Genomic DNA, 144,179 nt, shown 5'->3' on the forward strand with positions numbered 1-144,179 from the left:
AGTTCAATGCTCAGTGTAAATATTAAACTCATTAACTTATTCTTTAAATCCTTCATCAGTTTCTAGATAGGGCACAGGGTCTACTTAGGATACTGTGAACAGCATAATGTAGCTCTCAACAGCTGTATGAGAAAACTTAGGTGTTTCATGGAAGCAAGGGATTGGGAGAGGAAAAAAAGCTTAGAGATCTATTCAAAATAGCTCTATGTTTTGGTCTGTAAATTTAATTCATGGTGTGATACTATTTAAAAAAAAAAAGCCTATGGATTTTTTTCCTAAAGCTCAGATAGTGATGCTACTCTAGGGAAAGGTAAATTACCTGCAAAGGTAAGTAATGTCCCTTCCTGGGACACTTATCTTAGAACTGCTTATTTGTAGGCAGCTTTAAATGCGTTATGCCTAAATAATTCTGTGACCACTGTATTTGTCTTCACAATGGAGTCTAATTGTATACTGAGGCTTTAATGTGAGTTATTTCACATCTCTGTTGAACTGATCAGTGGTGTGACTGAGATGTGACTGGCCCAGATGACAAAGTAATCAGCAATAGGAGTAGAACATGGCTGACAGGCAGGTCGCAGCTGCAGAGCCAGCATCAGGATTGAAAAATGTTTGGATTGAAAAATCTGTGCTCTGTAAGAGAAGAGGGCTACTGCTTACTTCAATGCATCTTGGAGCACTGATGTAAATTGTAATGGATTTTTATCCAGATCTCAAACTAATCTCTACAAAGGGGTGTTTGTCTATATAAATCAGACATTAATCTACATTTATGCTGCTGTTGGCCAATTGTGATTTCAGAACTTCTTTCAGTAATTTACAGCAAGTTCTTTCTTTGACCTCCAGTTGTATTATGTGAAACTTGACTAAATGCAGCTGTATTTGAAGACCTGTGTTACCTCTAGCTGAATTCCATCCTTCATCTGCTGGAACAGTGGTGGTGTGTTGACAGGTCATGTTTTCCAAAATTACAAGGTGTATTACGTGAAACAAGAGGCTGTAGGCAGCAGTCTGTCCTGCCATTCCACCAGTGCACATCTTTATCATCTTGGGTGCCGTTCTGTGGTTGAAGGGCAAAAGGGCTCTTTGTTACCCAGAAGACCTTCCCCATCCAACGGTGAAGTGAAACTGGCAACTGCAAATCAACAGGCTAGTGAGGGAAGTAGGAAATCAAAGGTAATAAATATAAATAAAATGCTAAAGTAAACTTAGATGTATAAAAGGAGTTAAAAATAAAATAATAAAGAAACTCAAGACATGTAGGGGAAGATAAAAGCAGAAGGGAAAAGAGTCCTCATGTAGCGGGTAGGAAAAGCTATGACTTTTATGTTTCCAAGAAAAAGAACAGTTATAAGCAGAATTTTTAGAAGTTGTATAACTTTTAATGAAGATGCACAAAAGTTAAAAGCTCTTGGGAAATACCTGTTCTGTAAGTAGAAGAATTTAATTAAAGTCCATCTTCCATGGTTTTATAGGAAAATAACCCTAGGCAAGCCCAGAGCTTGCTTTCAGATTGCAAGTTTGAATATAACTGCATTAATTTAACTGCTGTAAACTTTTTAAAGACACCTGATTAAAAAGCAGAGTGTTTTGGTTCTTAAGCGTATGGACTAGGAATGCACAAAGTGACTGATCTCAAAGGCAGATGACAGTAGGGTGTCGTTGGTTTGGTCTAGGTTCCCTGATCAATGTCAGTGATTACAAAGTAACATAAAAACATTCCTAGTAGTGTTTGGGACTGATGTGTGAGTTAGGGGAGTGCTAAATAAAGTTTAACTGACATGGTAATCTGCACCTTTTAACTGGGCTACTTGAAGGGTTTTTAATTCAGTGAAACAAACCTAGGTATTTGGAACATTGAATTCTGCTATTCCTGCAGTGTGGATTTTGGACACTAACTCATTGTCTCTCCTGCAAGGAGGAATTAACCAGGCCACTCTCAAAGCCATTCTGTCCTTTGGTACACAGACCAAAAAAGCAGGGTCTTTGTCACACCCTGTACAGTCTAAGTTTTTACATGAGCTGGCCTCTCTGGGGATAAATCCTGGTCATTTAGCTCTGTAAATGAGTGCAGATAAACACCGTAAGAGTGCTCAAAATGAATACAGGAAGGGAAATGAAGCTCAAGTCATGCAAATTCACATTAGAAAGGAAGGAAAACACATTTGTGTCCATGAGACACCAGGTCTAGGGTACCGGTATATTGTTGCTCATTTTGCTGAAACAGGACTGAATAGCCTTTCTGGAAAGGTGTTTGAACAAGACATGAGTTCTGCTGAGGCTGACCCAAATGTGCTGGCTGGTTCCTTTCCCAGTGGAGGGGGAGCCAACCCACACCAGGTTCCCATATGGGAGCGATAGTCACTTGCTATCCAGGGTCAGCAGTGCTTGCTGAGGGAATAAAATCCTGTCTCCACTGTTCTCTTCATATTTTTTGTCTTTATCTGAAGTAGTAAATAGCAATCAATTGTAGATCTAAAAATAATTAGGGTTAGGCCACTTTACTGGTTTGGTGTGTCTACTGTACCTTCTCGTCTGCTGCTGTGTTGTACCCACCACCTGAGATGCCATCGCTGTTTCATTTTTGAGGGACATCATCTACATAGTTGCTTTGTGTGCTTGTGATGTCCTTTCAGAAGTGAACTTCTTTTTCAGTAGTGGCTTGCACTTTGTCTCCTTTTATTGGGATCGGTTCTGCTTGGAGGGAAGATGTCTCTGTTAGTGCCCTGGCTGCCTTCCTGTGACACTTCCATTCCAGAACAAGGGACCCCATTGTACCTGGCCCTGCCCTTGTTGCTAGATAGTTGCTTCCAAGGACACGGATACGTTACACAAGAAACTGAAAACTTCCATGTAATAGAGAAGAATGTGCACCAAACCTAATTAAATCTCTGCAGGTTGGTCCCAGTTTCCCAAGTAAATGTTACCACCCTTTTTCCCCAGAACAGTTCAATACCTCACTGCCTTAAAAATGTGTTCATTCTGTGTGTCACTTTCTTTGCTTTAGGCTGTCTGTTGTGTTTTCTTTGGGTATTCCAGTTTAAAAGGCTCAGACTTTTCCTCTTTCAGCAGGCTAACTCCTTTGCAGTATTCACAGATTAATTTTCATGCCCTCCTAGCCTCTGACCAGGTGTTAGCTTGCTCCTCTTGATTGAAATCCTGCCTAGGTTGACCTTAATGCTTCTCCCCCCTCTCTGTGGAGTTGCCTGTTGTCTCTTCACTTGAACTGTAACTTTCCTGGTCAATATTTCCGTTGCTGCCTGAAGACTTTTAATTGCATTGTTGATCCCTTACCCTTCCCTGCTGGGTGCCTGGGCTCTGTAGCTCAGATCTTTGCTGTTCTGCCCTTTTGCTCTTCCAACTCATCAATTTGCTTCAGTTGACTGGCTTCTGTGGATGGCTTCATTGAGTGGCTGCAGCTGAGTCCTTTGTAGTGATATTCAGACACATTTCTCACTCTCATCAGCAATGAAATGTTTGGGTTAGAAAATATTTTATAATGTATTTATTTTTTTTGATAACCCTCTGGTCTGTGTCCTAGCATTTTTCTGGCCTATTTCCAGTCTGTAAATGTTGTGTGAGCTGATCTGTTGGTGCACCAGTTTGACGTTACTACTACAGTGCTTCTTGGTCACACCCAACCTTTCAGTAGCTGCAGGTATGTACGTACGTATGCACATCCCAGATTCACCTTTGCCACACAGACCACTGAGATTCATTTAGTCATTTCCTTTGCCCTTTCTTATTTTAACTTAATAATGGTATAGCGTGATGGAAAAATCAACAATTAGTATGTTTACCGTCACTGTAGCACGTAAATTACTTGTACTGGTGATGCTGCTGCCACATAGAACAGCATCTCAGACAGAACCTCCAGCAGAAAGAAGGTTCCATGTTTCACCAGGTAGTTTTTCACCTCCCGTTTTTGCTATAACACAGGACAGTGATTTTTTGTCTTGTATGTGGTGCCTTGGCAGTGTTTTCAACACTGGCAGTCAGCCTGAGTGGTGTTGATTCTAGGAGCTCTGAATTAAGCAGCTCTGGATTAAAGTCTTCGGGAGACATGCCTGAGACTGTTTTTTTTGTTTGTTTTTACTTAGTTGAAATCATGATGAGTTTCTGATAGTTTGTGGTTATTGTTTTAATTTTTTTTTCTGGGTTGAGAGAGGAATATGTGACTTACATGCACTTGGAACTGTTGCCAGACTCTAGCAGAACCTTGCTAGAAGGGAAATAGCAGTCATCATTTACAATGTGCAAAACACTTTTGTTTTTTTTCTCTCATCTGAATTTGAATCCAAGATTTCTTGTCTTACAGAAGCATTCTTAGAAACAACAATCTCTTTACTAATCCACTACCAAATACTGTGGATGCTGGAAAATATGTTAAAACAAACGAATGGTTACCAACAAATGTGCATTACCGTGAGTCTTTGCTTACTAACTGGCAATGTTTCTTCAAAACAATATTTGTTATGGGTATTTTTGTGGCCAAATTACAAGACAGTATGTGCTCAGGAGCCCATCTGCCAAAATGATGTAATATCAGCATGATCTCAACTTTTTCACTGCTTGGAAATGCAACTTGGATCATAGCTAGTGCAGTGGCATCAACCTAACACGCCCTATACGGAACTTTGCTACCTTAGGGTGGCTTTTACTGCAGCCTTTTCCTTAGAGGGGCCAGCCTAGGATAATGGTGTAGACTGGTAGGAGAAGAGGACAGAAAAGGGCAGCCTGAGTGCCGAAACAGTTTATACCTACTGGGAGAAGCTCTGCCTGCTGGAGAAGAAAGGATTGTTTTCCTTGACTTGTGCTGCCTTGCACTGATCACCCATTAAATAAAGGGCTACTGAGGAAACCATCTGTGCTCTCTGGTTCTGTGCAGAACTTGAGGTAAACCAAGTTGCCTCCAAACATAAAGAGCTTCAGCACTAGCATTTCTCATGAAGAATAGCACCTCAGAGTGAGAGAGTGTTTTCTTCTGCCTACGTATTTAAGTCTGTGCAGCAAAAGAAATGCAAAGGTTAACTTCCTTCAAAATCAGGGATACTCCTGTGTATCTACCTGTGAAGAGCTTGCATCCTACATTTAATACTAGGGTTTTACAAGAATGATTGCTGTAAATATTTTCAAGAGATCTCACTGCTGATAGTATGTAGGACAAAAGGTGTGTGTGTGAAACCTGAGCAAGAGCACTTGCCAGGCTGCTGAGCTGATTTTATATTGATTTCTTTCATCTGATATAAAACTGGTGTAAATTGGAAGAGAATCAGGTCCACTTAAACCAAATATGTTCTTTATGTCATCCTGTGGGATAGAGGAATAATTTATGCTGAGCAGAGAGAATGCTTCAAAGTTCTATGAATTCCTACACTAAAAATTTAGAGCATTTTTGTTCATCTATCTTATTTTCATTTGAGAGCTGATTTTGGCTTCATGGGCTTGTAATTGAAATTTGATGTTGTTTGTTCATATTAAAATATCGTTGATATGCAAAGTGGCACACATGGACTGTATTTGATTTGCAAACGGCTGCTTTAAAATGGATGAACTTGAATATTAATGAAGCAAGCTTTCAAACAAATTGCCATTTTCTTTCCCTCCTCCTGTCCCTTTTTTGATGTGGATGCAAAGGGTTTGACAGTATGGAAATTATGAAAATACGCAAATTCATTTCATCAAGTGCACCATTAATTATTCATTAACTATTTGAAAGGCAGCATCTCAGCTCTTCGTATATATGTCATTCACCATCTACTCCATATAGTATTCTGTCTTGATTTCTGTAGGTGTGTTACACATTTCTATCATAACTTTTTCTAAAGACTGGTTCACTTAATCAGATCTTTTTTGAACTGATAGGACCATTATTGTTCCTGCTGTAACTTTGAGTGTTTTGAGTAATGTATTATATTGTAGTGCATGCTTTTTGTCAAAGCTTCATACAACATAGCTTTACAGCTAAATTAAAGTTGCCTTTATCCCTAAGCTGAAAGCTCAGCCTGTGCATCGTGCTCTGTAGAGCAGATAGTTTTATTTTGCTGTGTGCTGATTTCAGTTTTCAGAAATCTGTATTCCAAGTCTTGATGAAAAGACAAGAAATTGTGTTGCAGTAAACTTCATGACAGAATTTGGTCATCAAATAAGGTAAAAGGGAAATCTGACCTAGATCTGCTTTAAAGGCAAATCATGAAATATTCCTGAAGGTTATCCTGTCGTTAATAACAGTAAGGAATAAAGATGGAAAAGTCAGCCCAGTGAACTGCACTTTCATATCCCAGACAGATTTCATATAACTCTTCCTGGGCAGACCCTGTGTTGCTTTGACTACAGACCTAGGTCCAATATCTAACACCAGGGTGGCATTCAGAGCAGCTTCACGAACTGATTGGCTTTGGGAGAGCAGAAGCACTACGTACCTATAAATGCATATCAGCCTTATGGAGGTTGGTTTACTGCTTCTTGCTGGACTCTTAAAGCCATTATTTTGGTCTTGTCTCATGCAAATTAAAATCTTTTTACAAACAAGTTCTGAGTGTCTTGTAATTAGATGCATTTGAACATCAATAGTGTCTGAGTAAGTGATGTTGAAAAATTATTAGCAAACAAATGTCTAATCAGTTACACAATGGAGATCACATACGCTGTGCTAATCAGATGGAGGGAGGCTATTATCAGCAGAAGTAGCGCAGCTTCAAAGAGAACGACAGATGCCCAAATACAAGGTTGATAATAAAATTGTAAGCATCCCTGTGTATGTAACTTATTCAGTTTACTATGCTCTTTATCCAATTTGCCATATGCTATGGGATATAAATTTTGGGTATGTGTTCTTTTTTCTCTTATATTCTGATCGTTACTCTAAAATGCGAAAAGCTTCATCAGGAGAATGCTGAGGATCTGGTGAGAGCAAGGACACTTGAGAGGTTCCTCCTTTGTCTCTAATATGGGCCATTGAGTTCAGCAATTTATGATGGTAGTATGTTGTGTGGACTATGCTGGGCTAATAATTCGCCAATAAATGGCACTGTAGGCCTGATGGCAGTGAGGGGAAGGTGAGGCTGGGATCTGAAACTACCTTTTTCCTTTTGTGTGAAAACTTTGAGGGGGAAGAGAGGACAAAATACTGATTGTCACTGTCTTTGCTTGGGCTTGACTTCTGTGTGAGGGTATGCACTTGTCCTGGTCGTGCAGAGCACTGGCTCTGTAGGTGGCTCTTGCGTGGAGGTGGTGGAGCTGGTGTATTTACTAAGCTCTGGAGCAAATTTTGTGGATGGTAATATACGTTGTTGTCAGAGGGAGTCTGGAGTCATTTGAGTAGCAGAAAACTTTTGCAGTATCCTTATCTGCCAGCCTGAGTTGTCCTGCACTCACTGGACTGCTGCTTCCAGGAGGTGTGCCTTGTGTCAGTACCAGACGTTCCTCCTCTGCAAATAAACAAAATATTTCTAGATTCTGTTTATAATTCCCCAAATGCTAACTGGTTGGAGACAGCAGAGTCAATCTGTGTTTTTGTTTCCTGAAGGGACCTGCCTGTTGTGGTTTTTTTTCGGAATATGGGAAAATCATGTCAGAAGTGGCAGGAAACTAGAAGCTAATAATGAAACATGTTTATTCTTGAAGAACAACAGAACACTCACATAAAGACAGATCGAGGATGTGTTCAGAGAGCATAATTTAGCAAATGTTAAGGAATAAGGCTTGAATATGAAGAAATAAAGCCTGCAGTTAAATTAAATATCCAATTAAGTTATCTGCTTGGCTGCAAAGTATCTTCTTGACAGACAATTAGTTCTGGGGAAGTCAAACATTTCAGCTATGAATTCATATAGGGCAATTAAAGAAACTAATCTATATTTGATTTGAAGAAGTGGTAAATTGGAAAGAATATGGAAGTTTAGGCTATGTGGACTTTCCTGCAGTAACTTCACTGCATGGAGAAAGAAATAGTGATTTTCCAGATGACCCGGTGGTACGTTCCCTTTAGAATGTCTCCCGTGGGACAGTATTACTAATTTCTGTTTAACACTGGCAATGCTTAATGTCAATTTGCTTTTAATGGCCAAACACAGAAGAGTGCATGAGATTACAGATAATACATGGGAATAAATTTCCAAATTATTTTGCTGAAGCTGAGTGATAATCTCTTCTCAATTCAAAGCTTTGCTCTGCTGCTGGAACCTAGGAAGCTGATCCCATCCCTGACTCCAGGGGCTCTGTTTCCTCTCAGATGCACAGCTCAGTTGGTGGCTGGCCTTTGACTGGTGGTACACAGCACCGCTGGCACTACCAGCAGTGTCGTCTTCCAAGGTCAGAATGGGCCTTTTCAGCAGCGTAGGGCAACTCAGACTTCGTACTCAGGCTGATCGGCTGGGCTGTTTCTGCATTTCTGCCTAAGCAACAGAATAGGGAGGGAAAAGGGATGGAGCTGAGGGAGGCATCCCAAAACTGACCTTGATGCTCCAACTGCTTTTGGAGGAAGCAGGAGCAAGGAAGAATGAGAAAGGACAGGACCGGTGTCTGTAAGACTCATCTCAGATTTGCAGCCTGATGAATGTTCAACCTGAATGTGTGTATTACTGCTGCCTCATGAGTACCAGCCAGGTGTGTTACAGAATGCCCCCTTTGGATTTTCTCAAGAAAAACCTTGGTCCTTATTAATTTCAGGTAAAATTGCCTATAATGCTATTAGTGATGTAGAGCTGAAAACCCATTGATGTTTCTAAATAATTTTCACCACCTTTTTGTCTCTCCTTTTATGTGAGAATCTGCATTTGATCCTCTTCTTACCTTGCAAAATTCCAGTGGATAAAAAGTTTAGATGCACAAGAAATTCCAAGCAGGTTCTCCCTGTGTAAGCTGTAAAATACAGGGTACTTTTCTGAGTACACAAATAACAGGGCACTTTTTTCAGCCTCTGCCCTGTGGGCTTTACTTTAATCTTCCTAAGGATCTGTTCTGTTCCTTATCCCTGCAATGCCAGAGACACCAAGAAAAAAGCTCTGACAAGGTTACGAAAAAGGTGTTCTTCTGTAGCTAAAGAGTATGTTGGCTCATTGTTCACTCGTGTTCCTGGAAGTGAACTTTCTTCTGCACCCCCAAAATGTTCCCTAATCTTAAAAAGGGACTTTATCCACTTTTAATCTTAAAAGTGGATTTTAGACATTTTAGTTGTGGAGAGCTATTTGCGCTGATAACTTGTTGATATGCCAAGTGCTAGTCTAATACAAGCTTGAATTGCTGAATTGTAGGGAGTTCTTGAAAAGCGGTGTTTGTACTAGACGTAGCAACTGACCATTAACTATAGTGGTGCTTTTGAGGCACTGCTATAATAAATTGCTTTGACTTCATGAAACAGTGACGTGAAGAAAGCACACTTGGTTTTAGAGCATAATTATCCCATTATTCTACTTTCTGAATTTTGTTTTATTACTCTTTCTCCTAAAATTTATTTTATTACAGCCATGAGCACATTAAGCCATAAAGAAGCCTGTCCCATGGGCAAGTGTTAGCAGTTTTAATGTATTCTTTGTGTAAGACAAGCAGTACATTATGTGACACGCGCAAGGGCCATAAACTCAGCTAGCGATTGAAAATGCTAATGTATCACTGTAATCACAGTTCAGAAAGTTGCACAGGTTTACACATTAAACCATTGCTGAGCAAAGGCATTGCTTGATATGCAAAGCATGGCTGTAAGACTTTTTTTTTTTTGAGGAAAGTTGAGAAAAGGGAACTAATAGCAACTGTACTTTTTTTTAACTTACCAGGTTGATATCAGTTCTACAGAGTTCCGTTCACTGTTCCTTGTCAAGTAGCCTGTTTGATATTTTAGTTTGGAGGGTGCTGAACTGAAGACCTGGACTTGTTTGGAAGTAGTCACAGAAATGCAAGTTGGTGGTGCTTTTCTTGTGCACTCTCCGCTTTGCAGCAGGGCCCATAAGGTGCTGCTTCTGGTTCCGAAACACTATGCCTCCTGTGCTAGGGTGGAGTTGTTCTGTACTTGTAGGTATTGGGTCTAGGAGGGACTGAATCGGGAAATCCAAGCAGGTACCCAACCTCCGCACTGGGCTGTCAGTGGATAAAGCTGGTGGTGTAAAGATGTAAATCTAGGCTCAGTTTTGTTGTATCTTCAAAATAGCACATTATCTGGGGAAATGTTTTTGGCTACCTAATAGAATCATTATACTTCTTGAAGAAAATCTGTAGACATTACAGCATGAATCTTCATTTGATTTCCTGTTTGTGTTTTTCTTTATTAGATATAGTTTAATAGCTGAAAGTACCACAAAGGGCTGGGACCCTGTTGTGATCGGAAGAGTGCCATTAGCAAATGCTTACAGCTTGTCACTTGTTTTATTTATTTCTGACTTGTTGAAAGCATCTCCGTGGATCAAGATGATTTTAAAGCAATGAAGACAGGCAATAATTTGCTTCAAAGGCATAACATAGTTATGCCCATCCAAGCAAGAAATGTCAGATAAGAATAATAAGGCTCTGCTGTGGCAGGATGCCAAAGTTCGTGATTAGCTTTGCCGTGTCATAGTGCTCAAGCGAACTAACACCCAGTTCCACCCTTGACAGCATCTGTATGGGAAGGAGGATATCTGCCATTAGACTGTCTGCTAGACTGGAGTATTGCACACCTGAGCGACTTCTTCCATAGAACGGAGTTAACTATTTATTTGTTCACAAAACTCTTTCCGAGGAAAGTGTTAAACACCATTTTCCAGCAGGCAGCACAAAGCATCCAAAAAAAAGCATGGGGGAGTGTGTTGGCAGAGAGTTTACGATAAAGAAAGACGGTTTAATCTTAACCTGTACTGACTTCAGTGGTGAAGTCCCTATTATGATGTAAGAAGTAGAGGCATTATGTGAAAAGGAGCGCTAATAATCCACAATCACTTATAAAAGCATGACTGAACAAATGATTGGGAAGGCTCTTCTATACACACAGAAGAATGCATATTTTTTTGGAAAAGAAAATACCAAGGCATTGTTTGTAGTGGCCTGAGGATGATAGCCAACAGCCTAGGCAGATCAACTTAGTCTGGCCTTTAGAGTAGTCTGAGCTATAGGATTTCCGTGGATGACCTCTTGCTCCAGCTCCCACAGCTGGTCGGCCACCTGGCCTGTTCTCCCAGTCCTTACCTGGAGAACTCCCAGTGGAGGCGATTGCTACTGCAGCATCCTTTGTGCAAGTGGTTGCTGCAGGGCTGCCTGAGTTCCTGTTAGGTTAGACGCCTCTATCTGCTGCCTACCTGCACAGCTGGAACAAAGCACAGCTAGAGCAGGAGCTGTCAGGCTACATTTCTCCTCCATTAGCTAACGAATTAAAACATCGTATGCAACAAAGAACACCATGGGGTTATTTCATGTGCACGTATGAAGTACCCACGAGTAGGGTTTGGCTTTTAGTTGGTTCTCAGATTAGATCCTCTGCTGTAGGAAATAACCAAGAAAATTGAGTAGTAGATGATGCATAAATCTGGTAAACTGCTACTGAGCTATATTCACATTTAGCTGCTTTAGCACGATCCTAATAAGACCTTTAGGTTTCCAAGTGGCTACTGGGAACAAGAGAGATAAAGCTGTAATTTACCACAAGTCCCTGGTGATGTTTATTTAATAAACATTTACACAGAAATGATTCAGCCTTTTGGTCTCTGTTAACGTCTATAGATACTCACTACATAATTACAGCAAGTCTCATTGTGCAGAGGTTCTTGTCACAAAACCTAAGGATGAGTTGTCTCATTACCAGTCCGAGCACTTTTTCTTTAAAGGGGTGACCTCAACTTCTGTGGGGGGCTCATCTAGGACTCCAGACCCCAAACTACATCTCCTATAGACCTCATGTTTCGTGCCCTTGGCCATTTGGCAAAGTGTGGATGCTCCTTCGTCATAAACACCTCTTCCGTATTCTGCATGTCCTAAATTGTGGTTGTGGACTTCTGTATATGCGAAGATTTTCCTGTATCAGGGTGAGCACTACCCTGATACAGAGTACAGAGCAGATACCAGGCACCTATAATGCTATCATGTGTGCGTGACCATATTTATTAGACAAAATGATAAAACAGAAGAAAAATCAGTGATGTCAGCAGTCTCCTGGGTGTGATGGAACATAGTTCACACCAGCCTGTTCCTTTCTCCCTGATCTGCAAAGATATCAATTAAGAGACAATCCACAGGCAACTTCTGTACAGCAGCATCTACAAAAATAACTTATGGTCATGAAAAATATTTATTCACTGTTGTGGCCATTACCAATTCATGGTATGATGAATTCTGTGCATCTGAAAAGGAGTAAAGTATACCAATGTTAAGTGTGAGCTGTATATTTAATGCCCCTGTAAATAATAAGCCATAAAGTCTTTGTAACCGGCAAGAAATAATTAAAGGAGAGCACTGAGGTGTTATGGAACATGTATCACCTACAGAAGAAAAAAATAAATGTCCTTCTTTACTCTGTATAAATATAACCTATCTAAAGCTTGTTTACTCTGACCTAATTCTCTTAAGATGGTAGGGGAATAGTGGGTCAGTATGGGGACCACCTCACAAGATAAATACATTATTCATAGGAAGTATTGACTTGTGTACTACCCTTCATTTGTTATGCCTTAGATTTGGGAAGCTATCATTTGTCGTCTTTGTAGTTTGATGTTTTTTTGAATCTTTGTGAGCACCGTACTTGCTGGTTGCCTGCTTTCATGGGGTTTGGCTGGGTGTTTGACCTCGCCAGCATTCCTGACTTGAAATCAGGAAGATTGTGTTTGAAAGGGGTAATCTGTAATAGCTGTCCTCTAATGATTAATGTATTGGAAAAAGTAACGGAAGGTTCTGGGGAATACATTCAACTTTTTTCAATTAGAGAACTGCTAACATTTTAATTAATTATCAGAAAGTTAGATGGTTAGGTATTATCCCTTTCAAAGATCCTAGGTTTCCCTTCCTCCACTCCCTGCTGTCAGAGAATGTTAATTTAAGGAATATGATCTTTTCTGGGAGGTAATTACAGTGAATGCACCGCTGACAACATTCTTGTTTCACAGATTTGGTAAGGGTGAGATTGGTCGAGTTCCAGCTTAGACCAGTTTGGGTGGATGGTGCAGTCTGCTCCTGTGACAGGAGCTCTGGGAAGCGGGCAGCGTGCGATGGAGAGGCAGGAGAGAGGTGGAACCAAGTTTCGTTTGCCTCCAGCTGGAGCTTCACAGGAAGGTACAGCTATCCGCAGGACCTCAAGCTGAGTAATGCGGGTGGATCTCCTTGGGGGAAGAGTAGGGAGGAAGAGGCAGTCCTCTGCTGGTTTCCCAGTTTGTTTTTGCTGCCAGCAGTTTATGCTGTGCATTTCAATGCCATTAATAAAGAAACCACCCGTTGTCCTCCAAGCACAGACTGTAGTAAGGGTGATTTAAAAAAGACTTTTTTGAAGAAACTGTGTGTGTGTTTGGTTTGGTTTGGTTTTGGTGCAACTTATTCCCCAGTTCTCAAGGCTTCAGGTGGGTGGGGATGAGTTCTGCAAGCTCATATGTGATTTTGCTTTGCTCTGTGGTATAGTGCTGCTCCAAATCCCAGGGATAGAAGTGGGAAGCCTCCAGACTTCAGTTACAGCTAGCAGTTGCGATAAAGGACTTGCTGTTCCTTTAGCATAAAGAAAAAAATAATGCAACGTGTTTGCTTTAATGGTTAGTAACTTCTGCTGTAGAATCAGTCTCTGGGGATTCATAACAGTAAGTGAGAGAGAAACATGTTGGACAGATAAATAGCTGGATGTAGAGGAAAATCAAAAAAGGAATAACCCTTTCAAACAGCTTTATCCACCTTTCATCGGGCTGTGTTGTCATTTCTTACAACTGGAAAAACTAATGTAAAAAATGAAGCTATTTTGATCTTTTTTTAACACATGCATTCGCGCAACTCAAGGTTTCCTGCTAGGTCCCTGTTTTTCTTCCTTGAGTCTTATGTTTTAGTTTGAAATAGAAACATTTTTCTGATGCACACTTGGAAGCGAAATGCTGCTTGCTTGCTTCTTTTTTTTCTCTGTGTTGTTGCTTAAGGGGGAAAGTGTGTCAGGATGATCTATTGCGGGCAGTTAAGTAAATCCAGCTCCAATTTGTATTCAGCACTTCTATCAGGCGAACATTTCCTGTGGCCTTATCAGGGCAATTTAAAAATACGCAAACTATTGTCAGGTTTCATGGAGAAGAACAAAAGGATTACTGAATAGTTCCAAGTGAAGCTGTAGTGGTGGGTCTGTCTCCAGCTCTGTCATTTTTCATCATGGAGTGTATAAATGACTGACTAGCTGCCTTCTGTCTTGGTCTTGGATGTTGACCTTCCTGTACTGGCAGAGAAGTTCCTTACTCGTTTGACAGTAACCTTTCAATGCGATCACTTCCATGCCATACAATATTAATGGGGCGACAATGAATAATAAATGCTTTCCAAGACAGCCTGCTTGTTTCAATTAGATCATTGGATTTCCCAGGAGCGGCTGCAACATTTTGTCAGGTGTGATGTAGATACCCGTGCTGGCACGTACAGCCTGGTGTTCTAAGAAGAAAACATAATTGGTTTTGCTTGGAAGTCTATGGGCACAGGATATTGTGTGTCAGATAATATAGGCTTCATAAGCTGATGCTCGTCATGCAGATGTATATCTGTATGATGTAATATGCGGAAATAGAGCAGAGATCTTAGACCAAAGATATGTGGAATATCCAGCTGGAGAACAGTATTAGGATTTGTGCAAGGTGGTTTGGCCCTAAACCTCTGGCATGTGTTAAAGAAGGATAAGCATTATGTTGTCCTTTTTGACTTCTTACCACTGCAGAGCAGCTGTTTCAGTAGATACGATGCATTTGAGATTTGAAATGGTCAGTAACCAAGAACATCTATAAAACTTCTCCAGTTATAAAAAGGGGCTTTTCCAAAGACTTTAACAAGTCTTTAACAAGACTTTAACAAGGAGATGTAAAACCAAAAATGCTTCCACCTTTATTTGTATGTATTTTGGGGGAAGAGAGAAAGGAGAAACCTATTTACTGCAAGGGCCAGAAGTAGAAACATCTCAAGATTAGAATAAAAGTCAAAATGTTATGTAAGTTTTGGGATGTTCATTTAACACACATCTGTGCTAAAGATTGTGCTGCCTGCTCTGAGGAAGGGTGGTTGTTTCATTGCAGGGCTGGATTGCCTCCATGCAGGACAGGTGTTTCCTTGAGATCTTTGCAGAGATTTTGTGTTTCAATGCAGCTCGTCCATCCCACCTTTCCTGCCTGCCAGGGGAGCCGGGGTAGGGCTGCATATGTAGGTGAGAAGCAGCTATATTTTAACCGAAGTCCTGGGGAACACTGGGTCAGATATCATCCAACACTTGAGACTTGAAACAGACCTAGTTCCACACCACAAATAAGTAATAGTCGTGTCTGGAAGTATGGCTATCTTTCTTTTTTTTTTTTTTGTAATATCTTTTGCAATATTTTCATTAACAGAACAAAAGAGTGAAAATCTGTACTATTTTGCTTTATTTTTATCTTTTTTCTCATATTAATTAATTTATTTATTGCTAGTAAGCTATGACAAGGAAAAATTCCCTCTTGTTTCTGTAGCTGAATAACCCATGGCCATTTGACTGCTTTATCTGGTTATAAAATCTGACAAGCCATATTAGGTCTAAGTTTTGAAATGAAGGTGCTCTGTCTGTTGCTGATAGTTAAAGCAGTGTGTCATTAAAAAAAATGCCTGCTGCAGGATTCCTGTAGGCATTTCTTACAGGGTAATAAGCAATGCTGTTTCTCCTCCTGTGCAGCACGACAAAAGCCCTGCTTTTATAGCTTCGTGTAGGGTTTTATGCTTGGTGATAACCTGAATTTGATTCCACTGAGGAAGTTTGTTTGAAAAACATCATGTTTTCTGGTAGACCTCACCTAAATTCACTGGCTTGCTGCCTCCCCCACAGGCTGCTCTGTGGGGAGAAAGAGTCTGTTTGCCAATATATTAATCACAGTATTTAGTGAATCCAATTTTGCTTTCTTTTCCTCCTGAAAGTTTCTTGCAAGACAGTATTTGTTTTTGTTATGGATCTGTGTGGGTTTAGGCAGTCTTCTCATGCTGCAGCCCTGGAGCTGCTTACTTGCCGTAGGGGGAGGAAGAACCATGGGACTGGGGCTGACACTGTGCATCTAGAGCCTTCCTGAAGTGTAATTACATTGAATATTGTCTCCCAGCTAAGAGCCATTTTACCAGTCTGACTGAGAAATAAACTCTGTTATACATGGCTGGACTTTCTTCTTAGGCCAGCACAACCCTGTTGATGTAAATGCTGTTGTTAAAGGGAAGGAATTTCGCAGGACTGAATTCTCCTGTGTGAAAAAGGACTACAAAATGTTTCCAGGCAAGGAGACCTTTCTAGACAGCCAAACTGGCGTGGATCAGACTACGGTGCTGAAGCTACGTGCACAGAGGGAACAGCAAAACTGAAGCAAGTTGGCTCCAGATGAGGGTGTGCTGCCGTTTTGGAGCTGCTGTTGGCACTGAAGCGACGGGGGTTGCAGATGGCTGGGGAGCCTCTGCTCTGGGAATTGGAGTTGTGGGTGTGTCTCCCATCTAACAGTCACCTGGACCAGGGTAACGCTGCCTCCTTTCCCTAATGGCAGTGGAAATTACAGACTGACCTGATAAGGTAGGGTTGTAACCTCTGAGCCATGCAGCTTGTAATTCATTCCCCTACTCTAGGTAGTTAATGGTTACATCAGTACGTTTTATTGATTTTTTTTTTATTGGATTTTGCTGTAGTTTACTCAGGGTATTCTATGAGAGGAGAGAAAAGGATCTCTTGGTATTTATATGCTAAACCTTTGATACATTGCTTTTCCGTACTTTCAGGGAGCAGGTTCTTATTTGCAAGTTATAGATACTGTTTTTCCAAAGATGTATTTAAAAGCAGCAACAACAACAAAACCATGAAAAGTTAAGATACTTTTGTATGTTACCAGGGACAGGCTCAGGCTGGGATTTTTCAGAACTGGACCCACTGTGCTGTTAAAACAAGAAACCTTTGAGTTTCTTCCCCACAGTGTTTTAAGATAACCCATTGATAATGTCAATTTCTAGTTATCTGGAGGTCCTTTTACAGCAGAAACTTTGTATAAAGCATGATTTATTTGTTTTTTTTAAAGTCATGTTACCCTCCTTTCCTTCTCCCACGTGGCTTATAAGGGCAATAAATGCTTCAGCATTCTCCACCAGTAATTTATCTGGCTTTCTTCCATACGACTGGGTGTCAAAGCCCACAGAGAGATGATTTCAGCATGAAGTTTCCTGTGGGGTTGTGGGAAGCAGGCAGGGCAGCCCTTGAGCATACAGGTTGTATGGTGTCACTGGTGCTCATGGCGAGGTGTATTCTGGTGTGACGCTGGACTGCAGTAAAACGTAGTGATTGTTGGTAGATGACTGGGCAGGGACCTGGTTTCCTCTCTACCCAAGGCTCTTCCAAGCCATTCCTCCATCGTTGGAAAGAGATAAGGAGCTGGCTGTGCTCCTCTGTACTCACTCTCCTCAAGGACCTCAAGCCTACTCTCTGTGAAGAGCCTTCTACCCCATGGAAACTTCCCTGAAGCATCGTGGGAGCAGTGGAAATGGTGGAGGTGATAGTGCCGGAGCAGCCTATGAGACAGCGGTGTCAGGGCAGAGCCGCCTGGCTTTCCCCTTATCCAGCCCCAGCTCTGTGCAGCATTCTGTATAAGGAGAGGGAATAATCTGGTTCGTGGTCTCACGAGCCTCTGCCTGCTTGTTTCTTGCAAGGCTGGCAGCTAGACAATATGTTTCAAGAACGAATTGTACAATCCTTGAGTTTCTGTGAGCTGTAATAATGTGAGCGCACTGAACTGTTTTGCACTTCTCTACAGCATCTGTCCTCCATCCTGTTACATCCTGAATGCTGCTTCTGTATGGCAACTTAATTGCTTAACGTCATCTTCAGAATTTAGCTCTCGAGTTTGAAAACTTGAGGAGGTGTTTTAACTGAACATGTGAGTGTAGATGGATCTTGAACGCATAAATTTTCCCATGGGGACCACCTGCCAGATCCTGTTCACTTAGCTGTTGTCTGTTTGGGTTTGGTGATCCAGGAAGAGAATGATGTATGGTGGGCAGGACAGGAGCAGGAGATCACATATTATCATATCTTCAATGATAGTTGTGTGTAATGTTATCATATGACACTAGGACCTGGCGACACTGGTCAACAGCTGGCTGATCATGAGCCAGCAGTGTGCCCAGGTGGCCAATGGCATCCTGGCCTGCATCAGGAACAGTGTGGCCAGCAGGGCTAGGGAAGTGATGGTGTATGTGGCACTGGCGAGACCCTGCCTCGAATACTGTGTTTGCTTTTGGGCCCCTCACTACAAGAAAGATACTGAGTTGTTCAAGCATGTGCAGAGAAGAGCAACAAAGCTGGTGAGGGACTAGAAAACAAGTTTTCTGAGGAGCGTCTGAGGGAACTGGGCTTGTTTAGTCTGGGGACAAGGATGTCTACAACTACCTGAAAGGAGGTTGCAGCAAGAAGCATGTCAGTCTCTTTTTGTGGGTGACAAGTGATAGGGCACAAGGTGATGGTCTCAAGTTGTGTGGGGGTGGTGGTGGAAAGGAGGCTAGACTGGGTATTAGGAAGAATTTCTTCATGGAGAGGGTGGTCAGGCATGGGAAGGGGCTGCCCAGGGGAGTGGTGGAGTCCTCATCCCTGGAGGCATTTAAGAGACGTGTGGACGTGGCGCTGAGGGACATGGCTTAGTGGTAATGACTCAGTAGGTCAGGTTGATGGTTAGACCTCGTGATATTGAAGGTCTTTTCCAACCTAAATGACTCTGATTCTATATCATGCTTCACATGATGCAGCTGTAATATATGTAATGATATACTACTATAGAAATGATTCTCCCAACCACCATGTAAAGCAAATCAAACAGCTATGAAAATGACCTAAATGCAACGAAGATCTGCAGGCATCCTGCAGTGATCCAAGGCCCTGCTTTTAGGAAAGAACAGAACATGAATGACTACCTTTATACTTAATGTATGTGACTGGTGTGTGCTTTAGTGGAACAGCTCTGGGCTGAGCACAGAGATAATCCCACAGGACTGAAGTGTCTGTGGGTATAACGGAGGACAGGTTTTGGCATGTGATTTCCAATTCAGTGACATCGGGGCTGAGGTGACTGACGTAACAACCATTTATTGCTCTCCAGAAAGCTGTCCCTAATGAAAATTACAGGAATGTTTTCAGAAATAATCTTAAAATATGAGCATTGAATAGTTTTCTTTTGCCTTTGTTTTTTTGTCTCCACTCCTCCTTCTCTTCCCACACACTTTTAATGACTATTCTGCTTTTCTTTCTCAAATCTCTCCCAAATTCACTTTAGCATATTAAGTTTGTAAACATTAACTCAAAGTGATGATGCAGCTTCACACACGTATTCAAAAGAAAAAGTGCCATCATTTTGTAATGATGCTTTGAACCAAACAACCTGGTGTTGCTGTAGTAATAAAAAAAAAATGGTGTGGCTTTAATTATGTTGCACAGAATAATTTGGCAGTGAAATGATTTTGAAGAAAAATCTACTCCCAAAGTGCCTGTGAGCCAAAAATCAGGTAATGAAGAAAGAAGATTAAAAATGATCATTGTTGGGATTATCTTTCAGCTCTTGCATGAATAAAACAAAGTTATGAAATATACAAGCAGGTGAAGGCAGTTCGTAGCATTTTTAGGCATACATCAAGCAGTCTTTCTATCATAAATTTTACAGCACCATTTGCCACTGTGGGTATTTAACTTGCAGATGAATTACTTTTTGCTTGTATTAAATGCATCATGTGTGGATAAAATTTATGCAAATCACAAGCTATTCTCCATGAGTTTATTTTATGGTTAGATATTTGAAATAATGTCTTTGTACTGGTTTGATTTTCTACCTTTGACCTGATGCTGTTCTTCTAGGGGGACAGGGTACTGGTTGCATTTTGATAAACAATGCTGAAATGACAGATTTAGGCTTTAAATGAAATTGTGTTCCATAAACCGTGAAACAAAGAGTCATAACTTACCCTTAGCTACATAAATTTCAGGGAAAATTATCTTTCATGCTTTGATCTACACTGTGTCATTTTACTGAGTGGCCTTGTGTGTAGTATCAATCAAATCCACTGAAGATGTGTGAGAATCTCATTTAAAATCAGAGAATACAAATCATAGATTCATCTGCCTGGTGGGAAGGAAAATGTTCCACGAGTCTCAGTTTCTCCAATTACAACTGAGTTATTTTTGTAAAACTCCAGAGAAGGCACTCGGGCAGCCTTGGTCTCATTTATTTTTCCATTTAGATTGACTGCACCTGGGGGGCTTGGCCCAGGGCTGCCTGGGAGCCCCACAGGAGCTGGACAGCCAGCTCTCTTACAGAATCACAGAAACATTAGGGTTGGAAAAGCCCTCCAAGATCATCTGGTCCGACCATCACCCTACCACCACTGTCACCCACTGAACCATGTCCCTCAGCACCACGTCCAACCTCTCCTTGAACACCCCCAAGGACAGTGACTCCACCACCTCCCTGGGCAACCTGTTCCAGTGCCTGACAGCTCTTTCTGAGAAGAAATGTCTCCTCATTTCTGACCTGAACCTCCCCTGGCACAACTTGAGGCCGTTCCCTCTGGTCCTATCACTAGTTATATGCGAGAAGAGGCCGACCCCCAGCTCCCCACACCTTCCTTTCAGGTAGTTGCGGAGAGCAATAAGGTCTCCCCTGAGCCTCCTCTTCTCCAGACCAAACACCCCCAGCTCCCTCAGCCGCTCCTCACAGGCCTTGTGCTCCAGGCCCTTCACCAGCTTCGTAGCCCTGCTCTGGACACACTCCAGGGCCTCGATGTCCTTCTTGTAGTGAGGGGCCCAAAACTGAACACAGCACTCGAGGTGAGGCTTCACCAGAGCAGAGTGAGTACAGGGAGACGATCACCTCCCTGGTCCTGCAGGCTGCACTATTCCTGATACCAGCCAGGATGCCGTTGGCCGCCTTGGCCACCTGGGCACACTGCCGGCTCATGTTCAGGCAAGCATCAATCAGCACCCCCAGATCCTTTTCCTCTACACAGCTTTTGACATCCCTCCCACCCCGGCTGTGCTTTCAGAAACAGCAGTTTCTGAAACCTGAATGGCAAAGCCTCAGTTTCAGTATGGCAGCTATTTTATACACCCCTTCCTGCGGGATGGCTGCCAGGGTGGGTATGCACACCACCTCGCTTTGGTCCCCAAGGTGTCACGGATGGCCAGGAACTGACATGACAAATTAATTTCTTGTCACTCGTACCCGATCAAGGGCTCGATCCACTGATGGACTGAGGGGGAGACGGATGAAGGAGGCACACTGCATGTTCCTGTTCACCTCCAGGTGCTTTCAGGCGGTGCCGGCAGCGAGCTCCCCCCACACCCTGCAGTGGCGGTGAAGGACTGTGCTTGGGGGCTGGCCACGGGGGATTCCCTGAGAAGATTGCTTCAGGCTGCCAGTTCCCAAATTGCACCGCACCTGCTGCGCTCAAGGCAAAGAGAAAGAAAGCAGAGGGAGGAAATGAGTTTGGAGAAGTTTTTTTAAAGCTGGAGTGAGAGTGCTTGGGTGTCAGGTGGGGAAGCTTTATGCAGGGCACCGCTTCTCTCTAAATACAGTTCTGTTTTCCAGTCAGAGCTTATTGTCTCTTCCTCGATATTTGTAGCTGTATCAGTGTGTTGCCAGGGAAATAAGGCTTCTGATGTGATAAATTCCGTGTTAGAACTTCAGTCCCAAGATAAATGAGATCAGAGATTAGAGGGGAAAACATTTTTTTTAAATGCCAGCGGTGGTGTTAATGAGCAGCAGTAGGAGGGGAGGGACCTCCTGGGGGCGAGCTCTGTGAAGCAGGAGGCCTTGCCGAGCTTGTGAGAGTCCACAGACCTTTTCCCCTTTTTCTTCTTCAGCTGGAAGAAAGTTTTTAATGATGGCCCAGAAAATAACACTTCTTTGGAAGATCTGTGCCAGCCATGTTAGTGAAAAGAAAAGACAAAAGGTGTACATCATTCCTCTTTTTCCGGGCACTGGTTTCCGTCTGCCTTGCCGCAGGACTCCAGTTTGCTGGGTGATTGCCATCTGATCCATTTCGTGTGCACTGGGCACGTGTGTCCCGTTTTAAACTGATGACAATGAAAAAAAATACACCATGTCTGCTTTTTAATTTACAAAAAAAATAAAAAAAAGAAGAAAGGGAAGAAAACTTATCACCCAGGGTTTAGAGGTCCATGTCCGTTTACCCACTTTTGGCTGGAGGGCAAGCAGCACAAGAAAGTTGTTTAGCTTACTAAACCCCTCTGTCTCAGCAGCTCTGCCTGTAATTACCTGCTGAGATGATCCCACAGTGGATTTTGTAGGCTTTTATCTCTGGATACCAAAATATTAAACTGATCTTTTTCAGAGCATCTTCCAGCATGTTTTACCCCCCACTTCACCTTGTCTCCAATTTCCTGGCCATTCGTGACATTGCAAGAAGAAAGGCTTAGGAAAAGATGTAGAGAAATGAGATTAATATGAAGTTGTCTGTCCTTTTCACCTTTCTGCGTTTTCATTTTTAATTTTCTAATAAATTGACACTTCTTGTCTGCACAATATGTGTTGTATGATTGTAAAATACCAAGCTGTCACAGGGTGCTGGAGTCCTGGATTTTGTAGGCAAGAGCTGTGGAAGTCTTTCCGTGCCTGTAGGAAAACTGCTGTATTTCTTCTGTTCCCTTCAGTGCTGTTGCTTCCATTATGTTCATCAGCTTGTTACCAGCAGGCTTAAGCAGCATCAAAGAAGGAGAGGAAAGATGTCACTTGGTAGGATATCTTTTTCCCAGTCTGCTTCTTGTTCCGTTTGTGTCCCTCATCTGCTTGTTAAACACCCACAGGAGACCAAATAGGACCGTTTGATCCAGGCTGATTCCAGCTACACAGGAGGTTATAGAAAATCAGACTTTTACTACAACAGACAACCGTTTTTCACTCCTGAACTTCCCCTTAGGAAATGCACAGTCCTATTTCTCTCAGATTTGTAGTAGTTTCTCCTGTACACATTTCTGTCTTGATGTCTTACCTAGCCCTGTTCTGACTGCTGCAGTGCTTGGGAGCTGCTAGGCAATGGGAAGCAAACAAATGATCTTGTGGATTCTCCTCTCTCAAAGCTTTGCCACCTGGTCTCCACTCGCTGCCTTCCTGAACTTCAATAATATTCCTGGTGAATGTAGCTGCAGGTGTGTCAGACCCTGAGTCTGCTGAGAAGTACGTCTCTTCGAGTGCTGTTTGCTTTGCTTAGGACACTCTCATTGCTTCAAAAGGTCGTTGTTTTCCCTGTTTTGGACTGCAAGAGCAATAACGGATGGGCTGCTTGCCGCTGCCTTTGCTCTGTGTTGTTAAGTAGCAATGGCTCTGATAATAACATTATCTGACTCTGGTTAGCAATCTGAAATCTGCAAGAACCTGTCCCTTTCCCCTATGGGGACGCCTTTAACCTTCTTATCTCTTTATCCTGGAAGCTCCCTGAGGCAAGTGCAAGCTCCTAGTGAGAGACTGCAGCACTTGGAGCGAGGAGACCTTGCACTCTGAGGCTTTTTGACATTTTTGTAATGTGAAAAATAAACCCCAGAACTTAATCTGTTTGGAGGTGATAAATTTATCTCCTCAATGACACCAGAACAACTACAGAAGCTGGGGTGTGGTATAGCCCACTCTGTAGCATGGTGGGAACCTGCTGTGAATACTTGTGGATGCAAAAGTCCTTTCCTCTTCTATTCCTAGCTGTTGGTATGGTTATCACAGTGTGCTCACAGCCTGTATCAGCTGTCTGCGTTTTGGTATGAGAATGTGGAGTTTTCAGAAATGAGATCGAAATCCCATTTTAAACATGCTGGGAGGGGAACATCTGCAAAAAAATCACAAGAACGACTTTAACATCTGCCCCTCTAGAGGAAATTGCTGATGTTCCCATTTTATATCAGATAAATCTTTGAGTGCTGCAATGTTTACATATTTAAATGTAGATTTGAAATGGAAGAAGTGGCTAATTAATTTAGCTTGAGCTCTTAACATTTGCATTGTTTTTAATTTTAATTGAACATTGTGTTCCCAGGGTTAGTGATTTTTACCGCAGCTCTGACAGTGCCTGTAAGTAGTTCTATGTCTAGGAGGGGCAAAAAGAAACTATGGAAAAGGGGAATGTATGGGGTTGCTGCAAGGAATCTGAAATCAAAAGGCTCTGCTGTTGCTCCAGTGTGTTTCCTCTGCATCTCAAAGGGACTGGCTTTGATTTCCTTTACGTAAAGTGAGACCAGAACTGGGCCTATCGTGTGGCTCTCAATTCAGCGGAGAAGGAACTTCAGTGTCATGGCTGCGAGCTCGATGATCTCTGGGGGAAGAAGTCTGGGAAGTTGCTTTTCTGAAGTTAATAGCATTACAAAAGGGAGAGAGGGCAAATGTTCCGTAGATCATCTTCTGCCCACGTGAAACAGTTCCAAGCTACATACTTTGGGGAGGGGATGGATAAGTAGGCACTCTTTTACCTACTCTTTGTCTTGAAAAAGAACACCTTTACCACTTTGCTATTCTACCTCTAAATTTCATTGCCTATATGAGACTTAATTACCTTTCTTTCTTCAATTCTTTCTATTCTTCAATTTGTCCTATTTTTTTTCCATTAACCTCATCCTTTCCTTCCAAATTGTGCCCACCTAATGTGTTCTGCAGAGAGTCCTTTTGCCTTGGTATTTGAGCATCATGAATCACCATAAACAAACCTTTGCTTCCTTTTTCTTGGTGATTACACTTTTCAAATATTTGTATTCATCGCAGTTATTGTCAGCCAGCAGACGTGCACTTCATGTAGGCTTTTGATTAACCTCTTTCTCCAGCCCCTTAAGACTCGTGTGCCCTCTTCCTTCCTCCTCTGACCTCCAGTCCCGTTTTCTAGCATACTAGAGCAGCGTGGTACCCAACGTGAATGCAAGTGGGACTGTACCAGGCCCTTGCACTGGTGCTTTCCTGGCAAGGAGGATATCGGAACCACCCTGCAGCCTGCCACAGGTTCTAGCAGATTGATGCACAGGGGTAGGAAGGTCAGTTACTAGTCTAATAATCTTTTTTCTCCAAAATGAAAAAAGAGACTTCTGCTCTGATGCCATCTGACATTGGACTGCAGGTGCATGGATGAGGTACAGAAAAAAAGGTGGAAAAGGTCAGTGTACAACCACGAAGAGCAAAATGCACTAGAAACCTGTACAATTAGAACTGCACAGGCAAGATGCTTCTTTTCCTCTGCTCTTGTCTGTTCCGGGTGTAAATTCGTTTTGGTGTGGGTTGTCTCTTACTCACAAGAGAGACCATGTGTTTGTGTCATACTCAACATTTGTATGTAACTTGGGCCTGGGGGTGATGAAGTGGTATGAATAATGGATAAAGCAGTACAAGTAACTTCAGGAAAGATGAAGCAGAAGTCTAGAGGAAGTGAGTCTGGGAGCTGGCCTGCGCTCCAACACAAAAGACAATTTGTGTTTTGTAAATGAAGACTGGGTTTATGTTTTAGCTTTTTTCTCTCCTTTTGATAATTCATAGGAAGACAGTGATGATTTTCCTGTGCAAAAATCTGGAAATAAGCTGTGAGAATCTTACCTGCCAGGGAGGGAAAACTGTCCCTCTACAAAAAGAGCTGCCCTACAGCTGGGTCAACTTTTGTATGTAAAGCAGTCTGTAACAGTTATTTTAAAATACAGGAGCTGTCCATACTGGATAATGCTTGGTATCTCTCTTGCATGTGCCATAGTTATTTTGCTGAAGATGAACTTCATGCTTTTGAAAATATTAAAACCAGTTACTCCACGCTGTAAGCAGCAGATCTCCTGTTCATACTTTTGCTAGCTGGAGTGTTCCCCCCACCCTGACTTGGTTTGTAGGGAAGGCAAAATAAGAGTTTGGTTAAAAATGAATCAAAACACAATAAGGAAGACTCCTTCCAAACTGCCTGGAGTTTGGCGGTTTGTTTCCTCAGTTTCAGCCCAATGGGCCTAAGATGGCCAAGATGCAGCGTGTCACTGAAATTTGAGGTGTACAGTGAAACTGTGCCAACATCACAACTATTATGGGATGAAAGATTAAAGTAACTAGCTATTTGTATTAATGGTGTAGACTCTGACAGCACTGGGAAACCTGAACTTAGCTGTGGAAAATAGAAAATACAGAAACAGAAGTTGACAGATTCGCATAATGATCCAAGTCAATGTTGTTTCTGCTTGAGCAGACAATTGTGATTTAAAGGTAAGTCTGCCTGTGGTATACTTTTCACCAGCTGTCAATCAAGGGAGACAAGGGGCTCCAGAAAATCTGCTTCAGTGCATTGCATATCACCTTTCCATCAGACAGTTCAGTCTGTTCTGTACTTCTTGTGCTCTTAAAATCCCTCTGGGATTTCTGCCATGGGGTTTGAGAAAGCGTAAATCTCACTACAGGAAGATAAACAGAGGAGACAGAGTAGCAACCCTGTATGAAAACAACATTTGGTAGTGTTTGCTTCTAATTTTAGGCCCTTGGAGGAAGATAATTGCCACAATGATTGCATATTAATGTGCACAGCAACATGCTGATGTCAATTTAAAGCTAAAATGTATCTGAAGATCCAGTCTGTGTGTGTCTTGCTGGCACTTACTTTATATCTGCAAGTAATAGGTCACAGCATTGTGACATAATGTGTCGCTTACAGGAGGATCTGGCAATATATCAGTATCAATAGCAGGCAACAGATTTTGCCCCCACAGGAAGATAAAAAATACATCACTTATTTTATGGAAGGATGTTTGGCAAGCGCTGGAGAGTTGCCCATCCATTCCTCCCAGTGTTGCCTGCGGGGATCCTGCCACAAGAAATCCTGCCATGCATTTGCATTCTTAGAATTATATGTACGTGGATGAGGGATGTCTGCTTTTCATCTCAGTGGTGACTGCACGTGAATTCCTCAGAGGCTTGGACTGGACAGCTCTGCATTTATTTAAATTAAAAAGAATAGAACAAGTGTTCATTATTAGCCCCATGCTGTTTCAGCAAAGCTCATCTTTCTTCTTGTGCTTTGTTTTCCTCTTCTTCCAAATTGAACTGAATTACCCTCCCTGTTTTCTTTCTTGTCGTATCACAGCCCATTACAGGGCTACAAGGTTCCCTTCTCCAAATTTGCAAAGTGCTTCACACCAGCTGCCTGTCTCTTGGTCTTCCCATCTCTCCTTTTGCTTATTGAAGGCTCGACACTAATGCAGGGAAACAGAAATGTGCTTTCATTATTTTATAACATTAGTTTTTATTCCTCAATATTTATACTTGCAAGAGAGGAGAGATGAGAAAGAAGTGATTAAACAGAAGGAAGGTTGTGCTGAAAATGTTAACGGTGCAGGGCTTTCACGGATTAACCATGAAGACTGTTAGCGTGTTTTATTCTGATTCAAGCCCAAATCTTCAGACTCGGATTGCTGCTGCCAAGTGTGGTTCAGCTGTGGTGTGCTTGTGGAGGAGCCAGTCTGTCAGGTGGAAACTGATGTCCTCAATGAGCTGGTTGAACTCCCCCCTCAATAGCACAGCTTTAACCACTATCATTAATGAAGCATGTTACAAGCTTAAAATTACCTGAGATAGAAAAAAAAAGGCTATTGTTCATTGCTGGTTTTTCAGAGTACAGATGAGCAGCCTATGAATTGGCTTTTTGAATTCCTTACTTTGGTCTTCTGCGAGTTAGGGGCCAGGAAGACTTCAGGGGTAAGAAAGATGAAAAACTGTATGGCTGAGTTTATTATTTAATCTACAGCTTGAATGGAAAAATCTCCACAGTTCATTGCTGTTTTCTAATATTATTATATCTGTGTTTCATTTTTCCTAGTAGTCTATAGCCCTTGCGTTTAGTTGATAATGTAATTTAGTTACATTTATTCCCATTAGAGGGTGCACAGGGATGCATTTGTTGAAGGAGCTTCACAAACGTGGATGAGTAATTGGTCAAGATGAAAGATGTCACTGAGCGCCTTACGTGCTGCCCCTTCTAACAGCTCAGAAAAACGTGTGTGTATGCACAAATACACACTGTCTCTGTGCCTTCTGCCTAGTGTTAAAGATTTCAGAAGAACCAAACCATCACCGTCACAGAAAACCCATTTCTGTGGCAGCACAGAGCAATGTGTACTAGTCCAGCATCCATATAGTCACTTAGACAGAAGCTGTTTGCTGATGCAGACCAGGCTACAACAAAATGGCTGTACCATTCCAGTAAAAGTTGACTCCAAACTCTTTGTTTCCATCCTCAACATCCATTCTTCCCAAACAAAGAGCCTTCTGCATGCAGTATCCCTTCTCTTTTTCTTTCATTCAAAGTGTTTTCAGCAATGGACAGTATTCCAGCACAAAGGTAATAACTTCCTGAGGTCTGGTTTGGACTCAGTCCAGGAAGTTGGTTTTGATTTTGGTAGAAGCAAACCACAAAGCGAGACTGAAATGTTAAGGTAGAGAAATGATTTGTGGGTGAAAACGAAGCCCATGCAGAGCATTGCAGTAAAGCTCAGCCACCACTACAGGCAGTTTTCTGGGTCTGACTGGCAAATCAGCTCTTGGGGCGTTAAAGCTGTGGCACATCAGTCAGCCAGAGGTATTATTTTCATTAATACAAGCTGTCTTCAGTTTCCTGCAGGGAAACCCGACTGGACCATGTACTGTCATGTAGTGTAGAGATTCCTCTATGCTTCTGTTTGTTTCTCTTTTGGTGAAGAACTCAAATTCCCTAATATTAAAGTCTGTAGCAGAGCTATTGGAGTTTGTATTAGCTGTGGATTAGTAGTGCTGTATTTTTGTTGTTTGCATGAAGTTATCAAAATAATTGTTCCATTTGTGACTTGCTTTTTAAAAATTGATGATATTTTTTAAAAAAGGATCTCTGAGGGTTCTTTTCACAAAGTTAATGTAATATATATTTGATTGTTTTGGCTTTATGCAGAAAGCTTTCGAAAGGAAAGGGAACATCCCCTCACGCCCCCTGCTATCCTCCTCAAATGCTCTATAATGATGTTGAATTTGCTTTCTGTTTTTCTATACGGAACAATATCGCCTATCTAATTTCTGAACACGCAAAAATGCCAGACCAGGGATGGTCTCGTTCCAACTGGTGCGGTGTACCGCAGCAGGTGGTGATCTATCTCATTAGATTACTGAGACCAGGGTAATAAAAATGGTACCTGTCAGCTGCTTCGTACATAAGGTAATGCCAAGCAAAAACTGAATGCTTATCAAGAGATGCGCATGGTATAGTTTGGCAAGAAATTCGTCTGCCATTTGTAATAAAGGCTCATAAGGTTTGGTACTAGAATCATTTCTGAACTCTAGTCTTACTAAAAGCAGGAAAGAAATGAGAAGAAAAGGAAAAGGAGAAATGCTTACCATTCTGTTCCACACTTGATGTAAGCAATTTATTTTTAATCCAGGTGAACAGCACATTGTTGCTGCTTACTGGGGTACAGGGGGATGAGGGAGAAAGAAAGGAGAAACCATCAGCAACAGGAGCTCTCAGCTTTGGTACCTAGATTATTATTTTTTTATACGTTGTTACCTTAAATATCATCAGGGTTTAAATAGTTCTTTGCAGTCCTTGTAATTGTTGAAGACACCTTGTAGCCATTGCTTGGAAAAACCTACACATAGGTTTTCCATAGCTGGAAAAACCATAGGTTACGAAAAAACGTAGGTTTTTCCGTAGCTGGAAAAACCTACACAGCACTTTAATCATCGTGTGAATTCCAGCATTGGCTGCATGTGTGGTGGAAGCACAGTAATTCCCCAACAACCTACAGGACACTCTCCTCAGGTTTCAAGGGAAGCAATGCTAAAACTTCTGAATAATCCTAAGTCTTTTCCATTAGCTTTAGATGGGCCTGTAACTGATGATTGCAAATTTTGCATGTTCTGTCTGTTCAGCTGGGTAACGACTATTCTGTAGAAATAAAACCAGGGCTGTGTATTCCAGCATACCGGTGGGATTTCAGGGCTCATTTCCCAAAATCAGACCCTCAGGAATGCTACAACTTCTTTTCTCTTCAGCTCACCTCCCTTGTCTCTTTGTCTCTTCACTGTTAAGCTTTCAACAGTGGACCTACTAATAGTGGCAAATGTAAAGAGAAAAAAATTACATGTATGCATCACTCCTTCCAATATTATTGATCCTACAGCAAACAATTACTGAATTAAATGATCTAATTCCAAAACACAATTGCAGAAGAAAGATCTCAAGCATTATAGTCTTCTTATGAAAGTTGAGATATTAACCTCTAGATTGCATCATCTATATTGCATTGTACTTCTTCCTATTGTTGGCCAAAAGCAGACATAATGGCAGGAGTGTTGTGCAAGGCAGGAATGGGTTGTTGAAGAGAGAAGTCTCTAGAACTGAATGTCAGCTGGAGGCAAAAATATCTTGGACTAGAGTAGACAAATTGTTGATTAAAAAAAAAAAAGGCAAAATAGTGTTAACAGACACTGGGGTACTTAACTGCTCAGTCTGGGGGCAGGCCAGTTCCTGCCAGGGAATGACATGGGGCCCTCCTGGCTTTGTGTATGCGAAGTACAATGTGTAGTTCAAATGATAAATCTAACCCTTGTCTGTCTCTGCTTGTTAACCGTCAGTTGCAATTACCTTACAAACATGCTGCTCATAGTTTAGTTTATTCTGTTAGATGTAGAGAGATGAAAAAATGCTACTCTCTCAGGAAACAGCTCATTTCTTGCAAACAAAACAATACTTTCTGCTTCCCAGTATCATGCTCTCTTAATTAGAGCAGAAGCATTGCTGAAGGTCAGAACCTGTGACACTTGGTTTCACTTGGGCTGAATGTTACCCAGAGGAGGCACCGGCTGCTGCAGTCACAAGGAGAGGCTTTGGCAGCAGAGTTCTCACTTCCAGTGTCTGTGAGGGAGGAATCAGAAAATGTGCACTGCATTTCTCTGAGATACTGTGCAGAGGTCTCAAATCCTCATGCTTTTTACGTTGTAAGGATTGTGGGGTTATTTTTTTGTTGTTGTTTTTACAGTTTAAATGGTTTTGACTTTTTGAAGTGGTTTTAACTTTTTGTTTTGAATCTGTTCTGTAGCAGGAATGGCCATTAGTGGTAAGGAAAATATATACATGCTGAGGTATTTGCAGTGCTTTCATGGAAGATGTTAATCCTCTCCCATCAAATTTGGATTTGGGAGAAGACACATTTGTGATATAATTAGGTGCAAAAGTGGAGAGCAGAAATGTGAAGGTAATGGTGTGAAGACCTTGGAAAAGGGAACCTGTAAATTGCTGCTTGTTGCAACCTCTCTGAAAAGAGTTTTGTCTTTGCCACCAGTGTTAGTGCAGCTCAGGTACTGAGAACCACGGCCAGGGGCTGCACGTACCTTGCGTGAGTTGGTGCAGCTCAGCTAAAGGCAGCTCTGTCCTGAGCTGGTACGGATGGGTGTTGGTCAGTTTTTCTCTCACTATGGTGAACGTGTTAAGTTCTTAAACGACCCCGTAGTATTCTAGTGATTATTTCAATATTATAAGTCAACGTAAATATATGGTACTTGCATAAAATCATTTAATATAATTTTTTTAGGTCTTTGATCTGTCTATCTAAATCTGTGCCACCCATCTGGACAGAAAATAAAAAAGTGTGGCCTTGAATTTTCTTCTGGAAAGTGTCATGAGTTGATATTAAGTTAGTAAAGGCATCAGTGTATCTGTTAAAAGGTCTTTCACTCTATATAGCTAATGGCACCTTCCAGATGCCTTTGGGTTGTTTGAGGCATTTGGAGTTTTTTTCAGTGGTTGCACTAGGTATGCTGTAAGCTTTGATTTATATTTTGTAGCATTTTTGACTCCTGCTCAGTTGACAACGTATATCTTCTCAGAGGGTAAATTTGTGCTATGCTGTCAGTATCGCTTGAATTTCTGGCTGAGTCTTTCTTTTCCTCACATTTTGTCAAGCAACATCCTAAGTGACAGGTGAGAGTTCCTCCGAAAGGTTGTGTGGTGCCTCGCCTTTACAAGCTGGTAGGATCAGAGAAGAGTGATCATCAGCTGAGGTCTTCTGTTCCCAGGAAGCTTTTCTTAATGCCCATGTGGGAAGCAATCCAGTGCTGCCTAGCTGTGAGAAGGAAGGTAACAAAGTAAATCAATTTCTGTTCCTGTAGTAAGTAGACTGCCATCTAGCCTAGGAAATGATCCACAGGGACTGAGCTGATGGATGACAGACTGCAGAAACACCACCTGGGCTGCATGCATCCTTGGGGTGATTCTGCTGTGCTTTAGTAGTGTTTCAGCTGGAGAGAGTTTGGCTGCTGTTCTTCCTTACATGTATGCCCTGGCTCTCCAATTGCATTGTTTAAAATGAGTTATCGTAAAGTATGGAGTTAATGTTTAGCATATTAAAGAACATCTGTTGTTAACCTAGTAAAGACTTTGGTTAGAAAAAAGTCTGCACAAGAATATCCCTTTGAAAGAGAGAAGTTTGATTTAGAAGGAAGGCTTGCTAGGTCATTGTGCTGAAGTGCAGTTAATTCATAGTCTGTGCTGAAGCTGATAAACCACTTCATTCACGTTAATTTTTGTAATGCTTACTCAACTTTGTCTTTTAAACTTTTTCCCAGACACCTTTACATGGTAGGAGTTTCTCTTGGAGAGAAGTTTCTCTTGCAAGCTTCTTTTGCAAGTACATTTTCCCAGTAATCTCTCAATCATTTGGCATATTTCTATTCTACCATCAAAATGCAATGGCTTCATATAGATCCATCAATCTTACTTGTCTACAGTCATATATATATGTATGTATGTGGGCCAATCCATTTCTACCAGCATAGCTTTCATCTTGAAAATTGGTCCTGCATTTCTGCATCTAATATTACATTTCTGTTGAAAACGTGACAACTGTTTTAGCCCTCTGATTATGGCTAGAATAGCAGTTAGTGCTTGTCAGGAGAAGGTGTCTACTCTATAAACATAAAATGTATCTACATAAAGAATGAAGCAAATTTTTGAAAATGTTATTCTCTGGAGAAAAGGCATAACTTTGTATGCTTGTGTTTCATTATGTGAACATGGAAGCAGAATTTCCTGAGGAGTCTGTCGCAATGGAAAAACTTGTAATTTAAGTTTTTCAAGCACTATCAGAGTACCTTCACTTCTAGTATTCTGGCTTTACTGAAGACTTGTAAGTATTCCTTTGATATCTGCTATTCTATCATATTCACAAAAACACAGGCTAATACACAAACATCTCATTTATATGCATAGATTTTTTAGTTTTTATTTTTATTTTTTTTGCAAGGTGTCTTTTTAATCTTGCTTGTAGTCACAAGCACTATACTGCTTTTCTTGGTCTTAAGTCAGTGAGAAAATTCCTGCAGCCTTAATTTTAATACAATGTATAAAACAGAATAATATGAACACTATTGGTAGATTTAGCATCCCAGCACATTTGAAGTAGACATGTTAGGTATGAAAGGCATAAACTTCATATAAATCTTCATATAAATATATTTGTATTTTAAATCTCCTTGGAAGATAACCTTTGAGAAAAAAAGTTGTTTGTGCAGCGATTGAGAAGCAGCCTGACTTTATCACGATGACTCTTGACAAAATTACTTTTTGCACAACACAGTGAACAAAAACCTAATTTAATTTGTTTTATGATGCATAAAGATGAGCTGGAAGGGCTTGTTTATTTCCTTTCCTGGTTCTTGACCATAGATATATCTGGAGTAGTTGATCTTCCTTAGTTTTGCTGGACTTGTCCTTCGAACATGGAAAAGCTTTTTAATGTTGTCTTTGTCTGATTTTACTTCAAGGAGAGGAGTGTGTGCCTGTGTTCATTTCTACTGTATAATCCTTTTTTTGAATCATTTTTCATTCTTTGGCAGGAGCTGGTGCTGATGAAACAAATAAGTAAACCAGAATTATAATGTGAAGTCTGAAATGTCCTTCTTATTTCACTCTTAGCATAATTGTTCTCTGCTTTTATGTTTGGTTGTTGGTGTCATCAGTCCTCTATTTGCAATTTCTTAGTAAGACGTGATAATCAAACAATTTTCAGGTTAAAAATACTCTCTTTTAAATGTTGGTGGTTTCCCATGCCTTATCATCGTAAAGAAATAAAAATTGTGACTTGAGAAGTGAAAAAATGATTTCTCTTCCTTTTTCTCTGTCATATTTGTTAGACGTAGTAGGACAGACTTTGTCCAAACCCGGGGCATTTCTGGGTGCAGGTGTCTTCATATTTCAGTCATTACTTTATATCATCAGTCAAACTTAAAAATTGTTATTCCACTGCTATTCATTAATCTGGCATCAAGCTGGAGATGTTATAATTAAGGTGGTGGCAGGATTTCCATTACTGAATATTTTCTTCAGCAGAAGGAACAGTTAATGCCTGCCAGCAAGGAAATAAATTATGATTCTGGGTGCCCACCTCAACCACCAGAGTCCTCTGCCCAGCTGACTTCCAGTCACTCTCCTGAGACCATCCTTGAACAGCAGCATATGTTGAGTAATAATTAAATGTATTATAAGGGGTTTAAACAATACTGGGGACAGTGCACATGAGGCCCCATGAGTTACTTATACGCTGCCTGGACTTCTCTTGGTGTCTGTGGACTTTGGCTGAGGTGTGGGGGGGCTGCATCCCCCATGTGGGGTGAGTTTTTTTTAATAAGTACTTTTTTTCAGTCAGGTAGATAAATTCAGCCATGTAATGGAACAGTCTTGCAGTGTTTGAAGGAAATGAATTGGGTTCAAATTTTAACTGTTGCAAAAGAAATGAGGCTAATCACTGTAGAATAAGCATGGCATCCGCCATCAATATTGGAGATATATCTACATGTTAGCTTAACAAATTACCTAAGCCAATAACTAAGGTTCTTTCTTTCATGACTTTTGTATATTTTTCATTGCACGGGAATGCAATGTCTGCTTCTTCCCCCAAACCCTGATTTCATATTGCAGATCTGTTCCTTCCCCATGGCTTTTTCCCCACTGCATGTCATTTTAGAGACATGGTTTCCAACAGGTGACATGTTCAAGTCATCTCCAGTGTCAGGGAGAGGACTTGTTCGCTCTGCTCCCCCTCTAGCAGCTGCTGGTGACCCTATGTGTTCTGCAGTGCTGTTCTCCATTTCCAGCTCCCTCTGAGCTTTTCCATTTCATTGTCTTTCAGGGCTGTAGGGAGCTGATTGATCTGCAGGGCTGCTCCCCTGAATATAGGGAACTGTCAGCTTCTGACTCAAGAAACTCTCTACGGCCACAATCACTCATGCGATGAGGAAGTAGCTAATTCTGGCTCGGTCTGTAACCAAATGCTTGTACTTGCTGGCAAGTTGCTGTCCTACAAACTAGCACATAAGTTGACAAGTCATTTTTAATGACTCCTTCGCTGTACAGATGGTTTGGGAACATATATGCCAATTGTACCAATTCCTGAAGACTGATGGGTGGTATTTACAGTCTCACAATCTACACTTGTGTGTGGTAATTGGATTTTTCTTAATTAGGGAAAGTGGGTGGACAGTTTTGTCGCTTAGCAAAGTCCTTACCAATTAAAAGGATCAATAACTTTCTTCGCACAGCCTCTAGACTAAATATACACGGAACAGACACCTGAACTGGAATAGATGTGTAGGATAATTGTTTATCTGAATTGTTTGCAGTAGATGAATGTTAGGCGCCAAAGCAAAATCTAGTCTCAGCTGGATGCGAGCCAACAAATACCTTTTTGCAGTCTAGCTGCCTTTTTTATGCTGTATGCTGTCTTATGGAGAAATTGACTGCTGTCCAGAGAGCCAGTCCAACAGCCTCAAACACAAACTTTACCTAAAATCTCTACTTTATTTTATTATTATTAATGTTTAAATAGGACATTATGTTTGCAGTGTCTGCACAGCAGCACCACGAGCTTCAGTGAGTGAGATGTGGTGCGGATGCCCCTGGTAAGGGTGACTGCAGGCTGTGTGTTGCTGTGCTGCCCTTCAGAAGGCAGGAGCCTGGAGGGTGCCTTGTTTGGTTTGGTTACATGTGGTTCGGCTACACGTGGATCCCCAGGGCTGTCCTGTGCTTTTATTTAAGGCACAGAAGTGCTTACCTCACTTACCTTGTGAGATTGTTGCATCTAGTGTAGTCTTTCCCCAAACATAATTTTTCTTATTTTATCTTGCCTCTATAACAATGATTGGATTAGTTACTTTTTGTTAAAGGAGGAACGTAGAAGAGTGAGATTAAACCCCAGTGACACAAGCCACCCGTTGTTATTATTAATAGCCTGCCATTAAGTGACTTTCATCATGCAGGACCAGAAAGCACTTTACAGACAATGTGCAGTGATGACTTCTGTGCTGCTGAAACGGAACTACCTCTGTATGGAAATAAAGCATATCAGAAAGGCTGGGCTAATGCTTTGAGTGCTATTTAAGAAAAGAAACAAAGTGAACAGTAGTTTCTCTGCTGAGAGGCTTAAAGAGAGACCTTGAGCTGCGGGGAATGTGGTAACTAAAAAAGGACATCTGGGTGATTATTTCTCATCAATTTTGTGTATTTGAGTGTATGCAGGTGCTGCAGAGATGCGTGAGAAAACTCTCACCCTGGACTGGGAAATGTGATGTGAAAATGAAAAGCTTACAAATAGTCCCATGTTGCTCCCTGTTCTTACTTCCCTCCCTCCCCAGAATGGAGGAGCTCTGGAGAGGAGTGACTTCACACATATTAGGATAACAGCCAAGAGCTTTGAGAGTAACTGACCTTAATTTTATATGTAAGCTTGGAGATTTGGATCTCGATGAGTGTTTTCTAATGACTGATACTGAGGGGTAACAGACTGGGGGCTGTGTGGAAGAGTCAGAGACCCCCAGTGAATATGAGCTGTCGAGGATGTTAGCATCATTTGAAAATTCATCAGATTTTAATTAGAGAAACCCAATGGGATTAAAATTGCAAATGAAGCTATAGGAACTATCTAAGCAAATAGTTTTATTTGCCCTCAGTGTGTACTGTTCACAAACGGATGTTATTCTCCATTACTTGGATCAGGGTTCTTTTGGAGGGTTTTACTTTGTGTCAGTTCAAGATGAGACATTGTCTTTCTCTTAAAGAAAGCATATATAAAAGGAGAGCAGTTCCCCTGTTGTCTTACTAGCTTCCTGCACAGCCACCATGCGAGGAGATGTTTCAGCTTTCATTGCCTGTTTCCTCTGGAAGGTGAGAATATTCCAAAGCTTTGTCACCTATAGTGGACTGAGCTATTTTTTTCAGACATCCATATAAAAACATTAGATCCTGAAATTCTGGGCTCCCTTCTGCAGCTCCCTCCTGCCGAGCAGATCTTTGATGCAAGTATGGACTTGGGCTCTTGTCACTTAGCATAAAAAGCAAAATCCCAAGCTAATGTGCTACAATTAGATTTTAACTTTGAGAGCTGCTGGATCTTAACTCCGAGTTACAGAAGAAATAAAGGAGTGAAAAATATTTTCAAGCAAAGAGGGGCTTTGCACCCCGTCCTTTGGACGGTCTGTGCTGGGAGCTGCTGCTCACGTGGCTGAGGTTAGCTCTCCAGTGGAGCTGTTTCTCTGCTGTGCAGGCGGTAAAATATTCACTGTTTTTTCACCAGATGTGTGCAGAGAAGTTCATTAATTGGCCAGTTCTTCATCTGTTCTTGCCAGCTCTTCTTGGCTAACAGACAGAGACTTAGGCAGATGGGTATGATAACGTCATTTTCTGGAAATAACTGATGTGCTACTTGATCTTACTGTGGGCATATTTATTCATGTATAAACTTGATTGCTGTGGCCAGATTCTCAGCCTGATGAAAGAGGCTTTGAGCTCCTTTTACCATGCATGTACGGAGCAGTCGGGTTCCTGCTTCACATCACCAGCCAGATGCTAGGGATGGCAGCAGTCCCAGCCTGGCTCTACTGCTGGAAGGAGCCTGTGTTCCTGGAGGTGAGAAAGAAGTGCAAAGCCAGGATGTGGCAACCTTTACACCTGCTAGGTTCCTTAGCACCTGCAGCTGCTTCAAGGACAGTTTAGTGGGCTAGACCAAACAACCCCTGCTCTGCAAGTCACGCTAGTGACTGAAATCAGACCAGTTTCTGTGGCAAGCAGTAACTATTCGAGTCTGCTGGAAGAACTGCAGGATGTTCTCGTTGCCTGCCCTTCGACATTTCAAAAACTTGTAGTGCATTCAGAATGATCTAAACAGCTTTCTGTGATAAGAGGAGAGACCTTTAAATCTGCATCCTTATTTTGTAGGTTTCCAGAGGTGAAACTCTATGCAAATTAGGTGGCTGAGAAATTCTAAGGACTGTAAGTTAATGAGGTATTGCAGAATTTTATGGCTAGAGCTTGGCTGTGGGGTAAGCAGCAGGACAAAGGGAAAAAACAGAAGGGCCTGTAGGATGATTGGATTTTAAGAAAAAAGCAGATATTGGAGGTAAAATACAGTCTAGAAATGGTTAAGGGTATGATCATAAGCATGTTATTCATGAGAGGGTGAGCAGGAAAATGAAGAAATATTTATGCACTTGTGGAGACTCATTAAAAGGATGGAGCACTGATCACAGAGGATTTCAATTACTTCAAGTTTGCCTGGAATAAGAATTGTTTAATGTCTGGGAAAAGATACATGTGGTAGCGTGAGATTGTTTTCTCTTATAATTTATATAAGCAAGTAAAAAATAAAAATAAAAAAAATCTCAGAGGATATTTTGGACATAGTCCCAGGAAATGAAGCAGGGCCTGTATGATGAATAAGATAGATGCTGGTGAGCTTATAAGGTTGAGTGATCATAATGCGATTGGATTTGAAATATTCATGAGGCTACAATATGTACAAAGAGTAGTGGCACAAAAATATTAAACTTTGAAAAGTCAGTATTCAAAGAAGTATATAATGAATTGAAGAAAATTGATGGGGATGCAACTATTGTCCCCAAAACTGTGTTGTGGGAGAATGGGGGAAATGTTTTAGGAACAGAAGGAAGATGCAATCTGCGTTCTTTCCAATAAAATGTAAATGTCAAACGTGTCATTGATCATCTCAAGGCAACATTGTACAGCAAAATAGCAGACTGCAAAGGGATTAAACAGAAAAATCAGTCTTGGTAAGGTATATAAAAAGGAAAATAGCATAGGAGCATCCTCATGGAGGATACAAGGCAAAACTTGCAGTTACATAGGAAATAGCTTGGCAATTATGTACTGAATATTAAACTTTCTTCAGTCTCAAAATAATAGTGGGAATTATTAGAACTATAGATTAGAACTGAGTGAAGTTTAAAAAAGCCCAGCTGTTCCTGCCTCTTCCTGGTTTTCCTAATCATTTTTTAAATCCCAAATACCTTGGCTCTTGCTCTTCAGAATGATGGTTTGCATGGTTTTATTCGCCTACATTTCTGACTAGAATGATCTCTAATGATGATCCTGTTCATGACTTGTGCATTTATTATTGCTGTATAAATTCCCAGTTGATTCCTAATATTCCCCCACTCCTTCTAAGAGCATGCTGCCTGTGTTTTGAAATTATTGGTGTTGTCCAGGATATACCAATATTTTTAAGGCTAGATTGGGATTGAGTCTATGTGCTTGGTTAAGAAGGTTAAGAATCTCTTCTCCCTGTGCTAACCAGGATTGCTTGGCCATTGGGTTTGAAGATACAGACTTACGCAGCGGGTCTAACTTGCTTATTAGCTAGGTGATGAGCTTGGTGCTTATGCCCCTAGCTGTAAGACTGAGAAGTACCAAAGGGGTCAGAGGTTCCTGCAAGCTGGTGTCCTTGCTCTGATAATAACCAGAGGGGGATATTTTGACAGAGATAACTCAGGACAGATTGAGCAGTTTCTGGAGGCTTTTATCACCATCTAGGGAGCAAGGACAAACCATGGGGAGCGTTATCACCAAATATAATCTCTTGTTTCTGCTTTTTTTTATAGCCAAGTGGGCTTTAAGGCTAGGTTACTGCTCGTTCCTGTAAGAGGTTAGAATCATACCCTCTAAAAAATGTAATACTGTTTACTCAGACACTGTTTTCTCTGAAGAGCATAGAGATGGATGAAATCAATATTGGTGCCGAATTAATAAAAGAGAGGGAGATGATAACAATGAATTCCTGAGTGCCTTACTGATCTCTGGCATGCTTGCCTTGCTTAGCAGAGGATCTGCATGCACAGAAGTAGCCAGCTGAAGCCCATGGACTTGAGCCAGGGTTGAGTTAGAGCGAACAGACCTCTCTCAATACAACCTATGGGACTTTCTCACTCATTTGCTGTGTTTTCAGTTCCTTTTCTGCAGTGGTTGCCAAGTTCTTTCCTCCTCGGTGTTCTGAGTGATGACTTGTTTTGTAGCAAATCTCTTCTGCTCTTAAGTGGGATATTAGTTGCATATTTCTCCATGGTGCAGACCTTGTGGGATCTGCTGGCCCAGCTGTGTAAATGACCCAGATTCTTTATTTGAACCTCATTTACTCTTTTCTTGTGATTTACTCCACACCGGGAGGAATAATTACATATTTCTTATGCAAGACCGATGGTTCCCGGTTGTTTCACAGTTATTCTAAAGATTAACTACAGCGTAATCTGCTGTGCTCTTCAATTGCTCAAGTGGAGTTATAAGATGTGCTCACATTTTTGTGTCTAATTAGAAAGACTGGAAAATTTGAAGCGAAAATTAACTCGAGACCTTCCTTGTGTCCTGAACTAAAACTGTGTTTTTAAACAAATAATGTCCTAGCTGGCACCATCAGAAGTTTGTAATTGCAAATTGATCTTTCAGACTGTGTCAAGGAAATCTCCTATCTTCTGTATGATTGCAGTGCACCGGAAGATGAATATTCAGTTATAATGATTACATTATTACGATTTTTTTAAAATCAGATTAAAAAGTGACTTAATGATGAGTTAGTGATCACCACCAGTCTGCTGTTTAGCAGGGATTAGAAATTTCGGCATCCAGGGAAGGGATCTTGTGGCCTCCAGTGCTGCTGCTTTGGAGTTGAAATTGTTATTTTTGTTACTGGAAAGCTCTGATGTTTTCCACAGATTGCTGTCGTTCTGATTAACCACCACCCCAGACAACTCTGTTTACATATATTCCGACCATAAAAGCTAGTGTCTGAACACAGGAATTGTCCAGGTTTTGTGTTCCAGTCTGTCTGAAATGTTTCCGTCTCTCACGTCAAAGAAGGACTTGTGTATTTGTAATTTACAGAAAAGTTTGGTTAACTTCATCGCTAATTTGTGTTTATGAACTCTTGTTGGTAGTGATAAAGATCACAGTGGCCTTCTCTGCTTAGTCTTAACATTCCAGGGGAGGTGTTTCACCAAGTCCTGGAATATGCTGATATCAGTAGTGAATACATGGCTTTCAGTGGAGTCTTATGGGTCAGCTAGGTTTGGGGTTATCCTGCAGATGGAGACCAAATCCTCTGCTCTGCCAGCCCACACCGCTGGACAGACCAGACCCCTGGGGAGGATTCTTCCCTTGGCACCCACAGTCATTCTCTGCGGGGTGCAGGAACACTAATCCTCCACAAGGGTTCCTAGGAGCTCCAGCAGCAGTACCGGTACGCCGATGCTGATGTTCCTCTGATGTTGCACTTGCCTTGGTTTTTCCTTGTTGATTTTTTTTTTAAAGTGGAATCTGGGGTGCAGTACTCTCCCCAGCTGGGTTTTCTAAATTCTTCTTCCAATTGTTTGGGGTCTTTGAGGCTGTTTACTCCTTGTCTTTATTCTCTATTTTCTTTATTTCTTCTTCCTTTTTTGCTTTCTTCCTCTGTGAACAAGATGCTCAAGGTGCAACATGCTGACCTAAAATACTACTACAACTTATTATTAGTTTTAGTTTAGAATACTTTTTTCCTTAATTTCTCACAGTGTCACCTCCCAGACCAGCTCCCTGGCTGCCAGCCCAGCCGTGCATGTCAGCTGTGTGTTACACAGGACGGTTACTGCAAGCACCACACGGCACCTGGCAGGGCTTCTCTCCCTCCGTGTCCTCTCCTGTGTCTGCAGTATTTTGACCATACTTTGCTCAACAGGTGCTTCCCCCCCACCTCTTTTTTTCTTTTCTCACTGAAGAAAAAGCTTTGCACCCCTCCTGTTTACAGAATTGGATTCTCCAGCTCAGCTGACCCTAAAAAATTCATTGCTCTCTGGCTGATTTAGTACGCTCACTTGCATATTGATAACAGCATAAACGCCATGCTTATGAACCCATCTATCTTGAAGTGCTGAAAGGAACCCAGAATCCATCAGAGCTGGCAGCTACGCCTTGTGAGTCAACTCTAGGGTAGTCAAAACGATGAAAATGTCTGGTAGGGAGTCCAAATTTCCAGCCTTCCAGTGGAGTCAGCGGAATTGTAACCATTCATACCACATGAGGAGATCTGTCTCACCACATCATGTCACTTGTTTTCAAGAGAAAAGCGTCCCCATTGTGCTGTGATGTGAAATTGCTGCAGTGTTTGTTCGATTTGTGGTATAATCTCTGTGCGTTGCTAACAGCACTATAGGTGTGAGGCTCTGATTCTGTAATTCAGGAGGCAAGACTGGGAAAAGAATGCTCATACATACATATATATATATATATATATTATTTTTTCCTGTAAAAGTGGTTTACTTTGCTCAGTTAGCAGCTCTTAAGTGTTTAAGTGTGGGCTGAATAATGATAATTTTAGCCCTCTACTTATTCTGTTTTCTGTTTTTTTTTTTTTTTTTCTTTTTCTTTTGGTGCATACAGTTTTAGCTCAGCTAATTGCAAGACTTAGCTAGCAGTGTTCATATCCCAAGTACTTCCTCTCTGCTCCATGCATCCCTGTCTGCTTTGAAATGTCCATCTTGGGGAGATTTTTGACTGTTACGGTCAACGGAAAGTTAATTTTTTGTAGCACTGAAAGCATTTTGAACACATCATCAATAAATAAGAGGTGAAATAATATAGAGTGAATAGTGACCATAATTGATGGATAAACATCTGAAAGCTGCTTTTAGAGGCTAAAATGGAAAGATATGCAATTCTAAGCTAGGCTGTTCTCTGTGAGTGCGTACAGAAACACGGACATCAAAGGAATCTTCTTTAATTGAAGTTGTTCTGAAATTAAATCTCTCCAGTGTTAATACTTGTAGGAATGAGGATTGCTTTTCAACCCATTTATACCTCTGTTAATGAAATCTAAGAATTTGCTGCCCGTAGGAGTACTGGGAGGATAGGAAGATGTGATTGTCTTTCTTGAGACCATATTATGTTAATTTTCCTGCCTAGACTATGGAAGCACAAAAAGCAATAACTCATGTATATGAAGACAAAATTCTTAGGATTGTTGTCATGGAAACAAAGTGGAAGCAGCTTCTTTTCCTTAAATAAATTCAATAGCCAGGCTAACAGAGATTGAGCACACACCTCATGTGCATGCTCTCACTGAGTGGCCCTGATAAGGGCAGCAACTTGTCTGCACCCAAACCTCCCAGCGTCTGCCCACGTGTGGAGCAGCTGGGCCTGTAGGGCTCAGCCTTTGCCATCAGAGTCCAAGAACTGTCCTGGAGCTGATGTAGTGTGTGCCAGAGCAGGAGACAAGGACAGTATTAATTTGCTTGGACAGATGTGTACAGGGACTTCACAAGACAGGGAGCTCTTCAGCTGTGCTTTATGTTGGCTTGATTCAAAGCTCATTAAACTTGGGAGACTCCTGCTCTGAATCAGAGACTTCAGGAGCTGTCCTGTTCATTGGTACAAATCTTGTTTGTACGGATGAAGCTGGGTAATTGTATTTGAGAAATCAATGAGAAGTAAACCCGGGAGCTCCAGAGTGTTGGTTTCTCTGCCCCAAGGGGTGCCTTGGCAAAGGATGAGCTTGCCTTTTCTGTAGAGAAAAAGCCATTAGCTTTCCATCCTGTGGGCAGCCTTTTACTCTTGGAATGTGGTATTTTAGTTCTAATCATTTGTCTAAGTTCACCTTTGTTGTAGCATTTAAGTAACTAAAATAAATAATAGGGGCCTTGGCTCTGTCAAGGAGGAAGAGTTTGGTTACCTATTTCAATCCCAATAGCTGCAGGACAGCAAGGAAGAGAAGGAAGAGGACTTGGAGGAAGATGGGAGAATCAGAAACTTCTATTTTTAGTGAACTCTTGGTAATTTGGTACTGTTCAACCTTTTGGGCATGAGCAAAAGTATATTTGAAGTCAATGGAAAGGCTTCTGCTTAAGTGATGTTAACCATATGGTTCTTCAGGAGCGTGGAGTTAGTCATGTTTCCTGCTCCACACTGCTCTAAAGGAATATAACACGTCTGTGAGTGTCCTCAAATAACCCATGGAACGTGTGAGGAGCTCGCAAACATGAGTTTGCTTAACACACTGATACCCAGAAAGGTTAGAGGAGAGCTGAGATGGCTAACCTGGAAGCGTTGTGTGGCATTGTGCCACCTGAAAGTATGTTTTGTGCTTTCCTCCAGATGAACAACTTTGGACAACAACAAAGCATTGCCTGCATGTTTCATCTGCTCCCGTGTTGCCTTCATGTCCATTCATTCCTCTTTTTGCATTATTGAATGTGAGAAGGGCAGGAATTACCCCTGTAAACTCTCATGCGGATTGATTTTGGCTTGTGCGAGAATTTTACATTTGAGAAGCTTGACAGCAAGGATGTTTTGTCAGGGCATGGAAATGCAGAGGAACAGCAGACAGCGCGATCAGAGGTCGTTATCGAAGCAGCTGCAGCAGAGCTTGCTTGGTTTGTTTTGTTAATATCTGTCGTGAGGTATGTGCTACCAGAGATTCATGCACATTTTATGTTGGGTGCAGTGGGAAGCCTGGGATGATACGTGAGCAAAAGTTCTCTGCACTGCTCTTGGTGCCTGATATATTTATTGGCTTATATTGTACACAAAATGCACTGGTGTGAGCCAGTACAGCTGCAGAGCATCACGTGTCCAGAGAGGACTTAATTTAAGATTTAAAAGAACTACAAGATGGAAACCTTAATTAAAGAAGTATCACCAAAAAATCTTCTTTTTAAACTTCTTTTCTTTTGATCAAGTATTTTTGGTGGTTAAATTGTCTGAGGAATATTCTACTGAACAACTCATATGAAGTATGAAAGGTGCTTGAAATGTTTAGGCTTGAAAATATCCCCATTTCTGATCTTCCAAACACAGAAGTGTGTCAATACTTTGACTTATAAATAGCATTTGAGTTGAATCCACTTCATTTAGACCAGGTGGGCAAATGTCTGAAGAATGCAAATTTGCAACATGCTTGGGTGATGCTGCTTGGTGTCTAAGGGCAGGTGGGGTCTGTTCCTGCTTTGCTTTGTGCCTTTCCTCTTTTAGGGGTGTGGATTGTTAAATGAACAGCAATAACAAAAAAAGGCAACAAGAGCACTTTATTTTTTTTTTTTATTGTCAACGTGATTATTTATCTGATTACTCTGGAGTTGGTGGGAAGGTTCCCATTGGTTTCTCAGGGAGGATGTCCATATGGCAGGCATCTAGACCCGCGATCCAGTGGAAAAAAAGCTGTCTTCGCTCACTGGGTAAAGTCGAGTTCTTGATCTCTCTTCCCACCTTCCACATTTCTGTGTAGCAAAGGTAAATCCAAATATTAGAGCAGAATGAAACAATCTCCTTTGCTACAGGAATTTGAACAGCTGCACATGAAAGGATAAAAATGTTTTGCCAAGTTAATCTCATATGATTTACTGCCTACGCCTAATCTGTTTGGAAGTGGCTATGAATATTCTAATACCTTTTGGAAATTACTGCCTGGGATGACAGCAGCTGAGAAAAGCTGCGAGAGCTTTAGGATGGCTGCCTGTGGATCGCACACCTGCCTGCGTGCCTGCAGCAGTTGCAGTCAGACTCTTGGAACACCGAAAATTCATTGTTATTTGTTGCAGCTATAAAAATAATGCTGTCTACGTTCCCAGGAACTTCTGGAAGAGTCAGCAAATATGCAGATGACATCTGCAACCTGTTAAGCAAATTTATGGTTTGCGTTTGGGGAGTTAAAGCTGCCAAGAAAGGTGAACCAGAAACCCTGGGAGGCCTGCCCCAGCCCTGCTAACTGATGGCAGTCACCGCTGCTCGCTGAGCGGGGTTTCTTGGTTGTCCCATGTCCCTGGGGACAGACGGGGCATCACAGCATGGGCTCTGCACGCACCCACGCTTACCTCACCTCTCTGATGAAGCTCCTAAAACTGATGTGGGCTACCACTTCAGTGCAGGGTGGGGACGTGAGGAAAGGTACCATCGGCTTCTACTTTAAATAAATAAATAATAATAAAAAAGGCAGCAACTTTTGACATAGTTCTCATATATTTGTTGAGACGATCTGCGGTTACACCTGCCTGGTATGCTCAGCACACTGGCTGAATTAAATGCTGAAGGTTGCTTAGGTGATCCCCGTGAAAGGTCACTCCATTTCTGTACAATCCTACTGGTTTTAATATAGGAGGCTACTCCTGGTTACGTTTTTCCTATGTGAAAGAATGGTAAAACAAAACATAGCAGAGAAATGAGCTACCTCTGAGGCAGCTGTGGCTGGGAAGCATCGCAAAACGTAGCTTACAGTTACATGCTGCTTTGAGTTTGCAGCTGATTTTCATGGTGTGTCACTGTCAATTAAAATCAATTTGAGAAAATACCTGTACCGTGGTGGGAGAAAGAGGTTAAATATGGTGATGCAGGCACTATACTTCCCCATTCCCATCACTGGGGTTGCAGTACACAAGAGAAATCTAGTAACAGCTATGGGGGATCATACAGGCTCAACACCGAGACGTTACAAGTATGGACCAAATGACACGTGGATGGATCTGCCAACACGAACCAGTAGGCACTGTTATGGTGCCATGAGAAGATAAACACTGCAACACTCCTTGCTGTGTGCATCTATTTTACCTGAAAAACTTAAATATATTTTTTGTGTTGGTCTGGGCAAGTCTTGAGCACTTGTATTTCTGTTGACTGGGCTGTTGCAAGCTTTTATCTTCAGGGAGAAGCCGCCCGAGCAAATTATGAATAGGTTTCTCACCCCGTCTGGTGCCACAGGTCACTATGGATACGGTGAGTATCTATTGCTCAGTGCATCAGTACCCACTAGCTCAGTATGAGATAAAATCTGCGTTGGGCGTCTGGTGTGAAGGAGTGGTTCGTGGAAACAGGGTGCTGTCACGTGGAAGTGATGATTTGAATCAGCTGAGCCTGTGTGCAGGACACAGCTAAGGAGACCCAGGAGACAGTTCTGCAATCAAGCACCCAACAGTGTGTGCTGCAGTTACATGCGTATGAAGAAATTGCTTAGAAGCCAAAATATCTGCCAGGTCGCGACCCGTAGAAAGATTCTCCTGACTTTAAGACAGAAGAAAGCCCCTATTTTTGTTAACACTAGAACACGTTGAGTTCTTGTCTGTTGAGGGCTTCCCTTGCCCTGTCATGCTCCTGCCATGCAGCATGCAGGTCAGTCTGGGTCTGCCTTTCTGTGCAGGGTGGTGCTGGAGAGCCGTGGTGCAGCTGTGTGTCACTGCCCCCGGATCTATGTGGGAGAGGTGACAGTGAAGACTGGAGACAGGTTTATAGCACAGACACAGTTGTGAAACTCTGTTTAAGTGAGCTGTGCCTGCTGGTGTAGTCCTTGAGCTCAGAGCAGGGTTTCATTGCGCTCCAAGTGTGATTGAATCCAGGATGGTTTGAATGTTAGAGCCCGATCTGAAGCCCACCTGAGTCATCTTGCCAGGTTCAGTTGTCTTTAGATCTGACCTAGCATAAAGTGAATGTTACAGAACAGCTTTCAAGGAAAGGAATAATTTTTCTTTTTTTTTTTGGCTAGATAGCTGTGGGATACAGCTTAATGACATTTAAAAATTCATTTTCCTTATGTCTTTATGGTACGTTAGAAATGAGTCTTACTCGTCCCAGTAATCACTGAATGCTGTTAACAGTACAGGCTTGTTTGACAGTGCCGAAAATTTATGGCAGTAATTCTAAATACAGGCAATTTATACATTGCCAGAAGAAAGTAAGTATTCTTCCTATTTCATCTCAGTTTTTATAACTCTAACTGCTAGCATATTCTACAGAAGACCTCATAAAACTTTGCAAATACATTCCCTAAATCCCATGTTCTAGTTGTTTGTTTTTGCTGTCATTATTGTTTACAGGTTTTATGTCGCTCTGAAAATACTGCCACTTTTGCAAATGTCATTTTAAAATTTTTTAATTGGGACCTAATTTGAATTGAGGATTTCACCAAGGGGACTTGTAACACACTGTCAAGTGATAGACGCTGCTAAATGCAGCTGCTGCTAGTACATATCCAAGGGAAAAAAAAAATAAATTACTCAACACACCACATTGAGATCTAAATAATCTGTATCAGTCCAGGAGAGAGACTGAGATATCACTGTGGGCCACTCAACACGCAGCTGTGATCAAAAAAACAAGTGCAATTCTCCTGTGCATGAGAAATCAGGCAAATAACAGCACAGCACAGAAGCTGGGACAGAACTGACCAAGCAGTCCTGCCTGGCCGGTGCCCAGTGAGCTGCAGCTGTGGCCCTCTCACTGGATTTCTTGTAGAACTGGGGAAGGTTTGGAGATGGGGAAAATATAAAAAGGCATTTAAAGGGTTAATTTCTCTTTGGTAATTGATAAGGAAGTTGATGGACTTCTGAACTGATGTTCTGCAAAGGGGCAGAAATGCTCTGCAAGTGATGGTGAGGCCCCTGGGTGTTGGAGCTCTGTTTCTTGCCGTGCTGTGCTTTTCTTGTGTGAGCACAGGGAAGGCACCTGGGCTCGGTTCTAGTACGTCTGTTGGGCTCTCAGGCTCAAATTAAACCATAAAACTTCGAACTTTTATACTTGAGTTACCTAGTATGCTAATACAGTGGTTTGTCTGTATTGATTACATGAGGAACAGAGAGCAATTAGACTCCCGAATTAGCCACCTCAGTTAATTGCCAAAGGTAATTTGAAAGATGGATCAGGGCCTAATGTAATATAAAAGGAGAAAGACTGCAGATTGAGCTAAATCAACTTAGCTGAGATCAATGTGTCCTCTGGCTCGTGGTGGGAGGCACACAGCAGTAACGTGAGCTCGCCTTGGTTTTGTGCCGGGCTCTCCCAGCAGGAGTATCTGGTAAACTCGGTGCTTTTCATTTTCCAGGGGGAAGCTAACAATAGAAAACAAAGCTGACCTGGTATCGTTTTCCCCTTCTTCCAGCTTTTCACAATTCTTCTGTCAATGCTTACGTAGCCTAGAGAAAAATAAAATACTTCATCAACAGTGACTTACAGCAGTCAGTGTCATCACGTCTCTTACACTTCAAACAGGACAGGAAGGTCCTCGAGCTCTCCTGCATTAGCGTGTCCTTTGGAAACACAGACTGTCCCTTAAATTGTAGGCTTTTATACGTTTTAATATTGTCTTTTGCACTGTCAGCTTGAAGTGTGGGACTTTGAGCTGGTGGGATATAGCTTTGGATGTCAGCTCTGACACGGTGACTGGAACTGGGCCTTGCGCTCGTCTCCGTTTCTCTAGTCGCTTCTGCAGTGATGTGGCATCAGTTGCAGCCATCAGCTGGGGTAATTCGGGGTCTTTCCTGCTAAATCCTGTTAAATCGACAGTTCTGCCCTGGCTTGTGTTCCTCAGTCTGTTTACAGAGGGGCTGAATGTGTCTGAGGAAAAAACTAGTTTCCATTTCTGAGAGATTCACGTCACGGCTATGAAAATACCCTGATCTGAAACTCAACTGACATCAAAAAGTGGGGACTGCTGGATGATGATGGACTTGTTCATAAACATAACCTATTGCAAGCGCTTAATTCATAAACATGTGAATAGGAAAGAGGTTTTTTTTTTTTTTCTCCCCACCTGTGTATTTTTCAATGGGCAATGAGACAAAAGCTTCCCCAGAGTTTTCTGAAGGGACCTGGGGGAGGAAAGGTGAGGGGCTGTCGGTCGGGACAAGCAGATGTCCCTGCTGTGCAGGGTGCCACCCCAAACCAGCAGCCCCATCGTCCCCGGGCTGTCTCAGAGGTGAGGTGCACATGGTACTGGGGAGGTCTGCATCAATATTTTGTGTGCTTTGGGGGAACTAAGAAAGTGTTGGGAAAACACTTGCTTTATTTATTTTGGCTTGTTTTCTCACTGTTTTTCTGAGGAAGATGTCTTCTGTTGCAAAATTCCTGGTTTGTCTGGCCTTCTACCTCAGGTAAAGTATTTTGGGACTGGTAGAAATGGCCGTGGCTTTTCCTGCCATGTTATGAGAAGGAAGCCTGGCTTGTCCTAGCCCTGCCTCTTGACCTGTGGGAGCAGGAAACCCTTTAAGCTGTTGGCCAGGCGGGCCCTGTGTCCGCAGGGGTTTGCTGGCTCTTGCTCCATGTCCATAGGGCCCAGGCTATGAGGGGACAGGCAGGAACAGCCTCTGTCTCTGGGAACAGTAGTGCTGCAGGATGTCGTTGCAAGCCTCAGTACAGATGAGAAAAGTTCACTGAAGACATAAAATGACATAAAGCTATACAAGAGAATATAATGCATTCTCTGAGTCAGTAGAGACTTGTACGTATTCATTTGGCAGGTACTTTTAGTGATGGCTGTTAAGTTGTTTTCCCTTTAAGAAATCTTGTTTTGGCACCTGAGCTTATTTTTTGCAGTTTTTTTTAGCCTTATAGAATAGTGCCTATTATTTAGAAACTACCATTAGCTGAAATTCTGGCTGTGCACAGTAACTTTTCATCTGGCCTGGCCTGGCTGTTCCAGGTAAGCAGAGCTAAGCTCAAGTCACCTACATCCCTTAGGGAGGTAATCTGTGACTACAGGATGTTAATTACAGGATGCGGGCTCAAGTAACTTCGGAAGAAACTCTTGGGAAGTCCTGGGTGTGATCTATTCACACCATTCTTCTTGTTGCAGCATAATTTTGTAACCACATACCAATATCTTCTCATTTCAAGGCAGGCTGAAGCTGCTTGCACTCTTAGGGTTCACGCTGAGGTGCCGGACAGTCGTGTTTACAGCTCAGCTCATCACAATGTGTCACGATTTGGGCAGTCTAGAATATATTTGAAAACTTAGCTCAGTTTATTTTAGCCTGTTCTTGAGGTCTTAAAGGACAGAGTGTATCCAAAGGGGCCAAATTGTACTTAGTAAAGCTGCCTTTGAAACCTTATCCAGTTTCCAGGAAGTAATTACTGCCATCCCAGGAAAACACAGAGATGTGTTTTTATGCCTGGGGATTGTGCACTTAGTTTTTGGCACACGGTTTCTATTCTTGCATGTCCATGTGTACATAATTGATGTTTTAGCACTTTGCACTGCTTGCATGTATTTATCTCTTTGGTAATAAGACAAGTGCTTCTAGACTCATAAAAAACAGCTGACATGAGCTAAATTGGGATGTCCTGACTAAAGACCTTAAGTAAATAAACAGACTTTAATATGAGCGAGTAGTGCTAACTGTAATTACCTGGGGCTGTGTGCCATGGAACTGGAACAAAAGTCCAAACAAGCTAATTTCATTATTTTAATGGAAGTCTGCATTCCATTCATTAGACTGACATATGACTAGTCATTAGTAACAGTTCGTTTCAAAAGCTATGGTGGATAAAGGTTGATTAAAAATTAATGAGGCCCAGACCCGTTGTATTGCCATAGTGTCAGGCTTGAACTCATTGTTTAAGTCTGTGGAGCTAAAAGAAGAGCACACTTTAAAAACCCTCTTGGGTTTTTCTATTTTATATGATTTATATGTTTTTGCTCTCTGCCATGGAGGAGCAAGAACTTGTGAGTGCCTTGCCTTGCTGTAGAGATCAGCAATAAATTACACGGTTAAATAAGTTATTAACAAAACAGATTGCTGTGTCATTCTGATGTTTCTGCCATGCATTTTTAGAAAATATATTTTGCAGATAATCCTGTAAATGGGAGACTTAATGAACCGGCGCTCTCGTTGCCCTCAATTCCCTGGGAAGTCTGTGACATTTGATTGGCAACTGATCTGTCCATTGATCACGCCCTGAGCTGCCTGCCTGCTCGCCAGCATCCGTGCTCGGGTTCTGTTGGGGGAGCAGGGCTCCGCTAGGAGAAGACCGATGTGGTTAAGCAGGAGCATGTAGGCAATTTTCCTGATGCAGTGACTGAGAGACTGAATGTAAATGCTGTCAGCGGAGGAGGTCCGGCTGATATCTATCAGTATGGGGCTGAGGCCATTTCCTGAAGCTGGAAATTGAATCTGACTTCTGCAGATATTTGTTTACATACTTAAAGAGGTGTAGTTAATTCTAAATTGCTTGTTTTCCTTGGTGGAAGGAGGTGTGGGTATTTTTGTGGGGAGAGAAGAAGTTAGAAGGAGAAGCTCTTAAGTAGAAACACAAGAATCCCAATCCAAAATCTAGTCCAATTAAATCTACATGGAAAACCTAAAATCTAGTCCAATTACATCTGTATGGAAAACCCAAAATCTAGTCCAATTAAATCTGTATGGAAATCTTTAATAAAAAAAAAAAAAAAAGAGAGAGAGACTTGAACTACTGAATAGTAGTCAAGACCCACAATTACATTTTCATTAAAAATGACAGCAAGGTTAGCTACTCTTTGGCATATTTTAAGATGAGCAACAGCTGAACTTAAGCACTCCGAACAGAGGCTGTTGTAGGAGCCGTGGTCCTATGAGATGGCTCTAGTGGCTGCTTCTGGCACAAACAGTGACAAACTTCGGAGCTCCAAGAACCCGAAAGTGCTTTAGGAAAAGGTCTAAGCAGTTTCATGCTTCTGCAGTGCTAGGTCTTACGTGGCCGTTAAGCCTAATGCCGGTGACTGATGATATCAGCACAGACTTAGGATGCCCACATGGTACTGGCTTTTCTTCATTGTTACAAGCTTTAGGAAAATGAAATGACTTCTCACCTAAGTGAATGGTATCGGGCACATCACGCCAGTCTGCAGTTCACTTCTGAAGGCAGCACAGGATGCTGTTAAGGTTTGTAAAGCTTTGGATACAATCTACCTACGTGCCCCTCTTCTGTGCTGTCAGCAGGCACGGTGGGTCGCTGTGCTCCAGGAGGTTTGTCTCTCTCTCAGGGTTGTTCTTCAGCTCAGCCCAGCAGTCCTGGGGGCTCAGGAGGTTTGGGATTTGGTGTACGCCTCATTTGGTACCCAGACCCCAATGACCAAGGGTAGTAAGCATCTTACTAACAAATATTAACTCATCCAAGTAGCATTCTGCACTACTTAGTAATTTTACAGCCCCCGCTGAAGTATCTTTGTTGCTTATCATTATATCTTCAATATGCTTAACTTCAGTTTAAATGTTCTGTGAAACAGCTGAACTTCAACCGGAAGATAGTCAGAGAAATCTGTAGTGACCATATGGTGTTATAAAATTACAGAAATGTGAGAGAGGCTTGAGCCAATTCCGACTGCCAAACTTGCTACTTGCTTCTAATAAACACTGAACTATCTGGCATCTGCTATCCCTCAGGTAATACCATCAAGAGTGGAAGTAAATGTTTCCTTTTAATTGCATTGTTTATGTCTCAGAGGGTCCAGAGAGATCATGCGATGTTTATTGAAATTTTCCATGAATACCGAATCAGTCATTTCAGGGAGAACTTTGATATTCTCTGTAATTCTGTCTTTAATGAGGCTGAAGCTTCACTTGTAATCTTTCTGAGTCATATTTGGTGTGTCTTCAAGAGGGAACATCCCAGCAGTTATCAGGATGAATTTTGATAGGATTGTTTCTTGTGTTTTCACTGTTAATTTGGTATTTTGGCAAGGAAAAGCTGGGTCAGTGCTTTCAAGGAAAATTTCAGATAGAAGTGCAGAAAGCTGCAGATTTTGGGGCTCCTGGGATCTGAGGAGAGCCTGGAGATCATATGCTATTACTTGAACTAAAAGGGAGACTGGATGTCGTGAACAACAGCTGAGGGAGATTTCTGGGGAAAAGTTCTACTGAGTGTAGTTCCTCAAAAATCAGTAGGAATCTAAAAGTGCCTTTAAAAACAGGCAGACAGCGATGTCCTTTGCCACTGGCAAAGGGATTTGTTTCTGGGCAAGGGATTTGAGGGATTTGTTTCTGGGCAAGTTCTGTTAGACTTTATTAGTGAAAGGAGCGACAGAGCTGAACAGCTCTGCAGTGTCATAGATGCTTTGCTTCTGTACTCTGGTGGCATGGGGGTGGCTGCACAGGCTTGAGCCCTGCTCCTGAAAAGCCTCTGCAGAAAGAGTTAGCAATTGGTGTAATTTCAGAGTAGCAGTGAATAAGTATTTATCTGGGCCAGATAGGATATTATGGTGTATTGTGTCACCATCAGTTAATAGAATCACCTGTAGTGCACATGGATTTGTTTGTGACCTGCAGTTGCTGATGGTAGGTTGGTTATTATGGCGTTACTGGGGTCTTAGTCTACACCAAGAGTTGGGTTGGACTTTGGGCCTCTCTGAGCGTTCTGGTGCAGATAGCAAGATGCCTACAGGCAGATGTGCTGGCTTCCAAAAATAAATAAATAAAAAAATTTGGACCACAGTCTACCTGGTGTACTGATAAAATAATCTAGGTGGCAAAAAGGTGCATTCTGCTGATGTTAAAGCTCTTTTCAATTCCACTTTTCAGTTCTTTCTTTTATGGTCACTCCATCTTCAGGAGCCACTGGCTTGAAAGGATGTAAGCTGAAATGCTGGACTAGGATTTTTGTATCCTTAGACCGACTCCTGAGCTCTCATGCTTTGTGCGGGAGACAATTAGGGTCAATTACACTTGTCCTTCTTGGAATGTTTTTTCTGTGAGTAGAGGATAATCTTGTAAACAGGACATTTCCTTGCAACGATCCTGAACAGAAACCAAATGTTGCCTTTAACAGCGTTAGGAAACATCTGGGACATGCTCCCGATCAAGTCGTGAAGTGACCCAGGAGCCCACGAATTATGTGGCATAGAGAAGGATTTGCTGTGTCAGTGGTGAAATCCTCTGATTCTTACACGAAGGCCAGGATTCAGTTCAGCTAAACTGAACGGCTGCAGGAGCCACAGCTGGAACGTGCATGGAAAAAGCAACTACGCAGAAGTGGAAAGCTGTCAGTTTGACAAATACTGCAGTACAGCTCATGTCGCCCGGAATCAGTAATTCCCTGCGGTGAGGTGCATGGCTGATTGGCAAGGCCTCGAGATAATTTTCTCTCCTGGTTGAGCCTCTCTCTGCGAGCAGCGGTATGAGCTGTCACAACCTCTTCCTGGGACTCTTCTTCTGAGGGCTGGACACATTCTTGCTTGATGCACATTGTCAAATTCCATTCACATCTCCTTAAGTATTTGAAATTTCCTGCTCCTCCACAATATGTGAGCAGGTGTTGAGAAACACTAATGCTATGGGACCTAATTTTTAGGACCTGATGCACAGAGCGTTGTATAAAGAGGAAGTAATGTATGGCATTGGCAATACCTAGAGTGGAACACTGAAGAGCACAGTGATGTTTGACGGGGAGCAATGCCATGCTGTAAGGTGTCTGCCAGCTGTTTTTGAGATAACTTGTCACTGGGGAGAGAAACATGTACGTGAACAGGACAGGATTGCCAACCTGCTTATTTGTAAGTATATAAATATCAGAGCAGTAGTCCATATTTGTTACGTGTAGACATGAAAAATGAAGGGTATGTCTGAGGCTGAAGTGCAGGGCGTTTGTGTCCTGAAGCTGTGGAAGGTAAGGAGCACTGCTTCAACGGGTGGATGAACAAAGGGGTGAACTGCCTCCAGAGACTAAGCTGTGTTCGTACTGTACTGGAAGGAGAGGCTCTGCCTCCGTGCATGATGAGATGTTTTAACAGAGCAAACTGACTGGCATTCACTTCCTGCCCCAAATTTCTCCAGCATCGACGTGCCTGGTTCAGTGCTCTGAGCCTCCAGACACAAACAGACTGATAGAGGTGCCCGGGAGAGGGAGAAGGGGCTCGCTGGGGATCCAGCCTGTCATCTCCCTGTCCCTGAGAATCCCACACTTGTCAGGGAAATGACCGGTGCAGGTCTTGGGCTGTGCCACAATATCCATGGCGCAGGGCTGGCTCCTGGACATGCCTGCACGACACACGGCTCCATGCCTGCACGGCTCCGCGCCTGGGAGCAGGGCCTGAGGGGCTCTCGCTGAAAGCAGGCACCCGGACGGAGTGATGAAATTCCCTTAAAGCTGGGGCTAAGGCCAGAACAAGACAGGGCCAGACAGAGCAGGTAAGAAAGTGTCACTAATTAAAGGTTACCTGGGAAGGTATCCAGTGAGCCCTTAAGCTTGGGGCTCAAGGGAACTGCAGCTTTACGGAGAAACTTTTTGCCAATTGAACCTGCTTTTTGTTGGTGCTGACAGCACCTGGCAGCCGTGTTCATCATTTATGTGCAAATAATTAGGTTTCTGCCTCTTTGTCACCACCTCCTTTTGTGCGGAGCTCTGGGGTCTTCAGGAAGGCAATGGCAGACTTTGTGTTTGAGCTGGAGAAGTAAGCTGGCAGAGATCACCTATATGGCTGGGGGTTTGTCTGTGCGTGATGACTCAGTCATAAATAATTCATAGTGCAGGCATCAGTGAAATGGTAGAAGATTCATAACTTCTTTGAGCCCGTAAATATCCAAATGTTACACTCCAAAATTAATTAGAAGCAATTTATATCAAGCATACGCTGTAGCACATCTTGCTTAATCAGGACATGTAGAGCTGTTAGAGGTTCCAGCCTTGGTTCACCTTAGGAATAAAAGGATTTTTTATAAATGTCGTGTATATAGGTGCTGTGGATCATGGAGGAGATAAATCGTTTAATATGGCCTTGCCTTGTCTTATTTGTGCAGTGACAAAGGAATTGTAGCACACAGCTCTGTATACTTGGATGGGGAGGGAGTTTTTCTAACACCGACAGAGCCAGGTAAGCAGGGAGCCTGTCAAGTCATTCACAAATAACTCAGCGTCTGGGGCTTTTTAGTGGTGGGTGATCTGGCAGCCTGTGTTGCATTATATTGATTAATTTCTCTGGCAATAGCACGGCTGCAGAGGTGCATGTTTTGGCATGTCGGAGTGAAGCTGCTGCTTTGAGCAGGGAGCAGCGCGGTGGGGCGGTGCCCCAGCCCATAGCCTGGCGGAGGGGAAGGAGAGCAGCAGGTGGGCTGAGAAATCTCCAGGGCATCGGTGGTTTTAAAAATACTTTAAACACAATGATTTTAGCTGAAAATCAATGCTATTTTCATAAATGCAACATTTTTTCCTCTTGCCAGCGTTGACTTCCTACCCCAAGGGGACAGGGGATGGTGGCAGCCAGCACACACCTGTCACTGGTGTGAATTAAAGGATTGCTGCTGGGTGATTAAAGGAGGAAGGAGGCCAATTTTTGACGAGAATAGAAAGGTGGTCTTGGTGTGGCACAGCCACTAGGAGCAATTAAAAATAAAGCTGGTTAGAAACAGAACCAAGGTACCTATTTTAGGAAGTTATTTGTTTTTTACAGAGCTAGATTCAGCAAGGATTTTTGGTATTTTCCCCCACATAGATGGTTGGTTTTACTTCTCTTTTTATATTTTTTATAACTGAATAACTAAATGCAATAAATGAGAATCGGATGCAAGAGTGGCAAAGTAGAAAACTTAATTCTAGTTTTGCTATTTTGTCCTTTTTATATTGGAAAGTTAGATTTTGGAAATGATTTTTTTGGGGGGGAATATGGTTGAAACGGAAGACGTCTTTCCTTTAATGCTTAAAATGAGAGGTGTATTAAAATAAAATTGTGTGGTCTAAGAAGGGTTAAAGTTTAAATACAATTTATTTTTTTTTTATTTAGGACTGATTTTAAAAATCATGAAGAACTTGGTGGCATTGCCGCCGAATTCATTAGGCCTGGATGCCATCCAGTTTTTCTCCCAGTTTGACTTAACTGCAGGTGACTAGCCCAGATGGGAGAGCTTTGATATGGTACACAGCCAGTGATAGTTCTGCAGTGATTTCTTTCCATTAAGATGAAGTTAGAAATGGACTTGGGCAGTGCACTCATGGTGTCTGTTGTGATAGCTGATCAGTGCAGTATTGCCCAGATCAGGTGCCCCTTTTCATCAGATGCCATCAAGTGCCAGGGGAAACTGCTCTCCCCTGCTTGCGCAGGCACACAGTACTTGGGGAGAACTAATAGGGGTCTGAAATAACCTCATATTTCTAATTAGCATAAATTGAACAGTCTAAAAAATAAAATAAGAGCAAACACTTAATACATGTAGCGGTTTCTATTTGCTTTGTGATGGCAAAATGGAGCAGTTGAGAAGCTCAAGCTTGTCCTAACAATCCCCTGCGCCTCCCGGCTGTGGGATGGGTTTTTGATCACCTAGAACAGACAATGTATATCTTTTAAATACCTATCAGATTTTCTAAATAATAGTTAGACCCAATCGTGTACTGGAGATGTAGTGTTTGTTTGTTTAATTAGGAAGCTGAGCTGAGCTGAATCCTGTGGCAGATGTTGCCATGTGTAATATAATAAATAAAAGTCTTTATGGGACCCAGCAGGCAGCAGAGCTTTCAGTTAGCAGATGGCAAAATATTAAACTGGCAGTGCAATCATTTAGCTGACTGTGTCAGCTGGACTGTACCCAGGTTTAGCACAAACATGAATCAAGTTCACATAGGAGGTGTCAACCAGCCTCGCGTTTCTGCAGTGGATGTTAATACTTATTTTTTAATATGATACATGATAAAAGAAGGCTTTTTATCCAGCAAGGTGCTGTTGCCATAAAAGTCAGTCTAGGCTTAACATGATTTCTGCTGTGCAAGACTACAAAAGATCTTTTACAGCAGCAGAACGGCCATTAAACAGAACAGATGTGCTGCTCAGTCCCAGCTAGATGGTGGTGCAGGAAATGGAGTCAGAAAAACCTGTCACCACCGACCCTCGGGAGCCCAGCAGGCGGGAGGACATCTTTCCCTTCCAAGGAGAAGTTGTGTTGGGTGCTTGGCTTCTGTTGCCCACCCTGATCCTTGTGAGGGCTTGTCAGAGGGCTTAGTCCCTGCCTAACCAGAGCTAACCTGTCCGTTGCTTCCACAGACCCCAAGTCCTGGAGGTTAGCGGGGCTTCTGCAATTCATTGCCATGCAGATGAGTTGTGCTTTTCACCCTCGTTTAACAACTGGTTTTCCTTTAGGTGCCTTTGTAAATGTAGACAGGCGTAAACGCATAGCTCCAGGCATTGCTTTGGTGCCTTAACTGGGAGCTCCATCTCTGGAGGTTCCCTGCACTGCAGAGTGGCTTCTCCAGTTTGGGAGCATGTTGAGTGTGCAATTTCCCCTGTCCCATCTCTCTCCAGACCACTGGGTTATGTTCCTCCCAGCCTACACATCTAAACAACAAGCCCAAGTTCAGACAGTGCTGACTCCTGTCCTTGTCTCCCCATCGTCCCTCCTCCTTTCTAATTCACATAGCTGACACAGTCTGGTAAGGTTATTTTCCCCAGGGCCAACTCGGGATCCAGTTTAAGACTGATGGCGTGATGTTTTAGTCCATCTGAAATGCAGTTGTCAGAACAGCAGGTGTTTATGACAGGGCAAAATGGGATGGATTGCAAAACAACCGGGAAGGCGCAGTTCTTCGTGTGACCTTCTGAATGCAGCGTAAAGCAGTTAAACACCCACTTGCTGCTCTGGCTTGCATGTGCATAGAGTAAATTTAATATACTTTCGTGAAAGAAGTAGTCAGGGTTTTCGATGGTCAGCTGTTTCCTTTATTTTAGAGAAAGTCCTAAAGGGATGACATTGATAAGGGGGCTTTCTCCTGGCCTTTTTTGTTCTTCAGTCTCTCGGTGTCTCTGCTGTGTTAGCAGGCAGCTCACGCCACCTTCCAAACAAACTGGGAGATTAGAAAGGTTTCGAAAGTGGTTTAAAAAGGAAAGTAGTTGTTAACATAGCTATATCTTGAAAATACAGTCCAGATGAAGTGCAGCTTGTAAAATACCTTGTTTTGCTTAAACAGCTTGCTATTGTTTGCTGTTTTGGTTATATGCATGTATCTGGAAAAGATGCCTCTAAGTAATAAAACCGACTGACTTTTTATAACAGAGTTTGCCTCCAAAGAAAATAACTGACCTGATTTACTACAGCTTTTATTCCTTATCCAACCCCCCCCCCCCGCCCCAGAAAAAAAAAAAAGTTGACAAATATGATGCACAGGGGTGATCGGATTGAGGTAGAATGCCTGGCACCTCCAAGAGGATTTTGCTTGCTATTTAGCTATTTCTTGCCTAGAGGAAACACTGGGGTTTTGCCAGGAACGTTGGATCTGGAGGGACTAGTTGGTCACTGAATCGAGATGGCTACAGGACTAGGTCAGAAGGGTTGGCCAGACTTCAGCTCTGCAGACTTATTCAAGAAGCAAATATCCTGGCAAGAAAGGATGATCAGAAAAGACTGCTCACAACTAACTGAGTACTTTGGGATGTGAGAAGCCAACCATGTTGACAGATAGCAAGAATGGATAAAATTCTTGAAGGTATATATAAACATATTAGGAACACTGAATCAAATCAAAGGCATCTGGAATGAGAATCATGTTCGGAAATAATACAATTAAATGTCAACACTCTGAGTGTCAGAGTATTTCAGAATCAATTTACTGCTGCACTTGCACTGCAATTCTGGAAAGCAATCAGTTTTTTATTGTTACCTAAAGATCTGCCCACACTCTTCTGAATATCGTTTATTCAGATAGAGCCAGATGAGAAGGCATCACATTATTGGAACACCTGACAGCAGGTTTTTAAGGCATGTGTATCCACTGTTGAGTGTGAGGGCAGGGAAGAAATGTGGACCACCTGCACTGCAGTCTCCTTACCCTTGTCTGTTGAGGTGCCCTTTGGTCATCAGCACTTGCTCGATGAGGTTGAGACAGTCCTGAGGCTGCTTTAGGCTCTGCAGGGGTTGGTACAAAGTTATGCTCACAGGGACCTTAAGCACATCCCTTCCCTGTGTCACTAGTGCTAAAAGATGAAGGTTTAAAATCAGGCAGTGCTGAATTGTGTTTTATACTGTACTTTTCCTGAAACCGATGTAGGCAGAGCAGGCAGAACTTCAGCACAGCTGACCTCTGGCATAAACCTGGTCCACCAAACACTGCAAGTCCACAATTTTAGTTAAAACAGTTGAGATTTGGAAAGTCTCACCCTAAAATTCACCTGATGAGTCCGCCTGCCACCTAAAAGCATCTTGTTAGTACTAAATTCAGTTACTTATTTAAGATCGTTCTTAGCCTGAATGTTTGCTGAGGAAATGTTCCAAGCAGCAAGTTTTAAGTCTGCTTAGGTTTACGTAGTCCATGTTAAATTCAGATGAGTACAGTGGCCCCAGTGATGGTTAATGTTGGTCCTTTATCTCCTAAAGGACTGGCAATTATGTTTTTTGTAAGAATTCACAGAACGACAGATGAGGTGTCAAAACAGCAATTTAAACCATGAATCTGCACTTGCTTAAAGATGAACTTTTTGGGGGAGAAAAATGAATAAAATGCTAGTGGCAGACATGCCAAATCCCTGTATAAGTGCATCCATTTTTGTTACTGACAGGTCTTGTGCTTGTAATAAAATTGAAGTGCTGAGGTCAGCTTCAGAGTGAAACCACACTTATTTTCACAAACATATTTATGTGACGGTAATAGTGCCTATTAACGGGGTTGACATAGCTTTCTGCCACATAGAAAAATGAGTTCTCTTGCATCACAAGATGAGCAAAGTTGGGGGAATAATAAATCATAAAATTAGTTAAGACATCATTTATCTTTTATGGCTTTCCTACATTGCAGCTTAGAATCCTTCAGGACTTTAATTCACTTATTGTGTTTTATTGTTATGAAAACCTGTCAAAGCCAGTAACAGGCTGTGGGAAATTAGCTAAGTAAGGGCAGTAGTATGTGTTGTTAATTAAACAGGTGGGCACAGTTTCCATTCCAAATGTCACCAGTTTGCTGTAACCTGTAACTCCTTCCTCTGAGCCCTGTAAGATAAATGAGAGGAATCCAAAACAAGTAACTTTTGTTTAAAAATCTGTGGCTATCACTGGTGATAGCAAACGGATAGCAGCCTACAGTGACAATTTAAAAAACCAAAACAACAAGATGAGGCTCTGTCATCTTCAGCTGTTCATCTCCGTATAGCTGCTGTGCACTTAGTCTGGGTTTTTAATTTCAGGCTCTGTCAACATCCAAGCTGCTGCTATCTATTTCATTGGGTATCTGTCTATCCTTTATTGATCCACAAATACTTTGCAGTTTGATGTCAGAGGATTGCATCACTCGCAGTGGAAATGCACGCGCTATTTCTCTGGCACTACTTCCAGATGCACACTGCCCCAGTGCAATAATTAGGAGGGCACGAGGATGAGATGAATGCATGAGATTTTAGAGAAGGAAAGTAGAATTCTGTCGTTTTGTATCTTTGGCTCTGCTATTCCCTTTAGACAATAGCTAATCATATATGATGAAATGATCTCCTCAGTATGGGATTATTTACGATTTATGTAATGTTTTGAAAACTGAAGCAAAAATTATTGCCTAATACCGAGGCTCCTATTTTAACCCTCCCAGCCCAGCTTCAGTTTTGCTTCTAGAAAGCAGTGATTTTTAAGTGTGTTCAAATCCTAGAATGAACGCAGCTACAAAACAAATGCTGCGTCCTCAGCCAAGGAAATTAGGGAGCTGTGTTCTTCCCCCAGAGGTGCCTGTGCCAACTGCTGGGCACAAGTTGTGCACACCTGGGAAAAGGTGCGTGGCGCAGAAATGGAGAGGAAAAAAGTAAAGGCTTTTAACTTGTGTTCCTTTCCTCCTGGAGGTGTTAAAGCATTCCTTTACATGGTACCTTAAGCTATTAAAAAACCAGTCAGAATGATTTCTTCCCTGAAAGCCTAATGTGGGATTAGTTTTCAGAAACTGTATTGTGCTTGCCCCTGATGGGACTGCAGGGGAGAGAGGCAGTGTGCAGAGAACTTTGAATGTGTTTCTTCCCTTAAGAGTACGAATAAATATATTCAAATGGCTTTGTCAGGTGGAATAAAGCAGGGGTTTTGAAGCAAACCTGCCTGTTGTCCTACTTCCCCGCTCCTTTAGCCCATGTGTCTGGAGGGCTCTCCGTTCTGCACTGACCACTTCTGCTTGGCTTTCAGAGGGCCTCAGCACTGAAGTGTTCCCTCTGCTGCCTTAGAGAAACTTGTGTCCCAGTTGGTGTCTTCCATCCCTGGAGAGATTTAGCTCTGAGCTAGAGATGCTCAGTGCTTTGAAAACCGCTTTTCATGCAGGAGGACCGTAATTCCCTGCCACAACCGTTAATTGCCTATTCCCAGAGGAACAGTGAAGATGCAGACTGTCCCTGCAGACTGCCCTTTAAGGCATGAACAAATAAGGATTCAGAAATAAATCAGCGACAGAATACTGGCAATTTTCTAATCTCATTAGAGAATAAAAAGAATACAGGTAGGACAGAGCACCTTCTGCACCGAGTATTGCCCTGAGCAGGTGTCGGGAGGAGCAGATGATGCCCCTTTCTCCTTGTTTCTCCTTCTTTTCCCAATCTCTCATCTTTATTTCCCTTCTTTTGGGTTGTTAAAGTCTCTTGTTGTCTTCTGCTAACAATGATGGAAGTCTAATTTAGTAAGTCACTTAAATTTATCCCTACATTTCATCCCTGCTTGATGAAGTATTTAAAGCATATGCTTTTCTGCTTCCAAGTGCAATTGCTTTGGCTCAGAAGTCTACAACGAAACACGCTTGTCACTGGTAAATTACTTTTAAAAAACTGAAGAACAGGAACATATTGAGTACCTCCCTGCTCAGCTTGGGGATGTTAACACACCTGTCCCCCCCAAGGACACGGCTCTTCCACAGCTCTGTGCTGCATGTGCATGGAGGTCATCTGTACGAGCTGCCTTCTTTAGCATATGTTTTTGTGAGCTGACGGTAAATGTCTGTCATCCTGCTTTCAAGTCATCGCGTCCATGAGGGAATGTTTGCACAGGTGAACTTTTTAAATGAAAAAGCTTAGCGGAGGCAGAGTATGTGGAAATCATTTTAAGTGTCTGTCTGTGTCCTCAGAGTCCTGACCGCAAAGGTAGCAGAGGAGTGTTTGGATAAAGTTTGTGCTGGCAGCTGGAGTATTTCTGAGGAGCGTTTAGCAGTCAGGCCATCTTCTGAAGCCCCTGGGGAGAGGTTAGGCAGGAGCCGGAGGGTTTCTGTGCTGTGTGAACGTGCTCAGAAGTGCCAGGAGTTTGGAGCAGATTCCCTGAGCAGGCACGATGCCGTTGTGAGACAGCAGCTAGCACGGATGGAGAGGGAGGGAGGAGGTACCCAAACGGGCCATGTTGCACATTAGTATTTCCATAAAGGTCTTGTCAGATACTTGAGGAATGCTGGAGGACCGGTAGTCCTTACAGGGAGCTGGAGGGTGATATACACTGCTTTGGGAAAGGAGGATTCAAAGTGCAACTTGTAAAGTTGCCATACTTTCATCTCCTACTTTTTAGCAGTGTTTAGAGCAGAGACACAGAGAATTTTCTTCAAGTTGTTCATTTTTCTTGTTCTTTTTCTCCTGAAGGCCTCTTGTTGGTTTAGTTTTCCGTAAGAATCGTAGCATCACCAGCAAGCAGCATATCACTGACTTCTCTCTGTCCTAGGAGCTGAACTGCTCGTAGATCTCTACTAGTGCGGTGCTATTTAATGACCTGAGTTTCTGGAATGAGTATTTTTTTTTCTGAAATGCAGGGCAGGGAGCCTCTGGCACCAAGCATAAAACCATTAATGTGGTCAGCACGTTCCCAGGGTAACGTGAAGGTAATTTACACGTACTCACAAATGGTTTTGGAGAAGGCTGAACAAAGACACGAAGGGTATGTTCTCCATATTCAGGAACAAAAAAAAATGAAGGAGCTGGTTTAACTTTTTAAATGTCTTGATATTTTCTTTGGATCCGGAAAAATAAAGTACTTGAGCATTGATTTACCTCTGTGGCTCCCTTACAAGTGGTTTTTGCAAAGGGACTTCTCACTTCTGTGACTGAGACAAGGAAGGTCAGCTGTAGGTTCACATGGACTTTGTTCTAGGTTGTTGTCACCCTGCACTATTTGTCCACATCTCCTTTCTCATTTCCAGCTGCTTTCATGTGCAGCAGTTGCCTGCATTCACAGAACATAATCCTGATGCAAAATCTCTTCTCTTGGTGACTGTTTGGAATCTTCTCCTTGGAGGCTAAAAGCCTCAGCAAGGGTAGCTCTGAGCTGGCTGTGAGGTGGTTCCCTGAACGGTACCTCTGTTGTTGCTAAAGGTTATGTTTTTGAGTACCTGTGGGTGGTGCTGCTATGTCCTGACAGTTACTGGAAGGAGCCCTGCTACTACTGCTTGCTAGCTGCCTATAGAAGTGGGCATCTGCCATGTGCTCCTACGTAAGGGCGGAGCTGGCTAGAAATCATTCAAGAGGAGAGGGCTTTATGCTCACGTGGGAAGATGCCAGTTGGTAGAAGTCACAATGTTTGGCTGGAGCTTGGCTGTTAGAATGAAAACCTCATCGGGGAGGTTGTAAGGTCTGGGGTGGAGGTGAGCGCAGGTGGGAGAAGTGGTGGAATGGCACCAGGGAGCGGGCACTCTTCGGGCACGTGGCAGGCACAGGGCTTCCTGACGTGAGTTAAGCACAGAAGGGGTTTGCTGGGCCGGGACTGAAATGCAGTGAAGTGTGGGGAGGGGGGAAATAGAGCAGAGAAACATTACCTGTCCAGACAGCCCTCGTAGCAGCGCTTCAGACTGCAAATACCAGAGCTGTGCTCTCTTTCCAGGCCAGGCCCAGACTGTTGTTTCAACCCCCTTTTGGAGTCTGTGCAACACCATTTGGAAAACACAATTGCTAAATTATGGTCTCATTTGTTTGGAAAAGCTTGTCTGCTCCCTGAAACAGGCAGGTTTCCTCCAAAAGTCTGGATTTTTGACTGCTCAGGCAAAAATAAGTGCATCTTTTCTGTGGGAAATGCCTGGCCAGCCCTGAGAACAAGGGATGTGAGGACTCCTCCAGGAAGCCAAGCTGTCTGGAGACGGTAATGGTAGCAGTGAGCTACCTACCTAACTATATATGAATGTATGTACATGTGTGTATATATGTGTGTTAATACATGCCTCTTTGGAGTGGCGGGGCTTACACATGCTTCCCTCCTGCCTTGCCAATGCTGCTGCTCACACCCGTGTCCTCCACGCAGACAGCAGTTCTGCCTTTGCAGTGCTGGAGCCTAATCCCTCCTGCACTTTGTCTCTGTAATGGTGAGGCTTGATCTTAGATACTCTTGCAAGAGATACTCTTGCTTTTGCTTTTTGATTCCCTTCTTCTGCCCTCCCTCATCCGCTGTCCACTTTCATACCTCTGTCCACCCCCTTCCCTTGCTGTCAGGGGAGGCCGTGGGGAGTTAGCCCTCAGCTTTGCTGGGCTTTTGCATCAGGTGTGTGCAAGTCTCTGGGCTTTGGAGGCTTTACCAGCTGCTGCTGTGACTGAGATGAATCTTGTGTATCTGTGTAATGCACAGCAAGTAACACAGCACATCCATATTCCCTGTGCATTGGGCAGAATTTCTCACTTCATACATCATTCTAGGCTTGCTGCAGCAATTTCACAAAGTCAATCCCTATCCATTAACACATAGGAAAAGCAGCGGAGAAATATACACGTGTGGCAAAGGATTTTTTTATTTATTTATTTTGAGAGGGTTTTCTAAGCGTATTAGACACAGACTTTATCCCGCTGCAGTATCATGAACTGCATCTAATCCTCAAGAGCCAAATCTTCTTTATGCTAAATAACAACAACAACAAAGGCTTTGGCTTTTTGACATGTTCTGTGCAGGAACTGACTTGCCTGTCCATCATGCTGTGTGTTTACAGACTTGACTTCCAAAGTTATGTTGTTAATTTATCTGTAGATGACCACCTCAGCACAGCTGGGGCACTATCTCTGACCCTCCTTTAATAATTTTTTCTGATCGTGCTTTTCTGTATTCTCTGCGGTAAGTTTCCAGCACGGGCTTTTTTCCTCTCAGCCAATTTCCAACAAATCCAACTGCTCAAATGGTGATTTTTCACTATAACAAGGGATCTTGGAGGCTTTTTGTACCCAAGCAGCCTCCAGATTTGGAGAGAAGATGGATGGAAGGTAATGGGCTGGCAGGTGACACCAGAGTTCTGGCCAGCTGGATGAGCTGGCAGGAGCATAGCTTAAAAAGCTGCTCTGCTCTGGCATGGCCAACACCCAGCCACCAGATTATCCTTTGTTTTCACAGATCTTTGTGTCTGGGAGCAGTTCATTTGCCACCATTAGTGCAAAGCTTCCGAACTACAAGAGCTGAGTTCTGCTTGAATATCCTGTGTATCACAAAAACTGTGGGATTTCATGTGCTTGATGACAGAGGATGGCGAAGCAGTGATGGGATTGTATTTCTGGGTGTCTGCAAATCGGTTTGTTTCATTAGGCAGCTGGGACCTGCACAACTGAGGGGTTCCACACCTGTGGGCTGTGAGCTCTTACTGTTCTGAGGATGCTGTTCCCAGTCCCTAACCTGCAGTGAAAGTCCATTCTGCTGCCATCAAAGCACAAAGCCAGGTTACATAGGTATGTAAGCATTTTCTTTCTTATGGTGAGAAAATTCAGAGGTTGTATATGCTAAAAGCAAAATCCTGGCTTCACTTGCTTCATTAGCATCAGATTTTATCTTGGGGCTTCAGCAGGCAGTAGACAGACAGGAAAGAGCAATGGATGTATTCCTAGTTGGAATAATCTCCTTTCCAGGACTCTTCTCTGTGAGGAAGTTGCTGCAGCATTGTTGCTGAAGCAAATTGTTAAATGTGTTGCTCATTGAAAAAGTTCACTCAATGCCAAGCCCCGGCGGTTCAGCTCAGCAGCCACAAAGTGCACTGTGATGTGCCCCAACCCCGAGTAACCTGTGGCATTGCTGGAAAGCCACGTCTTGTGGCTTGGTGCACTCACCTCTCGTACAACATCTCTCGTGAGCTTGGTTTATAAGATGCCAGCTGTGAGAGGCCCCCAGAATAATTCAGCCAAACTAACTGCTGCAGGTCTCCCAGGTGCTTCAGTTCATTCTCAGTGCCCAGGAGGCAGAGGCAGTCTCACAGGCAGATCAAGCATTGCCAGGGTCTCGCCTTCCCTTGTGACTGGAGTCGTGCTTCCCTGCAGAGGTGGTGGTGCAGATGGGTCCCCGTCGTGTTCCCAAGGGATTTGGTATTGTTGTGTGGCTCAGCTGAGCAAAAGCAATTTGGGACAGAATAGCTGGGAGCTGGAGCAGGTAAGTGGAGCTGTTGGAGCAGGGAGAAGCTGTTGACACCTGCGGCTCTCTCACGCTCTAGTGAGCTGGAGCACAACGCGCACAGGAGCTGCAGGCTGGCATCGAGCCCCCTGCTCCAGCCTTGTCGGGCTCTGGGCGGAGAAGGGCTCCTATCGGATTAGAGCAGGCTGAGAGCATGGCACGCTCCCTGCTGGAAGCAGGCACGGCTCTGTGCTGGGGTCACAGCTGATGGGCCTGAGAGGTGAGAACTACGCGCTGCGGAGGCGGGTGGTGCGGAGCCAGGTGCTCCTTGGAGGAGGCACAGGTTGACAGTCTGCCCGACAGATCTGCTCGAGTTGAAAAGCCGTCTCTGGCACCCTGCTTAGGCCTGCTATGCATTTCTCTCTCTCCAAGCAGCTGCGCTGGCTGGTGCCAGGGAAGGAGTGCTGCTTGTCCTAAAGCCACCATGAAAATTGCTCCCAAGAAAGAGCAACTTGGCAGCAGCACCCTGGGATTTGCAGTTCTGGCAAGTTGTTCATGGTATGGAGTGAGGAAGAGGTACGAATGAATCACTCCTTCCCCACAACTTTATTCCCTCTGGGGGATTCAGGCAGAATCTTCCTCCTCCTGAGCTTGCCTGGCTGATTTTGTAAATCTGCAGCATGCAGGCGAGGTCCTAAATACCACCTAAAAATATCTGCCCAGCGTGAAGATTTATTCATGCTGGGCCCCTATAGAGTATCTCTGCCTAGAGGTGGCTTTTCCCTGATACCAAGAGTTATGTAGGCTTATATGCAGACATGGGACTGCCTTGGTCTACTTTGGGTAAGACAGGATATATAATATGAAGAAAAAGTAGGAAAAAGCATAATAAAATGTGGAAGGAGAACAGCACCAGACTGGAGAAATACAGTTTCTCTAGCCAAAAGAGAAGTGCTTTGAGCAAAACCAGCAAAATGCACCTGCTTTCTGTTCTTGGTGATGAGGGTCACAGTCAGAAAAGTCATTTCAGTGCTGCCAGTCCTAACAATAAAAGGTCATGAATGAAGTCATCCCCCCTCGCCCCCAGCACATCCTTAAAAGCACTTGTTATTTTCCTGTTAGTGTTTGAGGCTAAGCTCTGTTTGCAAGTGTCTCTCTATAATTAGAAATTTACTGTAGTTTTTAAGAAAGTGCAGCTTCATCATATGGTTCCTGGGCTTGGGACTCTGGAGAGATTGCCCAGCCTTTGGGAAGCTGAGATAAAATGATGGGAGTGGGCAAGACCGCATCTTGTCCCTAGCAGATATTTATTAAATTATATTGATTTTTGGTCATTGATTTTCAGCATTCAAGTGCTGCATGGATTAAAAGAAGCGGCAAGGGGAAGACGCAATCTACAGCAATAGAGCAACGCCACATGAGAAGGGGTGGAGGGAGGCTTGTTGCTGAAAAATAACCTTGTTGTGTGTTCTTTGGTGCCCCTCCACACTTTATAATATCAAAGAACAGCGAGAGAGGTCTTTCTAAAGAGAAAGTGGTCACGATCCTCGTGTCACTCTGGTGTTAGGAGAGCCCCAACCCCGAAGAGGTCAGAGCAGGGACCTGGCAGCCCCAGCGCAGCAGATCTGCGTGGGGGAAGGATGCTCAGGGGGTGTCGATGGGGCCCTGGAGCAGGCGCCCACCGGCTGGCTCTGCAGGGCTGCAGCAGCGCTCCGCAGACAAGAGAACGCTGAAGGCAAGTGCTTATTTCTTGGTAAACAACCTAATCTTTCATCAAATAATTTATTTTATGTAAAGGAAGGATTTTAGTTTGCAAAGCTAATCTGCCTTGTCTAAACCCTCATTTTTATCTTTGAAGCCCAAGTAAGTGTCCAATTTATAGTATTTAGTGGATAGGATTTGGGTTTCTTATCGACTTAGCAATCTGGGTTTTGGACTTTCTGGTCACGTTTCTAAGAAATAAATCAGCCCAAGAAACAGACATTTTTGACAGTGTATTTGCTTTTTCTATTTCTTGAATGCCTGAAATATTTTTTGCTTGGGAAGTGTGTATATTACAATTATCAGAAGGTTATAACGCTATTCTGAATTTTTCCTCGGAGTAAATGACTGTAAAAGCCCCAAGGGAGGAATTTTCTGATTTTTCTGGCTTTGCTATTGACAGTCAAAATGTTCCACAAAAGCCAGGAGATAGCAGCTTTATTGGGGGTACATATAGTGGCAAAACTGGAAGGGATTTAATCAGAGTTGCCGGTTGCCCTTTGAGACACGCCAGCGAGTTTTTACTTGTATTTTTTCCCTGAGGTTTATATTTTGAGGTTTGGGATCTGATGGGCAATAATTTCCTCATTTTCCAAGGTCCTGAGCACCTTGGTGGATCTATCGATCTTGTTCAAGCCTGGAGGTCTCAGCACTTCAGCAGAGCAAGGCCACAGCCACCTCTTCATGGCCCAAATGTCACCATTTTCATGAGACTTCTGGTACATACAGTGAAACGCAGCATGGCAGTACATAAAGGCAGGGATGAAGCTAACCTGGGTAGCCCATTCTGTATGCTGGGTTAGTACAAGTGAGCCACCTCCTCTCCTCTCCTGGGCACCTGCTGTTCCCAGGAGCACTCCCGAAGAAGCTCAAGCCTCTGCTTCTGCCAGTGAACAGCTAATGGACTGTAAAAACAATATGTTCCTAGGGAAATAATTAAAATGAACAGGGAGATGTCTATGTACCTGCTATTTTCAATCACTGGCTAATGTTAGGTGGTGCTACTTGTTTATAGCTGCATTCACAGCTGGGGCCCTTGCTGTGCTGGGAACTGTGCATGGATGCGTGCACTTCTGGAGATGCTGCGTGCAGCGGACGCTGGTAAATTGGAAACGGGGGGAGCTGAGGCCCAGGCAAAAACTGCATCTGATGTCGAGAGGCTCTGTCATCTGTACCTCTCCTGGGACCTGCGCCAAGCCCTTAAGCACCAGAGCATTCACCCATGTCGTGTTAATGTTGTAATGAAATGTGTATTATGTCCCAGCAGACACAAAATACCAGCTTTTTTTTTTTTTTTCATAGAACAGATTTACTGTAAGTAGCACACCCAGGGGAGAATCATGTTGCTTCATGTCTGCCGTGGACCTGTTTGTATGTTGCCTGCTCTCTCTTTCCCCCAAGTATCTCCGGTATGAGGCAGTTACAGGTTAGGGGCAAAGGATAGGAACTGCTTCAAGAGGGGGAAGCCACCTGTGCTCAGTGACATTTTATTGCTGGAATCTATTGCTGTCCTCATGGCTTTTTGGGTGAGTTAATACCTGCATTTATCAGTCAGGGGAGCTGTGAGCCGGGCACCCTGCTGCTGCCTGTGCGGGGGGATGCAGCCGATCCCCTTCCAGCTGGTGCGGCGCACACCGGTGGGGCTCTCGTTGTGGCCGAGCACAGCGTAAAACGTCTGTCAGCATTAAGATTGATGCTCTTCCTCCATATGTTCACAGAAAAAATGCCTGTGGCCACATCAGAGATTACCACACGTGGCATGTGGCTGCGGAGCCCCATCAGTATGCTGGTGCGTGCTCCCGCCGGCTGGATCGCCGGGCTCCATTCCTCTCTCACATGGATTTTCACCTCAATGAATTTCTCTAGCTTTGGCGAAATTCTTCACCGCGGTGCAGTCTGCCCTGGTTTAGGTGAAGGAGAATCAGACTGCCTGGGACTGTGCTGCAGGTAGTTCATCCATCCTGCTGGGAGGATCCTCCGGGGCAAATGCCTGTGAATACTCTTGGAAGATGGCCTCAGGCATATTTTGAGTTAAAATAGATGTATAATTGGATCTAGTTTGTAACTTCTTCAGATCCAGATATTGAGGTAATATGATGCATCCCCCAACGTACAGTTCAAGCTAATGTTCAGTGTTCCTGGTGCTGATGATACCCCTGCCACACTCAGTGCATGGTCTGGGGCATGGCCCCATAGTGCTGGAGTTGCACAGCCACGGCTGGCATCACGAAGTGTGAAAACAGCACAGCGACTTCACCTGCCAGCTTCTGACTGGGACACTTTGGTTCTGCTAGGATTTTTTTTTTTCACCGCTCAGCTTTTTTAAGGGTTGGGGAGCAGCAGCCTATGATTTTTGCCCAACTGTGTGCCTTTTGCAATTGTCCTCCAGCTTGCATGAGTGGTTTCTGTTACCCTGAGAAAAGCTGGCCCAATGCACACATGCTGGTCAGTCAGACCTGGAAATGGCAAGCCCAAGCCTTGTATGAAATCTGTGCCCTTGGCTCTACTTCCATTTTGTCATGAAATAGCAAGGAGCCTTTTTGTGGCTGCCATGCTTGGGCCAATGGACATCTGCTGGAGCTCATCTGCGTGGTTATCCACACATCGACAGCTGCTGAGTCAGTGGAGTTAAAGCACGTACCTTAAAGCAAAGTGTCTGCCATTATTTTGTTTTGGTGGTAATGGTAGTTTTGGTTTACTGTGGTAGCCCAAGGTGGAAAGAGAGGAAATATTTTTGTGAAGCAAACTGAGAGATTTGGAAGCAATAGACATGTTGAAGACATGAAGGACTTTTTTTAACCAAAAATTTATCTACTTTTTTCCTAAGTGTCCTAGTGGGTTTAATTAAAAACAAATGTACCACCCCTCTCTACTAATCTTACACTTCCATCATTATTTTTGTGCAATCTTGGGGCTGAATTGTTAAACACATAAAATTTTACATCACATAAAGGATTTTTAGGGTAAAAACATTTATCTTAGTTTGCATAAACAGTTTCTGAATCATACTCAGAGGCTGTGATTTCACATTCCACATTCATTCAGTCATGAAATTATAGCCAAAATAGGAAAAATTATCAATGAAAGATCTTAAAAATATGAATTCTGTTGGTGACTGGTTTTCTTTTTAATGGTGCTTGTTACAGTTCCATTCTTGGTATGTCTTTGTGGCCTAAAGAGTAGCTGCCTACCTAAGGTTTAAGGATGCTTTGCCATAAAAATAGTATGTAAACCTGCCTGGCACCGCAGCTTCTAGGATCAGCATGGCACTCACTGCCCATCCTTACATCAGATCACGTTGGGCCTTTAAAATCTGTTCTCTGTCTTTGGATGAAAGAACTCCGCTGGGGATTGGTAAGAGCCTGAGTCTTCCTTCCTGGCCTTCTTTTTAGGAGGAGGCTGCCATCACCTAGAAGTATAGCAAATGCCACTGAACGTTCGTGCCAGTGGTTTGCAGATGACAATAGACTGCAAAGGAGAAGTCTGAGAAGAAAAATGCTTGTCACGATATTTAAGGATACAGCTTGAGAGACTGGTCCAGGTGCTGAAATGGACCATCAGACAGTGACCTCTGAGCGATCCCCAAAGCAGAAGGGGAGCTGGGGGCAGTACAGGTCAGCACAGTATTCCCCCAGGGATAATTCAGCCTTTTGGTGCGAACGTGGAGATTTGTCCTAGGCTGTATAAGCCCAGCATAATGTGTACAGTCTTCCAGAGTCTGAGTTCGCTTGCTCAGAGCCCTGTGGCGTGTCTTTGCATGGCACGACAGGGCGGGCGCACGCTTACCTGCTACGAATGCTCGTTTAAAAACCACGAGTTCCATTATCCGCGTGTGGTGCCCGTTACTGCTGCAAGCTGGGCAGAGATCAGAAGTCTGTTTCCTGATGAAAAGCATAATGTCAGCACTAGCAGCAAATGAAAGTAAAATGTGTTACCAAGGAACAAGCCCGGGAATGACATTGTAGACTGTCAGACTCTTCTGCACGATTGGGTTTTCTGCTGAAAAAAGGCCAGGAACAGCTGCAGCAGAGATGGTTAATGTGTAAGCAGGGTGGCCTGTGGTGACCATCCCAGGCATGAATTAAATACTGCTCTCGTGTGACTGAAAGCCTGTGTCTGGGCTACTTTTTCCTCCCTCCTTTCTCTTCCCGCCTATCCAAATTCAAACCTAGATCGGTATTTTGCAAATACGCTGTCTTTATAAACAAGCCAGACTGAAAGCTGGAGGTGTGGATGTAGGTGCTTCATAGAGGGCTGTGGGGTTGGATTTAGATGTGGGTTTTCATGACTGTTATTTTCCCTATGATTTTACCTTCTGTGTAGCTAAGGATGCTTATGCTGTATGTGTGTGCATGCTTGCCAGCCCACGCGGACAATATTTGCATGGTAATGAAAGCGCTCGCAGAGTCATTAGCATTACAGCATGGGGACTCAAGGACATGTATGCAGTGCTTGAGGGAAATGAACATTTCCAGACAATAAAATCTGAAATAGTCATGTACGGCTGTAATAACCAGAGCATTTATTTATAGTAGGAAGTGAATATATCCGCTCTGTCTGGCTTGGTGTCTTTTGGCCGCCATTATTAGTTGCATAATCCATAATCCAGATTATGTGCAGCAGCAAACCTGGGCAAAGGCTCTTTTCCCCTTTCAGTCAATGTTTTTTTCGATGTGTTTTATGCTGCTTCTGACTGTTTAGAGCTGGTTTTACTAAGCTGTTGAAAAGCAATGCACAGCTGTGGGTAATGTTAACATGTCAAATGAGGGAAAATGGGGGTGAGGATCTGATGTGTATAAAGTGTTGGGGATGTTTCTTCTCATCAGCTTTTTTTTTTAATATGATCAAGTCACATATATAGCTATGCAGATAATCAGCAAGTATAAAAATAAGATACTTCTCTGCTTCTGAAAGCACGTGTCTATATGTGAAATGTTGGCTACTTTCGAGGTAGAAATATTGTGGAAAGAAGAGGGAGGTGAAGTCCACAGCATGAGCCATTTGTTAGAGGAGACAATAGTGTCTCCTCCATGCACTGCGGTATGCTCAGGTGAGTCTCTGGTACACATTGACTTGTATATTATTAAAGCAAACTCTTCAGTTACTTGCTGGTATCCTGAATATTGAGAACTAATTAGTGTCGCAATGTATTTTTGTTAAAGCCAGACACGGGGGACAGACAGCACGTTCTGCGATAGACAATTAGTTATCCTCTACCTAGTCTTGCTGGTCCCACTCAAATAACTGCAGATTCACTCGCACATTTCTCTATTGTTGCCTTTCTTTGTGTATAACTGTTTTTATGCTTGTACCCATCCCCACATGGGTGTTATGTGAAGAAGGGAACTGGTCCTTCCATGTCAGAAGGGATAAGTTCCAACTGTTTCAGCAGCTGTTGCAGGGGAAATACAGGGTACAAAGCGACCTCACAAAGTGGTGATGTCTTAGATTTTGCTTATAGATAAACTCTAAATGTTAGTGTCTTCATGTTGTCTTTTAGGAACTTTATTTACTAACAGAGGAAAGCAATTTTTTTCTGCATGAGCCAAATCCAAGCTCTAGGCTTTGTTTCCTGGAAAGGAAGGGATTGCAGTCTGGAGACCAAGTCCAGAGTCCAAGTCCAAGTTCCCATTCCCTACAGCAATACCGCCTCCTGTGCTATTTCAAGGCCAATGTGGGACTAAGCCGTGACCAGTGCTGGTTGCAGCATCTTCCCCAGACAAAGCCTGTTCCTTCTTCACTCTGCTGAATAGCTCTTCTTGTTTTGACGAGCCAGGCTCTGAAATTGAAGGAAGTTTGGGGTAGAGCTGTAGGTCGGCAGAGTAGAAGAAGAAATGGAAGGAACAGTTGTGATGAGTCAAAGCTGAGACTGCAGAAAGTGCATGCTCAGGACAGTGAGGTGAGTTCCCAGTCTGACAAAGTTAACAAGTTTTGCCATAATTCAGTTGCACCTTGGAAACGGTTAAAACAATTTAAGAGCAAACTTGGTATAATTACAAGTTAATAGCCAGAGCCAGTGCTCCTAAAGTGTAAATTGTTTCTGTATTGATCTGAGCCTACATTGTCAGCATTCTGTAGAGACTGAACTTTAAGTGCTTAATTCAGCTGTATTCAACCAATAATTTTTTTTTATCCCCTAAACAAAAGTGGCCTTGTTTATTCTATTTTTTTCTGCAATAATAGAATCAATTAAACTATTTTTTCCCAAAACATAGCTGACCTTTGTAATCAACTCATTTGAAATGCCAGCACTTGGAAAGAAAATTATAGCAGGATCTTATGGTTATTAACAGAAATGGAATCCTCAATAGCAGGTTAACATTGTAGCACCCTTTACACCAGTTCCCAGTGTGGAAGTTCTGCAGTCAGGTTGATGCACCACCAGCCTTCCTGTAGTAAGCTTACCATTTTGGCTGTAACTCTGTTCCAGGGCTGTTTGATATATAGCGCCTAGTGAACTGCAAGCAAAGCACAGAGATGTGGCAGTCTGGGTCACCATCAGCACAGAGAAGTGTGAAAGGAATCAAAACATAAAAGAATAAATGGGGACGTCTTTATTATTAGTAGGATCAAACCTCCACCTCCAGAAGGGAGGACTCACATGGTTAAGGAGACTGAGTTTATTAGAGCTGTCTGAACAGTGAGATTGAAAATGGGGGAAAACATGAAGAGCAGGAGAAATTGTTTCCCTAGAATCCTCCCCAAATTGCTCATCTTTCAGCAGAACCATGCTACCCATCCTGGTGAGTGTGTGAGAGGGAGCAGGACTGGGTGACCAAGACTGTTAGGTACTTTGCAAATAGAAATGATCAGCTACCCAGGTTTCTCAGCAGATGTTTCCAGCTTGAAAAGAAAACAGATCCTGTTCTTAATATGCTTGAAGGTAAATCTGAAAAACAGAGTCTAATATAAAAGTAAATGGATAACTTGTGAAGGAACAATTGCTCCTAGTCACAGCGGTGCCCACAGCAGTCCCTGGCAAAGGAGGTGCAGTTCGTCCTCTGGATAGTGTCATCTTTGCCAGGCATTATTGCAGTGTCTGCCCCACCCAGGAGGGGGAAAGTTGAAAGCTGAATCAGATTTAGACCAAGACTTCAAATGGGTCAGCTCTCCTGCAAGGTAACATTATGCTTTGTCAGGAGGGATTGGACTGGATTGTTCCACAAAACAATTACAAATAATTTTTTCCCCCCTAATTAATTTGATTTTATTTTGAATCTTCTCAGCTGACTCTAATGAAGCCTCTAATGAAGCTCTCTACATAACCTAGGTTGCAAAGTTTTTCCGTCTCCCAGGCAAAACCTTTAGTGATTTAATTTTCTTTCTTCCTCCAATTTATTTGTTTCATAGCCCTGCCTGACAAGTTTCCTCTTGTCTGCCTGTCTCTTTAAGCTCCTACGTGGTTACTCCTATGAGCATGTACTACATGTTTTATACATAATACAGACATCTTCACTGGGGGACAGGACAGTCCGCTGGTCTCAGCGGGCACCAGATGCCTGAAAAGAAGTTAGACAGCAGGTTCCTTCTGGGACATGTGGGCTCAGTTTGCTAGCTACCTGTCTGGATGATGGGTAAGAGGTTAAAATTGTTTGATGCTCATGAGGAAAAATAGTAATGCTTCCCTTCAGAGCCTCTGAAATGGAGTGACCTTGGCCAGGTTCCAGGTAGAACAAGTTGAGGTGCACTTAGAGGCACACAGGATGTTTTATTTGGGCTCCTGGGAGTGAGGCATGACAGGTATTTAGCAGCTGGTGTCAGCCTTGGCAGCAGGTTGCAGTTAGACCTTCTCTGTTTGAAACCAGGGGGGAGCATTTACAGAGCTGGAACGCTGTTAGTGGAGTGGAAACTGGGAGAGTGGAGTGGGGAGAGAACCCAGTGCTCTTGGAAGGTGCCTCCAGGGACCCCGGTGACCTAACCGAGCAGAGGCATTCAGATGCACAGATAATCAGACACAGTTTTCAGTCCAGCCTGTATCAAGGACAGCGGTGAGCACACAGTAATCCAAGTGCACCCATCAATAATATAAAGGAACAACAGACCTTCAGACCTTTAGAAAAATCAATTACACTTCACAAACAATCACATTTTGCCACCAGCAGAGCTGCTGGCCTGAGAATGAAAGGCACCATTGTACCTGTTGTTCAGTTCTGCACGTAAGGGAGAACATCAATGGCGAAGGTAGGAGTCTTAATCTTTTTTGGACAATATTGGTATGTTTATTTTTATTTTATTTTATTTTATTTATTTTATTTTATTTTATTTTATTTTATTTCATTTTATTTTATTTTTTACAACTTTTCCATAACCATTTTTTGGTATCAAACTGTTTCTTCCTTATTTTCTTCTTCTCCATGTTTCCTACCAAAAATCAACAGCGTTTCTTGCTTGAGAGGAAGTTACACTGTAGTGTGTAATTTTGATTCCTTCCTACCCATCCTCAAAATAGAAGAAAAAACCTTAAAAGAAGAGGTTATTGATTGCTGAGCAGAATTTTAGGCTTACAACTTCTTTAGAAACTGGTATTTAAGTCTAGTCAGCATTTGAAGTAAATGTTTCATAAAATGTGTAAGGAGGACCACCAAGTTCCATCTGCTTTTGGGGTAAGTGGTGAGATGAGTGGCTGTGATTATCACCAGAAGGCAAAAGAGAAAAAATGTCAGCAGATCCTAAAATAAAAACAGTATCCACAGAGGGACACAAGCACCTTGTCCCCAGGGTGAAAGCCACTGCCCTGAACTACTGCTTAGGTGACACGAAAAATGGGAAACATCTGTTGGGATTCTCAAGCAAGCAGGTGAAGGCAGCAAGGATTTAGGATCCACACTCCTGACTGCTCTATTGAAGTTGGGCACTTGGGCTGTTTTTTGTCCACAAGAGGCTGTTGACGATGTTAAAACATACTAGGGTGTGAAGTTTCTTTGTCCCCCAGCTACATTTGAATAATAGTGGAGGGGTTAAGAGAGTCAGGATTTGACTCAGGTGAATTCCGGTGCTTTCTGAACATCCCTCAGCTGGGCCATCGTTTCAGGTAAAATTGTTGTTCAGAAAGTAACACAGGATTGATATGAATCAGAGACAAAAATGAAAAGTGAGCTGAGATGAAGGTAGAGGCATCTCCCCAGGGAGAGCATCATTTTAAGTGTCCTTGGACTAAAATGTCCTTGGCACCAACATCAGACCTGTCCCAGATGGGTTCCCTGGAAGTCATGCTCAATGGATTAGAGTCACTGTAATATGTTCTCTCTTGCTTGTTGTCTGATTTGGACTATCTTCAATTATACTCCATGGTTCCCAAATCCTCGAGTCCTGCTTCTCTGATTGCCAGAGCTGCTTCTACCAGAAAGGTAACGTGCTGAGTGCCAGTCTCTGAAGGTTCTGGCCGTGACTTGTAACCTTTGGGACAAGCACACGGTTCCTGGAGCTGTCAGCGGGGCTGTTCTCCTGCAGAGAAAAGGGGGAGCTTTGCTTCAATGTCTTTTAGCAGGAACAGTCAGAATATTCCACTTGGTTTCTATTTTGGGATATGTATTTTTTTAATGCAAATCTCATGTCAAATGCGTTTTCTGTTGGAGAGAGAAAAAAGTGACATTATTAGATTGTAGATACTTGCAAAGTAGCCAAGCAGCTTGCTGGAAAAGTAGTGCGTTTTCTGGTAACTGGAAAGAATTGTGTTTGACAGGAGCTGCTCATTAACTGTATGCCTGCCAGGCTGCATGTTGAAGTACAGTCATCTGGTAGCTAATTAATTGTATCTCAGTACAAGTGGACATTGTCCATATCACTCTGCTCAACTACAGGATGAGTCCTTCCACAGTTTCCTGAAGGCCTTAATCAAGCTGAAGACTGAGCAATGTATAAGCCATGCAAAAACCAACTGGAACGTTTGAGTTTATTGATAGTAATTGGTTATTTAATCCGTATGTGGCTTCTGAACAGATGTTTCTGACTTGCTCTTCACAGGTAGCATTTCATGTACAGCTCCTTGAGTTTGAAACCAAATGTCAGAAGTATTTATGAAAATTTACTTTTTCCATCTGCCTTAGAGTGTAGATTATTACGGAAACAATTGCTGTGTCCATGAATGGATGCATTTAATTCTCAGTTGGTTAACGTGAATATATATCTCTTGTGCACTGTGCTGCGAGCACAGTACCTACATAGTGCAGATGCAGTAACTGGTATTATCATTCTTTCAGTACAGTCAGTACCTGAGATGTAGAACAGTGGGTTCATAATGTTTTGATCAGGCTGTCTCATCAGACTATGCCTGAATGACAATGTACTGGCACTTCACATCATTTACAAGACTTACTCTTGAAATCTAGAAGTGCTGAGGATCGTAAACACATGCTTTTCAAGTCTTTCTTAAAACTCCTGAAGGGGGAAGTGAAACTGATGAGGGGTTAGTAAATATAAAAATGCCACTGAACATACTTTTGGTCTGATCCAGTCCAGTTTTGTAATTTGACAACATGCTCACGGTACCCAAAGACTTAACTGGCCACAAGGAAAAAAAAATCTGAATAATTTTATTTCAGCATGTGTTTGCTTTCCTAATTTAGAGGATCAGCCATGCTCCAGCGTGTCCAGGAGAGTAATTCTGGACACATCCATGTCCATCTCACAAAGGCATATAGTCCGGTGACTTCATTGTTGCTTTTGATTTTACAGAAAAAGTGCTAATGTTTTATTAGTCGGAGGTATTAAACCCCCCATAGTTTTGCATAGGGAATGAAGAAAAATATGCTCACTCTAGAAAAACAGCTATGAAAACCTAAGTGGAATATTCAACACTATGGTAGAAATACATCAATAAATAAGATTGTAGGAAAACAAAGAGGTTCCTATAAAATGGCAATGGTAATGGTGGTTATTCAGTGTTACATTTCATCTTGAAATGATATACGACCTTGTCAGCAAAGAAAATTCTTAGTTCTCATCTGCTAAGAGCTCTAACAAGCAATAAAAGAGAAGGTTTTGGTTCATTTACCACTAGAAGCCAACTCCAAGAGTTATTTGAGCTAATGATGTATGACCAAAAGAGTACAATATAGATTTAGCCAACGTGCAGGTCTCACACCTGCCGTGTAGCATAAAGATAATGCGAAGCCCCACCAGTCCAGCTGCCTGCATGGTGTTACGCGATGTTGTTCTTGTAAGCTGCTCGGGGAGGCATATGGCATGTGTGGGTCCTTTACAGGAGTGCACACCGACGTGTCACAAGGGGATGTGGCACGGCAGGGTTAGCACGGCAAGCAGCAGCGCACAGCCCGTCTGGGAGCACTTGATCCAACACATCTGCCTTCCTGGATGCACCTGCATATGTTGCTTCCCCCGTTCTTTAAGGTGTGCTGCAGGGCTTCCCGAGCCTCCCCCTCGGAGTACCTCTCGGAATGGTACCTCTGCTGCGAGCAGATTTTTATTGCACATCTAATTATGCAGCTTATTCAATACGAAGCTGCCCATTGATTTTAGTAATGGTATCAAGCCCAAGATGTACAGCCTTGTATTGGAGAGCACGAAAGTGATACATTCCTAGCAGGGTGCTTAGAGAAGTTTTCTTCCTCCTCCCCCCCGATTTTATAGAAGAAAAGGGAAAAAAGCCTGCTGGTGCAGCATATTTCCTTGCTGCATTGCGTGCAGTTGTAGAGGGTGTGGTGCAACTCCTGACTGCCCTGTTTGGAGTGAGATGTCATCAAAAGATGGATGGAAGGAATTCAGGAAACATATTGTGACTTGTTTTGCATCCCCACAAATCTTCATGGTCTGGTTTGTTGCAGACGTTGTTTTTTGTAGGAAGGTTTTGCAATATGGTTCTATTCACTAGGATTTCCAGATGAAGTACTTGCGGTGATTGATTATGATCTTGCAAGACATATTTCATTCTCAGACAAATTTTGAAAAACATTCTCTATTTCTGGGGCTGATATTTTGCAAAATGTACTCATTCGCAGCTTTCTCTTTCCTCCCACTGCACGGAGTTTCTAACAACCTAGCATTAAGGTGGGAAAGATGAGTAACACGGAATTGAAAATATCATCATGGCTTTTGCATATGCAACAACAACTTTGGAAATGCTAGCTGAGAAGTTTTCTCTGTATTTGCATGTAAAAGGACTCAGCTTTGCCTTCCCACTTCCCAGTGTTATTAAATACATTTCTCTCCATACGAATCAGGTTTCACCTCTGTAAAAGAACTCCTATTGTGTGATATGTGACTGTTTAACCAGCTCCAGTTCTTTCAAAGGTTCATTTATCTCCATAACTCAGTAATGGCGAAAATACCACATACAGCACTCCTGCATTAATAGGAGCTCAGCGCAGTCTGGCAGCTGATCGGGGTGCTCTGTGTGTGCTCTGCACTTACCTTGCTGCTGCCTTAGCGTGTGACCTTCAGCAAGTCTGTGGCCTCTTGCGTGCCTGTCAGTAATCTCCCCATTACTAAGGCGAGGGTAATGATACCGAAATATCTTGGCAATATGACGGGAGATCCTTGGATGCAATGACTCGCTGTACATACATCGCCACGTATGCTATATTCTCTTCTGCTTTTATTATAGAGTGGGTCCCAAGGGAATGTTAAGTGGACAGGGTGACATTTCCTGTGACACTCAGCTCTGGTCTAATTCCACTCTTGTAAAAGTTTATGAACGCTTTGACTTCACTGTCCTGTGAATCATTTATAGCATTAATCTCTATATGAGAGCCATTCCAGAAGATGGTGGAACACTTTTTCCTAAAACTGCCTTCTCTCCTCATGTTACATGAGTACTTTTTAATCTGAATTGGAAGAAACCAGTGGAACTTAAGGGGATGATTTGGGGTTTTCAAATTGTGCATGGTTTAGGTGCCGAGCACCTGAAAGACCATTTATTTTTTCAAGCGGTGACTTAATGTTTGTCTCAAGATGGTTTAAGTTATAGCACACCTGGTTGGAAAGAAATGAAGCCATTGACAGGGCCGTATTTAAAATGATTCTGTCAGTCTAAGGTTGCTTTCAAAATCCAGTGGTCCAAACTAGAGCCAATTTTTAATCATAAAAACAGATGGAAGCAGGGAATGTCATTTTCTATGTAATTTTATGGTACCATTCACAAGGAGATCCAGGCTGTGTTGAATTCTGCTCACGACTGCCCTAGCAGTGTTTTAAATCAGTTGCAATGGCTTTGCAGCTGCAGTGCTCTAAGGATGTAGAAGATGTGATGTTCGCACAGTGAGGTTGTGTATTTGGGCCAACCAATGCAACCAGGTAAAACAGGTAAACTTCCAGGCAACAGTAGTAGTTGTAAATGTATGATGTTTATAGTAAATGTTAATGCTAATAATAATAATAATGCACGGTCCTGAGCAATACAGCTTTAGAAACAGAAAAGCTTTACACTAAATATAAAATACATGTGAAACTCAGAATTGGACCATGCTTGAACCACTGCAAAAGGCTTTAGCGCTAGTTAACTGTTACTGGCTGTCATGAAATACAATTAGTTATTGTAGCAATAACTGTGGTTACAGGCTTAATTACAGTACAGGTCATACATTACTGATGTACAAACTTTAATGATGTTTATACCAATATTTTATTCTAATTATTTAAATCTACTGCTTAAGAAAAGGCTTACCAGGAAAAGCATAAAATGATGCGTAGAGTAAATGAATATGGACAGCCTGAAATGAATTGCAGAACGCTGTAACAAATTGTAGCTGGGTTATTGATCTGGAATATCTGGCATCTGTTGTGGTCTTCTCTGCTGTGAGTATATTGATGAGGCTCGGATCATCGTTTTGCTTTGGAATAGGAGTTAACTGGCGTTAATGGTAAAAGGTTTTCTTGTCTGCCTATTTCTGAGTGGAGGAACTAAGGCACAGCTTCTTCCTTCTCTCCCAGAGACTCCTGCCAGGCTTGTTGCAGTACAGGGCTGCTCCAGAGAGCTGTGCTGGGCTGCAGCAGGTGAGCGGCAGCGGGAGTCGGGCCCAGGCCACGCTGCCCGTGCCTGGAACAGCCCAGGCTGTGTGGCTAAAAAGTGTACAATAAGCAAAACCAAATGAAAATAAATCTGATTGCCTTGCAGCCTGATTCATGGTGGCTAACCCCTTGGGACAATACTGGCTGTGACAATACTGGCTGTCCTCCCATGCAAGGGGCAATCGTGAGGTCTGCTCGCTGCCTAAATCTCCCTGAAGTCCTGTTCTGGGAGCGTTAGTGTGCTTGTGCCCAGGTGTTGTGCTTTATACAGGCAAGACGTTCACCCCCAGTGCAGCTGTGGTCCTTTATTTTGATTCATTGGGTTTCCTGAACTATTCACCACGTTGTTGCCAGGAATCCTTTAAAAGCACCCCTGAAGGAAGGAGGAGGAGGAAGGGAGGCACTGAAATTGCCTGTGTGTCAGACTCTGCCCCGTGTCCACAGCTGGTACTGAGTTTATTCTGCTGTGAATATGCTGCTCCATCATCTCTTAGCGACCGTTTCTGCAACCAAAGATTTTCCCCTGTACTTTATACATTATTAATATTTTTAAATAAAACCCTCACCAATAGTGCTATATAGCGATTTTCATATCACTCTCAGTGCATTGATGTAAACCTTTCTGGTATTTGTGTGAATTTCCCTGTGTCGTATCTTAGGATTTTCATTGCTGGGAGGACTCATAGATGGCCAGGTGATGGATTTGTTACTCGGTGCACTCATTACAGGAGGGAAATTCCTAATTCCTTGCATTCTTTTCTTACGGATAAGCTTGGAAAAGAAATCAATGTTGGACTTCGCTGACTGTCCATAAATGGGTCTGCATTTCTAAGAGCTGAGCTCCAAATTAGCACTAAATAAGGCACAGAGAGCTTTCCAAAGGCATCCAGTATCCTCAGCTCTATTGGAAATCTGGCCCAGCATGTTTGCATTTTAAGCTATATAAATACTCTGTCACTGTTTTCAGTGTATCAATATTCAGCAATGAATTAGCCAAGTAGGAACATTAACTTTTCTCTGGGATGCAAATTCACTGTTGCTGTTTTTTCCTGCTTATTCGTGAGGCTTTTATTATTGCAAAAAAGACTGAAGTGACGTTGATGGAGAAAACCAGTTGCTGTCATTACTTTCTCGTTATCTCTGAGATGAATTCTGCTCTCTAACGCTAACGTGAACGGAGCCACTCAAAGGCTAACACTCAGCTGGGTGCATCCATCGAGGGGGATGGAGTCTGCATTTGACAATGAATTCATTGCTGGGGAAGCCATCCAAAGAGTATTTCTTTGGCTCTCATTTCATCCTCCCCCATTTTCAATCTCACCATGGACCGTCATTTTTCCAGCGGTGTGTTAGTACCGCTCAGGAGCACTCTGGATAGGAGCAGCACTATGTATCTCTGCCTGCTGGTGTCCTGGTTGCACGGTGAGACCTAGCTTTTTCTCCAGCTGCAAATACCTCCCCTAAAAAAGAATTTAGAAGAAAATAGAGTCCAGGAAAGGGAAAGGAATGAAATATATTAAAGTGCTACTCAGCAGCTTTTGTCCAGCAAGCAGGGGGAGCTGGAAGCTCCCTGGGGAGCAGCTTGATGCCTCCAGCCAGGGGCTCAAGGGGGCTGCACAGCTGCAGGTGTGTGGGCTCAGAGGAAAGACAAGTAGCTCAGTGCAGTTAAAGCGGGACAAAATACCTTATTTTGTGGAAACAGGACAGTTGAGAAGTCTGGAGGTCCAATAAAACCATTGAGCTTAATACTGGGGATTCCTGTTTGCAGTACCAGCTTACCACTCTGACTTGTGAAAGAGTTAGGAGAACATTCTCATTACAGAACACTGCCTTTAGAAATGTCATGCCTGTCATTCTGCTTCTGGCCTTACTTTGGATTCTTTTATCCCAAAATATCAAAATAATTGAGTTTCCGCATTTATTGTCTCGAGCACCAAGCTACAGGTGGTAGCAGTCACCTAACGTAAGGAGGAGATGCTCTCACCTATATGGAGCAGCAGCCAGCAGTCACAGCCGGTCGGCTCAGCCCTCGGGGTAAGGAGCTAGCACACCGGGGCTGAGTCCTAATTGAGCAAGTCTCTTCAAGTGAAATTAATCTTACGATAGTTAATTTTACTGAGAAGCAAAAAAAGCTGTATACAACTGCAGATGTATACATTGTTAAAAATAATACTCTCTGCAAATGAAGTTAGCGTTGACAGGGCAATTCCCCAGTAGCATTAGGATGGCAGCTTTAGGGTCACTGCATGGAATTTCCATTAGTTTTCTCTGGTTTTGCTTTGCAATCGATACAAATGAGTGAGAAATATGTTGCATTTGCTTTTCTTGGAATGTAGAAAGGCAAAAGTATAATTTCTTATTGATTAGTCTAACATAGCCAGACACAAAAGAAAACAGTGCTTCAAATGCTAAAACAGGGAGGAAAGAAAAAACGAGCTTAGTTAAAGAGCATAATCAATTTACTGAAGTTCCAAAAGTGGTGGTGGTCTGTTCTGGAAAAAAAAAAAAAACAAACCACAAATTCCCAATGATTTGATTGACCAAGCTTTTTCTAGACAGTTGCAGGCCAGTGTTGCAAAGCAGGCAGAGGTCAGAGGAAACTTGGCTCGGAGAAGTCCATCTCCTGTAGTTAAGATGCAGCGTTTCCTGAAGAGCTGGTGTATACCTGAGAAGATTTGGGCAGTGTTCCTAGCACAGTCACCAGATTTCTGCTTGACCTTAACACCAGTCACCTAGCACCCATCAGTTAAGTAATTCAACTTCTGCACTGTGAAGGGTCCATCCCTTGTACAGCCTTTAGAGGTTATGAATACAGTCTAAATAGGGGGTGTAACATGAGTGTCTAGAGTGTCTGAACTCTTTGCGGCTGAGGGACCTGGATGTTCTTCCAAAAGGCAAAGCCAAGTGCTTGCGCATGTTGTTCATCCTAAATGACCCCTGGAGCAGCCCCGCTCCCTCCAGAAAATGTCCAAGAAGGCTGGCTAGCTAGCTAAACTGGGTGTTTAAGTTGATTGCACAAGTGCTTCTCCATTAACCTGAAACTCAGGTAGAGTCCAGTAAACCAGCTGCGTGGTCCTATGTGACAGCTGCCTCCGCCCCTGGCATCGTGGTTATCTTTTGTGTGTCTCTCAAACCTTCTGGAAGGTGTGATTCTCCCTGCCTTCTGCTCACCTTGCTTTGTTGCAGTTCCTTGAGGGCTTAAGCAGAAGAAAAATTCTTCCCTTAGGGATTTTACTCTTGTTTTAAGCACCATCAAATACAGAAAACCCAAACTGGACTTGGAAATTAAAAGTGAAGTTGTTAATAATCCTATTTCCAGGCTCATGACCAGCAGAATTAGATGTCCAAACTGCTGAGCACGCACCAAAAGGCAGCCTGGGTTGTCAGCTGGGTTAGCAGCAGGCAGCTGAGCAGCTGAAATGTAGCTCAGCACCAAGAGAAACTCTATATTAAATTTTAGTGCCTAGATCAATAAGTCCAGTTGTTTGTGGTAGAGCTGATCTTAAAATAAAGCCAGATCCTTTCTGTCTCTGTATTTCAACCAGGTTATATACATCAAATGAGGTTTTCTTTCAGTGTATCTAGATAGAGTCCCATATACCAAAATCCTGCTAACTTCAGGAATAAGAGACACCAGTCGTTTATTTTTTAATCCTAAGGGAGGAAAACGCTACGGAAAAATGCGAGGGAGAAAAAAAAAAGAAACCAAATTATTTTGTAACTCAGCTGTTTTTCTATGACTGACTTTGTGGCAAATATGGTAAATAAATCAGCATTACAGTAAGAAACAGAAACTAAAAAAACCACTTATCTAATAAAAACATCATTTTATTTAATATCTATCTACATGGGTTTATGGATAAAAGCCTTTTTTTTTTTTCTTTTAATATGCAATGAAATAACATCCATACAGAAACAGAGAAAAATAAGTAGTCTCCCTATCCTGAATAAATATGGAATTGTCACTACCTCTTTAGTTCAGCTCCATCTTCCAAGATCCAAGTTAAGGTACAGGAGGTGAAAACTTAATAAAATTGTCCAACTAGGCCCTCAAAAGCAGGTGTTTGTCTTTCACACAGGGCTGAAATTTCTTGGTAATACAGTTACTTTTCTTTTCTTTTTTTTTTTCCTAGCAAGAGATTAAGTTAAAGCTAAGCAAAAAAAAAAAAAAATTCAACTGCAAATGTGAACAGTTTCCTGTCTCTGCACTTCAGAGGTAATTAAGCGCAGCAGCGCTGTGTTATGACTGCATTTTGCTCTTCATGCTTTGCAATTTGTTTGGAAGGCTGTGGTATGATGATAAACTCATTAAATGGCACCTTTGTCAATGTTGCATTTGATTTGCTCAGTGCTGTATGCCCTGAGTTTCAAACAAACAGCTTAAACTCTACCAACTGTCCGATCTTTTCATTCCGCCCATCCTGATGAAGAAACACAGATCTCAGCCTTGAAGCATCCGTTTCAGTTTTGGGTTTCTTTTAGCAGGGGGACAGATTTGACCAGATCTTTACAATATGTGTATTTGGAATTACAAAGAGACTAGTCTGGCGAAATGTAGGGATTTTCATAGAATCCTAAAATCATTAATGTTGGAAAAGGCCTCCAAGCTTATCTGGTCCACCCGTCCCCCTACCACCAATACCACCCACTAAGCCATGTCCCTAAGCACCATGAGTTACATGCTCCCCACGCTGCCCTCCTCACCCCGTTTCTCTGTGTTGCCCGTACTTTTTCCTAGCAGCCCACAGGGCATTCACAAAATGCTGGACCTCATGCAGCACCTTTAATCTACTCCAAGGCTGCCTCTGTTTCCTGGACTGCAAGTCAGTGTGTTGGGAAGCTGCTGAAGTGACGGTTTGCTGAGGATCTGACCCTGGGAACTTCCACATTCAAGGAACTTGCAGGATTCACTGATTTCTGGGTGGGCAGCTTGAAGATGTTCAAAGCACAGGTTTGAAATTAGACACTGTATCTGACATTGCAGGTGGGATACAGTTAGAGCAAATGGACAGTAACACACCTGAGACAACATGCTGCAGCTTCTCGTCTCTGCAAAATAGCATTTGTGAGTAAGGTATATCCGATGGCACTTTAGTCAGTGGTGATTTCAGTCCCTGCTCGCGTGGGCATGAATTCAGGCTGTTCAAACAGTTCTGGAGGGACACGCACCTCACCTTTCAGCATTTCCTCTGCTAATGCTGTCTGAGCTCATATCTTCATTTTTGCGTTTACAAAACAACCATCCACATAGAAAGGACCTTTCAGGCCTGCTGTAATTTTAGTTAGCGTGCCATTTTCTATTATAAGCTTTAATTACTATGCAGGGATGTTACAGTGTTGTAAATATGAAATATATTATGCCCAAGCCTTTACAATGCTTATACACTAAAAGGCAAGAAAACTTGCTGGTTCATCTCGGCTCACCTCTACCAAAGGGAAAAAGACAACAGAGTATAAGAAAATAGTTGAAGACAAATTAAATCTGTACTGTCTGTGTCTGAAATCAAGTACATGCTGTACACACTAGCAAGGCCCCCAGTGATGTGAACGGTGAGTTGGGTCAGGGTTTTTGTCCTTATTCAAAATCATAATGGAATGTGATGTGCATTTAAGTGCTTTATTACCAGAGTGCATTAAGGGAGAAACTTTTAAAGTCCTTTCTTATGTAATCATCAAAGAAAAAAATCAAAATCTTTGAAAGGCTTAGAAGAGATGCATCCAATTAAAAATGTAGTGTTTGATCTCCTGTATTGATAAAATTTTGGTCTGATGCAAAGCTGAGGAGTTGGTCAGATGATCAGAACCAGGTCCTCACTTTTCCCTTACCTGTGGTGATTGATGTTGGAACTAGCCAAATAATGTTGTTTGCTGCTGCTTCTTAATGGCTGTGCTTGTTAATTCCATTCTGGGTAAGATTTGCAAAAGCCTTTCAGGAAACTGAAGAATCAGTTCCTTTGGGGATGCAGCGTTCAGATTCCTGGGTTATTCAAATGGGCTGGGCCTACGTTTAACTTCAGCACACTGTGGGTGGGTGAAGTTATGGGTGAATTGGGACAAAATTAATCACTGTCTTCACACTTTTGTTACTTCTCTGGAACACGCAAACGTGTGTTGTTATAGGCTTTAAAATCAAACCCTGCAGCAGGTAGCGTTGCACAACTGCAAGCTAGGGGAGGTGAGGAGCATATGATGGATGTGGCCCGCAGATTTCTGGAGTTAAGGAGTACTTATGCTATGTACACACACATTGGTGTGTGTATCCCATTAAGGTATACCTATAAAGTTTATCTGAACACATTGCAGGTGAAAATACCTCCTATTCCTTTCTCTAGGGAGCTTTTTGTTTTTAAGAGGAGGTTTGCTCACATGCATGTTTTCCTAAGTGTGGCTGAAGTAGTTTTGATATCAAGTGGTTCTGAAGAGATGTTGCCGAGCGATATAGAATCAGTCAATCCTGTCAAGTTTCTGCAACCCTTTGTAAATCCTTACTAGGTCAAGTATTCTCTCTTTTCAGGCACTTCAAACAGTAAAAGCATAGGAGCATCTGGTGCAACCCAGGGATGAGAATTGCTGTGTAGTACTTTGTTCCTACATTGATGCTGTGTTGGGGTATTCACTTCTGCTTTGGGGGTGGTGCTGTATAAGGACAGCAGAGGTGGTATGTCATGGCTCCGCACAGTTCCTGGGAGCAAAGAGACTCATTTTTCACTCTCACCAGGACAAAGCAGTGTGGGATGAGTGTCAGGATCCTGTGCGTTTTATCTCAGATACCCATCATTTACCTGTGTGATCTTTACTTAATATTTGCATACTTTTTCACACATACGTGTATTAGATTTAAGTTGCTTCAGCAAATTTTGTGTTTGCCTTTTGGGAGGGCAGACTGCCTGACTGGGGAGCAAAACGCGATGAGAGCCTGAGTTTGTCCACAGTAGATCTGAAAGTCGCTCTTATGTTCCCAAATTCAGGAGTTAGAGGAGTTACTGTGAGTCCTGTAGAGAGCCCAGGCTGGCTCTTCCTGTTGTCACTATGGCTTTAAGGACATCAGAGGGGGCTATAATCTCATTCTCTTTCTGGAAACGCACTTCATATGGCAGCACAGTGCTTTGACAAGATAGCTTAAATAACATAGTCAACACATTCAGACAGTTCAGCTCTGGAGCTTTTATTTCATAGGGAATAAAACCTGTCCAAAAAGTCCCTTCCGCTGCACTGAGTGAATCTGAGGGCTCAGCTTTAGATGTGGGTTAAGGTTGTGGTGTGTGACCCACCTTGTATCTTTGCCTTCTCGGCTGTGGCTGGGGGAAGCAGCCCTTAGGCACGGGTCCCCCACATGGCCAGGGAGTTCCCCCTTGTGTGTCAGCTTTCAGAGCCTCACAGAACTGGAACTTGTCCCTAATACTCAATGACACTGCAAACACCGGAACATGTGAAAGAAATCTTTCCCATTCTGAAATGGTCATCTGCTCTTTACAGGAATATTAAGTTTAATTCATTGAATGGCTACATTAATCCAACAGAATCGTTCAGAAAGACGTTTTGTCACATGCACTGAGTCCTAATGGCATCCTAACTACTTCTGAAATCATCTGAAAATCTATTCCTGTCACAGAAGCAGTAACGAGATTGTAAATTTGAAATGAAATAGAAAGGCAGATAATTGGATCGATGATTTGTTAATGATGGTATTGAGCAGCTCCTTCCCTGTTGCTCCACGATAAAATATTAAATAAATATATAAATAGCGTGGGCATCGTGTCCAAAACTGGCACGGCCACCACCCCAGGGCTTGTGCCTGGGGATCGCGGTGCCCTCACAGGGCGCTCAGCAGCCTTGCCAGGGAGCAAAGCTTGTGGCACAGCTGGCCATGGTGGGAGCATTCGTGTTCCTCCCCACACAGCTTCGCCTTTGTTAGACCAGAGTGAGCAATCGTGCCCGGCTGTTGCTTTTCAGTATGCTGTGCAGGGACTGGGAGTCACCAACTCGAAGCACGTAGTGGTTCTGCTCCTAGGTCCTTCTCCTTGGCCAAGCCAGCTATATATTTCAGAGCAGCTGCAGCACAGTGTGGAGGAGAGGTGACCCCTGGCTGCTTTATACACTGGTTTTGATATTAAAAATGAAAATGCCAGCATCGAACGGACACGCAGCAAATTCTGCTGCTCTGCTGCCACTCCTGTCCTGGCAGAGGCTGAGCGGTGCCCAGCGGCTGGGCTGGGTGCGGAGCTGCTTGCAGGGCACTGTGCTGAGGCCTGGCAGTAAGTGAACGTCAAAATCCCAGCCCAATGTCTAATTTACAGATGGCCAAGAAAAGAAGGCTGATATTATTTTTGTGTGTGTGTGTGTGTGCAGGGACTCAGGTATGCGAGCCTGGGTGTCGATTGCAGATGTGGATTAGCAGCAAATAGCTGACCTGGTATTTAATCCCATCTGCATGCAGCGATGCTTGTTTTTGCCTACAGGGTGACATTTAGCTGGCAGCACAGGGCAGCTGTTCCCCCACACAACCACCCCAATAAAGGGCTGCTAGGGCTGGAGGAAGGGGAAAGCGTCTGCAGAGTTTTGCTCGTGCTTCTCTAGAGTCTTGAGCTGGCTCTCGAGAATTAAATCCGTAAAAGTCATTGCTCTGTCTCAGAAAAGAGATGACATCGATAAGGAGAATGGCAATCACCTATTTCATAGGATCACTTCCTATTTTAAATGGCCTCAAGCTCCTCATGCCTCTGGGCATTTGCTAACTAATGCTGCTGTTTTGCTGCCCTGTTCATGATACATATTTTGTAAACTAGTTTTGCCTAAATTTTTTTGCAAACAAGTTGTTTGCTGTTTAAGTGAGTTTCAGATACAGTCTTGGGCTTTGCTTTCAGCCAGCAGTTGTCTGAACAAAACATAATGCTCATAAATATTTGCTGAAAGAAAAGAGCCAGGGCAAAACTGTTTTTAAGTGGCTGAAATGGCCCTGAATGTATTTGTTGTTTGCTCACTTTGATTACGGACCAGTCTCTATCTTGGAAAGGAAATGGAGCTGGGATTATATGCATTGCTGCCAACTAAGAGAAACAAAGGCTTTGTGTGTGCAACTGAAGCCCAACCCCTTTTACTGCTTTTATTTCTTCCTTTCACTGAGATGTTAATTTCAGAAAATACAGCTTGCTTTTACCCTGTGTGCAAACCTTTTTTCTCCCCTAATATCATTGTCCTTACGATTTGCTGATGAAATTATAATATCAGAATGCATTGACTTTGGATCCTAGATTTCACGTGCAATCTAATATGTGTTGGTATGTTATCACATATCCTCATTACTGATGTCAGAGTCCCGTAATTACTGATTACTAAGGGGTGGCTGACAGTTTCCATGGCTACTTAAGTTCTGTGTCACCAGCAACGGGACTTGGGCTGAAATGCCAGCTGCTGCCCTGCTGCCTGCAGGTGATCCCATCTCTGTCCCAAGCTTATTCTAACCTGGGTCTGTAATGCAACAGCATAGGTAAAGCCAAAACCCATGTCCGTTACACAAAATGTGCTTCCTACCTAAAATATCTTTTTACTGCAGTGACCATTTAAACTTCAATTAAATAATTATTTGCTCTGCTTTTCCTGCTTACAAGGAAATCGAAATACATGTTTTTCAGTGCTTGTATTGAGGAATCGGGCAAAACATTCAGTTGTCAGAAAGCTTTATAGTTTCCTTGAACTTGTGGCCAGCTTTTCTTTATTTTATTTTGTTCTCATCTGGTTTACAATGAATGGGTCAGATTGCTTGTCTGCAGTCCTCTCGAATAACTATTTGGATAATTTCTGTTTTCAGTCCAAGGAGAGGGCAAAAGAGAGTGGTCGACTTCAGCAGCGGTAGGTAATTACTGCCCATGCTTTTTTAACTTGTATTTATTTTGTTCAGAAAACTCAAATTTCCGTTTAATCTAGATTGTCACCATAACAATACATCTGTCTTCCAAGCTACTTACTCGGGTTTTTAGGTGTCTGTACAGATACAATCACTTCTGCATTTACTCCCACCAGTAACTCAGTAAAAGCCATTTGGAAAAGTCAGTGCAGGCAAACGTGCTTTCCAGACAAAACTCACTTTTAAAGCAGAAGGATGTTTAAAATAGCATTGCACAAATACACTATGCCTGTAGTGTGTTTGTGCCCATCACTGAGAAGGAAGCACTGCTGTGCGTTTTTTTCTGTGCCAGTGGACCTGTTGGGGTGGTGGAGCTGGTCACGTGATGTCTTTGCAATGCCAGGCTGTTAGTTTGCTTTTTTCATTTTTTTGGAGATATTTTTGCTGTTGAAGGGCACTGCTTCATGTGAACTGCTGCTGTTGGCCTCTCTGATTCAATCAATAAAACGTATCTACAGAAATTGCGCACCCGGGTCTTCTGTTGCTATTAGCAATCCTGTTTCACACACTGGCTTTGGAATCCAGCTTTACAGGATGCGTCTTTCCTTTACAGGCTGCAGTGTGCCTGTGTCAACCGTTCTGCCCTTGGCTTGCTACATTGCCCCAACCCCTCCGAAAGTGGGCATGTCTGTGCTCCCTGGTGGGACCAGTGCTGTGGCCGTCTCTCTGAAAGCCCTTGCAGGTAGGGTAGCCCAGTGTGGTTCCCTCCTATGTCAAACCACTGGGTTAGGCACAATCTAGGCACTCTGGTGGGTTGTCTTCTACATCATACGTTTTAGATGTCTTCCTCACCACCTAGTGCTGGTGGGGCAGTAGTCTCTCTTTTCTTACCAATTGAATATTATCTTCTTCCTTGTATGAGGAGCATGTTGGCCGCTCAAGCCCAGAGAGTGAGCAAAAGAGGTGTTTGTGGAAACCGAGTGATTCATGTGGAACATCAATCACATTTATGTCTAAATCTTGCCATATAATTGTTCTTAAATCCTTATTTTATTGCAGATTTATAGTTGTATCTAGCTTAAAGATGATTTACACGGGAAGCAGAGGTGAAGGAAGAAGCTGGTTCCCACCTTTCCTCATTAGTTTCACGTCTGAGTCTGTTGGGATCTTTTTCTTTCCTTCACCAGTCTGTCCTATTTCCCACATTGAGCAGCAGTTGGGGTCCTGTTTGGTGCCCAGTTACTGAGTGGTTCATGAGTTTTTTTTGCCAGCACTCACATCTGGTGTGGAAATATGGACAGGCTGATTAAAAACAGGCAGCAGTCTCAATCAGAGTCTGGGATGCTTCTGCAGCAAGCTGTAGTTTTATGACAGGGGAAATATCCTAAATCCTGGAGGAGGTTGTATGAATGCTATGGAGGCCTTTGACGCATCAACTAGAGTAGTTATAGCTGAATAGCAAACATTAATTACAAATGTCAGACAGAAGTTGCACAGAGAGGAATCATATGAAATTAAGGCTTTGATTTAGCAAGCTCCTTTTATTCCCCATATGCCAAAGAATAAGATTTGCTTTAACTCATGAATTTATAAATCGTTCTACCAATTTCTTTTTAAAACATTGTCTGGTTTCTAGAAGAGAATAGAATATTAACAAGGAAAAATTACTGTGCCATGAACCATTTAGAGTTTCATCAAGAACTCTGTGAAAGCAATCAGCTGATGATAAAGTTTGGACACTAAATTACAAAGAGTGTGATTTAGAAAAGTAGTTGTATTAACATCAAGAGAAATTGCCTAAACGCCAGGCCTTTCCAACGCGCACTTGTCACAGCTCTGAGCGTGCACTGATGAGTTTCCCGCTGTGCTGGCAGAGGTGCATGAGGACGACCTGTTGCAGAGCTTCAGGTTTTTACCTCGGAGGCTGTTTCTGCACATTCCCAGTGCCAGAGCCAGTGAAGCAGCTGACGTGGACAGGGTGCAGTGTGGTCGTGTGTTGCATTTGGTAGCGCTTTTGGAGAGAAACTGTTAGTGGTCAACTGGCTGCTAGAAGATGGGTTCCTTTTGCTCCAAAGGAAGGGGGAACTTCACAAAAGAATTACTTTTTGATCAGCTTCAGTCAACACAGATGCTGGAAGATTTAGACATGTTTTCCTCTCTGTTTCAGCAAAGAAACTGTTTAATTCAGAGGATGGTAGACTTTGACCCCGAAGTCTCATTTATGATGCAGCTCCTAGACTTCAGAGGCTGTGATGTGCTGGGGTCTTTTTAAATGCAGGACTCCTGTATCCCTGCTGTGGATAGCAGTCTTGTGAAGCTGTCTTTCATGGACAGCATTTGGAAAATAGGGACTTGAAACTGGGTTGTTTTCTTGTCAAGGAGAGCACTGGAAGCAGCAGAGCTGAAATGTTTCTGCTGAAGTAACAGGGGCATGGGGTTGAATGTAGTATAAACACCAGTGGAAGAATGGTGTGTCAGCCATCATATTTGGATAAGTGAATGACGAGATCATAAAGCAAACGCAAGAAAAATATCTTCTGGCACGTACAACAGTAGTAGGTTCAGGAATGCTTGTACTTGATAACACAAGGTGCTGACAGTGTGGTGAATTGGACCAGAGACAACAGGTATCTAGACAGCTGACTGGATGAATAAAAGCAGAGAGAATAGTCGGGGCCTTCACAGCGTGTGGGAATCATTGATGTAATTCCCAGCATGGGGCATAAGAAGATAAAAGTATTTTCCGTTGTCTTGGTAGTACACTGTTCATGTGAGGCTTAGATAGCACTTGTCAAGTGCTTTCAACATGAAAAACACTAAACGAGCTCTTAGTATTAACAGCACCTTGCATTAATCCTTAGGATGAAAGTAGCAGTAATTAACTGCTAACAAATTAATAAAAAATGAGAGCAATAGTAATAGCCACAGGTCAGTGTACACTGAAAATTTGAAGGTTTTCTTCTTCTGTGAGCTGCAGAGACTCACTTGAGGGTCTGTCTGCTCTGATATTCTCTTTTTGGGCTGGGACTGTGCAATTAGGGGTGACATCAATTTTGGCTCACAGCTGGCAATTAGTTAATTTGTCCATTGACAATAAAGGAGCGTGTATGCCACACTTCTAAAGTGGATTGGTGGTGGTGGTCTGAGGAAGAAGATATGAGGTAGTGACTGTTGTTGGGTCTGGCAGCCTGGTTCTGGCCTCACACTTACTCCTGTTAGGTTGCATGTGAGCTTTGTGGGGTTTTTAATCTGCACCATTCTAAGCAGAAGTAGAGAAAGAGTAGCAGAACAGCTCTTTAGAAATCTTCCATTTTTTTTCTCCAGGACCACTGAAATTTAGCCTTCCTCTGGGGAAGCATTAAAGCATACGTTTGAATTTAACAAAAACAAATGGTTTTCTGGATCAGGGTCTTTAAGCAGGGTCTGTGCTCTTTTGGAGCAGGTGAGCAGACTGTGAAAAGAAAATTGATAAATATGTTGAGCTGTTGGTACTGGAGATGGGAATTCAGGAAAAACAATAATGGAATTTATCCTAGACAATATCATCATGGTATCTAGCAAGGTTATACACCAATACCACTGCTAAAGTATGAGAGATGTGAGCCTGTTCCTGAATCAAAGGGGACATTAGGGTAAGAGGAAAAAATAACAATATTTTGAGATCCTCAGCCAGAAGATGCTGAAGAACTCTGAAAGTGCCTTATACGAGTTAATTCATGAAGCTCTATATCATTTACATTGGGAGCAGGCAAATACTGTCTCCTTTTTATAGACCAGGAATTTGAGAAACAATGAAAATAATCATTCTGCTTGAGGTTTTGAAACAACCCAGGAAAGAATATATACATTTTCTGCTGCAGTTATTTGTTGGCTATGCAGTGGGATATGGAAAGATATGAATATAATTCCAGAGCCAACACTTCAACTACGTATGTGTAAGGGTGAGAAGTGTGAGGACCATATGCCTAAAGGTAAACCTTAGGAGAACTAGAAAAGTAATAACAGAAGTATCAAACTTTGCTTCTCGTATCAGCACTAAGCCTAGGATGTATTTATTTTCCAATGTGTCCTGACCTACTGTGCTACAGACCTGTCTTCCCAAGTAATGTAAATGTAAACTTCGGAGCTGATAGAAACATAAACAACTTTGGGGATTATAACGCCATAAAGCATTTTTGCTGATTCTTGTTCCTTTTTCATTTCCTTCCTGGCGGTTTCTGAAGTGTATGCATCTTTCAAAGGGATTGGGGAGAAGAGCTTTGAACTTGCTAGGAAACTTTGTGCTGCATCTGAAATGTCAGTGATGCACTGGGAGATCGGCGGTCTCCACAGCAGCAGCTGGGGTGGAAGACTTTGAGGCGGTTTGGTGGAAGAAGTCAGGTAAATCATGAACTCCTGGCAGAAGGGCAGTTACCCTTAGCATCTGGGGACGTTCAGTGTGACAGGCGGGTTGTGGATGGGATGTGCTCGATGCTGTCCCAGAAGAGAAGGGCCGGCCTGCGCCACCGGCAGCCCTGGGCTCCCCGTGAGGTGAGGGCTCTCCTCAGGCCTGCGGAGATGGGGAGGGGCGTGGCTGCTGTGGCGGTAGGGCTTGTGGTTAGAGCCCTGCGGGGCCCAGAAGCGCCTGTAACCAGCTGTACTTCACGGGCTGGTCTTCCCCTGCAACTTCCACACCTCCTTTTGTTTGAGGGTGTAAATGTCAAGGCTAATCCATTTACAGATGGAACAACGCCGACTCCAGCTTTTCATCCTTTAAATCTGGGGAGAGCTGTGTACGTGGCAATGCTAGTTATCTGGGGCCTGCTGGGCATCCTGCAGCAAGTAAGGTGGACAGCAAAAAGGGAACTGGGAGGAGGGATGTTTGAGTTACGTTAGCATTAACCTCTGAGGTTTTATTTCCAGTCTAGAGATGAGCTGGTTGTGTGGTGTTTGATTTACCTGGTGGGGATGGTTCAGTATGATGCAGACATGTAGCAGGGACCTCAGGCTCTGGTGCTGGCCCTCTCGTGAGCCTGCTTTGGTTGCGGCACTTTCTCAGTTGCCCTACAGAGATGGTAAGACTTCATAAAACGATTGCCTTTGATTCTGGAAATCCCCCTCTCTCTTTCTCTCTCTGTAAATTCTTACTGCTCCCAGCATTTTTGCAGTAGTAAATAGCAATATACAAAGAAGTATCCCTCTTACTTTCCCATCGATTTTTTTCCTTGTATTAGCTGTAGAGCTTCTGCTCAGTGCTGGATGTGAGCACAGAGGGGGCCTGCTAGGAGCAGTGCAGCAGCGCTGGGTACCCGACTCCAGCTCTGCAGGAGCACAGCTGTCCTGGGCAGGCTCAGTCAACCTCCAGTGCTCTCATGCAGTTGCAGATGCCAGAAATTTTAACAGCTTTATCCCTTTTTGCTCTCATGGAATTAAATTGAGGTCCTTGCTCAGTCACATGTTAGCCACTCAGGGGAGCTTTGGTTCAGCAGTGCCTGGAAGCATTGGCGTGTAAGAGAGAGAGATGACATGTGGAAGGAGAGGAGTAGAAAAACCATTTTTGCCTCATGCTAGATTTTCTGAATCTTAAAAGTATTTTTTTCTGATGGTGTAATACATTTTTGAATTAAGGTTTCCTTCAGACCTCACTGACTTCTGTGAATGAGGAGAGATTTATTGGTGAGTTTGAAAATTTGCTGCCATATACTGCTGGGCCCGGAGCAGAAACATCTGCTGTTGTATTTTTTTTTTTTAATAGCTGGGGGCTTCTATTTTTAAGCAGTTAGTGCATCCTCAGATTTATTCTGTGCTTGTCCATAACGACCCATTGCAAAAAATGGCAGTAAAAGTTCATAAAGGAAAAGGAATCAAGCTAATTTCTAATAATAATGAGTAATAAAAAAAGCAAATGAATAATAATTATATTAAAAAAAGGCAAATCAAAATTACGTGTTATTGAAAGGTGTCTGGCTTTTTCTCTGCTCTGAAAAATGGTCCCAGTTTGCAGCTGCAGTGGTGTTTCGTGGATTTGACCCTGACCTGCTCTGCTCATGGCCGACAGGCTGAATGTGTGGATGAGCTCAGGTGTAACCAGGTCAAATTCACCTGGCAGAAAAAGGCACCACAAATCTCCTCTCAGGACCAGAACAAGCATTCACATTAGCATCCTTGTTGAGCTGGTTGTGCATTTTCAGTTAGATGGCTGGTACAACTGTGTTTTGTTTTTATATCAATCTACCTATGTACCTATATAGCTGTCTTTTGTATATGGGATGTTATTGCATCCACTGAATTGAACCATATGTTTCTCTGAAAATCTGGAGAGTCCTACAAATCTTATATGTATGGCTATCTGATAAATAGTGGTTGATTCATAAAACACATTCCCCAAAGTAGCCTTGAGTGAGATCAATCTGAACTAGCCCTGATTTATTAAAGGCTGCTAAACAAGTATGGTGTTTTGGACTCCAAAACAGTATTTTTAAACAGTCCTCAAGTGCTGATTTTAGTCTGCCCCAATGGCCTTTGAGGAGCCATAGAAGTAAAAACAAAATTCGTATCCAGGAGCTCAGAATACCTCTGTCTGTGTTCATTTGGGAACCATCTCAACTATACACACAGCCTGAATAGGCACAGCTTTTTTTTTTTTTTTTTTTTTAAATTGCAATTCAGAATGAATGATATGAACAAAACCCCTTTCTCATCTCTTCCAACATTATGAAACTAGGTTTCACTCTAATCTATACCAGCTCTTTCTTTAGATGACCAATATAAAATGGAATTTAAACTGCTGATCACACATTCACAAGGAGGATTGTGAGTTTCTTAGGAAAAAAAAATCGATGCTTACATGCTTTATTGTCCTTTATAAGTGAAACTCAATCATCTGGCTCATCTGAGAAGTTCCTTTATGCTGTGCTTGTACCTTAGGTCATTGAAATTTAGGCGTGACTATCTTGTGTCTTCTGTGCAGTAATATGCTAGGGTGTCAGTCAATCCCTTTGCTCTGTTTAAACTGAAACACTATTTCTTCTGAAAACAAAAGATTAGAGAAAGATTGTCAAAACTATCAAAGATCTCTTGAAAACAAGACCCAAAAAAGCATATTTATTTTCTGTTTTCAATGTATACATTAACATCCTATTAGAGCTCAGGTACATATAGTTTTACCTTGTGTGAACTAACTTAGATTTACTTGACAAGTTACGTGTACAGCTGTCCTGTCTTTATAGGATTCATATTATAAAAAGATAATTTATTCTTCTCCCCTGTGTTCTTACTTTTAATGGATCTTTTGACTTGCAAAAGTTTTTTTGAATTCCATCCACAAAAAATACACAGTATGACTTATAAAGAGAGATTTCTATCTTTCTAATAGCAGTTACCTCAAATTATTTTCTATAAAAAGCCTCATTTTGAAACATCTGTGAGCATCCTGCGTTCCTTGGGAGATGTAAGTTATTACTATTGTGCTGTAGCCAGTTCACGATTGCTTTTGTACTTGCAAATACTTCCTCAGATGCTCTACCAGTTAAAGTGCAAGCAAAGGGCCTACAATTAAATTATGTAGTCGTTTGTTTCCTATTAATTAGGTTTTGTCCAATTCTCCTCTCTAATTTTATTAGCACCTGTGTATATTTTCTAGTCTCAGATACTTAATCTAGTTGATCTGTCCTTGGAAATGTTGCTTTTTCATCAAGTTACCGTACCTGGATAATTACAAATAAAAGCATGTCATCATCCCAGTCATCTTTATTTAGTTGCCCCCACTCTGCTGCGGTCAGTCACTGGGGGACCTCTGCTCTGTGCTTCTGAGTACTGCAGAGGAATCCGAGTGATTCCTGTGAGCGTAATGCTCCCTCAGAGCATTCTGTTTGGTCTAGCAATATTCAAGCAGATAAATCTGCCCAGTCCCTGGCGTAGTCCAGCACATCTTCCAAAAACCTGGTGTGGGCCAGGCGATGCATAAGGAAACAGATTTTGGAAGAGCAATACCCAGTTCTCAATTTTAAGTGGAATCTTGATAGCATCAAAATAACTTTAGATATGAAGTACAGTGCAAATTACATTTTTATGCAATAAATCCTGAGACTAACAACATAAAATTAAAATTCAGATTCTGCAGGATCCCCAGGCTGTCCAGGATACCTTGTGAATGTTTTATGTCCTGGTAAGGTGCACTTGTTCAGTCAAACCCTTCAGAAACAGAGTAGGTATTTTTCCAGTGGATGAAAAGAAATATCAGCCTTTATCTTGCCTTTATTATGAACCGTTCAAATCTATTTACAGAGGATTTTACAAGGGGTTTTAAGTCTATTCTGCTGTTTCTTGAAGGATTAGAATTAGCATTAGGACTGGTGAACATGTTTTCATGACGTAGATTGTGTCGTTTCTGTAAATCGGTGCTCATATTCTTTATTCTCTTTGCTTATATACACAAAATGAAACTGCTACAATTTGGGATATCTCTTTCCAATTATTTAATGTATGTGATTGAAATAAATTATTGTAGAAAGAAACTACAATTCATGTTTTAAAAAATGGCATCTTGCTAGTCCCACCAGTCTCGAACACAAATTTTCCTTAGTCATGCTGATAGCATGTCGGTCTTGACCGGCTGGAAGAAACTACTGCAGTCGGAACCGGTGAATGCCAGAGGTGAATAAATGCTTTCAGAGTATTTGTGCAACATGTATCTGTTAAGGCATGTTTTATTATTATTGTATAACGTACCCATATTTAAGCTTCCTTAAATGAAGAGTGGATAAAACATATATATTTTTCTTTCCAATAAGAAAAGGATTTTGAGAAAATTGGCCTTGTAAGGTTAGACAGTATGTCCTAGCTGTAGAATCTGAACCCAAATGGAGTTTGCCAGAATACAGTAAGTGGTGAAGAATAAACTAAAAGAAAACAATTTTGCTTGAGTGATTGGAGCTTATATAAGACAAGAAAGCAGGAAAGATTAGTTTTATAAGGTTGGCTTGAAGCAACATAAAGCAAGTAAAAACTTCTGGGTTGCAGGCACACAGAGAGATCTAACGACCCTGAAAAGCCGAAGACGCAGCCTGCGTTTGTAATGCAGTATTTATAATTAATGTGAAAATGGTTATCATCCCCTTCACCTGCCCTCATTGCACCAGGAAGATAAAAATAAATTGTGCATTGCTTAAACTCTTCATTGACAGGATAAACATTTCTTGAAGCTGTTTAAAGCTCCAATCTAAAAGTATATCATCATGGGACTCGAACATCAATTGGCAAAAGCTGTTTGTATGATTAAATTATAAGTCTAAAAATCCCATATGAATAGAATACCTTGCGGAGGAAGCCAGCAAGAATGAAAATATATATTTTGTATTAAAGATAATGTATAAGAAGCCATGGAACTCTCTGGTTAGTTGAGCACAGAAGCTAAATCACAACTGATTATTTTTGTATTGAGTGTAAGTTGCACCTACGAGACCTCTCCTTGACAGCAAGCTTATTGTTTTCAGTGCTGCAGTAAATCATATTAGAAAACCCCTTCTGCCCATAGGAGAAATTTCCAAATAATCTGTTAGCTGCCTGTGCTCCCTGCAATCCCAGTTAGGTGGGAAAGAATGCAGAATCCCAAGAGGAAGGTCTTGCTCAAGGTCAGGTGTGAAATCTGGTGTCTGGATCTGCCTTTCCTCTAACCTGAACTGGTGCTGCAGCAGTGAGGCAGTCCTCCCCCTGCTCTTACCTGCCTGCTTCTCCATTGCACAACAGATCAGAAACCAAGTACATGCAGATTAGACATCCTAATGTGCACTGCATCGTGTTATGCAGAGTCCTTGATTCAGAGCTTCATACTTTCATTGAAGATTGGAATTTTGCTACACTTGCCTGTTGCTAATACTCCGCATAGACCTTCTTACTAGCCAGCTGCAAAATGACATTGGTAAAAAATGTATTGGTATGCAACGACACTGTGAGTCAAACAGTGCAAGTATTAGTCCTGTCCATCTGCAGTACCTGTTGTTAGAAACTGAAGAAGTCCAGATTACTTCTTTGAATAGTGTGTCTTACATAAAACATTACTTCAAAGCTTTGGGATTTTATTTTATTTTTCCTGTCTGCTGCTTTTACGCTGGTGTCACTTTAGAATAGTATATCCTCAAAGGCTGAGCCAAAGGTCACCAACATCCAGAGTCCTTCCTTTGACTTCAGGTATCTTGAAGCTTGATTACGTTTGTAAGTCAGTCTATTCTTTGGACAGTGTTTGCTCATTACTGAAGCCAGAGAAGTAAACAGTCGGGCTTGTTTTCTCCTGGCAGCTGAAGTTCTACCAGTTCTGCTTTTTATCTTTTATTTTCACAGAGGGATGCAGAAGAAACTGTTTTGTTTGTCTGTATAAGAAGAGTGTTATAGTCATTAGCCTGGTTAGCAAATCTTCTCTCTGTGGTCTCGGGGAACAGGTAGGAAAACCTGGGGAGTTTGAAACTCTGAGTCCGTGCTTGGGCATTTTCTTCTCATGCTCCGTGGAGAAATAGTAAAGACTTTCTGCCAAAACAACTCTGACTTACTATATGTCCTGTTTCCTTTTTAGAAACTTAGACTGTTGGTTTGCATGTTTGCTTTTTTCTCTTAAATCTCTTTATCTACATCTCCAGTTTGATTGCAAGTTTAGGTGGACCTTCAGCAAAATGGTTACAGGTTACTTTTGGAGTCAGACAGGCTGGCTAGAATGAGGGATGTAACCTCAGCCTCACCTTGACGATGGAAACAATAGTTATTGTTAAGATAATTATTTATAACATTTCCATGTCTCCACAACTACAGGTAATATGCTGTATCCCCTTTTTGTAGTTAAGGGTTAAAAAAACCTGTATACAGATGTAATGATTGTTTATAACTCTTGAGGATAAGCTACATCTCTGATCTTTTAAATGCTGCTTCTGCCTAGTCAATGAATCGTTGAATTGGTGTTATTGTAATTAATAAGGATGCTATCTAATCCCTTTTTACCATAATATTCTTGCTTTGCGTATACTTTTCTGACAGTCTTCAAGCGAGCTTGTATCTTTATCCTACTTCCCATGCTAGCCAAGCCAAATCATCAGACAGCTGGAGCCATTCACATTGTAATATTTTTAGGAGGTAAAATATAGTGCTAGTTCAGTGGCAATGTTCCACAGTTTAAATGCAAAATACCTTTCTGCTGCGGAGCTCTGTGGCAGTGGGAGGGAGCCAGCACAGGAGTCCCTCAAGGTGGTGCTGAGCAGGTTGAGCCTGAGGCTGACGATGTCTTTCTGAGCATTTGCTGGGTTTTTCTTGGCCTCTTCTGTGAGGAAGCACAAAGAGTGAGGAAATTACTGATCAGCTGCTATGGTCCAGTGCTAGAACAGAGGCTGAGCAAAGAACTTTTGATCTTTGAACTTGGACTTGGGGACTTGGGAAACTTGAACTTGGGAAAGATTTCTTTAGCTAATTTGCAATGAACACTGGGGTCAGGATTTAGTTTCTCGTTGCTTATTTTTGAAATAACTGCAGAGAAAAGCAACACGTGCTGTGTTGTGTCGTGTTATTCTTAACTTGCAGGCTTTGCCATCAAACTGATGAGCCTGTCACAGAAGGTTGTATTCCAAATGGCAAAAATAATTTGGATGAAATAATACTAGAAGGTGTAAGAAAATTTCATATCCTATTTTTAATGGAAAAGGGAGAAAACTACCCAGCAAGATGTAGCAGCATCTGCTGCCTTCGGGCTGTTGCACAGTCACAGGGCCTCTGGGCTTTGGGGCAGTGAAATGGGACTCAACACAATTAAAAGAGGGATGCAGTTGGGATCTGGAAACCTGGCACTTGTGAGAGTGGTTACCTGAATCCTTTGAAGGTCACACTTTGTAGAGCACTTGTCAAGTACGTGCCAACTCGTGGAGCTTGCAGCACGTCGCTGAAATAATACGCGTTCCAGTATGGGTGCAGTCTTGATGACAGCAGTGATGCTTCCAGCCTGTCTCATGTTTGGCTCATAGTTTGGATGTATTGTACAGAGAAAGACTGCAGATTTATCATTGATCAATGGCCAGAGAACTTAGCTAAAATACAGTGAGTGTGTTTTAATTCTCAGGACCTCTTCTAAGGAAATTTGAGACAGTGTTACCCTCTCAACTTACACCGGGTAGCAATGAAATTTGGCTGTCCGTCTCTGGTTCCTAAGATCAGCTAGTGGCTTCTGAAAAAATGGGTAACAAGATTCCTCAGGTATCATGGTGGTAATTTTAAGGATGATTTACAATGTTTTGTTACGGTTTTTAGAGCATGGCAAAGCATTAAGTGAACAGTGATGCCTCTGAGAGATGACTAACATAATATAATGAAATCTGAAAGGTCGAGAGGTCAGAAGAGTGAAACAACTTCTGAAAGACCCTGAGATTTGTCAGAAAAATTCACTCTAGAATTTATGTTGATCTTTCATCACAGGTAATTTGACTTATATAAGAAATTTAATTATTTAAAGTATGTTCAGAGTCATCATATAGACTGGTGCTTAAGAAAGGTGTCGTCTTTGGAGGAGGAACTGTCCTAGCCACACATGTACAAATATCTGTAGCAAACTGAAGAATTGGAGGGGGAGCAGTCTGGCAGGCAAAGAAAAGTGAGCATAAATAGCAAGGGAGCAAAGACTGAGAACACAGAAGTCAGGGAGTGAGGAATGGAATGGAGAATCCACTTGGAATGGAGAAACCACAGCAAACATCTTGGAGGCCATCACAGTAAAGGCAGTTTCCAGCAGTCCTTGGCGGGACCATAGCACTTGCTCAGACAGCTGCAGCACAGCAGTTATTTGTAGAGGGGCTAACCTTTGTCAGAACATCAAAGAAGAGCCCTGAGGTACTTCTAAGGGCAAAAGAAAGTGAAGGGATGGCCGAGTCTTCAGCCCCTCAAGTTCCAAGGCTCATTTGCAATCAGCTCGTCTGCTAAATAGGCTTTGGCACCCCTTGTCCTCTCACGGTTCAGGAATCTCTGGTTTCTGCAGCTCTGCTGAGCCTAAATTTGTATTTTGAAACTGAACAGCACTCTGTGAATGTGGGGCATTACAGGCAGTGGTTAAGGCTCACCTGGTCATGGTAAGTCTTTCTGCTCCTGAACTTTCAGTCTGCATACACGTCTTATTTTTGTAACCTTTTCTCAGCATCCTGGAGGGCTAAAAACTGGGAAGAACTGAATTTCACAAGGAATTACATCAGTCTGGGTAGCAAAGCTTAAACAACTGCCCCAAACAAAGTAGAACTTTGGATAAAACTTACACAGCAGAGATGACGTGCATGCCATTTCACCATGAAAACACCATCGGGTTGTTAAGGGAACTGGATGGTATAGACAGGAATAAAGAGGGTATAATAAATAAAGGTGTTCTGCTTGGAGTCAGACTACCCTCAGTATATGCAGATATATTTCCAAGCACCAAAATATGTTTATTTTATATCAAAACACAATTAAAAGGAAAGAAAATTGAAGTCCCTAAACAAATGTAAAGTTTCAGCTGCCGTTAATCAGTTCTGACAGCAGACACTGCCCTCTTTCTCTGCACACAGGAAGAACTCTCACACAGATAACCACCCACACCACCAAATACAGGCAAATAGCACTGACAGCCTAATAAGTAAACCTTCATTTTATATGATAAAGCTGTTCTTGCATTTCAGGATTATTTTTTTTAATGATGTCAACTTGGAAACTTTTCAAAACTCTGGTCTGAATCTTTAAAGTTTTTTGCAGGCAACAGTCTTGAAAAAGAGTTGCTTATAAGGAACTGGGGAGCTCCTTTTTTTATGTCCCAATTTCTTTGGTAAGCAGGAAAATCTCCTGTGAACGTTCAAATTTCTCTAGGGCTGTGCTGGGGCCTCAGGTGCTTGCAGAGACCCGGTGGTGGCGGAGTGGAGGCTGAGGGGTCCCCAGCACACCAGGCACTGCGAGGGAAGGAGCTGTGACCACAGAACTTGGTCTCCCTGCTTTTGGGGGTAGGGCTTGATTGAACACTGTGTCTGCAGGGAGCAGTGTGTGCTGCGGGGAACATGTGTGTCCACCCAGGTGCCATGGGTGCAGCCTGGCTTCCCACCTGCACTCTCCTATAGTGTCAGCTCCGAAGGAGAGAGCTTTTTGTCATCATTGAAGATTATCTTCTGAAACGTGATTGAGCTGGGAAATGTCCTCATGGGTAGATTTGCTTGTGAGTATTATTGATGACCTGGGAAGTGTTTCTGCTGGAAGCTGCTGTGACCTATGGGGTCATTTGTGGTCCATAATCTCTAACTTTCCGTGCCATGTGCTCCCAGTAAGCAGTTTCCGTGCTACACCCATGCAGTGCCATTGTATTTTGTTCCCTTTTGCAGTCCCCTCCTAAGTGGCACTCACCCTGGCAAGGGAGACTCCCTCAATTTTTGTGTCTCTCGTCGTTAGCCTTTCTTATTGATGATATAAATAATAATAATAATAAATTATTTACTACTCATACATCTTCAGCCTCCAGACTTACCCTAGCAAGTAAAGTTTAGCTGGGCATAAACTGTTTGATCGATGTGGGGGGCAGAGGTCTTCAGGCATGGTGATTCTGGGAGTTGAAACAATGGGGTGGTTTCTGCGCTGTGTCAGTTCCCAGGAGCTCCTTGCCACGTGCCCGCTGCTGTCCCAGCTCCTCCGACAAACTCGGGGATTTTGTGTCAGATGAGCTGGGGGCAGGCCTGTGCCTGGCCACCCCAGCTGCCGTGCTTCTGCATGGCCACAGAATCGATCCTTGGTTGGTGGTGCAGACTCATTGTGCAACACGTCTGGTTGGTGTGAGACTGACATGTAAAGAGACCTTGTGCTGCGAATAAGCACTTTACATGCTCCCTTAATGACAATTTTCTTTGGTGTCAGATCTGTCAGCAAAAGCTTTCACTGTCCAGACCATTTATCCTTGCATGCCGTTTCTATAGAGACGTCGCCTGCAGCAACATCAGTGCCAGGAGCCTACCAAGGAGTTAACTCCTTGGACCCACTGCAAATGTTCCCAGGTTTCACCAAAAGGTTTGTGTTCAACCAGGAGATAAGAAGGGCAGGGCAGTGCAGGGCCTTAATTCCACAGAAATCCGGATGTTTAATGCTGCCCTTTGGTAGGCGCCAGGTGGGAATTTGGGGGATTTGTATATGACCCTAGTGCCTGTGTGGAGGCATATCAGGACTTGATGTCAGCGAATGTTTTACCCAGCTAAAGTAGTGTGTCATCAGAGCAACAACTCTCCATTTCAGGATTCTTGGCTCGCACTGCATCTGTGGCTCCGTTACCAGGGATCGCCCTCTTTTTCCATCTATTATTTGTTCCCTTTTTTTCTTTCTTTCTTTTTTAAGCCATTAATACCACTATTTCCACTACTTTACAGAATATTCTGAGCTTGAAACAATTACCTTTTCTTTGGAGTAGGACTTCTGGCCTCATAAGAACAAAATTGGGCCCAAGGAATTTATCCTTTCCAAACAGAAACCAAGGAGAATGACCGATTGCTTTCAGAGTTTTGTGTTGCAGCAGAAGAGAAGATCCTCCATTGTAGAGATTCCATCTATTATTAGGCTAATAACAGCTTATTTTCAAATTTGAGTGCAGTTGTGTCCTATCACACAGTTGGGTCCGTTTTTACAGGCAGGTATTTGGTACTCATTACTTAGACAAACAGACATCATATTAAAGCTTCAAGTGACGGCCTGTCCTTCTCCGGAGAGTGGTACAAAATGTGAGCAACGCCTGAAATAATGACATGGGAAATGGGTGCCACTAGCACCTGACAGGAGGTAACTGAGGGGCTAAGAGAGCGGCTGTGAAAAATGCACATGCTCTGTATTGCCTGGCTCTGTGAGTCTGGAATAAAACCACCGCAGAGCTTTTACATGGATTGATGTTGCCGTTTGCTGTAATTTCTAGCACCTCTTTCATCAAATTAATAGCTGGAGCTTTTCCTAATGTTCTCCTCCAGGAAAAGCAAACAAACAAACAGCCACCCTTATCTCTGCATCTGCACGAGGCTGCTGGGGAGAAAGAGCGCCTTGTGTTCAGAAAGCAAGGAAGGCGACTAGAGCGAGGAGATGCCACCCCCGAGATAAACATTACAGCTCACTTAGTCAACAAGTGGCCTGAGTTGGGCAATCTGATTTCACTGCTCTGACTGCACGTACCTAAGGCCATCCCGGGCCTTTGTGTAAGTGCCAGGCTCAGCTCTGCAGTGCAGGTCTCAGCAAGGGGCAATGTGAGACAGGAGGGAGGTGGGCAGGCAGCTTCACAGCTGCGTGGTCGGTGCTGAGCCCCAGTGTGCACTGTCCTGGGGACAGACTCTGAAGGGGAAGTTCAAATTCCAGGTGATGCTTAAATCAGTTTATAAGCAGAAAAGGTCAGAGACTGCAGTTCTGTAGCTGTGGAGAATGTGTTACCGTAACCCAGGTGTGGCTTTCTGGAAACACAGGTAGTGGACTGCTACTGAGCCTGTGATCTTTCTTCTTTTAGAGTATCATGTGCTATGCAGGATTTTGTGAAAACAGCACTTGAGGGAGACTTGACATAAGAGAATGTGTCTCAGGAACACGGAGTCGGGGTCAAGAGTAAAATTTGTCAGTGTATAGAGGGGGCACGAGAGGATGTAGTGTTTGCAGAAGCAGCTGGCTGCCATTATAAATGAGACTTCATAAAAAGCTATAAAACCAATTACCCATTCCCCAAACAGAACACAAGTCTAGGATCAACTATTCCTCCAGATTATGCTCTTGCTACAGCAACATAAAAGCGAGGAGCAGCCTGGCGAGGCAGCCTGCTGTTAACGCGCGGGGCTGGAAGCACACCCAAGCCAGGGGTGCCTTGTTGGTGGAAAGATGTGCTTAGTTTGACAGGGTAGGGCTGGTGTTCTTGAGTCCTGGGGCAAGGGCTGGATCCTTCTTGGTGGAATAGCAGCAAATCTCTGTTGCTGCCGTTCTCTGCCTGGTACAGGTGCAAGTCTTTCTTTATGGAAACCCATGCCTGGAGAGTGCTGAAGGAGTCTGGGAGGCGCCACAGGCTTTGCTAAGGCAGCTGTGCTATAACTGAGAGCTCGAGGCAATGGTGCCTCATCCCTTTCCTGATTCTTCTGCCTCCCCAGCTGCTTGTCCTCCCCTTCGCTGGGCACACTCCTTCTGTGGCTAAGAGCTGCAAAGAGAAGAGGGAGATGGCATGTAAAAGGGGAAGTTCCCCTTCTGATTCAAAACTCCCATGGAGTTTTCTGCTCCTCTCTGCTCCGAGCCCTGACAGCTGCAGTGCCAGGGCTGGGACTGCTGGACGTGTAGATCTGGGACTCCAGCACATGCCCAGCTCGTGTGCTGGTGAGGAAGCCACACCGATACATCAAAACTGATGCTGGCTGACCTAGATCCGTCACAGTGTCTTTATGCTCAGCAGGAAACGTTTTGACTCCTAATGTGTTTATTCCAGGAGCCTACAGCAGCTGTCCTGTGGCTCTCTGATCAGCTGGGACATCACGTAGCACTTCAGAAGAATAAGGGATCGATCTCTAGTACCATAGGCTTGTAGACCCCAGGACTCTGCAGAAATCTAGGAGTGTAATTATGAACAGAATTTGATACTTAAAAATCAAGTTTTATTTGGAAGTAGAAATTTGCTTCATGCAAATGACTAAAAAATTAAAAGGTGTAATTTTTTAGATGAAATTTTTCATTAGATGGGTCTTTCTGCTCTCCAAAGACAGGAAAACAAAGCATATTTAGGTACAGTTTAGAACCTGGATGGGCTATCTGCAATGTTTTGTGTCCCTCTGTACATGTAAAATGTAATATTATTAGTGCAATACCCTAAAATACATTCAGTATGTGTAACCTGTTAAGGACCATTTTGGAACTAGTTTGCAGGGTGACTCACGGCTGCTCTTTGTGGCAGTGCTCTCTATTACAAGTACAATAGCCATTCCTACAAACTGCTCTCTCAGTATTCCCTATTTATGGGAGAGCACAGCCTCCAATTAATCAGCCACTGCTCTTAATTACGCTACCTGTCGTGTGAAAATCTGAAAAATGGTGTGTGGCATTGGCTTTAATATCATAGCTTCTTTAAATTATGAGACAAGAGAATAATCGTGATGAATATTTGAGGTTTGAGGGCACAATATGTTTTATTACAGCTTCTGGCAACACAGCCTTTCATGCAGGTTAAATGCACTTGTGCATGGAAGCAGCCATAGCATAGCAGCACACCAATTGTGAAGGACTGACCAGGACATGGCTTGTTCTCTTGTGTCCTTTTCTGAGCATGAGATACAGATACATGAGGTACATCTGTATGAATATCTGGGAATGTTTCTGAGGCTCCAGCTGTCAGCGGCTGGCTTTGCACACAGCCAGTACTTGGCAGCTTCCTAGCGTGGAGGTACGTCCTCAGCAAGGGATGTTCTGTGTTTGAACTTGAAGGTGAAGCATATCAGGTGAAATGAAGATTACCTGAGATGGCTGTCTTGGTAATCAGTGCTAATTCCCAAATCAAGTACTGAAATATTTTAAAACACTTAAAGCTAATCAGATGCTTCTCTATTTTGCTGAAAATCCCATCTTTGAACACACAGGCAAAAGATGTAATCGGTTTTATTTCCATCAGCTCTCTCTAATACATAATGGCATGAATGGTAATGTTATTGCTAAGGCCCTAATATCACTATTTTAATGTACAATTATTTCTAAAGATCTGACTACTTATTTCAGAGCCTTGCTGCAGGTTGATGCATTTATCATCTCGTCCCTAACTTTACTGCTCAGGTTGCTGTGATGTTTTCTACCACATTGGTTCCTACATTTAAAAGCCTGAGCCTGCCTCCTGTTAAAGCGTAGATATACTGCCTCATTTCTGAGCAGAGCAAAGTGACCTGAAATTTGATGAAATGTCACTCATCCTTGAAAACTGAAAATGGTTTACACACATTTTGGTTTTAGATGGAGATATAATTGTGTGTGCACTCTGCCTGTATAAATCCAGGAATTCAGGATAGGCTTAGGGACATGCATAAAGGGGAAACAACGAAAAGCTGGGCCATGCAAACTGCTGGACGTCGTGTGGCTTCCCATTCTGAGAGGACAATAAAGCCCTCTTGGGGCTGAGGATTACCATATGCTCGGAGGACATTATTTGTGTTGCCAAGATCACTCAGGATAAGGCTAGGGTGAGGAACAGTTTCCAGGAAAGCAGGAGCTGCAAGACCAGTGGATTCCTGAATATTGCAGTGTTACCTAATTTAAATTGAAGCTCCTTTCCAAACAGCATGAAGGTCTAATCTCTTATTTATGGATTTTGACACTGCACAGAAAACTAATTCAAACAAAATCAGGTTTCAGTTTAGCATCAGAAAAAACAGGTCTTGTAGGACTGGGTTCCTGCATGTCACAAAGATAGAGCCTTGCACCAGCCTGCACGGAGGACTCACCGTTCGTTTGTGTTGTTTCAAGTCCAAGCACGGTAATTAAAGCTGAGATTAGGACTGGGAATTAGGTGTTTGTTATACAGGAAATGGGATTTGCCTATATTAGTTACAGATAACCTGATACTCGTTGGGGAGTCTGAGAAGCTTGGACCTTGCTGATGGGATTGGGAAGCCAGCTCAGCGTAGTGTCTTGGAGCAGGGCTCACTGGCCCAAGGCTTCCTGCCCGCGAGGCAAGGCACACTGCGGCTGCTTAGTGCTAAATTAAACAAACTCTTCCACTTCAGGTGCCACGGCTCCATTTTTAGTGGCAGCAAATGCATGGGGTCTTTAGTAGAGCACAGTCAGAGGTTTGGTGTTAGCCATGACGTGATGTTGTCTTGATCCACCGCCAGGTTCATTATTTGGTGAGCAATTGGTGCAATTATTGGGGTGAGTTCACGCTCAGCAAGAGAGATGGCTGAAAGTAATGGGAGCCACCAAATGCTGGAGAGCGGAGTTTGTCTTCTCCTTCAGAGTTGGATGGCAACTAAGGATGATTCGGTTCTTGGCTGTGTCCCCAAGACAATGTGATTTTAGGCAGATTGGTTTACTTTGTATAAGGTTCCTGTCTGTGTAAGCCGGGTTAATGCAACAGGTGGCTAGGAGGTTTGATAGAAAAGCTGAGACGTTTTTAGAAGGATGAGTCACTGGTGCATACACACTTTCCTTCTAGAAATGAATTTCTGAGAAGCTTTCTCAGAGATTCTGGAAGAAAAGTCTGATGACTTTTGTTATATACCTGCTTTGTGTTCAACTTTACATTCTTAGCTGCTCTGGCTTTGTTTTTGTGAGCATACCCAAGGTTTAAGAGGTAGTTTTATGTAGCATTTATTTGCTTGCTGTGTGCAGTTTATTTTCAGTGGATATATTCTGCGGAAGAAAATTTACATTTTTTCTTTTGCTAGGAAAAGAGAAGCATATTTAGTGAATAAATATTCTCTATTATCTTTTTTTTAAAGAAAGTTTACAGCTCTTGTTCTCAGTCAGGAAAAGATAGAGGACCTTATGGCTCTAGTCTTCAGCATTACTTGCCGACTGTAACTTTTATTTCAGTAGCTACTCTAATTTACATCAGATGAGCATGTGGCCTATAATAAATTTCAGTTTTAATACTAATGGCAGACAGTATAAAACCTGTAAAGAATTACATCTAAACAGCATTATGCAGAGGAACTATGAATAATAGAAAAGGGCAACTAAAAAGAGAGTTAACCCATTCCTTTCTTCTTTAATCATATTTCAGTGTTTCTAAATGGGAAGCCTCTTAAAATCTATTTACAGAATATTAAATGTCAGTCGGAAGGAGATAATTTGCATTACAAATGATTGCTGTTCAGAATTTCAGCAGTACACATATGCTTTATACTATTAGCACTTTAGCCCTTGCCTCATAGCAGTTGCAGAAGTTCTTAAACGAGCAAAAAGAGCAGTGGGTCCTACAAAAGATTAACTTGTGTGAGCATGAAACACTTTTAATTTCTACCCTTTGCATATATATTAAAATACATTTTACTACCATGTCCTTTTTTCTGTATTAAATTTCCATGTAATTTGTTGGAGACCCATTACACACATTTTCTGAGTGAGAGAAGCAGAGGAACAGAAGAGGAGAAGGTTTTCAAGGCATTCACCACATTGACCTCTCATTTATTTATTTAAATTAAAAGCTTCCTGCTCTCTAGGTTTTAGGTTTATTACTTGGAGTTATGAAAGTGATATCTTATAATCAGATACCACGTAGGCATAACAAAATGTAGTTTTCTTACAAGTACCTAATACATAACTATTGCTCTTTTTGCCTTTCTTTAAGGCATTTCTCTAGGATACTGAATGTCCTTTCCTCCTTTATAAAGGACAAGTTTGTGGAAAGGCTGCTCTGGCAATATTCAGGAAGTGTTTTCTTAGTGTTTCTTCATGGCGCCTGACCTTTAGTGTCAATTTTTGTTCTCTCAGAATTTCCATGATATTTGTCTGAAAACACCAGGTTTGATTAAAAAAAAAAAAAAAAAGTTTGCTTTGGTTTTCATCAGGGGTCTGATTGGCAAGCTTATTTTACAGCAGTGCTTATGCAGGAACAATTCTGTATGCTTGGAGTAGGCTTATCAAGACATGGATATTATAAAAAACAGTAAAGGGAAAACATGTCGTTGTAGATGCTTGGATATGAGATTTTTTCTAGTTACCAGAAAATCATACCTGTGTATATAAATTATGTTGTTTTCTCTCTTCTCATTCCAGTTTAAGAATTTGTAGTTCCTCTTTGTCTGTTTTTCATGCTTCAAAGAAGCCATAAAGAAAAAAGTAACAGTATGTGGTTACTGTGAGTTTTCATACCACAGGGAAGGAGCCCGTGTGTGTTTCCTAACGGGCCTCATAAATATCTCTCGTTACTCCAGAGTCTACATTGGTGTGGATGATTATGAAATGATAATGATGCTTCATCAGTGTCATTCAGATTAGGCACTGGAGATGTGATGCTGCAGAGCCCACAGCTGACTCATTAGCCCAGTTTCCACCCAGCTGTGTTATAATCTGCTCTCTGCACCGTTGGGAGACCTGGGCTGAGCTCCCTCCTGTGCTGTAGATGTACTGTGTGACCTTCGGTGAGAGGTAGGCCATGGTTTTTCCAAAGCAATCGCTTACTTTTGCATGTACAAATTATTGCAGTAAATTCGTTTAGCTCCGTTTAATTATTTTTTTGAAATACTGATAACCCGCAGCTCCCAGTGATTCGGCTGGACTTGGGTGGAATTGATGCTTCTGTAAGATGAGGCCTCAGCTCCAGCTGGGCACTCAGACACAGGAGCACCACAAAATCCAGTAGCCAAGTTGCAAATGTTGTTGCTTCGTACAATGCCTTACTTTCCCAAACCCACAGCTGGGATAACAATTCCTTTGAAAGTACTTTCAGAACTGAGTATTTCTTGCTACCAAAGCATCCTGAATGTTTTGAGTCCCAACTTGCCATTGTCACCAGTACATCATTATTAAGGTTGTTACCAAATCTCAGCTGTGTTATTTCTCCATACTGGTTTGGGGATTAGGCCTTATTGGACTGAACCAGTTCACAACAACCATCTTTGGCTGGATAGAAACAACAAAAATATCACCTGTGTTGTAGAATTTAGAAAGTATTGGCAGGAAAATGGGTTCAAATCCAAGAACCTCAGTATTGTATGTCCAGTACACAGCGCTGTGAGGCACAGGGCTGGGTCTGCTGGGTGGAAGCTCCTTTCTGCAGGGTACCGCAGCTCATTGTAAATGTGCAGACCCTGATAGAGGTCCAACAGCGCTGCATTATTTATCTCCATCACTGCGTTCACACAATGCAAAGCTGCTTGCCTTCTGGCATCATGAAGCTGCCATGCAGGCATTGTTTCTAGACGCTGCCGTTTAGTAATGGAGGAGGAGATTGTCAAAAGCGCAGACAATCCTAACAAAATCCTAATAAAAGTTAGGTTTCCCACTCCCACTGTGGCGTAGTGAGAATTCACTTTGTAATTCCCACCTGGCTCTCATCAAATTCCGGCACTTACTGGGGTAACACCGTGGTTCAGAAATTATGCTTAAAGTATCATGAAGAAGGGCTGGATTTTTAATTGAATTTTTGCTCTAATCCACAACTGGGGAATAGTGGCATAATTAGCCTAGCTTGACACGCAGATATTTCTGTATATGCACCTGGATGAGTCACAGGCATGGGGGATATCATCTGCTAGCAATCCCATCAGAAACGGATATTGGTTAAAAGAAGAAAAAAAGAGAGAGGAAAAAAACAGCCAGCAGACCTCTGGAAAGAGCCAGGATAAAGCCAAGAAAAAGCCAAGGCCTCTAGCCCCTGGTGACTTGCACCACATTCAGCAGGAAGGCAAAGAATGCAGTGCTGTGGATACTCAGCAGGCAGGAAGGCAGAAGGGTCACACGCTGCTTGCATCCATTCAGTACGCCTTCAGCACAGCTGCCTGAGTGCCAGCAACCACGCGGTCCATCCTGATTGACGCAGGAGGTTACTGGGAACAGGGACTTCACCTGTACGAGCTTCCAAATTAGCGAGAACTGATTAGCAGAACTCTCAGAACTGATTCTTTGGCTGACATCAGCTGCTGCCCAGTAAGTTTGCTTCTTCACATGAGCTGACAATGGGGCCCAGCGCACCTCCAGTTAGTCCGTGGGTGCCTGTCAGAACAGACCATCATTTGCATAGCTGTAGTTGATCCTGAGTAAAGGCAGAAGGTTATTTTTGGAGATTTCCAAGTCCATCAAACCCTGTGCTGCAACATTGTCTTCAACAGACTTGGTATAGAAACCGTTGTTTTAGCAAGAGTATGGTCAGAACATGGCTGAAGACAGCATTTTTGTTACTGTTATGGATTTTAGCTTTTTTAATGAAACATTTATTTCATGTTGACAAAGAGTTGAATTGTACAACATAGGCAGCAGTCACTATTCTCTACTGTCGTACTGGTGCAGTTTGGGAGTAGCAAACTGGTAAGGTCGGGTGTCAGGTCCGCAGAGGTGTGCAGGCTCCTGGGGAGCTGACTGAGGCAAAGTGGGAAGGGAGGGGGACTTGTAGGGAGTAGCTTTGCAGAAAGATTGGGAAGCAAATATTTGGTAGGTCTGTTCCAAATACACTTAATTTTCTCCAGGGAAATAAATGAGCCACCTTGAATTTTGCCCCTTTTTGTACTGAAGTCAAAACCTGTGTTCTGTCTAGTTCTGTCTCGTGTTTGAAATATACAGAGGAATTGGAAGTCATGCAAAATCTGGATGATTAATATGTCTGTTAAAAATGCCAGTGATGCACCCCAATGGAAAGCAAAACCAGGGAATGCCTAACTGAATTAGTATTTTGAGCTGGGTATTGAGCATATTGTCTGGGTACTATGGAGGTGATCGATAGAGAAGCATGTTGGACTGACAGGCTGGGTTTTGTGGTGGTGAGTGCTGCTCTCTCCCCTTGGCTGATACTGTATTCCTCGAATGTTTCTAAAACAACCAGGGAAAATAAAAAATACATTAACTCCTCCATAATTTCCAATTGATTTAATTGATTTTTGAACTGGACCTCCACTGGAAAGCAAGCCTTCCTATTTAAAATGTGAAGTATTGCTATGAAGACAAATGCATATGGAGAAATGTGTTGTTTTTTTTTTTTTTTTCTCTCTGGTACTGGAGGTGAGATGTACTGCAAAAGAACTTCTAGTCAGATGATCCAGGGAAAAATCTCATCACTGTGTTTTTAAAATTAATTATTCTGAGACCTCTGAACAAGGCTGCCTCTCTCAGCGACACTTACAAATGCATGTGAGACGCCAGATGCATCCCCTAAATCAGAATTTCCTGTTGAGAAGTCTTTTGTCGCCGATGACACTGAGATAGCGTATCGTGCTGAGGTACAGGAACAATTAAGAGGTTGTATTACTGAAGCCTGTTTTCATCATAGAGTCCCCTTGGATCAGAGCTCTTTTAAGTCTTTCAGCTTCTGTATCCCCAAAGACTTTGATCTTAAGGAAGGGATTTAGTGGTGATAATTTTAGCAAAGAATGAAAAATGCTGGAAGACTTGTGAACAGCAAAGTAATGTGTTTAACCAGAATCTTGTGTAATTTGAAGGATTTATCCTGTCTATAGGACTTCAGGCCACAAAATCTTTTATTTTCTAGTTTATAGCCTCTGTCACTTGCTGTCTTAAGTCAGGATGTGGTGATCTGTCCCTTAAAGTTGGAGACAGATCATCCCTCAGCCCCTGCACCCGCTGTGGTGCAAGCTAACACAGGTGCTTGAAAACAGGCATGCAGAGCCTCCTGCTTCGGCTGCCTGGGGAAGAGCACCATAGGGATGTGGTGCTGATGGACCCAGCAGCTCCTAGAATGCCCTAAAACTATTACAGTGAGTGTGGCAGCTAGGATTTCCCGGTGGAAGATGACAGCTCTATTCATTGACTCACCACCACGCAGTGGCCCAGAGGACTGGGTCTGATGCCCCAGGAGCCCTGCTCTGGGCCCTGCACCTCCCCACGTGAGCTAACATTCACAGGGGCAGAACCGAGTCTGCAGAATCCCTTTCCCATTTTGGCTTGAGCCCTAGACTTTTTCCCTTATTTTTTCCTGAGATCAAGAGAATATGTCTGAAGTTACCCGAAGTTCGATGGATTGTCAGAAGAAATTTTCTGTTTTCTGGAGCTTTTTCTGTACTGAAGGCTTGTATCATTTGGGCTTGTTAGTCGTATTCCTGAGGAGGAAATGTCATTGCATCAGCAGAGATAGTTGGGTTCTATAGTTTGAGATTAATATACAAAGGAAGGTCTATATTTTGTGTGTGTATAATGGCCTATTTACTTATTTTTGTCCCCAAAGGAACTATTATCTTCCTCTACTATTAGAAAGCCTATGTAATTAGCAAGGTTCCATAGAAATTGGTGTAACAATTTCTGAAGTGTGGTAGCAAATGATATGCTCACTATGTGGTTTTTATTTGCCAGACAGCAAAGATATAGGGAGAGGTGCAGTGTGAAATGGGCGCTCCTGTAACCCCCCGACCTTTCTCTGCCTGTCCCTTTTGGAGTGAGAGAGAGGGCAGAGCCTGCCAGCCACCCAGCTAGCACCTTCTGTACTGTTTTCTTTTCAACAAAAACGATCTTTTGTTGTAGATTATACTTACAGATGCTTTCAGTGCAAATTCTTTAAAGGCTGCCTGTGATCTGCATTCTCTGTTCTCGATGCAACTCATAGCCAACTTGCACACTTATAGAATATTTCTGTTGCCAGGGCAGGGTGGAGAAGAATGAGACTTCTTGATTTAATAACTCCCATCATTGGGGAATAAATATATTAGACAGTTGCTGCGCTGTCACTAAAAGAGCAATTTTACTCTTGAACTTTTCTGCAAACAAAAATATCTTTATTCCAAAAATGAATGTACCAGAGCCATAGTGTGGCTTAGGTTGTGCAGCTATTGCAAAGGAAGATGTGACTGTGACATGGAGATACCCACCCAACCAACTAATGTTCTCTTTGACAACCATCATGAAATAGCTTAGTGGGACAATATCTGCTTTATTTTGGACCTCTGGAGAAGAACACTCCAGCACAATTCACAAATTCTGAACTAATAGCAAATGGTTGTGTTTAATGGATGGATTGGAGGTGTCCAATAAGCAGTACTGTCTGTTCAGCTGGTAAGGAAGCAGCTAGCCGTGTATTTCCCAGGTGAAGCTCTAATCTGATCAAATGTTGACAATAAGGCATGACTTTTCAGACTGGTCTGCTGTGGATAAATAGCCACAATTTACTTAAATAAATCAAAAAAAAAAAACCAACAAAACCGCAGAATGAAGAGGGTGCTTTACCTGGATACAAGGCCAGGACAATAAGTGTTTTAGTGTGCTGGCTACCTGAAGCAAAAAAGGGAGAAAGTTGACGGTGTGTGTATCCAGAAACAATACTTGGCTGCCACGTTCTTGTAATTGGGCACTGGTTTAATAAGCACAAATCATACTGAGAGCCTGCAATGGAGAAATAAAACACGGTGTTTGAAGAAAACTAAACAAACAAGTTACTAACATGTCCACTTCAAGAAAAATGTGTCAGCATCTTAAATCCAAGTGTGAAAGCCTTTCCCTCATCATTATTAAAATTGATTATTATTTCAGAGCAGCATCAGTGGAAATCTTGCTTTGATCCTCACCTATATTCTTCTTGCTGAAGACAATAAACTTAGACATGCAACAGTACAATAGCCTGATATTAAATCCGGAGGTGGGGTAAACTGAATGCTGAATTGTCTTTCTTTTTATAGAAAACTAATAAGCTGCATCCCTGCATTGTAGTTGTAAGGAGCTTATCTGTTATAAAAAGTCTTGTGCACAAAGGCGCTTTGTGACTTGAAGCAGGAATGAGGGATAGTGCACTTCACAGGGCATCACCCACTCTTCTGGGTTTTCTGGGGCACAGATTCCCACTCTTCCCCTTTGCTTTGCTTGAGTAAGCATTTTTTGTGTTCTCTGTACTTCCTGTTAATAATTTTCCAGCACTATCATGTCTTCCCACCTAACTCATTTTCTCCCACTGGGAGTCTTTCATTATGCACAGCCAAGGAGACAAAGGCTCAGGCCTGTTGTGCTGAGGAGAAGAAGAACCACAGGACACCAGATGTGCGAATGTGTTGCCTTCGCCCTCCACTGGGCCCCTTATTTGAAAGTCTTTTTCAAGGCTTCAGTTCTGAGCCCTTGGAAATCAATTCATTAGCGTTAAAAGATACATAGGTATCGTTTATTTCTCTAATGGATTAAACATGGGATCAGCATGGGCTGATTTTCCCTTGCATCTTACATCAAACAGTTGTTTACATCAGAGTACCTGTAAACTCTTACAGTTCACTCCTCTTTACAAAAATGTATCTAGTAAGAGATCTGGGGCTGTGAGAAATGCAGCTGTGAGTCTCTGTGCGTTTGAGTAAGGCGGTGTGCAGGTGAGATGCTGGAAATGATTCTAAGTGCCACAGAGGAAACAGAAGAAGCCCAAACCTGAGCACCAAATGCTGTTGAAGGCTTAGCTGCTGAATTGGAAAGTGGCGACAGGACTGGCTTTAACCCTTCTCTTAATCCCTCTGGTAGCTCAGCACTGGGCTCAAAACCAGGCACAATTTCAAAACGTCATTGTGTTCAAAGGTTGGAATTTTACTTCAAAAAGCAACCAAAATATAAAATCAGCATTTGTGATTTCAATTCTGATTTCTGTTTTTCAACTGTAAAATAGAATTTGGAATTTGTATTATTTTACATTTATGAAGTAATAAACCACTGTGCTTCTAATAATGCCGTCGAATAACAAAAGAAATATATCACAAACCAATGGCTGCTCTTCTGAAAGGTGTATTTTCTTGTCTACATGTCCCCCCTTTGTAAGCAAGCAATCAAAAGATACAAGATGTTTAAAAGGAATAGTCCAGGTGCTTCGTATGAATGCTGCATCCTGAGTAGCTTTTTCAATGTTAAAACAATGCAGTCAAATACCATCGATTTCCATCTTTTTTGCCTCCTGAAGGATTAGCTTAAACATTGCTTTCAAAAGCCAAGGCACTATGGTAGTTTACTGAAAAGAGCTCTGTAGCAGGCGTTGTATTTCCAATTTTTGTCCTTGTTTTATAACCAGCATGGACATAGAGAATTGCCACTTCTGTGATCCAGGGTCAGCCAAAGCCTGACAAAGCTAAATGAGCTCCCGTTCTTTGTTAGGTTTGGGATCAGATCAGTTGTCCCCAGAATAGTAACTGAACCCAACTGGCTGTTCCTGGTTTCCAGTGAACCTGCAAAAAGAGCCATAGGAGAACCTGAGAGGTCATGTTAAATGGGGGAGGTGTTTTCTCTTGAGGTTTGGTTAAACCTTCTCCATTAATCATTTCCACCCGTTCCCTCTATAAATTCACTGTGTTCTGCCTTAGCCCCATTTTTTTTTTCTTTTAAAGAAAAAAGTCTGAGGCTGACCTTCTCCCAGATTGGGCTGTTTCAAGTATCACTCTCATTTCCCAGTTCCTCACCCAATCCATCTCCCAGAGTCCTGCCCCATAAGGTGGGGAAAGAATCAAAAGATGAAGCATTTCCCTTGCTCAGGTACTGTCCAGGGGGCTATGTGTCTGTTAAGTGTTAAATGAAAGCGAGTCAATGACATCTGTCTCTTAATTAAAGCGGACGGTTGGAGCCGGATATACCCACAAGACTTTATTATAATAGAGGCAGCCCGAAGAAGTGGTATCAACAGACTCATTAGAAACCACAGAAAGAAGGTGTTAATTAGGGAATGTGCGATCCTACCGTCAGACCAATTTGAGCAAAAAGAGGTGAATGATGTGGAGATGAGCTGCCAGTGACACAATATGTCATCGTTACTGTGCACGTTGCACTGGCATTAATGGCAGTGGTGCAGCAGGGTGGGCTGCTGGTTAATTCACATTAGTGTCAGGCGGTTAAAGCCTTAAAAACGAAATGAAGAAGTCTGATTGCCTGTTCAGACTCAAATAACATGCACTTTATTACCAAATTCCACCATTAATGGCCTGGAAAACCACTTGTGCCTGATGAGACAAGGGTGAGCTGAATTGTTCAATGCGAGGAGGAAAGCGACCGGCAGGGAACTGGCTTCAGGGGGCGATGCTGGCGTGGCAGCGCTGCGGGGCGCAGGGCTAAGCACAGGCACACAGTCACTGTGCTGGGGAGCCCAAAAGCAGGAGTCGTGTGCGGGTTAAGGACAAACAGCAGGCTCACGGGTTCAGTGCCTGGTAGTGATTTCCAAAGAGATTTGGATGAGGAGAGCAAAGCTTGCTTTAAGAAGGGCAGAGATGCCACAGGAGAGCAAGCTGCAGAGATTAGATGTGATCAGGAGCGCTCACGATCTAGATTGAAGATATGGGTCTTCGTTCGTACGCATACAAGCAGGGCCTTTTCCTGCTGTGTATGTAACCTTAGTGGTTTTGTGGTTCAAAGTTGATGATAAACTGTGCTTTCACATGGCTCAGAAATAGCAGAATCTTTTGAGTTCTTGATATAAGCGCTGAAGATGTGCTGCAGCAAGCTGCTGGGTGTCCAGCTTCCGGGTGTCTGCGCATGGGGCTTTAAGGATTTTGATAAGGCAAAACAATTTAATGTGCTCAAGCCTTCCAAGGCTTTCGGCCCCCTTTTTATTTTAGGAGGTAAGTGTATGGATGGACTTAACTTGCTGAACCTTTCTGTGTTGCTTATAATTTAAGGCAGGAGAGGAGAGAGTAGAGATTGACCTGGAGAATAAACCACAGAGTAGGGCCTGAGCTCTAACTCATCTCTTATGACCTCAGTGTGGAGCAGCAGTTGATCCATCCAGCTCAGGGAAGTGGTGGTAATGCTTACAGATTGTGGCATCCCCACTTTCTAAATATGGTCCTTAAAATCAAAATTTACTCTTTATTTTGGCTGCTTCTGAAAAGGAAAAAACAAAGTTGGTGTAATGCAATGAAAGAGCAGAGCTACACTCCTCTAGAGATAATTACTTTGAAAATAATTGCATTTGAAAAAAGGGCCGTCAAAACCCTTTCCCTTATTTTTCATGGGGTTTTAAAATAAATCTTCTCTTTCCAGCAGGGACTAGCTCTGCCTGTGCTTGCACCACGCTCCAAGCACAGAACATGAGTGTGGATGGGCTACGCTCATCCCATGCTCTCTCCTTTCCGCAAGATGCCCCAGCACCAGCGGCCTCAGAAGACAATTCCAGAAATCCTACAGTAGGCAGAGGTGAAATAATCTTGCCCAATGAGAGAACTTCTTGTAACCTTTTTAATACTTGACATGTGCTAGGAAGATACTTTCTGAGTCAAAGTCTGTTGATGGAACAAACTTCTAATTTCTAACCCCCAGTCCCAGCCATGCTGATGTACCTCCAGGTAATGCACTCAGCTCAGCTACCTGCACCAGACAACTTCAAACCGGAGTCTGTCTGCTGGCCTTTCAGACAGGATGTGGGTGTACAGACTGTGATCCTTTTAACCTTCGCTAATCTTTGCAAGAGTGTAGTCTGAGGTGGCTCCTTTTTCACTGCTTATACGCTATTGGTCTTGCTGCCAAATGAAGTCCCTCAATCAAGCAAGTGCTATTCCTAATCAGAGCCAGCATCCCAGGGTAATTCAGTGATTTCCTTCGAGGTAATGCGAACCATTAGTGGGTTCATACCATTTCTCCTTTACTTAATTGCACTCCAAGGAGAGGACTGAGCTGGCAGGGTAGCTGAAGGCTGCGGTGACCCGGTAAGGACTCCAGGCATGAAGGCTGCTTTTTAATGTTTCATGCCCAATCCTCGCAGCAGCCTGCAGCAGGAGGGGCTTTGGTTTCACTTGGTGCACACATACAGTGCCTTTTATTCATTGCTACGGAAATATTCATTTCCAAGGCTATCGTATAGAATCATCAAATGTGTATTAGCTTCTTGAGGTCCAGCAGCCCTTCCCAGAGGAGGTGAGTGAGCTGGATAGAGGTGATACCGAGGCCTCCCTTTGTCCCCATAGGAGGGTTCGGTGGCAGCATCAGGCAAACCAGAACAGCTGCGTCGAGGGAGATGAATGAGAGCCACAATAACAACAAAGTAAAGCCCACCGTACAGTGAAGGGATACATTTTGGCTCAGACCTCTGTGCACACAGGTGGGTGGGAGCATTCTCTTTGCCCCGGTAGCATGGTGGTTTTTGGAGCTGCCAGGAGCAGTCCTTGGGGGTGAGTACCTGCAGTGTTAGGAGGCATTATTTCTTCTGCCTTCTGCAGCCCTGCTTAGGGCTTGTGGCTGGTTTTCCCCTTCTTTCCATGTAGACGGAAGTACTCCCTGGCGAGGGACGGGCTGCTCTATTGAACATGAAGTCTGAGCTGTTTCCAGCAGTAATGCAGTTTTGCTAATAGTGTTTGTTTAGATCCTGTGATGATGTGCTCTTACACGGACATACTTCAGCATCTATTCTTTTTATACATATGAATTACTTCTTGCACTTAAGGATGTTTGCAAGGATCGGATGTTCGACAGAAGTAGGGCTGAGTGGGGAAGAAAGGAGTGTGAGGAGAATGGGCGGAAAGCAAGCAGAATATTAAAAATCAGGGTTCACACCAAGGTTTGTGCCATTCATTTCAGCCAGGAGTTCTGCTTACGAATCAATGTTCTCGAGAAATTTGATAGGCTGCAAAGCCAGAAGTCATTTCCTCTAGCAAGGGGTTTTAGTAAAGCAATTAGGATGCATTCATAGCTAGAGAGAAATTTCATTTTGCCTTGCCTATGACTATTGCCAGAAAAATCCAATGAGTTTGCATCTAGCATTGCAAAACTCAGATCAAGACATTGAATAAATCAAACCTGAAGTGTCTCAAGTTTTAGGGCTTTGCACGTCTGTCTCTTGTCCAGTGCATGTGCACTAATAAATCTGAACATCTGAAAGCGAACTGTGTGCTCCTGACCACTTGGCATGTATATCTATACATACCCTATCTCAAACTGAAGTTCCTGGCTTTGTCATACGTTAAATTTTACTTGATCATTTAATCCTTGCTGTTCTTAAACAGTGGCATGCAGAGAGCACACACCCAAAGACCTGGACCATGGGGAGAGAGACAGAACCATACTGATAGCTGTAGTGGTGAAGGACATTTTAGTGTTAGCATTTTTTGTTTTGTTATAAGCCCACAGAAATTTGAGAAGTAAACCTACAATGAACATACTTTTTCTTATTTAAGTAAATACATAATTTCATATCAAAAGCTTTCTTTTGAATAGAAATGCGCTAGGATTTGTGTTTGTAGGGTTTGTGAAATCATCTTAAAGTTACCTTTTCCTAATATTTAACCAAATAATTATTTCAAAGTGAAGAATCAGAATATTGCAACTACACATAGCTGTGAAATCAGGAGCCTTGAACGCCACGATGTCTTGCACAGCGTTCAGACTGGAAAGTCAGAGAACAAATGACCATAGTTAAAGACAAAGGCCTTGCCTCGCTTAGGAATTGGGATTTGGTGCATCTTAGAAAGGTCACTGCTTTTTTTAGGCTAAGTATTCCTTGTTAATGAACACAGTGTTATTTAAAGGAAGACGGGCTGTTGTTATCTCTGGCATATATGAATGCAGCCCTGGAGAGCAGACTGCATTGCTTACAGCTGTTGCCAGCTTTGTGGGCTGTGGGGATAATCTTGTTCCCAGTGAATTCATTGGCAAAATTCTGATGTATTTCAGTGCAAGCATAGATATAAATTGTACATTACCGAGATATAGAGGTGATACTGGTTTGTGCCATTTTTGCAGCACAGCTCACGACAATGAAGGATTCTGCAATGAAGTTTAGGTGAGGGCGTGACAGGATTCATTTCCAGGATCCTGTAGCCTGAGGCTGTGGTGGCACCACCTGTGATTAGCCTTAGCCTGCAAGCAGTGACCCTTGCAGCCAACTGTCCATGGCTGCACACACCTCTGGGTGTCTGTCACACATAAGAAATTCAATAAGGAGTGACAAAACAATATCCAGAAATTACAAAAGCTTGATATTTTCCCAGTTAGAATAAAGACGTTGAGAGAAAAGTAGTAAATAGAACTGTAATCACAGTTTAAAAATGCAGAGATAATTTGGACTGTTTCTGTTTCTATTGTAAATAGAAGCTTGGGTGACTAAGGACTTTACAGTGTAATTAACATTTTCTCCTGATAAGCTTCATAGTGTTTTTCCCCTCTTGCTTTCTTCTGCCTTTTATTTTCTCAGCTTGTTTTCCAAATACCATCCCAGCAGAGAAAAATAACAGCAGTAGCTGCTGAATTAACACTCACAGATGGGCAATTCTTAATGGCACTTCATCCTCTTTTAGTCCCTCCTCCCCAATTCCTAAACTTCCACGGGTCCCTCCAGCAATCTTTTGGCAAACAGTGTCTGTAAAACCTTGGGAAGTTTAACTTTACCAGGGTAGAGTGAAGTGAAGTGAAACTGAAGCTATTTAGGGTGGGATTAAGGAGGAAGGAGGATTAATAACAAATGTGCTTTGGGATTTCACTTTGATAAGGGAGTCAATCTTACGCTAGTATCTATTGAAACTTTTCTTTAATAGACTGATTCAGCCCTCACTGGGGTTAATCTCAGTATTTCTTTTGATTTCAGTGGCCTATAGGTCTGGTTCAGGGACTGAGTTCTGCCTTGAAATTGCTTGAATTGGAGGGATCTGTGGCACTCCAACAGTACTGTTAGCCGTGAAGAGCAGGTGAATGTGCAGATCAGAAGCTGTCACCTTTGAAACCACAGATCTGCACTGTAAAAGGGAACAAAAGGTGAGTCTGGCCAATGACTATATCGAGACAGAGCATGAGTTGCAATACCTTTAGACTGAGCTGTGAACCAGATAGGGGTGGAAAGCTAACTCGTATTCCTGACAGGGCTTGTGTTCAGCCTGTGCTTTGTCACGCTCTGTGCTTTTTGTCAAGGTCTCCCCTCTTCTCGCTTAATCTGTGCCATACCCCAACCCTATGGGCTGATTTATAAATTCTATGAGTGTTAGGCTGTTACATCTCCCGAAGTTGCTCCATATATTGAACTTCTCCTTTCCTCCAGAGCCAGTGTTGTGCAGGTCTGGGTGGGCTGCTTTGCCAGGGCAGGTGAGCCTGGGCACGCTGGGCAGGCACAGACAGGGTCCTCTCCTGCAAGGGTGCAGTCCCCTGGTACCCAAACAGGGAGAGCAGAGCAGGTCTGGTGATACAAACCAGGGTCTGTCACAGATCAGAGGTGATGAGGCAGGGCCAAGGTCAAGCTGGGGTGTTCAGTCAGCAAGTCAGGTACAGGTCTGCCTGCAATAAGGCTTGGAGAACCAAGAGGCTGAGGTTAAATGCAGCTCTCAAGCAAAGCTGGAGAGACCTTTGTCATGAAAGCATCTCGTAACTTTTCCTGCACAGCTCTTCCCACAGCAGTCAGACCCAAGGTTATACAACTGCACCACATCTGAGCTGGCTTGGAGCACAAGCAGCCAAACCCCAGGGAAGGGGAGAGGTTGCAGAGCCCTTGTGGCTTGCTCAGGTCCCTGACAGTCTGCTCCAACCCTTCACAGCTGTTCCAGGTGGGCAGAATAGAGACCCACCATCTCTGCAAAGTACTGCCCAGGGCTGTGGGACACCAAGTCACTTTCCTGTAATGCCTTTTTCCAGGTGCTCTAGGCTGAAGTTTGGATGGATGATGGATCAGGTGAAGGAGGCTGTCTCTCCTTTGCCCTTGGTGATTCCTTTTCTGGTGCCTATTTAAAAGCTGAACAGACAAAGCCAGCTCAGAAGAGCTGAACAGGCTGGGAAAAGAGCCTAGGAAATGGGACTGATGGTTAAAGACGAAAATCATCTTGCTTAGCAGGGAAATAGCTCTTGGCTGCACTGATGGAAATAGTATCAAATAGCTTGACAGAGAAGTTAAAACTAGAGGAGGGATTGGAGAAAATAGTTGCTTCAGAAGGAGACTGGAAAAGGGAAGTGAATGGGAAAAGAGGGGGCAAAGTAAGGTGGAGAGATGTATCGGAAAGGAGGCGTGCTTCTCTCTTGCCTTTCCATCCTGACAAATGTTTTGTGTAATTATACATAAGAAAGGTGTTCAAAAGCATAAATGGGACTCAGACACACGACTGCCACTGGTTTTCATTTTCTGAAATTTTTGAAGCTACTGTGGTTTTATGAGGGTCTCCTGTCATTTTACGAGAAATAAAGCCTGTTAGTTTATCCAAAGCCAGCTAAAAGTAAGAGAGTTTCCTCCATTAATTTCAATGTATTTTCTACTGAGCTCTAATAAAATGCCAGTGTACCATGGCAAATTACTAAAATGAAGCTGTCAGTCAGTGCTCATGCCATCAGACTGCATTTCATGAGCTGGGAGATACGTCACCCAGCATGTCTGAAAGCGCCATCAGCTGACTCAGCTTCTGCCACATAATTATGGCAAACCTGTCAATCAGTATTGTGTGCATTTTTAGTGCCTTCACAGCGAGGCTTCTGATCTCTCAGTATTAATGATGCTAATAGTTTTGCTTCTCTCTGCAATCAAATAACCAAAGCATGGGGGCTCTTCCTGCTTACCTCTTGCTCACACGGTTAATTATTCCTTCAGCTCTGGAAAGCAAATAGGGAGGTCTGTATCTGTGCATTTATTTATTTATTTTTACTTTTGATGAAAGAAAGGAAGGAAAACGTCAACACCAGGAGGTGGGCTGAGGGAGAGCAGACCCACATAGGCTATTAATGCAGTCCCTAGTAATAAGTCTTCATAAACCCTTTTAAATATTGAAGTCTAACGAGCAGCATCTCACCAGTAAGAGCTCATTATTCACCTGTCATGAAAGTGCATTTAGCAGTCTAACCCTCAATGTTCAGCCTTCAGCAGAACTTGGCTTCTGCTCTCTGCTTTTCCCACCTACGGTGTGCTGCCCCGTGGCAGTGGATTCCCCAGCGCCACGGCAGGACGTGCAGCAGGGCTGGTGCTGAGGCTCGGAGCTCTTCGAGGAGCTCTGAGTCTGCCTGCCTGCCAGGCAGTTCACAGCGGTGGCGAGAGGATTTTCTGGGCTATAAATCATCATTGTCATCAGAACTTAATTTGAAGACTAATGTATTTGAGTTCCTAGGACAATGCTGAATTCCGCTAATTTGTGAGCAAATCAAGCTTAACAATATCCATAGCTAAGGACCCTAGAGGCCATGTAAGTAGTTCCCATGGTCTATCCAAATATTTAGAAAACGCATAGATAAAGAGTAGGACATTTTTTTCTCTTAAAGATTCCAATTTATTGAATCAGTAATTTAACTAATTTAGATAGTCTGCATATCACTCCAGCTTACAAAGCCTGTCATTACAGCAGTGCAATCCCTACACCTCAACATGAATAGAACTTTACACAGAATTTTAGCTGAAACTCAGCTTTAACCTTCAAAATACTTTATGAAAGCTGGCAGTTTTCACAGGGGCTAGTTTCTACGAAACAGAGCAGGCAGCCTCCTACATCTCTTAAAACTCCACTGGTTTCTTGTGGGTTCAGAGGCTGTGGAGGATCAGAGCCATGTTTGGTGTAACAAACCATAAGCACTCTGTTTAAAATAGTGTGCAAAATCTATAGCTGTTCATCAGAAAGAGTAAGCTTGCAATTACCTTTCTTATAGTAGCTATGGGACATTCCTGTACTACACAATATATCATACTCAACAAATGCCACTCCAGCTTCCCTAATGAATGCAAATCCTTATAATCCAATACATGTCAGAATATAGCCACCGACTCATAATCCCCTCAGTTTGCCATTTGCCTCTTTCCCTTCAGATCCTAATTTGTAGTAAATCTTCTGTTTGGAAGCTGCTGTGGCTCATGATACTGTTTGTGTTACGGCCAAAATAGTAGCAAGACTGCTATCTTCTAAGGAATTGGTGTAATCAAAAACAGCTATTACGCTTGTTTCAATAGGGAGAATTAATCTATATTCACTTTCCTGTTGTCAAACTATATGCAACAGCTTCTTCTAGTAAAAGGAATGACTGGAATTGTGACCAGCAGCTCAGCTGAATGAAGACCTAAAAAGAGGATAGTCCTGAGCGATGAGGTATAATTTATTGATTTCAGAATAGGCAAACGACAAGAAACCTGATTTAATTCATAGAATCATAGAATCACAGAATAGCTTGGGTTGGAAGGGACCTTAAAGACCATTTTGAAAATGTCTAGGTCAGATAGGAGCTTGTTTTCCCTTTCCAAAAGTGACACAGACTATAGGAGCTTATCTCAGTTACTTCCAGTAGGATTGGACTCCTGAGACTCTTTTCAAAAAGGGACTGGCCTAAATCTGCCTGAGTTGACCAGAACTTAAAATTTTTTCTGGAAGCAATGTCAACACTTAATGTGTACTTTCAGCCCAAATTGTTTGAAAAGATTGAAAATTTATGATTTTCTTTGTCCTAATAGAATGCAGAGGTTTAAAAATAGATTTGGAAATAGCATGATTTTTCTTAAATGAAATCAAATTTAGTATTTTAAGTTAGTTTCATACTTAAATTCAGTTGTCGTAAGTAGCAGATTACTTGTTCATGTAGCTTTATGTGTTGTACACATATTAAGCATATTGGTTCAGTTCAACAACAGGACACTGTCATCTAGCTTCAGGTGAAATAAAGTAATTTGATTTTCCAAAAGAAAATTTTCTTTATGTTGAAAGAGATTGTTTTCTGAAAAACAGTTGATTCAGTACAAACTGTTTTTAGTCAGAAATTGTTAGAATGGTAAATTGTCATTCCATGCTAACACAGGAACTGTACACGTTTTACTGTTCAGGCATGCTTGTACCATAGTCGAAGCACTGCTTTGAGTACTGTGTAGGTATCGCCAAGCTAGCTTTAAAGTACAGCTATTTGGATGCTGGGCATAGTAAAATTGCAGCAGGATGATATTGTAGTCTGATTTGGATGTTGAAAAGCAGAACAAATTGCACCATGCTGAGAGCAGTCTCAGCTGCATGGGCATAGTTTGTCTTTAGGCTCTATTTGTAAATGTGCAAAATTACCTAAGGACCCCAAGTTGCATCAGGTAGGTGTTCAAAAGAGCCTGGATGCTGTGTTTGTTTGATTTCCATGGAGGTCATGGGCCTCGGTGCTCCACAGTTCTTCCTGGTGAAGTACCATCATTTCTCCTGAATGTCTCTTGGATCTCCCATCAGTAGAGTGGGAACTGTCAATATTTTCTTACTGTGCAGAGGTTTTTAATCACTTTGAAGTTGTCACGAAGTGATGCTGTATTATTGAAGCAAATAGCTTTAGTACCTAATGCAGAAAATGACAACGTGCTAAAATCTTAGGAACATGATGGTGAATTATAACTAATGTGATATCAAACACCATTTGCATTTCACTGTGAGTCAACCTCTGATAAAGTAGTGGACAGTACCTGAGACAAACCAGTAAGATTGTGCTAAGGCATATAACACTGGCCTGTTTGAACAAGTGCTTACAATACGTTTGTGCTTTTAATATCACAAATGTAAAAGTTTATTTTCAAAATGATTCTCCAGAGCTGACTAAGAAGCAAAATACGGTTTTAGAGAGGTACAGAAAAGGAAATTGTTTCCAAGCTGAAAATGGAATTTATTTTCTGGCACAATGGTATTGATTTTTTTTTTTAAACAAAAATCTCCTGAGAGATGAAAAAGGCACTGCTGGTAACACTTGTCTGACATAAAAATACTTTAGTTAAAACATATTGGCATAAAAATTTAATTCATTTATTCAACATTTCAGGACTTCCCATTTCCTGAGCCTGCAGTCACGTTTGTGAAGTTCAGATGTTCTCCAGATCAAGCCATTATGGAGAAATGTGTTTTTTTCTGATCGTAATAATTAGTGATGAAAAGATAACTGAAATCCCTGGGATTTTGGAGGGCAGCTTCTGTCAGCACAGTCTTCTCTTTGTTCAACTGTAAGTACTCTGCAATACATGGTTAAGTGATCCAGAAAAACTAATTTGGGAATTAGCTGGAACTTTACCGGGTGGATTGTAATGGGATGTAAAACTTTTAAAATGCACTGAGATTGAGAGTTGTGGGAATAAATAACAGAGACTCATCAGGGGTTGCTGGAGATATGCAGGCACAATTCAAAAATAAAAAAGAGAAGATACAAAAAAATGGAAAAAAAATGGATAAAGGGTCTCAGAACACTTAGGACTGAAAGAAGGCTGGTGGCTTAGGAGCAGAAGATTTTGAAAATTTGCAGACAGCTAGGAATACTGAAGCAGAGACCCTGAAAAGAAACAGGCTGGAGAATGTAACACTAGAACAAAATGTTAAGAAAATCCCAGATTAGAGAACAGTACTGAAGTCAAAAGATTGAAAACATGGAAAGTCTTTGGGTTTCTTTAATCACTTGAAGGTGGTTATAATTTTGTACATGTGTACCACTTAATCAGTGTTGATGACTAAAATATAACTCAGATTTCCCTCATATAATTGCCCGTCACTTTAGCTGTAGCGTGAGGATTTATAGATTCTGTCAATTTTCATGTCAAACAATCCAAGGTATAAGCCCGATCTGACAAGTAAGGTCATACTCCCTGGGGCGTGAATTCAGTAGGGCCTGTTGATGCGTGCCATGAATTTTAGCTGCCGTATAGCTAAAGACAAATGCATATACTTGAGCCATGTGTTTGTAAAACGCCCATGTAAGGCAAGAGGAACCTCTGAAAATGGGAGAATATCATCTGAGCAGGACATTTGCCTTACAACGTCTGTTAGCGTGATTTTAAGTATAGGGTAAGATTAAACACCTTGGGAAGAAACAAATCAATTTTGTGAAAGCCCGTGGCAGGAAACTTTAACAACTATCACCACAAACAAGCACTGCAGAGGCTCCCCTGATCCCAGTACTAGGAAGGCAGGGTTTGTTTCATCATCAGCTGTAGCCAAAGAGTCAGCTAAGTCAAGCTCTTGATCCCCCAAAAGATTAAGCCCGTGTGTCTACCCACTAGCACCACGGTTGAGTGTCACTTCTGTGGCATATTGGCCACCTTAGAAATTGTGGCTCTGACAGACAACGTAACATAGAATGCCAGACAATACCTCCAACTTCCTTCTTATCTGAATTCATCCACCCACTTTTAATTGTTGAATTGTGCAGCAGTTTCATGTGCATACATACTGCCAGTAATACCTCAGACTTACCATTTTCCAAATTACTTTTTGTAGAAATAGTGAAGTAAATGTTCTTAAAACTATTCTAAATCGAAACCCCAAACCACTGTGTTAGTGGCTGTAGGAAAGTTGCATTCCTGTGTAGGCTGTTTTCAAAAGTGCCTGGTGCTGTATTGCCCACCTGAGACATTGTTCTGGCTGGATTCAGCAGGATGGGATTTTGGTGCCTTTTAAAAATGCAGACCCCTTAGGGGCTTCTAAAATCAAACACTGTGGATTCTACATGGCTAAACATATTTTCTTTTAGTTTTGTGTCTTCATAGGGGAATTGTAGGGAAGCTGAGAACTCTCAGCACACTGTGACACAATGAGGTTATTGCAAAGGGCATCAAAATAGCATGCAACATGAAAGCACAAAGGATCCTTAATGGATCCCTTTGAAAGCAACATGTACTCAAAAGATAGTTTTAACACCAAAAGTTGACAAGTAATATCATTCTGGCATCTCATTAAACCATATTTTCTGCCTTGGGAACTCTGCAGGTAATAGGACACAAATCTTATAGCTAGCCTTGATCTAGAAATGTTAGTTTTTCCACTTTCTCCCTTTAAAATGTACCCTTAAACGAACAGCATTGGTAGTATTGCAAACATCAGTATATCTGTTTCAACCCTGGCATAAAAAATGTCTTTTTGCTTGTTTTTAATGCACAGTGCAGTCATTGCGACAGTTTTTCTGAGGTATTGGATTTTACCTAGCACCGTCTGTCATTATTTGCAGTGTTGATTATTAATTTACTCCTAAAGTGATCTCAGATAAAGAGCAAGAATGATCCTCTCAGACAACCGTTACCATGCAATATTTTAATTGTGCAGTTGGGTTTTATTGGATTTTTGCTTTGTAGCTAGGTGCATAGATAGGTAGATCATACAAGGGATGTACTTCACGTAACTTTCCTTTTTTGAGGAAGGTTGCTGAGAAAGCATGTTGCAACAACCATGTGGGTCTCTTTGAGGACTTCAAAAGAAATCCATGGAAATCCATTTTCCAACCATCTCTACCCCCACACTTCTGCCTCTGTCACTCTGCCCAGAGCCAGTGCTGTGAGGGTAGGAGGTGGCTCACATCCTCTCTGGTACCTGCCAAGCGCCCTCCATCTCACCCACAGCGCTGCACGTCAGCACCAGTTTGAGGAGATCAAGGCACACATGCACTTCCTGAGGCAGTGCTGCTTGTGTTGAACTCATCTGACATTTTCCTGTATTCATTTCTGTTATTTTTTTTACAAATGGTGCCTCTTTCAGCCCATAAAAACTTTCACTCAAGTTTTTCCAAAGATTAGCACTCCCAGCAAGCTGTAGAACTGTCAGTTCCTATTATTGCACTCCTGATCTTCATTTTCTAGACTTCATTGCGATAACAATGTCAATAGTGAATCATCATGTGTGCACTCAATCGAGCACTTCGTGTTTGAAGTGAAAGCCAGGAGGCAGCTGTATGTGTTGCAAGAGGAAAGCAGTGCTTCTGGGCTTTGTATTTTCTCACCAGACTCCAAGGGCTGAAAGGCAGCACTTCAAATGAATTATCATGCAAGTGGCATAGCAGTGATGGTCAAATAATCTTACTCTAATATTCAGTCATTAGTGGTCAATAACTGTCACCTCATTTAGCTGTTGTTGGTTGCACATCACTGGTTTATTCTTATGAATTCTGATGGATTTTTTATGCTAGATAGGCTAATCCATCTTCCCAGCTGAAAAACATGAAGGTAGGTGCAGGAGTCCCCAAAGCAAGAAGAATTACTGGGAAAAAATTACAGAAGTGTAAATCAAAAAAGTAATATTGAACTTTAGAAGACAGCATACAATAATATGACACTTTATTCCACTGCTGCCTGAGGTTTATATATACTACTGTCACTTTCTTACAGTTCTCCACCACTAGTAATTTTCTTTCAATCTAATTTTTATTTCCCAAGGGTTTGCCAAGGTTAAAAGTGCTAGAAAACCAATGACTATTCACTTGCCAAAGGACAATAAATTAAATTAACCGTTGTTGGTAGCCAAGTCAGGTCAGAACTATTTATATGTAAATAGGCAAAAAACCCTGATGGCACAGTGTATGATTATTAGCAGCTCATTGCAGACTCTGTTTTTCCAGTGTCTTTAATTTTCAATACAATGTGTTTCCTCTCAGCTCTGCCTGCTGCCTGCAAGAAAAATATTTGAATTTCTGCTTTCATGGTGTCTTGTTATTAGTGGCCTTCCTATGCATTAGAAAGCTAATTATTCAAGGTCAAACTTGATGGGATCTTTTAGTAACTTATTTTATTTTAATTATCTTGTCATAACCACTGTAGTAGCGATTTCCAATGGATGGTGCTAATGCGGGTAGGATTAATACAGGCCGCATTGTTCTGCTGTTGTCCAGGAAATGAGTGCTACTGCCACTGGTATTTATTAGCCACGGCTGTGTGCTCAGGTTGTACCCCTCACTAACCTTCTCCCACATCCCATTCTGGGGACTAGGTATTAACAATCCATCTTGTAGCATCGCCTTTGTATGCCATGCCATTTTCTCACAAGGCCCTTTGGACTTCAGGCGTAGTATGAACCCTTCATTCTCTCTTGGATCCCAAAGACAGCAGCTGGAATTGTACCACATCAAACTTCAAGCATCAGTGTCCTGGGGGTTACTGATGCCTCCTCGGTGCCTGTAGTGCAGTCCCAAGGAATCAGTCACATCCATACAGCCTGCATGGGGCAGTGTGGGAGCTTTGCTTGGGTGTGAAAAGCAATAACAGCTTCTGAGGAAGGAGAAGGAGCCAAGGCCGTGTTCTTCCACCTTTACCATTTATCTCAACCTCTTCCTAAAGCACAGGGCAGTACCTGGCCATCGGTCCTGATGCTAACAGTGAAATTGGTGCCTTCAGGTGCTCAGTGATGATTTACAGCCAGAGCGATGAGCATGGTGGTGATTTGCAGCTGGGGGTCCCTACTTCAGCATGTAGCTGGAGAAAAAACTGTTCTAATAACGTGTATTGAGGTTCTTTCTTGAAGTGCGTGTACACATTGTGTGTGCACTGAGACTTGTCTGCATCCTATTTGCCTATAATTACTGTGGAATTGATTAGAGCTGGGGTTTATAAGGCTTTTGCATTGCAGCTCTTTACTGAGAGTAGGGCACAACTTTTTGTGAGGTGTGATGGTCACTCCCGCTCCAGTCCCAAAGGACTGCTATTATTTTAATGGAAAGAAGAATGCAAAGCCTGGTGCAGAAGAGAATCAGCACAGCTCCTGCTGAGAGCAGCAGTGGCATGCATGCCATCGCAGTGCTGTCACACAGCCCTAGGAGTGGACGAGGCAGTGAGCTCTGCAGAGGTGCCTCCCGTCTGTGCTCTGTAGCTTCTAGCTTTAAACAATTACTGAAAGAAGGATTATTATGTGGAATTCTGCAATTACTGTCCTGGAATGATACAGATTAAATAACAAAGTGCTTTTTTAATTAAGACCTTAGGCCACAGGCCAATTTTTCTTTTTCCAAGCGGTATTAAATTAGCAGGTAATTGAGATGCTGGGTGTTGGGCATTTGCAGGTTGGACTGCTTCATCAGTTTAAGCTGCTTGTGTAAAGAGTGGTGAAGGTGAACAGTTAAACACTATTTGCACGTGTAGACCAGTTCTGAAGCACCGCTAAGGTATGTGGTCAGCCATTTTGGAAGTCTCACAGGTTGCATATATTATGTGTTGCCCAAGTAAGTTTAAAAGTATGGCACTAACATATTCCCTAGGTAAAGGGACCCAGACTAACGGATCTGGACATGCTGAATACTAGTGCCAAGAACTAGCTTGCTCTCTGAGTATTTATATATTTATATGCTCCACAGGTTCATTATCTTTTTTATGCCCCTAAATAATTCTTTTATCGTATTTCAGAAGGGCTTGTTACGTGTCTTGATGGGGAAAAAGGATATAGTGAGGTATCACATACACAGGGGGACATTGAGAGAAGTGGAAAGGAAGTGTGAGGCTTAACTATTTCCCTGTGTATTTGATCATGGCAGTGGGAATCTCTACCTGTGTAAACATGTACAGACTATCCACATGCGTGTGCTGATCTGAGCAAATAATACTTACATGAAACCTTAAGACAGTAAGTGGGGATTCTACCATGTGATATATAATGTGATTTTTTTTTCCCAGTAAAACTAGGGATTTGGCCAGTTGTCTCAGTGCAACGGTATTCAGCAATCTACTTTCTTGTTAGTTCCTGACAAACATATGTATATACTCACTTCTTGCAAATTTGTTAGAACGCTATATTCTTAAGAGAAAAATTCAGTGTCTAGAACTCGCCCATTTCCAGAATTAAATAGATTTATAGAGAATGTATGCTTCTTTCCAGATGGTTGGCTCTGCTGTCATTTCACACAAAATCTTTTCTGTACATTAACATTAAAAAATTGCTCTATTTTTCTTCGTGACATTAAAAAATAGATTTTAATGAATATAACAAAAATTCAGCATGATTTTCAAAACGTAAATTTGCCTATTCTACTGTAATGTGTGTTTTAGAAGTATATTCAATGGTACAAATACAAATTTGATAAGCAATTTTGAAAAGATTCCAAATAGTTATACTGTATTTTGATCTGACAGGTGTATTTTCTTTACCACTGAATCATTTTAATGATTGGCTTATTCAGTGTCAAGGATATTAAAGTATCAGAAAATTGTACCTATCAGAACTATTAGAAAAAGTACCAAATATTTAGAAAAATACCTAATTACAGACCTACCAGATTTGAATAGACACCATTACATGACAATCCCAACATCAATAAAAATAACTCACCTACAACCAGAAACTGCAACTATAAAATATTCATTATTCTGTCGTTAAAAGAGAGTTAAATATGTCTCTGATGAAAACTGTTAAATTGTTTTGTTCGTTTGAATAGGAAAAGATTGTTCACTGGCAGCCCTATGGGCAAATTCACACAGAAATTGTTTAAACGTTACATCAATATGATTTAATTATGGTTAAGCATGCCCCAAATAAGTAAATGAGACAGAGAAATAGTGGCACAAGCACATCCTTGTATTCTGTTCTGCTACTGTGTGTTATTTAATACAGAAACATGGAGATTTGTGCAAATTAAAAGGAGTAGTTTGGGAAGCACGGGCTTTGCAAGATAGGCCTGTCTCTTTGTAGTGCTGATCTCTTTCGAACACCGTCCTTCCCAGGGCACCTCCCAGGATCTCTCCTTGTAGACACATGCATGTTTTGCTTGATGCAGTTGCAGGAGAAAATAAAATGGTTGAATTTATTACTGTTCCCATTGAACAGCTAGCTCTGTAACCATATAGCTAAATACTGACCTGTTAATTTGTTCTCAACCTCATTCAACTTGTGTCTGATTTAAGATTGCACTTCAGTACTTAATTGGGTTTAATTAGCTCATCCTGGAGATTATTAAGACCTTCCTGAAGGCAACTGGGCAAGTGGTAGGGGTTTCTTCTCATAGGCAGCTTGCATGTGGCAGCAGGTTGTGGAGCTACAAGTGCAGGTTGTGTTTAAGAAGGTTTTTAACAGGTTGGCATTTAGCCTGGCGACTACTCCTTTTTCCTGAGGCTTTACCAGACAAACTGACTGGTGCCTTTAAGTCATTTCAGTTGTTCTGGCCAACAATCTGCTGCATATAGGTAAGCAATAGCAAATATGATGCAAAGAAATCATTAATTACGTCTGCATAGAGATTGGTGTCACTGCATTGTGAAATGCCCATATACAGGGGATTTACCCCAAGTGATGCAGCAGAACAGAGATGTCAGGTCTCATTCCTAATTTGTAGAGGGGTATTGATTGAGTATTAGTCCCTAGTAATTCAACTTGTATGAGACTAGTTCCCTTAAGCCATTACAGCTTTAGGTATTTACAAGCGCATCGGGACACTTGCAGCATCATAACGCTATTACCAGTGCCAATATAACGTGCCTTTCAACACTGTTAGGTCTGGCTGCTTACAGTCAATGACATTTCCATTAAAACACATGGCAGTCTGCATGCTAATACTTGGAAAAGCCTGTGTGTACATAGCAGGCATTGATTTCACATAAAGTGTCCTTCAGTTCAGCATACCCTGAGGTTAAAATTGCAACACAATGAATACAGCTATAAAACAGGTTCTTTAATGTATTCTGGTTCTATAAAATAGGTGTATTTTCTTCCTAAATTCTGTTTGGCTAACCAGCCATCAGACTGTCCCATGAAATTTACTATGTGAGGTACCAATATAATTTTATCACATAAAACTTATATCTAGGTTACACGGAAGTTATGGCTAAAAAAAAACATGCACAAAAACTAATTAGCAGTAAATATGTCTTAGGCATTTAATTCATCAATCACAAATGAGACTAGATGAAAATGAACTATATTGTCTTGGGAAGAAAATGGTCTTGGGAAGAATTCTCCTTAGATATTTTTCTTTCAAAGCGTCTTTGGGTTTCCCAATGCACATCTTGGTAGCAAAGACTTGCAGGTCTTGTTTTGCCAGAGTTGTATCGTGCTGTGCATCGGTTGTGCAAGGCACATATATAAAGAGAGCAGCAATAGAATAATTTTAGTTGGAAGAGCAACAATTAAATTATTATTACAATGGCTAGGGATTATTGTCCTTATGATAATTGTCTGTGCTATTGCTGCAGGACAACAAGTGGCCTTCAGAAGTTTTACAAATCCACCTAGAGGAAAATGTTTTCTCATTTTGCTGTGTCACTGCTCACACATACAGATCTCCTCCTGTGAGGTGCAGTAAAATGCATGGATTACAGAGGTTACACGTCTCTTTTCTGTAAAACATACAGTTGACAGAGTCATAATAATGAATAAGAAAAATTGCCCTTGTCTGTGTGTTCCCTTGCTAATATTATGAAATCATTTGTGATCATGGGATAATTAGCAGATTTTTGCCTAAAGAATTGCTTTGAAAGGGAGACCGTAGACTGAAAATTCCCTTAGATGTTGTTAAGCAGGAAGATGAATGATTGAAAAACACTTACAAACACAGAGCCAAGAAAGCATGTTTAAGTGACTGCATTTCTTCAGTTATTTAACAGGGAAGTGTGCAGAACGAAGGCTTAGGGCAAGGAAAGGGTCCATGAACTCTAGTAAAGACCTCCCTCATCAGAGGTCAGCAGACACCTTCAGGGACATTTGGAGAATTCTGGCTTTATAAATTGAACCTCGCTCCTCCTCAAAAGTCAGCTGGGATGGGATTATTACCTTGGGGTATGCCCAATCTGCTTGTTGTCCTATAGATAATTTAAGAAAGGGATCAACAGATGAGCATTTGACTGTGGTAGGGGGATTTCAAATGATGTTCAGCAGTGTTGGTGCAGGAGCCAGAGGTTTGTGCTAGAGAATCCTAAGAAAAGCTGTGATGTCAGCAGTAAGGTGTGTCCCGTGTGGATGACCCCACACACTGGCAAATAGGAGCTCCTCAGCCATCAGCAACACCATGCCAAGGAAGTGGAGAGAGACTGAGACTGAAAATAGTTGGTAGGGATCTGAGAAATGTGGCTCTTAGCTGGCTCTTCTTGCTGGTCTTGCAGTTCAGCTCCCTCCCTGTGAGCGTGCCGAGCTCCTAACAGACACCTTGTTAGCTGTTCCAAAAACACAGAAATGAAAGAGGAAGTTTTGTGTCTGAGAGAACTACTACACCTGATGTCTGAGGGCCAGCTTGGGTGTGCTCCCATGGGTGCCCAGGACATGGCAGCTGCATGAGTGCTGTTTGAAGGGGGGAGGGTGTTGTGCCCAAGGACACCTGCAGTTCTCTCCCTGCAGCCTCAGGCTCTGTACTTACTGCGAATGCCAAGGCTCACCGAAGAGGACAAGTGCCAAACATAGGTTGTCCCAGGTTTATATAAATATCTCCCAGAAATGCAAGTTATTCTGAGTGACCTGAAAACTCTACTTTGAATTGTTACACCTTTGGCACCTGCAGTTTTCCTTACCGGAGCAATTCAGTGTCATCTGCGCAAGGTTGCTGAGGTTTTGTTTTTCATTTCTGCTCTGTAGCTTTTGTATGGTTTCCCCATCTTGTTCTGAATGGAAGTCAATACCATGTAACAAGATGAATTTTCTGATGTTTTTTCCAGCTCATGGGGCCTGTGCAGCTCCCCAGTGAGCCAGGCAGCAGGCCGGGGATGCTGTGGGGCCTGATGATGCCAGGGGAGCAGCAAGGAGCTCCTTGCAAGGTTGGAGGTTGCCTGAGGTGAGGGAAGGCAGGCAGAGAGTTTATTGCCAGGGAGCAGATTTCAGCTTTTAGTGCATTTTTCCAGCATTTTATTTCTGCTGTGGCATTGTGTTGCCTTAGATATGGATCAGCGAGGTGTCACAGTCAGAACGATGCTCCAAGAGCAAGTGGTTTGGTGCTGCAGCTCTGGAGAGGCTGAAAAATGTGCAGGAGGGCTCTGGTTCCAGCCCTAGGCTAACAGTGGCATGCAGGGCAAGCCTTCAGGCTCTGGTAGCAATACCACAGCCAGCGCCATGGGGTGTAATACCTGAACAAGCTTAAACCTTAAGCGTATCTGCAAAGACCAAACAGAGGCTTGGCTGCCTGCTTTGTTATTGTCACATTTAATGTGAGCTTAATTTTAGTTATTGATGGTACATCAGATGATACTTCCCTTTATGTGGAGCTTTAGCAACTTGCTCTGGCAAATGATGCAATATTCTTGTGCTTCTTTGTTTCTTCCTCCCCAAAATGAGATGCAGTTGTTCTAACAGCCTTTGGCAATTTGGAGAGGAACGTGCAGGTGTAGTTTGCTTTGCACATGTTCCTGCTGCGTGTAGGGGTTGTTTACTGCTCAGCCGAACAAATTGCCCCGCGTCCTTCTGCATGTCTCGAGCTGTTTAGCAGTGAAATCAGAAATTATGTCGCTAGGACTTTCGTTTCTCACTACGTGTGAACCCAAACAAATAGTTTGTGAAGGGTCAGTGCCCGCTGTTCCTGGAGAAGCTTAGAGGAAAATCCCTCCTGGCATTATTTCTGCAGAGATCTGTGTTGTTTACCCCTCTGATCGACATGAAGGACTTTCCTAAGTGCCCATGTATCTGCTAATAATCACTCTCTGTAATAGAACTCTGCAGATGGTTTTATTTTTTCCCATTTGTGATCTGATTTGATATACTTCGGAGTATATTTATCTTCCCATTACTATTGTTCCTTTTTATTTTTTAAGTGAACAAATGCCAGTGTTTGAGAAGTTTGAAACAAATAACTGATAGCACATTTCAGATCCAGAGCAGGAGCGCTGTCTGGTTACGCAGGTTTGCACATAAATTGTGTACTTTTCCTTCTCTTCTGCACTCCTTTCGTTTCCAATAATTGGACCAGGTACCTTCTGTACTAATTATCCCAAATTTCCCTCCCCCCCACTCCTATTGACCCAGACCTCCAGCAGTATCAAAGTGCCTTTCAGCTGTGTTGAGAAATGCAGTTAGTAGGTGCAAATACCACTGCCACAGGGCTGTGCTGACACTCAAATGCTCATCGTTGTGTAAGCTACAAGGCTTTTCAGGCTGTTG

The 144,179-nt window shown here is 42.5% G+C and overlaps 1 long non-coding RNA gene across 1 annotated transcript; it reads left to right on the forward strand.

The window, feature by feature from the left end:
- Window positions 1–27,750: 27,750 nt before the first annotated feature.
- On the forward strand, window positions 27,751–89,966 carry LOC308178551. The gene is made up of 3 exons (XR_013939818.1): window positions 27,751–27,848; window positions 88,253–88,335; window positions 88,858–89,966. It is a non-coding gene; the product is annotated as an uncharacterized lncRNA (long non-coding RNA).
- Window positions 89,967–144,179: the final 54,213 nt, after the last annotated feature.

The sequence above is a fragment of the Anser brachyrhynchus genome (assembly GCF_964034855.1).
Source record: "Anser brachyrhynchus genome assembly, chromosome: 15".
NCBI classification, from domain to species: domain Eukaryota; kingdom Metazoa; phylum Chordata; class Aves; order Anseriformes; family Anatidae; genus Anser; species Anser brachyrhynchus.